Source organism: Erigeron canadensis, chromosome 2 (genome assembly GCF_010389155.1).
Source record: "Erigeron canadensis isolate Cc75 chromosome 2, C_canadensis_v1, whole genome shotgun sequence".
NCBI classification, from domain to species: Eukaryota; Viridiplantae; Streptophyta; class Magnoliopsida; order Asterales; family Asteraceae; genus Erigeron; species Erigeron canadensis.
Window position 1 is genome coordinate 30,283,528 of NC_057762.1, and position 139,877 is coordinate 30,423,404.

General features: G+C 33.2%; 21 protein-coding genes across 29 annotated transcripts; 7 read left to right on the forward strand and 14 right to left on the reverse strand.

Annotated features, from left to right (window-relative positions):
* The first annotated feature begins 11,880 nt into the window (after nt 1-11,880).
* On the forward strand, nt 11,881-20,273 carry LOC122589110 (protein DOWNY MILDEW RESISTANCE 6). Its single transcript, XM_043761353.1, has 4 exons — nt 11,881-12,193; nt 12,708-12,955; nt 19,394-19,718; nt 19,838-20,273. The coding sequence occupies exons 1-4, from the start codon at nt 11,996-11,998 to the stop codon at nt 20,078-20,080; spliced, it is 1,014 nt and encodes a 337-aa protein (XP_043617288.1). The 5' UTR covers nt 11,881-11,995; the 3' UTR covers nt 20,081-20,273.
* A 4,557-nt stretch (nt 20,274-24,830) lies between these two features.
* Nucleotides 24,831-27,088, forward strand: LOC122590126. The gene is made up of 3 exons (XM_043762461.1): nt 24,831-25,177; nt 25,575-25,661; nt 26,624-27,088. The coding sequence occupies exons 1-3, from the start codon at nt 24,863-24,865 to the stop codon at nt 26,744-26,746; spliced, it is 525 nt and encodes a 174-aa protein (XP_043618396.1). The 5' UTR covers nt 24,831-24,862; the 3' UTR covers nt 26,747-27,088.
* A 1,290-nt stretch (nt 27,089-28,378) lies between these two features.
* Nucleotides 28,379-30,539, forward strand: LOC122587112 (nascent polypeptide-associated complex subunit alpha-like protein 2). Its single transcript, XM_043759193.1, has 4 exons — nt 28,379-28,485; nt 28,582-28,702; nt 29,418-29,536; nt 30,024-30,539. The coding sequence occupies exons 1-4, from the start codon at nt 28,438-28,440 to the stop codon at nt 30,369-30,371; spliced, it is 636 nt and encodes a 211-aa protein (XP_043615128.1). The 5' UTR covers nt 28,379-28,437; the 3' UTR covers nt 30,372-30,539.
* A 787-nt stretch (nt 30,540-31,326) lies between these two features.
* Nucleotides 31,327-33,450, reverse strand: LOC122590058 (peroxidase 5-like). The gene is made up of 4 exons (XM_043762390.1): nt 33,229-33,450; nt 32,627-32,818; nt 32,255-32,417; nt 31,327-31,870 (listed from the first exon to the last, which is right to left on the reverse strand). The coding sequence occupies exons 1-4, from the start codon at nt 33,448-33,450 to the stop codon at nt 31,458-31,460; spliced, it is 990 nt and encodes a 329-aa protein (XP_043618325.1). The 3' UTR covers nt 31,327-31,457.
* Nucleotides 33,451-37,442: 3,992 nt separating this feature from the next.
* LOC122586515 (peroxidase 5-like) lies at nt 37,443-39,758 on the reverse strand. 4 transcript variants are annotated; one of them, XM_043758502.1, is made up of 5 exons: nt 39,631-39,758; nt 39,146-39,273; nt 38,871-39,062; nt 38,368-38,530; nt 37,443-37,989 (listed from the first exon to the last, which is right to left on the reverse strand). In XM_043758502.1, the coding sequence occupies exons 2-5, from the start codon at nt 39,263-39,265 to the stop codon at nt 37,577-37,579; spliced, it is 888 nt and encodes a 295-aa protein (XP_043614437.1). In that variant the 5' UTR covers nt 39,266-39,273; nt 39,631-39,758; the 3' UTR covers nt 37,443-37,576. The 4 variants fall into 4 exon arrangements, with proteins under 4 accessions (XP_043614437.1, XP_043614436.1, XP_043614435.1 ...); XM_043758501.1 differs by having other exon boundaries at nt 39,146-39,283; XM_043758500.1 differs by having other exon boundaries at nt 39,146-39,291.
* A 4,024-nt stretch (nt 39,759-43,782) lies between these two features.
* On the reverse strand, nt 43,783-47,234 carry LOC122586514 (NAC domain-containing protein 91-like). Of its 2 annotated transcripts, none has more exons than XM_043758497.1 (6): nt 46,957-47,234; nt 46,036-46,319; nt 45,426-45,722; nt 44,967-45,317; nt 44,232-44,549; nt 43,783-44,154 (listed from the first exon to the last, which is right to left on the reverse strand). In XM_043758497.1, exons 1-6 carry the CDS (start codon nt 47,120-47,122, stop codon nt 43,951-43,953), a joined length of 1,620 nt encoding a protein of 539 aa, XP_043614432.1. In that variant the 5' UTR covers nt 47,123-47,234; the 3' UTR covers nt 43,783-43,950. The 2 variants fall into 2 exon arrangements, with proteins under 2 accessions (XP_043614432.1, XP_043614433.1); XM_043758498.1 differs by having other exon boundaries at nt 44,967-45,314; nt 46,957-47,232.
* Nucleotides 47,235-51,225: 3,991 nt separating this feature from the next.
* On the reverse strand, nt 51,226-55,509 carry LOC122589244 (uncharacterized calcium-binding protein At1g02270). 4 transcript variants are annotated; one of them, XM_043761506.1, is made up of 10 exons: nt 55,325-55,509; nt 55,037-55,179; nt 54,102-54,206; nt 53,906-54,011; nt 53,375-53,595; nt 53,182-53,258; nt 52,741-52,849; nt 52,520-52,645; nt 51,930-52,040; nt 51,226-51,846 (listed from the first exon to the last, which is right to left on the reverse strand). In XM_043761506.1, exons 1-10 carry the CDS (start codon nt 55,398-55,400, stop codon nt 51,523-51,525), a joined length of 1,398 nt encoding a protein of 465 aa, XP_043617441.1. In that variant the 5' UTR covers nt 55,401-55,509; the 3' UTR covers nt 51,226-51,522. The 4 variants fall into 4 exon arrangements, with proteins under 4 accessions (XP_043617441.1, XP_043617440.1, XP_043617443.1 ...); XM_043761505.1 differs by having other exon boundaries at nt 54,102-54,209; nt 55,325-55,504; XM_043761508.1 differs by having other exon boundaries at nt 53,375-53,520; nt 54,102-54,209; nt 55,325-55,503.
* A 5,107-nt stretch (nt 55,510-60,616) lies between these two features.
* On the forward strand, nt 60,617-63,737 carry LOC122588063. The gene is made up of 4 exons (XM_043760208.1): nt 60,617-60,907; nt 61,125-62,090; nt 62,174-62,513; nt 63,265-63,737. Exons 1-4 carry the CDS (start codon nt 60,617-60,619, stop codon nt 63,735-63,737), a joined length of 2,070 nt encoding a protein of 689 aa, XP_043616143.1.
* Nucleotides 63,738-66,057: 2,320 nt separating this feature from the next.
* On the reverse strand, nt 66,058-69,352 carry LOC122588859 (metallophosphoesterase 1-like). The gene is made up of 3 exons (XM_043761076.1): nt 69,005-69,352; nt 66,930-67,504; nt 66,058-66,496 (listed from the first exon to the last, which is right to left on the reverse strand). The coding sequence occupies exons 1-3, from the start codon at nt 69,248-69,250 to the stop codon at nt 66,157-66,159; spliced, it is 1,161 nt and encodes a 386-aa protein (XP_043617011.1). The 5' UTR covers nt 69,251-69,352; the 3' UTR covers nt 66,058-66,156.
* Nucleotides 69,353-70,444: 1,092 nt separating this feature from the next.
* Nucleotides 70,445-71,948, forward strand: LOC122590059 (pathogenesis-related thaumatin-like protein 3.5). Its single transcript, XM_043762391.1, has 3 exons — nt 70,445-70,928; nt 71,035-71,311; nt 71,723-71,948. The coding sequence occupies exons 1-3, from the start codon at nt 70,445-70,447 to the stop codon at nt 71,898-71,900; spliced, it is 939 nt and encodes a 312-aa protein (XP_043618326.1). The 3' UTR covers nt 71,901-71,948.
* A 590-nt stretch (nt 71,949-72,538) lies between these two features.
* LOC122588064 (F-box protein At5g07610-like) lies at nt 72,539-73,774 on the reverse strand. The gene is made up of 2 exons (XM_043760209.1): nt 73,747-73,774; nt 72,539-73,671 (listed from the first exon to the last, which is right to left on the reverse strand). The coding sequence occupies exons 1-2, from the start codon at nt 73,772-73,774 to the stop codon at nt 72,539-72,541; spliced, it is 1,161 nt and encodes a 386-aa protein (XP_043616144.1).
* Nucleotides 73,775-75,113: 1,339 nt separating this feature from the next.
* Nucleotides 75,114-78,951, forward strand: LOC122588899 (chloroplastic import inner membrane translocase subunit HP30-2). Its single transcript, XM_043761119.1, has 6 exons — nt 75,114-75,573; nt 76,676-76,791; nt 76,933-77,059; nt 77,725-77,873; nt 78,280-78,342; nt 78,742-78,951. The coding sequence occupies exons 1-6, from the start codon at nt 75,274-75,276 to the stop codon at nt 78,776-78,778; spliced, it is 792 nt and encodes a 263-aa protein (XP_043617054.1). The 5' UTR covers nt 75,114-75,273; the 3' UTR covers nt 78,779-78,951.
* A 29-nt stretch (nt 78,952-78,980) lies between these two features.
* LOC122588900 (protein RESPONSE TO LOW SULFUR 3-like) lies at nt 78,981-79,471 on the reverse strand. The gene has a single exon (XM_043761120.1). The coding sequence runs from the start codon at nt 79,444-79,446 to the stop codon at nt 79,177-79,179; it is 270 nt and encodes an 89-aa protein (XP_043617055.1). The 5' UTR covers nt 79,447-79,471; the 3' UTR covers nt 78,981-79,176.
* Nucleotides 79,472-80,987: 1,516 nt separating this feature from the next.
* On the reverse strand, nt 80,988-87,433 carry LOC122588065 (ABC transporter B family member 19-like). Its single transcript, XM_043760210.1, has 10 exons — nt 87,194-87,433; nt 87,040-87,094; nt 86,776-86,951; nt 86,053-86,253; nt 85,710-85,969; nt 85,272-85,585; nt 84,448-84,671; nt 83,929-84,272; nt 83,180-83,613; nt 80,988-82,534 (listed from the first exon to the last, which is right to left on the reverse strand). Exons 1-10 carry the CDS (start codon nt 87,431-87,433, stop codon nt 81,069-81,071), a joined length of 3,714 nt encoding a protein of 1,237 aa, XP_043616145.1. The 3' UTR covers nt 80,988-81,068.
* A 1,254-nt stretch (nt 87,434-88,687) lies between these two features.
* On the reverse strand, nt 88,688-91,673 carry LOC122589778 (transmembrane protein 120 homolog). The gene is made up of 10 exons (XM_043762101.1): nt 91,468-91,673; nt 91,113-91,376; nt 90,938-91,016; nt 90,453-90,547; nt 90,272-90,376; nt 90,086-90,165; nt 89,889-89,979; nt 89,688-89,795; nt 89,126-89,281; nt 88,688-89,051 (listed from the first exon to the last, which is right to left on the reverse strand). Exons 2-10 carry the CDS (start codon nt 91,350-91,352, stop codon nt 88,926-88,928), a joined length of 1,080 nt encoding a protein of 359 aa, XP_043618036.1. The 5' UTR covers nt 91,353-91,376; nt 91,468-91,673; the 3' UTR covers nt 88,688-88,925.
* Nucleotides 91,674-93,431: 1,758 nt separating this feature from the next.
* Nucleotides 93,432-95,199, forward strand: LOC122588701 (60S ribosomal protein L30). The gene is made up of 5 exons (XM_043760871.1): nt 93,432-93,547; nt 93,779-93,884; nt 94,308-94,409; nt 94,830-94,898; nt 94,993-95,199. Exons 1-5 carry the CDS (start codon nt 93,527-93,529, stop codon nt 95,031-95,033), a joined length of 339 nt encoding a protein of 112 aa, XP_043616806.1. The 5' UTR covers nt 93,432-93,526; the 3' UTR covers nt 95,034-95,199.
* Nucleotides 95,200-96,017: 818 nt separating this feature from the next.
* On the reverse strand, nt 96,018-104,889 carry LOC122587439 (aluminum-activated malate transporter 4-like). 2 transcript variants are annotated; one of them, XM_043759608.1, is made up of 6 exons: nt 104,451-104,889; nt 99,327-99,464; nt 98,968-99,231; nt 98,746-98,882; nt 98,514-98,660; nt 96,018-96,942 (listed from the first exon to the last, which is right to left on the reverse strand). In XM_043759608.1, exons 1-6 carry the CDS (start codon nt 104,812-104,814, stop codon nt 96,250-96,252), a joined length of 1,743 nt encoding a protein of 580 aa, XP_043615543.1. In that variant the 5' UTR covers nt 104,815-104,889; the 3' UTR covers nt 96,018-96,249. The 2 variants fall into 2 exon arrangements, with proteins under 2 accessions (XP_043615543.1, XP_043615542.1); XM_043759607.1 differs by lacking the exon at nt 104,451-104,889 and adding an exon at nt 100,470-100,862.
* A 1,430-nt stretch (nt 104,890-106,319) lies between these two features.
* Nucleotides 106,320-107,127, reverse strand: LOC122589990 (late embryogenesis abundant protein At5g17165-like). The gene is made up of 2 exons (XM_043762320.1): nt 106,897-107,127; nt 106,320-106,778 (listed from the first exon to the last, which is right to left on the reverse strand). The coding sequence occupies exons 1-2, from the start codon at nt 107,004-107,006 to the stop codon at nt 106,484-106,486; spliced, it is 405 nt and encodes a 134-aa protein (XP_043618255.1). The 5' UTR covers nt 107,007-107,127; the 3' UTR covers nt 106,320-106,483.
* A 1,789-nt stretch (nt 107,128-108,916) lies between these two features.
* LOC122589380 (late embryogenesis abundant protein At5g17165-like) lies at nt 108,917-111,246 on the reverse strand. The gene is made up of 2 exons (XM_043761670.1): nt 111,026-111,246; nt 108,917-109,394 (listed from the first exon to the last, which is right to left on the reverse strand). The coding sequence occupies exons 1-2, from the start codon at nt 111,097-111,099 to the stop codon at nt 109,133-109,135; spliced, it is 336 nt and encodes a 111-aa protein (XP_043617605.1). The 5' UTR covers nt 111,100-111,246; the 3' UTR covers nt 108,917-109,132.
* Nucleotides 111,247-126,971: 15,725 nt separating this feature from the next.
* LOC122588816 (cell division cycle 20.2, cofactor of APC complex-like) lies at nt 126,972-129,868 on the reverse strand. The gene is made up of 5 exons (XM_043761024.1): nt 129,703-129,868; nt 129,256-129,528; nt 128,598-128,867; nt 127,735-128,316; nt 126,972-127,639 (listed from the first exon to the last, which is right to left on the reverse strand). The coding sequence occupies exons 1-5, from the start codon at nt 129,799-129,801 to the stop codon at nt 127,496-127,498; spliced, it is 1,368 nt and encodes a 455-aa protein (XP_043616959.1). The 5' UTR covers nt 129,802-129,868; the 3' UTR covers nt 126,972-127,495.
* Nucleotides 129,869-131,919: 2,051 nt separating this feature from the next.
* Nucleotides 131,920-137,667, reverse strand: LOC122586295 (pentatricopeptide repeat-containing protein At3g18110, chloroplastic). Its single transcript, XM_043758299.1, has 3 exons — nt 133,920-137,667; nt 133,623-133,820; nt 131,920-133,112 (listed from the first exon to the last, which is right to left on the reverse strand). Exons 1-3 carry the CDS (start codon nt 137,645-137,647, stop codon nt 132,506-132,508), a joined length of 4,533 nt encoding a protein of 1,510 aa, XP_043614234.1. The 5' UTR covers nt 137,648-137,667; the 3' UTR covers nt 131,920-132,505.
* Nucleotides 137,668-139,877: the final 2,210 nt, after the last annotated feature.

The following is a 139,877-nucleotide window of genomic DNA, read 5'->3' on the forward strand; positions in this document are numbered from 1 at the left end:
CTAACTTCCGTTAGTTGTGTTGTTAAGTGCCCCAAGTACAAGTATGAAATCTGTAGTTTTCATTATACTTCAGGTACTATTTTTGTAATTTACCCTTATAATTAATATTTTAGTTTATAAAACTATATTTTATCAATTTTTTTTTGACAACTGAATTTTAGTTCAGACGCGTATGATGTGTGCTAATCGCACAACAAAAGTGTCCCGTACTAAGCGAATCCTAAATAGTTTTTCTCTCCATACCACCTCCTTTATCAATTAGTATTATTTAATAAAAATTAATATTTCTAATGACTAATATTTAGTAATAAAAAATAATTTTAAGTTTTTTTAAATATTTATTTTTTAAAAAATATTTACTTTTAAATTATAAATAATGTTTACTTTTTTATAAAGGATTCTTTCTAGTCTATAAAAGTTATTAATTTTTATAAAAAAATGTATTTTATTAAAAACTTTAAATATATTGAATTATAGATGGATGATTATTTTGATAAATGTGTACTTTTATATTTATTTGTTTTTTTAATAAAATTATTGTATGGTGGATTGGTGGTTGTGTAAGTATTAATGCGATACAAGATATTAAGACATTACTTCTATTTACTTTTTTTAAAAGATGAAAATAAATCTTGAAATACATATCTATCAAGATCATTATAGATACACAATTCAATACGAGAGAAAGTGTCTGCGCATTGCGGCGGTAAGATGGTAGGGGTGATAGGTCATAGGAGGTGATATGTCATAGAGTGTGATAGTCAAATGCTTTATCCGTAAGGTCTGCGACATTTCATTTAAAAATTAGTGAATAAAAAAGAGTGGTATTTTAGATACTTCAAATCATGAATTTAGATTTTCAAAAAGAACAAAATGCTTTATAAGATAGTATAGATGTAATAGTTTTTAATAAAATTTAAATATTAAAAAAATAATATCTATTAAAAAACAATTTTTTTATAAAATAAAATGTTATATTTTAAAACAATATAAATATTTATAATATATTAATAAATTTTTATAAAATTATAATTGATTATTACATAATAATTATTAACAATAATATTTTTAATTAATTATAACAATACTAATTGATAAAATATAATTTTATAAAGTAAGGTGTTAATAATAAGGGCAGATTACAAAGATAAAGTATTATTAATATTTATTAATAAATGTTAATAATTTTTTATAAAAATTTTACAAATATTATTAATAAGTTTTTATAAATTTATAAATTTATAATTATAAATTTGTAAAAAAATATTAATAAATTTTTATAAAATTATATTTTATTACTAAATAAAAGACTAAAAGTCATTAACAATTTTAATTTTTATTAAATAATATTAATTGATAAAGTATAGTTTTATAAACTAAAATATTAATATTAAGGGTAAATTACAAAAATGGTACCTGAATTATAATGAAAGTTACAGATTTCATAACTGTACTTGGGGCACTTAACAACATAACTAACGGACGTTAGGTCCAGGTATGGTCCGAGTGGAAAAATGGTAAGTTCGGTTATGACGGGCGTAATTAATAAACCATGGGCATGATTTGTGCAATATGGTGGATAGTTTAGGTACCATTTTTGTAATTAACCTAAGTTTAATGAAAACCCATTTTTGACGTTAATGTTTTAATGTATAAAAAACTAGAATTAAAAAATCATATGTTTTATATAGAGAGTTATTTTTTATTCAAGTTACATTCCTAAAAACAACATTTTTGTTATCCCATTATGTTAATTAGATGATTGGTTCAGGACTTCAGGTCATTATTTTCAAATGTGTTTTTTATTTTTAAATATTTCTCTTAACTATAATTTTCATATGGTTCACGCTTCACCCATGTTAGTCCCATGAATGAATGAATCTTATGACCAAAACTCTAAGACTTTTAAAATTTATTGGTGCTCTGTATATGTTTAAAAAATGTATGGGCATGTTTTCGAAGTCTAACAAACAAAGATGCTTTTGATTTAAACAATACTTTATTAATAAAATATCCCTAAATTTGATGAATTGTAAATAACCATTTTTAATTAGAGATGGTAACAGGGCGGGTATTGTCGAGGATCTTGATCCCCATCCCCATTCCCGGTTTCCACTTGTAATCCCCATCATCGTTCCCATTCCCGTTGGGGATATAAATTACATCCGCATACCCGTTCTCGTCAGGTATCGGGTATACCTTTTGCTAAGTAAACATAAATTTATTGTAGCATATGATAAGTAGTAATACATGTAGTTCGACATTTTCTTTATATATATAAACTAATATTTATGCTAACTAAATGATAAATAAAATATAACACATAAAAAGTATTAAACAAAACTACAAATCTAAAATAATTGTAACATATAAAAAAAACATAAAGTAATTATGATATATATATATATACATAGTAATTTCGGGTTCAGGTATGGGGATCGGGGATTTATGGTTTCCCATCCCCTTCCCCATTCCCATCGGAGAATATAATTACATCCCCATACCCGTTCCTATCCCTGGTCAATATATAGTATATAGTGTTCCAAAATAAAATAAAATAATTCATTGTTATTTTTTATAATTATAATTTATACAATATATTTTATAATAAATTCAATTGATATTTAAATAAGATAATCTTTATAATAAATAAAGAAGAATTATTTTTTACAGTTATTTTTGCAAAATTTATAATAGATAAAGAAGAATTTATTTTCTTCTTAAAAAGCTTTTATTCTAATTATGATGTCATATGTTTTTAAAATGTTTAAAATAAATAACCGCTTAAATGCCTAATAAAATCCTAATCTTTTATTGAAAATGAAATGAGTTTTTTTATTTTCATAAAGTAATAGTTAATCTTATATAAATTATTAGATTATTATGTCATAAAAAACATTATATACATTATTTTAATTATTTTTTTGTTATAAACTTTTAATTAAGATACCCGGGTTATATTCAGTTTGATTAGCTAGTAGTATAAAAAGAACATTCTAACTAAAGGAATAATAAAAATATAACTAATATGTTAATTGAGTCATTGAGATATTATAAGCATATTTAATCTATAAATCTATAAACCTTTATAAAGGGTATTGAGATTAAGTTTTAAGCATTTTTTTTATTCCCATTATACCCTCCTTAATTACATTGTATTTTACACATCCTTTTCTAAATTCCGAAATTACCCCTATCAAAATTTAAACCTAAAAAAAACCCATATCAAAAAAAAAAAAAAAAAAACACTATCACTTTGTCCAGCCGATCTCCCTATCGCAACCCTTGCCATCAATTCATCACCATCAACAACTAAATCACAACCCCTCTCTCTCTGGATTCACCTCCCAAAACCACCGTCGTCGGATTCCTCACCATCAACAAGGGTTTTTCTAATATTGACAGCTATCTTCCATCCGTCGCAACGCGTGGGCACCAGGCTAGTCTAATTTAAATTAGTTAATAATGTTAATTGATGCTTTTAAATTACACAAATTGGAGTACTAGATTTAGAAAGAAAGAAAAAACAAGGATCCGATAAAGCTAAAATATCCTTGAATAAATAATTACTTCATTCACCTCTTTAAATGATTTCCTAAAAATACTTTTAGTGAAAAATTTATAACATTTTATTCCTCAATTTTCTAAAATAACTACATATCAATTACTTTTACATCAATAACCTACACTATTCGCCGCCGTCATTATCACCTGTCGCCACCATCACTTCACCGTTGCCGTTGTTGCAGATATCCCTTTAGTTATTGTAATATTTACGAGCTACTACTATTACATTTGATTATTTATTGGCACATTATGAGGCCATTCATTGTTAGTGTTTTTTTTTTTAACATTTAAATGTTATTAAATTATGTAAATTTTAGCAAGGAGCTAGAGAGTACATAAAGGAAAGGAAACAAAATAGAAGCACAAGTTAAAAGTTAAAGGAAGTCCAGTTGGACTTTGCAAACGATTTGTGATTCATAACTAACTTAAAGTCTTGAGCTCTCTGACAGCGAATATGATTGACGGGCGCTTGTTAGAGAAGACACATTCATTTCTCGTTTTCCAAATGACCCAACAATAAGCAAGGATGACGAGGCTTATATACTTTGATCTCTTGGGGTTGATTGCAGGATCTTTATGGATAGAGAAAAGTTCTTGAGCGTTGTAAGCTTTCCATGGTGGGAGTTTGCACCAAGTAATGAGAAAAGTCCAGAGTTGTGATGCAAATTCACAGTCAAGAAACAAGTGGTTGAATGATTCATCAAACTTCTCGCACAGGGGGTAGGAGACAGATGCTAAAGGAATATTTCTATGAGCGACTTTATCTCGTGTTGGTAATCAATCGAGTTCAAAACGCCATCCAAAGATATTCACTTTTAGATGAGCTAATCAATTCCATGGAAAGGTCCAGTATGGGCCAATGAAAGCATCATGGAGACAAGCTTTCATTGATTTCACAGTGAAGATTCCGGTTGAGTCGCCGTGCGATATCCATGTGTTTGGGCTGTTGTTGAGGTTTACATGATGAACTCTCAGAAGGAGTTCTTGGAGTTGGAGACATTCGGCAGGTGTCGATGGGGGAGAAATCCAGTCCCAAGACCATTGTGAGATTAAGCTGTTACCTATGTACCGATCTCTAATGAAGCACCCCTTTCGTTTTTCCAACTTGAAGAGATCCGGAAAGGAATAGCAGAGAGGTTCATTGACAGTCTATTTATCGATCCAAAACCTGATAAAAGTGCCATCTCCAACACGACCTGAAAATAAGCTATGCAATGAGATGTTAAAGTCATCAAAGCGGGGGCCTAATTTTGCAATATTGCACCAGGCACCCACTAGGCTTGACTTAAAGGGGATCGGGGAGCAGTTTTGATAAGATCAATGAAGAGAAATAATGGTGCGAGCCCATAAGCTATCAGGTTCTTTTTTGAGTCACCACCACCATTTTGACAACAAAGAGAGATTTATAGAAAGTAAACTACCCAACCCTAACACACCCGAGTCAATAGGTGCAATGACTTTATCCCAAGAGACCCAGGGGATTTTTTTGGAAGTGGAGGATCCTCCCCAAAAAAACGAATTTCTTATTGATTCAAGTTTAGATAGAACACATACCGGAGCCTTGTACAACGAGAAAAAGTAAGAGGGAAGAGAGTCAAGCAAAGAGCGGATCAAAGTATTTCTACCTCCAATGGATAGACTGGAGGATTTCCATTTAGAAAGCCGATTTTCAAAGGTTTGGATAACGGGTGTCCAATTTTTCTTGAGATTCATATTACCGCCCACTGTGAGTCCTAAATAGGTGATAGGAAACTGACCAGCAACACAATCAAGGATATCAGTAGATGCCGACACGTCTGATTGGTCCAGGCCAAGCCCCAAAAAATTGGACTTATGCAAATTAATTTTGAGACCGGAGGTGAGGTAAAAACAGAGCATGATTTGAGAGATGTTGGCAACATGAGTTTTGACCATGCTCAGATTAAATTTGCATCGTCAACATAAGATGGGTGAGTAGAGGTCCCGAGTTCGGGATTTGGATTATAGTAATGAGACCAAGATGAGATGCCCTATTGATGATTGTGGAAAAAGCTTCCATTGCGATAATTAAAAGGAAAGGTGAGAGAGGGTCACTGTAACAACCGTCACCTGAGCCCTTCGTCGGACTATAAATTTTTGTTCGTATATGGTCAATGATTGTCAATTTAAGTCATTAGACGCGTGGTTGTATGAGTTAGAGTATGAATAAGATAAGACATGTTTATTGGGTATTGGTGTTCTCGACTTTTTAAAACTTGGAACGAAGGTTTGAGGAAGACTAGTTGCCTAATCGAAATGCCAAATAAAGCTAAAATAAACTTTTAAAATATTAAGAGGATCAATGGATATCATTTACCATGCTTTAAATTGTGTCGTTCCTACAAAAAATGGAATATGTAATTAATTAAACAAGTCGGCAACTGAAAAACGTGCTGATTTTGTTTTGGTCATAACTTTTTAACCATAACTCCGTTTTTGACGATTCAAGCAGCCACAATTTCGTAAAAGAGTCTAGTTCGACCTGGTTGAGGTCTACTTGGTCGAGTTAGACCTGGTTGAGTTCGACCATGGTTAAATTCAACCATATTCATGCCTATATATAGTTTGTTCTTTCATTCCATCAAAAAGGTTATACTCACATAAGATTTCTCTCTAAGGTTATCTTTGAAAAACACTTTTTCATCACAAAAATCCAGATTTCATAGACAAGAAGATAAAAGAGTTTGTCTTTCAAATCCTCTCTTAAATCATTCTCTCGATTTCGGTTCTAAACGCTTTCAATCAATCAAGGCTTCAATCTTTGATCAAGAAACAAGTGAATATTATCATTCTCTTCATCAAAAACTTGTGTAAGTTCTGTTCTTAATCTCTCCAATTCATTTTTATATGTATATATATGTTACTCTTTCGGTTCTTATCAAAAGCTAAGCGAATCATGTCTTTGATTGTTGATTGTGCAATTTCGGTTACAATTGTGTGTAAGAAACGAATTGAACCTTGATTAAGGCTTTGATTTGATACATTATGTACTCATGTAATTTGGATTTTGTGCAACTACAAAAATTGAAGATATCCTTTACTTGGCTAAACGACTCTAAAACTAGTCGATTCCGTATCCAAGATTAAGGTTGTGCAATTGTCGATAACATGATGTATGAAATCGGTCGAACTTCACCCTTTTTGTACTGATTTGTAACACTTTTGTGTAGGTCTAGCTCGACCTCTGGTGGTCTAGGTTGACCCTCTGTTGACTTTTGTCACTTAAACGGCTCGTAAGGTTCCTAGTTTTACCCGAAATGACTTGTTTTAACTCTCGGACCTTTAAGACTTGGAAAAAATTCATTTTGACCTCTGTCCAGGTCAAACTACACCTGTCATGGTCGAGTCCAACCACTTCCCTACTCATATAATCGGTTTCTTTGGCCTTTCGTGTCCATACTTGCTTAATCGGTTCTTAAACTTGACTAGTTTTCTCCAAAAAGTGTAGTTTTGGTCCAATTGATTAACGTATGATTAAATGGTTTCAAAATAACATTTTTGGCTGTAGTTGGTCGAGTTCAACCATAAGGTTGAGCTCAACCTCAACTCGTTTCGGTTTCGTAAGCTTTTCGGTTAAAATCTCCGATTTCGTCTAGTTTTGATTAAATTCGAGTAAAACTTATTTTGGGCCATGTAATGATTTCAAATCAGGTTGTATTGATAAAATAATGTATTTTAAACTTATGAAAGGTCATTGGTGTCAAATCTAGACTCTTGTTCGGTTTATTCGAGTCTCGTAAATTTTAACAAACGTCGTTTTTAAAGTAAAATAAAGACATATGGACTTAAAGGCATTTCTAATAGGCTAAGACTTAAGACAAAAGACGTTCATTTTGACTTGTCATGTATTGTTGATAGGTGTTGATTGTCGTGGACTTTGATTGTGCTTGTCGTGCTCTTTCATTATACTGTCATAACACTTTTCAGGTGAGTTTTGTAGCCCCTATTTTAACATGTTTTGGGGTGGAAAGTATACTTGTTCTTTTTAAACAGTTTTGTCGATTTCTGTTTATGTTCAATATTGAGCCTGTGCGTATAGAGTTACTTATGTCATTTGACGTCCTTCTGTCTTGTTGTATGTGTATGATTATGTGTTTGTTATTGTGCTATATGACGTGCTTATTTGACGTGCTTTTGTGTATTTGGTGACTTGAGACTTTAGACTAAGGCAGGTACCATAAGGCCGGACTTTGAGACATTGAGACTCGAGACTTTTGGACTTATTATGGCGTAACTCTGCTCGTTATATATTGAACTATTACTTGTTTAGAGTTAAAAGAATCGATAAAAGACTTATTTCTTTGACTAAGACTTTTGACATAAAACCTACGAACTCACCAGCCTTTGTGTTGACACGTTTTAGTATACTTTTCAGGTACTCAGACTTATCAGGAATAAAGACTGTTATGCTAGGCTTGGACTTTGGAGATTAGTACTCCTTTATTTATTTTCAGACTTTAGGCTACATGCCTTGGATTATTTCTTTATGGACTTGGTTGTAATAAGCTATTTTAGCACTGTTATGACTTTGAACTTATGTATTTGGGAATATATTTATTGTATTCTATTTCATTTAACAGTATCTATGTAATTCCATGTCGTGCTGTACTATTCATGACACCTCATGTTTCCGCCAATGGTGGGGTGTTACAGTCACCCTGTGGAACCCTTCTTTCGCAGTTGAATTCTGTTGTTGGGCATCCATTGACAAGGACATATGATCTAGTTAAGGATAGAATGCCACGCATCCATATCAGCCACCGATCAGGGAAATGCATTTGTTGCATAACTGAAATTAGAAATTCCCAATGAACAGTGTCGAAAGCCTTTTCAAAATCGACTTTTAAACAGAAAGACTCTCTCTTGCTCTTCTTTAGCCAGGCTAGAATTTCATTTAAGATGAGAGGGTCGTTCATTGTTGTGTTAATGAGTAAAAAAGCAACACACCTTTTTGGGGGTTTTTTTATCGAGTTAAATGGTCGGTCTCAAACTAATGATAAGTTCTTCTTATTATTTTTTAAAAACGACATATTATCCTATTTTTAATCTAAAATTACATAAATTGGCTAGTTATGTACTAATTAACCAACCTTATTGGTTAATTATGTATTTTGATTTTTTTGATATGACGCTAATATGAACTAGTTATGTATTAATAATGAATGATACATTGTGACCCCTCTCAGGGTGGGGTGGGGTGGTGATCTGTACACTAACAGTTTTTGGTAATAGATCACCAAATGTGTTTTATTGTGTAGTACTGTACAACCATGTAAAACACATTTAGTGGTGTATCGTCAAAAAATGGTGGCGTATAGATCGCTTCCCTTCTAGGTGTTACGCCACGTTGTTGAGTTTTGACGGAAACGTTTTTCTTTTGAAATGTCATAAATTTTGTTTTGACTCATTTTTCCAGTTATAATGGAACTCGATCTTGACGAGTTGCTATGGAAATCGCTTTCAAATGTTAACGTTGTGCTAGGGATGGATTATGGGTGATGATCTGTTGAACACAAAATTTTAACCGTACACCACTAAATATGTTTTAAAGTTTTGTACGGTATAATCATGTAATGCATGTTTGGGGGTTACAGCTAAAAAAATGTGGTGTATAAATTACCATCCATAGAGTATAGATTAATTTTTTACAACTGATTTGAGCTAACTTTAGTTTTATAATTGTGGATATTTGAAAATTTGCTGGTTTGGGTCGGGCATTGTTGAAGACTTATAATTTCATAAAATAGATTAGATTTTCATATGTATATTAACCGACAAGTGGAGTCTTTAACTTAAATATAACCTAATCAGAATATCTTTTGTACCCAAATTTGAAACTTTTTAACGTTGCCCTTTTAATGTTAACGAAACTCATATCTAAAATATGTTATAAAAAGTAACACTCAATGGTGTCTTTCATGAGTTTTAGATTTTAATACCACGACGATATACAACAGAAGTTGAAAGAAAGTTGAGATGTAAACTATCTTACTCTATCTAAGGTAAAAAAGTTATATGTAAGATTGGAAAAAAGACCTTAATCCTTAGGGTGGGGGGGGAGCGCCTCGCCACCCCTCCCCTCCCCGATTTTGCTTCTCCTCCCCTCCCTTCCCCTAATGCTAGGAATGCCTCACCACCCCTCCCCTCCCCTCCCCACCATTTTCTATTTAATTTTATTTCTATTTATTTTTAAAAACTAAAACATTTTATTTATAAATTAAAACTAATACAATATTATAATAAAACAATGAAATAAAACACCAAACTACAATATTAAACGAAACGACAACACAATACATAAATAAACTAGCGATCGATGCCCGGGATGAATGTGCGATGAATATGGTCAATGAGATCCATTCGAAGATCTTCGTGATCGTTTGGGTCCTGTATCTCTGCCAATCGAGCATCCGATGGCTGTGGCGCAAACGGGGGATCTGGAATATAATCGGGACATAATGCGTGGTCCTCGTCTTTTAAAATCATGTTGTGAAGAATACAACACGCATAAATGATCTTACGGATGGTGGTTTATTCCATTTGTCGTGCCGGTTCTCTAAGTATTTTCCATTTTTTTTTGATAATACTAAAAGCTCGCTCCACATCCTTCCTTGCAGCCTCCTGTGCCTTAGCAAATCGAATCCTTTTCTCACCGGTTGGATGGGGAATGGTTTTCACACACATCGCATATCTTGGGTAGATCCCATCCATGAGAAAAGACGGGTACTTATATTCGGTTCCCTTACAGTGAAAGAAACCACCGGTGCTGTGCCGACTTCAAAGGCATTGAACAAAGGAGATTGGTTCAACACATTAATGTCGTTGTTTGAGCCAGCAATACCAAAATATGCGTGCCAAATCCAACAATCTGTGACGCCACTGCTTTAAGCGATATCATCAGCCCGTGATGATCACCTCGCGTGTACTGGCGACGCCAAGCCACTGGACAATTATCCCAAGCCCAGTGTGTACAATCAAGACTCCCTATATACACATTTATTAAAACGAAAGTATTAACTAAACTACGTAATACACACATATATATATATATATACACATTATTAAACTGAAATTATTAAGTAAGCTACGTAATATATATATATATATATATATACACACACATAACCGTATATAAGTAAATATATACCTAACATGCCGGGAAAACCATGATAAGACGCATGATGATCAAATAGCCGTTGCATACCATTACGCGTTGGCCTATGCAAATATTCATGCCGGTATAACCTAATGACTCCATCACAAAAAACATTAAGGGTGTCACGTGACGATCTTTCCGACATATTTAAGTAATCATCTAAATTGTCCGGATTATTACCGTATCCTAACTGGCGAACGACAGATGTGCATCTCTGTAAAGCCGAGAACCCCATTTTCCCACGACCGTCGACTCTCCTTTGAAAATATTCAAAATTGCTTTCCAAATCTGTAGCTATCTTCACAAACAATCGTCTACTCATCCGAAACCGTGTTCTAAAAAAATCCTCATCAAATTTCGGTTTCTCGGCAAAGTAATCTCGAACAAGACGGTCGTGTGACTCAATACGATTGTCTCTTTTTGTATACTTTCTTGAAGAGGGGGCAGTTTCGCGGACATCTTGTTCAATCGCATAATGCACTATTGTGAAGAGATTAATATAGCGTTGCGTCTCGTCGGATGAACTCGAGTCTGATTGGATATTTGGGGGTACTGGCATGGGCCGTTTTCAAAAAATATAGAATTGTTGAAAAAAGGGTTCATGATTGTTGTTTGATAAAATATATGTGTATATATGATAATATGTGTGTGTGTGTTTTGTGTGTGCTCTGTTTGAAAGAGAAAAAAAAAAACAGAACGAATGCAGAAGAAAAGAGAAAGAAGAAAGAAAAGAAGAGAGGAGCCGTTGGGGTGGGACCCATGTGGGTTTTTTTTAAAAGTTCCTAACGGTCAAAAAGGAGCGGCACCACAACCGGCACAGTGGTCACCAAAACGCTCCCGCCCTACCGTTACCGGGGGATCGGCGTGGTGTGCCAACCGGTACCTTGGGCACTCCGTCCACTTTTACAAGTCATAAATATAAAATCTTTGATCTCTATCTCCAAAAATAATAAAGATGTTAATCACCTTATTTAACTTGTTAGTTAAAAACCTTTATATATGTTGGGGTATATTTGGAATTACAATCTGACGACTTGCAAAAGGGTAAATGGCTAAAAGCTAGCCAATAAAAATGAGACATTACTGTCCATCCAGCATATGTTTAAAAAATTCAGCCTCACATTATAAATACCAGTTCACATGCTATCGCACTTGCCTAGCAATTACCTTTGCTTACACATACAGAATCTTTCACTTCTGGTCCTACAAATCTTATTATAGCTTCCTTTTCCCTCGGTCACAATACCATCCCTCATGGCTGCTAAAGTCATCTCAAGCGGGTATCGGTACACTACTTTGCCCGAGGGCTATGTCCGCCCGGTCAATGATAGACCTAACCTATCTCAAGTCTCCGAATGCAACGATGTTCCAGTTATCGACTTTGGTGGTAGTGATAAAAGCCGCATAAATAAACAAATCGGTGATGCTTGTCGTAATTATGGCTTTTTCCAGGTTTGTTGTTGCAAACGCGCACACCCTTGATCGTAGAGTGATTTGTACACTACTGTTTTTTTATTTACATGCCATCAAAGTAATGGAAAATTACCATAATACCCTTACGAAAACATGAAATGATATAAGAATATGGTAGTATTAAAATTTGAGGCCATATGGATAAAAATTGATGATGAATTAATACTTCAACTTATAGGGCACGTGGTATAAATACTTCAGAGTTGTACCTTTAGACTAAAAACCGGTTATTTTCTGAATGATTCTGACACGTGACTGGTCTATTATATATAGTTATATATTGCATGTTAAGTCAGCAGCGGAACTTGAACATCACTAAAGAAGTGGTCAAATTTTTTCTAAATGTGATACATATATATATATATATCTTAAAGTATTAAGGGGGTAAATATACATAAATTTTATTTTTCACCAATAATTGCTAATTATTTACCAAAATTCTAGAGGGATCAGAACCTTTTTAGGTCCTGCTGATCTTCTGCCACTGTGTTAGGTGATAAATCATGGTGTGCCAAATGAAATAGTGGAGAAAATGCAACAAGTAGGCCGAGAATTCTTCGAGCTACCAGTCGAAGAGAAAATGAAATTGTACTCCGAGGATCCGACAAAGACGATGAGGTTATCGACTAGCTTCAATATTCAAAAAGAACAAGTTCATAACTGGAGAGACTTTCTAAGGCTTCATTGTTATCCTTTGGATCAATACACCCCAGAATGGCCTTCCAATCCTTCCCATTTCAAGTAATTATTTCTCTCTTTCAGTTCTTCAACACGCACACACACACATACATATAATTTGCTCTATTGACAAACCCTTTTTGGCATGCATTTTGGATATATGATGATATATTAAAACTAGAATTACAAATGTGTTATTATTATGTGGTTTGTATTTTTGGTTATACTTATTATAAGATAATATTTCCAACATGATAAAGCACTAATGATGGAAGTAAAAGTAATTTGGTCTTATTTGTGACATTGACTTGATGATTTCTAAATACAACGTGATTAACGAGGATTAAGATTTATTCATAACCCGCCACACTCAAACTCAAATATGTTCAGGTCACATCAATAATATATTGAATTACTTTTACCAAGTATTTAAATAAAAACACATTATATTAACATTGATAAAAACAAATAAGAAAATAACAAAAATTAAAACCACTATATTCTATTTATATATGTGATTATTATATTGATAACTCGCCACACTCGAACTCAATATTTTTGCATCACGTCTCAATTGTTCGCGTAATGTCTCAATTTGTTCACTTCATGTCAATAATATATTAAACTACTTTTACCAGTTATTTAACATTGATAAAAACAGTACACTAATAATAACAAATAAAAAAGTAACAAAAAGTCAAAAGGAAAATGATCTGTACTACAAACTTTACCTAAGCTTAGGTACTGTCACATTAAAAAAAGTTACATATTACACCTTTGAATTTGATAAACATACATAATTCCCTGAATTTTACATAATCTCTCTGTTTTACCTAAGATAGATATTACATGCTTTACCTAACCTTTTCCTAAAGTCAAAATCACTATATTCTATCAATATATGTATCATGTATGCTGCACACACAAATATTTTTCATCAATATAATACACACGCTACACACAAATCATACCCGACTATATATACACACATAGATATAGAGAGCCGGTATAAAAAAAATCTCAGAAGAAACAATATTAAAAAATCAATGAAAAATTAATCAAAAAGAAGACAAAATGTTAAATCCTATATGAAACCTTTAAAAATTCATGACAAATTATAATTTCGAAGGGAGCATTGACCCCCTTTGTCCTCATGTGGTACCACCAAGATATATGTGATATTTTTACAACACAATTTAATCATTTATAACAATATCTGCTTTATGCAATCGTACTATGTGTCATAAAGTTTATATTTTTGTTGTAAATGGCAAAATTATATGATAAGAATATCACTCCCCTATACATATATATCACTACATGGAATCGTGTGTAAAACATGAGTGAGATGAGGTAAATGAAGTTGACAATTAAAAGTAAAAGAATAACACGTCGGAGCCTGTAAGGGCAACCCGTGAAGGTCTCATCATGTTGTAGGGAATATGCTGGCACCACCGTCTCGATTACGAATGGCCTTCAATAACTCTATTCGTTTCTAAATCTGAAGAACATGCATATACCGTATAGCCCCATTAAAATGGACGAAACTTAGCAACCAATATGTACTATCTTTTTATTCACAATATAAAAATGAAGAGGTTTTTATTATAAATTTGAAAACACATCTAAATGTAAAACTCTTTTGAAAAATAGAAACAGTTAGAAACTATCTATACATCTATATCTATATTATATTGTAAAAAAATAGCTTATTATTTTTGGAAATGTTAAAACTGTGAAATATTTTATGGAAAATTAGATTTAAAAACGTACTTTGGGCCTGTTTGTTTTTTAGACCATTAAGTGACTGAATTGATAAGTCACTTAATGGATATATAACGTCTGTATGGGTTAAGTCAATACAGTTGTTTTTTTGTTTATTAAGTCAAAAAGCAAACACGCTTGATAACTTAATGGATTAAGTATTTTTGATTAAGTCATGACTTAGTATATTAAGTCTTAAAAGGACGCCACCTTTGTTTGTCTTATCCTTGGTCTCCAGGGGTGCCTTCGAGTTCCAACCGTTAGCATACTATCCACTTGAATGTTACTGCTAGGGTTCGAAAACATTAATAAACTAACATACTGTTCTTAAAAAAAATTCTACTTTTTTTAGTTTTCTTTTATAACTAAACACTCATAATATCCAAAGCGTTAGTTATCTATACTTACTTATGAAATGAATAACCTTTTTATTTTTAGAAATGTTAAATATTACATCATGTAATATTACTAGAATACCTTTTCTTTTTCTTCTAAATTTCTCTCTTTTTCATTCACTAATTTAATTATCTCTACAAATATATCTAAAATATCTTAATATAATAAATTATACCATCATCCTTTTGACTGTTAGAATAACTATATTAACTATTATATCAGTTACATTTATTTCAATAGTCTGGACTACTCGTTGTCACCACCAATTGTCGTCGCCATCACTACTACATTACCACCGCCGCATTGCAGCGGACAACATGCTAGTTGTTCTAAAATAGATACTATCCTTAAAAATTGACATTATTAAATATTAAATCTCATTTCAAATAATGGTAATTTGACAAAGTTATTCTCTATTATTTTTCTTAACGATATTCTAACCTACATCTTATTCCTATTTATTCCTAAATTATAGGTATGACTTGAATGAAATCAAAAACTTTCAAAAAATCTCATATATTAATTCAAACCCATAGTAATATATTCCTTTTTCATCATACAAATTTGACCACATCTAGAAAGTATAGCCTGATCTTCAATTTGTGGCAAATGTCGATCTTGAATTTAGTGGCAAATGCCGACATTATACGTAATCAAAGTTTGAGTTTTCATCATGTGATGCAAGTGATGACGCCTTTCGGTGATCTCAAATATGTGTGCTATTTTAGCTCAAGTCAACAATATGTAAATAATAAAGACTATATCCGACATGCAACTTACATTAAGGCACACATATATTCAGGAAACAAAAGAAGTATGTATAAGGAAAAGGCTTAGCTAATATGTTGTTAATAGCAATTTTTTTTTTTTTTTTAGAGAATTGTAATACGGTAAAGCGGATTGCTTTTTGTCCAATAGAAAGCTCGAATATTTTATATGAAACATTAGTTAAGATTTATGGTGGCAATGACTTCAAAATACCAAATTATCCCTTACAAAGTCTCCAAAAACAAACGTTATATTATAGATTATTGATTTAAAATAATTATCTCTTGAAACATTTTGTTCTATAGGCTTAATATTATATATATATATATATATTTATAATTTATAATCTACCCTTATAAAACATATTGAAAATCCATTTTAAGTAATTTAAGCACTTTTTTAATATTCCCATATTGCCCCTAATTCACACATTACCTCTAATTCTATATATCTAAACACAATTAGACAAACACCCTACCAAGATATAGCACACAGACACTTTTTTCTCTCCTTCCTATTTACACACACGCATATCAATTCCCCCTATTGTTTTGTATTATCATTACCGTTTAACCGCCTCAACGTGCGGACACCAACCCCGTATATATATAATACCTTTTTACCTTTTTTTTTGTCTACAAAGAATTTACGAAAATTCATTCATGATCTAAGTAAGATTTTTGGAAAGAAAATGTCTTATACATCTTTCAAATTACATAGTCACATGCGCATCTAGTCACTCCCAACTAGTCAAGATTTTTGAGGTCTCACCGCCGAATAACGTTGTTGCGTCGTTAACTTCAAAGGAAAAATTCCTCTACGAGACTAGGGGCTGAGCATTTACCTTTTTTTAGTGACTTTTTTTTTCTTCTCATTTTGTATTTTAAAACTACGATTTTTTGAGTATCTTAATTTTGTGGTTATGCGGATTTGTTTTTTTTAAGATATAGAAAAGTATATAATAGATCTTATCCAAAAAAACAATAAAATTAGATGCATGATGACAACGGGCCGGAGGCAGCCATGACGGATAGTGGGGGCAGTGGCGGCGAAGGGCAGTACCAGAGCCAGTATTTTCATTTTGGGGTTGCCAATCGGTATTCATGATATTAACAAGCGAATTTAAATGGTACAATTAAACTACACAGTTGTTAATTACCTTTAAAACTAAATAAATAACATAAACAATACTAGAAATATAGGCGACAGTACGTGGCACCGACGATGGTGTGATGATGAGGATAAAAGTAATTGATGTTGAAAGGAATTGTGTAATTATATTAAGAGTCGTGAGATATATATTGCATTTAATAAAAAATAAAGTTTTTCATTTATATAGAATAATGACTTGCACGGTACCCGCGAAATGCGACGACGGTGGTGGTGATGATGTGGTAATAGGGCGACTGTTTGTGGTGAAGGCTGTGTCGAGTGGTATAAAAAATTGATATAAAAATAATTGATGTAAAATATTAGTAAAAATATTGATAGTGTAATCTAATAATTAATATTAAGGTCAATGTAGGTGAAAAATATGTTAATAAGTAATGTGTATATTACACAAATTTTCAATAATTATAGATGAAGGGTTGTTTTTTTTAATTAAATAGGGTAGATAAGTGTGTCTTTTAAGGATGTAGATCTTCTAAAGTTAAAACTCATATTTATTAGTAAAATTGATATCTTGATTATTAGATTAAAATTAAATGTCAATATTCAAAAATCACCTACAAAATTGAAAACAAAACAACTTTAAAAATCTCTATCTATCCATCCGTGCTCACAAAACAAATTGACGGAATACAATGAGGACAGACAAGCATGTGACCATGGTATCTAAATTTTTACAATGGGCACTCGCATTAGTTGTGCACCGATCTCCTTAATTTATGTTGACATAATGACACCCAACGCGGTATCGTGACATCACATAATTGAACACGTGTTGACATCAGCAAACGAATTAACAATTATATCATACGTACTTTAATTTTATTATTATTATTATTATTATTATTTTATTAATATATTATTATCTATATTACTATATAAAACAAACTATTCAATTAAAACTTTAAAATAACCATACCATCCTTCTTATTTATTCTCAAATTTAAATATTTTCCACCTATATACTTATAATACTCTTAATTAAATAAATTACAACTTAGATCCTCCAACTTTAATATAACCATCTTAACCCTCTTACATCAATTAATTTTACATTAACCAATAACCACCACCATCGACACCACTGTTGCCGCCCCCACACCGTCTTTGTTATCACCATCGTCGTTGCATCGTGTGGGCATACGTTTAGTTATTATTATCTATACTCATTTATAAAAGTTATCACGCTCTCATTTTTAGAAATAATTACATAATAGAAATATACGAAATTATTAAATTACATTTAATAAACACCTACTATGGAAAGAGTTTTTATAAAATATCAAATTTGCCCTTGATGAATTATTTACACTTTAAACTCATATATAAATAATTAACATTTTAACCCTTTATCTTCTAAAAAATTTCATTATCACAATTATATCAACCAACACCACTTCGCCACCACCACCAATAATACCATCACCGATACCATTAGATCGCCTTTCTCAACACCGTCGTCACATTATGCGGGCGTCATGCTCGTTATTATTAAGTGATATTAGATCAGTTGATGAATGCATCCATATTCAATCATGCATAGGTTATGAGTTTGACTTTTTTTTAAGTAACATCTTTATGGGTTTTCTTTTGTATTAACGAGGGCTTAGTTCTTCTATTAAGTCGCAACGGCTAGTAATGTTAGTTGATTGATAATGGATCAGTTAAAAATCACATAAAAACGACGACTTAAATTACAATGGTAATTATACCTATGGACTATGGCTCTTGGTACAAGTCATTAATGTGGGATGACTTAAATGATGAGTAGGTCATGAGTTCAACTCTTATAACAATAAAATTAGGGTTATATGTTGTTCTTAATGGTTTTTCTCTTACGAAAAGTGGAGATGATCGATCGGGTGCAGTTATACCAGTTATTGATACCAATGCGTCGTACAAAATAATTAAATAAATAGTATATCAAGTTGTATAAGAAAACTAGAGGGCCAAGGCCTTTTTTTTTTTTACTTAATAAACTTAATAGTTAAGAACTTAATTATTCAGTCAAATTTTATTTTTATTTTTTGACTTAATACACAAAATAACCGTCAATTACTTATATATTACTTAATAAATACAGACATTATTAATGTGTTCAACCATTTAAAACATTCAATACTTAATGACTAAAAAATGAAACGGGCCTAAATCTATATAACTAATGGGACCGTAACAAATATACAGTTGAACTACCATATATTGAAATAATAAAAATATATTATTTGACACAAAAGTCGTGTATGCTTCCAAATGCACAATAAACGTCACAAATAATCTTGTGACTATCTATTATATTAGATTAAATTTGTGTTGATTGGTTCAAGCTTTGAATTTGGTATATATTATGATATAGTTATCCATTGGTTAATCGTTATCTTGATGTCATATATTCTTTTCCAGGGAACATGTTGGAAGTTATTGTATTGCAGTTCGAGACTTGGGAATGAGAATATTGGAATCGATATCAGAAAGTTTAGGTTTAGATAAAGAATGTATAAAAACAATATTAGGGGACCAAGGCCAACACATGGCCATAAACCACTATCCAGTGTGCCCTGAACCCGAGCTAACCTATGGGTTGCCCGGTCATACAGATCCTAACGCGCTCACCATCCTCCTTCAAGACACGCTTGTATCCGGTCTTCAAGTCCTTAAGGATGGCAAGTGGTTAGCTGTTAAGCCACACCCGAATGCATTTGTGATCAACATTGGTGACCAACTAGAGGTACTTGTAACCTTTTTATAATGTTGCATCTATATATGTACCCCTAAAATGATGGTCTTGATACATTAGACCACGTCTCAGATCCTGACTAGCTTATTATTTGTTTTTCTTCCTAGTAGGCGGTTAGTAATGGTGAATACAAGAGCGTGTGGCACCGTGCTGTGGTGAATGCGGAGAAACCAAGAATGTCAATTGCGTCATTTTTATGTCCTTGTAACGATTCCATTATTAGTGCTCCAAAAGAGCTAATACAAGATGGAAGAACACCTGTTTTCAAAAACTTTACTTATCCAGAGTACTACAAGAAGTTTTGGAGTAGAGATCTTGACCAAGAAAATTGCTTAGAGTTCTTCAAGAGCTAGCTATATATCTTCTCCACCCCATCCATTTTTCCGAATAGCTTGATCATTACTGCTAGTTCTGTTAATTATTATGATCTAAGTTACTTAGTAGGGTTCAATAATTTATAATGTGAACGACTTTACACAACTCATGTGTAGTATTTGTAATGAACTTTTATATCAAAATGACAACCAAATAAGTTGGCACCTCCAATGCCACGCTGTCAGTTTGGAAGTTTTTTTATTGGTCGAATACATACAATTACTGAGATTTGAAAGTTCCATCATATATAATGTACAACATTAAAATTTGATACAGATTATGATAATTCATGTAACGTTGTACCAAGCCCTGTTTATTGTGGCATCTTAAAGAAATTAAATAATAAAGGAATGGATTTAAGTTTGAAGTTTATTGTGTAAGCAAAAGTTAGACCATTTTTGTGTGTGTACGTTTGTAGTTCACTTTCTTCTCAATTGTTGATAATGGCTTATCTTGTAGGATTGGACGACATTAACCAGCAAACATTATCCCTTGTCTATCTCTTGCATTACATTCATGTTATCATGTCAGCTTCGCTGACCCGGTCCTCCATCAACAATCACCATTAGTCCGCGGTCCTAATCTTCGGCCCCCACATGTATCACGAATCGTGTAATTAAGTGACTGCTTGATACGTATCTCAGGGGCACATTATGGCTGCATTTGACGAATTCAAACTTTCCCTAAATATAAAATAGTCAAAACAATCAATTTATGTCTTAGCTAGTATTATCTTGTTGAACGGGTTTAATTGAAAAACAATGTGTTTTTCTACATGTTTTAGAAAAACCTTTATTGAATTAGACCATTTCCAAGCTTGCACTTGACACCAATAGCTTATGTGATACAGTAGAAAAGCAATTCACTAAAAAATTATTATCCGGATTAACGATATAAAATGATATTATTGATCTATAGTCTACTCAGTTATTATCCGGGCAAACGATATAAAATGTATAAAACTCTATCAATTTTTAAATATTAGGTAAAAGTAATATACAATACCGTTCTTCACAGGGTACGGTCCCAATACCATATATGATGATGCATGAGAGAAGTTAAGATATAGACATATTAATTATTTTAAATAAAAAAAACTGCTTTCAAGTTACACTTAAAGTATTCAAAGCCTTCAAATTTCTATCAAAATGATTTTTTGACAAGCTAGTGACTAACTTGAAATTTTAGCAAGAGCTGTTAGATGATTTTAATGAAATTTAAGCAAACAAATCCTTAGATCATTTGAATTTTATTTCATAACGGTTTTTTTTGTCATGTCGTGCTAATGGTTGAAGATTAGATTGATGTTAACAAAAACACGATTAAAGCAATTAAATTTTTTCTAGCATTCAGACCATAAAATTAGATAACATCTACAAGAGTAATTCCTTTCATATAAGGGTAGAGATAATTTCGCAACAACTAGATGTAATATTTTACTGCGCACAATGCACAATCAAGTAAAACTTAAATTGTTATGATGACCGAGCTTCGAGCCCTTTAATTCGTTATCAAGCGTATAGCTTAGAGGGTGATTGCTGGCCACAAATTTACAAGAGTCCGCTCTTTGTTCACGTTCAAGCATTTGTTCCCCACGTTCGAGCGTTTGATGTTGTGAAAAACTGAAAATATTACTCCAAATTTATATAAGTTCTCTTTTAAACATGTTCTTTGGTCACGTGTCCCATGTTCTCTCTTTTTCTTCTGTCACTGGGTGCCTCATCAATGTCTCACATGCTTACATTAATTGATTTCTCGACATCTTTTTGTGGTCAAAATTCACCCATTTTTATCTTTAAGTAAAACTGTAAAAGCGTTAGATTACGCGTTTGGTGAAAGCTTTTACTTCTTTCACTCCAAACTAAACATATACATTCTGATGTAATTTAATGAAACTAGTTTTTTTTTTATTAGTAGCATATATTATATTAAATAGACAACTTAGCAAGATACTAAGGGCAGGTTTAATTATGAAAAATGTTTTCTAGTTTTCCATTTCAAATTTTTTAAAAATGAAAAAAGTTTTTCCATCTTTAAAAAACAAATAAAAATTTTGAAAATGCGTTTAAAACCAAAAAATGAAAAACAATTTGGAAAACAAAGTGTTTCTAATTTTTCATATAAAGGTGGAAAACATTGTTTTCTGTTTTAATGGATAGCATTTTTGGAAAACTATAATTTGAACGCGTTTTTTGTTTTTCATTTTTTTGGAAAGTAAAAATGGAAAACAAGGAGTGTTTTTCCCAAATAAATGCACACTAAAAATCTAAAAGTACAAATATATATACAAATCTTAAGTTTAACAATATAACATCTTCTAGATCTCTCCCGATACATTAACTCAGAGGACTTTAAAAGAAGTGAAAAAACTACTGTCAATTACAATAATCTGAAAAATGAGATAAACTTATGATCGAATTTAATTTCGTAGTTGTTTGGATGTTTCAATATTTATCATTTGAAGAAATCTTTATATTTTAGGAAGGCAGGATGAATTTTCAATTCGTTCATTTTTTTGAATAGTGAGAAAACAAAAAATGTTTTGTCAAATTCTATTACCGTTAATTTTTTTTTTTTTTACACAGATTTCATTCCTCTCAAAATATTTAGTGAACCAAATGCGATAATATCTATTTAAAAAATACACAATGTTCAATAAAATGTTCTAATTATAATATCTTAATGATCATATTGCTTCAACTGCAAGTTCTAAATAAAATCTCCAACTTCTAGTTACTATCACAAGCTCTAGCAAATGTTTTAAAATGTACCCATAAAGTATTTGAAAAAAAAAAAAACTATTTAGCACGTTAACTGATAAACACCTAATTCGCACAACTTTAAGATATGAAAACCGACATGTTTTGTGAATGTTAATAGACGATTAGGGCGTTTTATGTTTGTTTAAGTGTTTCAGGTTTCAAGTTGTGATTTGGAGCTAAATGGATCATTAAGAAGTCAAGCAAAGTTGAGAATCAAGTCAAGAAGTGTCAAAGCAAAAATCTGAAAAATTGCCATTTCTGGGGCATAGTTTGGGACACCTAAGAGACAGTCTGGGATGGTCCTAGCTGCACAAAAAATTCCGAAAATTAGGGATTTAATTAATTTTCAGTTTATATCTTTTCCACACACGACTTGAGAGGTTATCTAACACATATTTCACATACTTTGGAGCAGTTTCTCACTCTCTCAACACCCCAATTTTATCATCATATCATATTTCCATGGAGATTCAAGCCTTAATTGAAGAATCAATGATGAAGATTATAGGCTAGGGTTTCTATTGATCATTCTCATGTGAACAATTATGTAAGACTTTTATGTTCAACCTTTCTCATATTCATGTTGGATTAGATGTTTAATTCTTAATTGTGTTTTGCATCTAACGTTGTTTGGATTTGAATGAATGATTACTTGTTTATGACTTGAAAGAATTTCATCCATCTTTTGGTTTCAAATTATTGTTAATCATTGATTATTGAAAGAATCTCTCATGAACTTGTAATTCTATTTTAACGAATTGAAAATCTAGTTGTGTCAATTCCTCGGTTTTTCATTATCGTGAATCATCACAACCGATTATTTTAGTTCTTAAGTTCATTCAATCCAAACGTTATAACGAATCATGTCTATGTGATTTCCAACGAATATAGGTTAGGTTACATATAAGAAAGCATAATTTGAAGCATGAGAATGATCTCTTTTATTTAATTGAAGTATTTGTTAAGTTTATGATCAGTTGTAGTTTTAATTAACATTAATCAATCAATCGGTTTTACTTTTATGTCTAGTTAATTAACTTTGTAAAATGTTTAACACTTTCTTTTTATTCCCTGTGGATACGATACTCTGCTTGCCCAAACTAGTTATAGGTAATTAGTTTTATTTTTGATCGGTCCAACGACAACGATCATTAACCAACTTGGCTGGATCATGTCGTTGGATCCTTTGCCTCCGAAGATAAAAGTTAAAAGTTCGATCCTCATATACAACAAGAATGGAGGTCCTTCTCTACTTTTAGTAGAATCTGAAAGTGGTCTCTCTACTGAGTTAATACTTTCGAAATACCAACCTTCTCAATACACAGTCGATAACAGTATCTGGACCCAAAATTTGTTGATGACTACATTGAGTGTTATTTATTTACCAATTGTTTAGCACGTATTTAGTGACATCTGTTCTACTAATGACGCTAGACTCCGACTCTATGGACTTATTGTTGTTCATGTTATCGATTACATCACACATATTTATGAGTTAGTTTCACGAACTGTCCATATGGTTTTATCGAAATTACACTCATGATCCTTTAGTTTTGAAATATAGTGGTATCCATAGATACGAAACCTGGTTATGATACTGATACATGACAGATTAAATGTTAAAATTAAAAAGAACGAATAAAATCAACATGTTAATATTAGATTGTCAAAAACTAGTGGTGTATAGATATTTTCTTTAAGCATAAGGTCTGTCATAATGTCATATTAATCACATAAACTAGTCACGTATGAGTATGTCATATCATCATATTCATGAAAATATTGGATTGATAATATAAAGTATAAACTTTATAGTTACACTTCACAAAAGGCCCAACTTTACACAAATCGTGACAAAGATCCAAAAGGCCCAAACAAAGAGGCCTTTCATCTTACTTTCAAATTTGAAACTTGAAACTGTTGATCACTTTCTCTCTACATAAAAATAAAATAAAATACAGTAAAATACCCTTCAAGGGTTTCGACTGAAAATCGGCAATGGCAAGTATCAAAAAAGTTGAACAAGTACGTACAAAATGTATATCTACACCCAAAAAGTTGAACAATAAGTCACAAATTATTATTGATGATGATGATGTTGGTGTTGATGATGATGGCACACCATTGAGACCCATTTTCTGTTTGAAAAGAAAATCCGCCATTAAAGAATTTGATGATAAAGAAGATTGCTTTATTCTCGATTTTAACCCTGATGAAGATTCTGTCGATCTTTCTAAGATGAATGCCGAAAAGGGTGTCCAAAACAATCCTCAAGATTCACCAGATGTTTTCATGGTTGCTGAAAAAGGACAGGTTTCTCATTTTTGTTAAACCTTAAATCATTATTGTTGATGTTATTATTTTGTGAAGTTATTTTCTCTAAATTTTTGTTTAATGAAGAAGTATGCCCCTAACTCCTAAATGATAACTAATGTTATTATATACATAACAAAATCATAGTATTAATTAGTTAAATGGAATCAAATACATATATATTTATACATACATAACACATTATACATTATATAAAAACTTTCAAAATTATGTGCCCCTTTGAACTGAGAATCCCCTGAATGGGTAGTTGTTAGATGCGGGAGAATGGTCCGGGCTAGTCGGGTAACGGGTCAAAATGGGCTCGGATTGGTCTGTAATTAGTATGAATTTGTGTTTTTGGATTAATGTATCTAATGTATGTTTGTTGATGATCTAGGTGGCATGCAGAGATTACCCACATTCGAGGCATTTGTGTGTGAAGCATCCATTTCAAAAGACACCACATGAAAGCTACTGTAATATGGTAAATTCATTCCCATTGTGTGTTTCTGTTTATCAAAGCCTGTTTTAACTGTTTTATTGGATGTTAGTGTCCATGGTTTTTAGCCTGAAACTCTAGGCTTTGACAGTTTGAGAAACCAAACTAGTCAAACGCACAAAAACCAGTTTGGTTTGGTCCGTGCTTGTTTTCATTTGATAGGAGTAGTTGTTGGCTGCTTGCTCTCTGTGTATCAATTGTGCCTTTACTATGCGGCTGCCCCGTCACTTGGATATTAAGTATAGTTAAGACAAATCAATGAAGTGACAGCCCTACTGGCCCTTAGCGTAGTTATGATCGAATGTGAAGTATCTGATTTTTATAATATGTTTAAATATACTGTAATCCGGTATGTTCTAATGTAAGAATCAAGTTTTTCATGTTAAAAACAAAGGTGTATTTTAAATTAAAACAGGTTTCAAAACTAAAATTTCTGTTTTAGATTGTGATCTGCGAACTGTGCATACCTTCTCGTTAGATTCTTATTTTGGATATTTATTTTTGAACCTTGCGTAACTGAGTTCCATAATTTCACTTCCTGTTTGTTTGATATCTGTCATCTTGGGGGCTTGGGGCAAAAGTAGGCTCTTAGTTTGAAGATCTTTTGGTGAACTATTCTTGCTATTAAGTTCCATGGATTGAGCTCCACACTTTCAATCTCCATTGTGTATGTTTGACTAATGTATGCTATTTTGGGGATATATAATGCAGCTTTTGAAGTTTTTTTATTTATTTAAATAATCTACAAGTGTTTTTAACTTTCAAGTAGTAAGTACTATGCTCCCAGGTTTCGTGTTCAGTCCCCATTGTATATTTTTGACTGACATGTGTAAGCTATTTTGGGGCTAACTTAGAGTCTTATCTTGAAGCTTTTATGACATATTATGAGTTCTTTGAGTTGCCAACGATTGAACCTTTTCATGCCGTTGTTTATTGCTGGATTGCAGTGTTATTGTTTTGTATGCGATGTTTCGGCACCTTGCAAGTCATGGAATGGATATAATGGCCATTGTCATGCTATTGACAATGAAGGCTGGAAATTGGTGAGGAACATTATGAAAAAGGTCTGAAATCTTAGAAAAGAGGCTGGAATCCATGAAGATCACCATTGTCTTTGAATGAAAGAACGTTATTTTCTTGTTAAGGTCTCGTGTTTATATGCTCTTAGTGATGACCACCATAATCTTGGTGCCCCCTATTGAATAGTGTAAAAAATTTATGATTTGGATGATAAGCAAGTTAGAGTATATGAAATGTTTATAGCTTTACTTGTTGGCAGTCTGTGATACTACGTTCTCTAGTATTGGTTATCTTTTTGATCGGCTTTATAGATGTGGGTCAACCGTTGGAGCTTGGATTCATATAACATGTACAGACCTTTTTGAAAAGTATGAAAAGGAACTTCTTTGGTTTTGCCTTTTTTTTCTACAAAAGCGATTATCTTTTTTTTTTCTCCCTTTTTCCTTCAAGACAGTGAATTTCTAGTCTCTTGTAAAAGGTTAGAATGTCCAGTTATGGGATCGTTTCTTCTTTGTTTTCTTTGATTCAGCATGGAGTGTGTCTTTGTTTGGTTTATCTATTGAATCACCTGTCATTATGCAAGTTTGGGTCTGGACTCTGGACCATGGTTATACTTGACAGTAGTAGTTAAACAATGGGAGTAGTTTCTTATCAGAAAATGTCCAGTCCCATGACAGAGAAAAGAAAGGAAGTCTGAACACTGTGTTATACCTTCAAATTGCAGTCTGTCAATAATTTATAGTATGGGGTTTTACCCCCACATTATCTTACGTATGTCTTAGTTATAGTTCTAATTATGAGATTTTGGTGTATGATTGAGGTTACTTTTGGAAGGTATGAGCTTCTTAAAATGGCTACAGTTGGTATTTCTACTTCTTATTGGAAGAGTTAAATCAATCTTTGATACAAATCGATGATAGAACCTAAATCTGCAGGTCCAAGATTATGTTATGCTAATCTCACAGATTGGAACAAACCTGCTCTCCCATGTCATTTACGCTGTCACTTTTGTAACCTGACCAGGTCTTATTAGTCGCTGGCGTTACATCATAAATTATCAAGATCTCGAGCATAACTAGATTTGACAATTAATTCTCGTTGGTGTTTGTTTATATAAACCGTTGTGTTTACATTAAAACTTATCTACATCTATATTATATACTGGGGAAGTGAATATGAGGCTGTTAGACACCTAAGTTGGGTGAAATCTCTACTACTTTAATTCAACATCCCTAACAGATTTTGAAACCTACTTTCTCATTTTATTAGCCATCACAATATCGCCCTCACAATCAAAAATCGCTAATTAGTCACATTTCTATAAATTCTTATGTTATTAAGTTGTTCGACTGTGATACGTGAATAATAAAATCTACGATACACCTAAAAAGTAAACCGAACCAAACCATTTGAACTAAAAATTGAACCTGTTCAGTTTCAACTTTGGATACAAGGATAAGGTTACATGAAACGACTCGAACAAACCAAAAACCCGAACCCGAACCGAATGAACAAACCATAAATACAAATTTATTCTATTTTTGATGATGGATTGGGCTAGACCTAAAACAAAGGGCCAAAAAACAACAAAGCCCAAAAATATTAGCAAAAGAAACTAACCCTAAAGAACATTATTATTTAGTGACAAAAATATATATATATAGATAGATATAGATTCTGTCAGTTGTTTACAAAGGTTTTATCCACATTTCAACGCACTCCTTATCTCCACATTACAAAAATGCCGGGACCCGTCGTCGAAGAGATTGAATCCGAGAAGAAGATCGAGGTATATTAATACATATACATACATATGTTATATGTATATATCATACTCGTTGTTACTAAACTCGTGAATTATTTTTATAATTTATAAAAATAACAGGAAGAGGTTCCAGTAGTTGAAGGTGTTGTTGAGGATGTGAAGGAAGAAGATGACCACAACGATGATGACGTGGATGCTGATTCTGATGATGACGAGGATGATAAGGAAGATGGTGTCTTAGGTATTTTTTTTTATCTATCCAATTACACATTTTTAATTTTTTATTTTTATATATGATTATATTATATGTCTATATGTCATGATAAGGAAGATGGTGTTCTAGGATAATATGGTGTTATTTTTTATTTACTATGTTTTGAGTTTCATTAGTATAAGGAAGTTGTATCTTGCTTTATCTAAATTTGAAACTGTATTTTAGTTATCTGTTATCCGTTTGTATATAGTTATCCATCAATCTTTAAGATTATTTGAATGCTTATCTGCTCATGGTAGAAGTTTTTAGTAGATTAGCAATTCCAAATACCATTAAACATGGTTATTAGGTTTTTCTAGAAGGAATATGCTCTTAAATAAGCAGGTTGGTCTTGCCTTCTCATAAAATAAGAAGATAAGTCTTTGTTTAGCGGTGGAAAACTTCCCTTATTTTCTTGAAAATGTTTCTAGAAAACTAGCGAACCATGATCAAAAGTTGCATTGTTCGAAAAGAAAATCGAGGAAAAAGAACACCATTTTCCAACTTATAACTATATTGTGGAAAATGAGTTTGGGATGAAAATGTGTAGAAATGCTTTCAAGGATTTTTCTTATAATTTCTTTTTTTTCTTTTATCATCTTCAAATAGTTGACTCAATAAAATAGTTGACACAATAAATTTCTTATAAATTTTTTTTTTCTTTCATCTTCATGATGTTTATTTATCTTAAAATACAATGCAGCCGGAACTGAGAGCTCAAAGCAAAGTAGGAGTGAGAAAAAGAGCCGAAAGGCGATGCTGAAGCTTGGAATGAAACCTGTTCTTGGCGTTAGCAGGGTCACAATTAAAAGAGCAAAAAATGTAAGCCATTTCTCTTGTTCAATGTTCATTCTAGGGGAGGTGTTTGGATGTGTATCTATTAGTTTCATAAAATCCACAACAAAAGAAGTTATTTCCGGAGAAATTAAAGTTTTATACTCCTGTTTTAACTTAGTGTTAAATATTCATCATCTACATTTGCATTCTTAATACTTCTATTCTGGGAAGTAATGGTATTACATAATATGTCTTTTTAATAAACAAATTCACAGTAGTTTTATTATTATTATATTAGTTGAAGAAAAGTAGATTTTTTTTATTTTTTTAACTTTATCCGTTTATCATAATTTCAAACACAAGAAGCACATTGCACACTGTCTCTTACCCTGTGTTTTTATACCACGAATTGTTAGATTTTATAATTCAGTATCACATTATCGGTTTTAGACGCACATCCTGACACCTGATAAATTGTGAATCTTTGGCAATGACTCAACGTTAAAACCACCCTTTCTTTGTGATTGTATAGATCATGTTTTTCATCTCAAAGCCGGATGTCTTTAAAAGCCCAAATTCCGAAACCTATGTCATATTTGGAGAGGCGAAGATTGAGGATCTAAGCTCACAACTGCAAACTCAAGCAGCCCAACAGTTCAGAATGCCCGACATGGGGTCAGTCATGGGCAAACCTGAAGTTTCAGCTTCATCTGCTGCTCAGGCAGATGAAGAAGAGGAGGAAGTCGATGAGACCGGTGTTGAGCCACGTGACATTGATCTGGTGATGACTCAAGCTGGTGTGTCAAGGTCCAAGGCTGTCAAAGCTCTCAAGACTCACAGTGGGGACATAGTCAGTGCCATCATGGAGCTTACCACTTAGGTAGATTTCTTTTTGAAGACGAGTTTTTGGAATTACTGTCCCATATGACTACGGTGCACTCTCATTGGGAGAATATATTAAATTTCTAGCTACTCGGCGTGGATTAGTTTTGATAAGAACAATGATCATCACTATCTTATTTTAATTATAAGGTTGCTGTTACTGAAATCATTTTATTTTTATCTTGCTTAATACCTACCTTTGAATGGCCTCATTATTCTAAGGAGTTTTTTTTGAACGGCAGAATATCCTGAGTAGTGGTTGATCAAGGCTGTTATGTTTTTTTTGTGATTAATTTTTCGGTTGACATACATTTTTTCCTCTTTAGGCCCAGCTTTTCACGCTTCCTTTGACAAAAGGGTATGAACGGATTACGTGGGAGCCTTAATGTGCGTTTTTAAAATGATCATGTTATATTGAATAGTTAGATTAAGATAACCAACTGTTATATAATGGGCCACAATATAATGTTTGGAGTTTTTTATGTGCCAATTTTACTTGGAATTTCTAAATCAGGAAGTTGATGTTAGACACACTAACAAAAATAGACGGGTAAACGGAAAGATTTTTCTAATTTAGGTTACCTGGGAAAGACAAATAATTTTTTTACTAAAGTGTCCGCAGTGTAAGCGAGATATACCGTAACCGTTTTCGTACCTTTCTTTTATCATCTACAATATATTCTACATAGTGGGAATATGGAATTCAAACTTATGACCTTGTGTATATCAAGTCTAGGATGTTAAGCACTAGGCTGTTTTGGAGGTTGCTTTCTGATTAAAAAAGGAGACCAGTTGTAAACTGAAAGCAAATTCCTTGTAATAGGCTCAAGTGTTAAATAGACTAGCTTTTTTTTGTTTAACTCAATATACAAGCCGAAACAAAAGTGGTTTTGGAACGTGAATCTAAACGTCTCGATGGAGAAAATCACTCTGCACAATTCTGGAGTCTGAAATTGCGACTTAATTCTTTTGTGCATAATTCAAGATTTTCTTGATTATTCTGCAAGACACTTTTACATATAAAAAGGGTAATAAGCTTACAATGAAGTTAATATTTGACTTATATGCATGATTCATTGTTCCTTTATTTGTTGATCACTCGGCACTTTGATCGTATTTCTCCTTGATGACCTGTCAAAACATCGATCTTACCCATCTTAACCATTGTTTGTGCAAATTTACTCTTCCAAAGAAATGGGTTCATAGCATTCTGGTGTACTTGGTTTGCTGTTGATGCACTTGTGAGTAGAGAATGGTCTGAAGTGAACAGGCCTCTATTATTCAAGACGTCGACATAGTATCCTGTGTCAAAAATGGCTGGTGAACTGGGGTTCGTTGGTACCACAAGACTCAAATCTTTGCTACCCTGGGGGCATTCCTGCTTTAACTTGCTAGCATACAATGGGTCCAAACTAGGGTCCTGGTTTACTGAGGAGTTGAAGGTGTAAAGTCTGCTAGCAAAGGAGGTACAATGTGCTCTGCCAATGGTATGCGCACCTGTAATTTCATCATTTCAACCTAAATTGGTTAGTCTTTTGTATGATCCGGCCAGGCAGGTTACATCTTATTTGAAGAAGTCAAATGGGTTGATAATTATCCAAAGTGTAATATAGTAGACATGACTTCCTTGATCACTTCATTCAAAAATATTTAACATGTAATATCTGCTGAGAAATCAGAAAGCCAAATTTTCATGATTGAGAAGAGACTGGTCTAGTCTCTCATAGGCTTTTCAAAATTATTTATACATAATTACAAAGAAACTGGGAAAAAAAAGGTATCTCGTTTTGATGACGTGTGCAATAATACTCTTCTAACCTGTTACCCATCCCGTCCATTATGCTACTTATAATAAAAACGAAAAGATGGGTGTTGCTTTACCAGAAAGGGTAACCATTTCTTCTTGCGTCAATCCATGGCTCGAGAACATCTGAGTAAGCTGGTTGAGATCTGCTGTTGCAGGAGGCAATGCTGAAGTCTCCGCAAGCAGTGAAACTCTGCCATCTCTTCTCCCAGCTGGGACTTCATACCAAAGTCCCCCACTCTGCAATAACAACAATTTTGCATATGCTTGTTAGTGCCCTTTTTTCATATATAATAAAATGCATCAAAATGGCATGATGTTGATGATTGATGACTTCATCAATACGGATTGCTATTAAATTTTTAATCTGAAAGCAGGATATTTTGTTGATCAGTAAGTTCCATTTTGATGCAATTTTGCTCTTTTCCAATTGTTCTCATTATTCTTACTATTTGGACGCTATCTCTGGCTGCGAATGCAAGTATATCAGCACAAGAAACAACTCCTGGACATAAAGCTTCAAGTCTAGTTTTCGCATTATCAATGATATCGAATCCACGAGAATTTGGATTTTCTACTGGAAATTCTTTTTCCGCCTTATTTGAAGGAGTTGAATCTATCAAAACAGATCCATCACAACCCTGAAACAGAATACTCCTGTTAACAAATAACTTCACGAAAAAAAGAAAGAAAACTTAAGAGAAAGAGTTAGGCTTAGAGGTCTCACAACGCCCAAACTCATCATCCAAAAAAACTAATCCATGTCAGTGCCACATCAGAAATCACTAATCAATATCTAATACCTTAAAACATCCTCAATGCCATAACTAACCAAAAACTAGTCTTGGACCCATTTATTTTCAATAAAACAAATATTTATGTGAGGGGAGAAAACACACACACACACACAAACACTCGTCCTCCCAAGGACTAACATTGGATGATGAGTCAAGGAAGAGTCACACCTAATGGTGTTCACTTGTCCATCTTTGAAAAATGAGTCAAGAATGAGTGAAGGATGAGGCCGCTGTGAGAGCTCTTATAGTCTTACCCTGACAAAACAATCATGGAAATGAAGTCTAATTAGACCGGCGGCAAGACCCTTCTCTTGAAAGTACGCTTTAACAACCTCCTCTTTGATAATGAGCTCAACCACCGAGCATGAGTTCAAATAGAAGCCAACTTGAAGTTGAGCTTCTAAATGAATGACCGATCCCAATGTAACCAAAATGAAGATTGTATACACATGAGCCAACGTTATTATGGAACTCATTTTTAGTATGGCAAGTTATAGATAATGCATTTCAACTTATTTATAGAAATAATTGTCTTAGTGGCATATATTAGAATGCATCAGCATCAGCAAAGCTTAAATAATGGTATTTGACTTAATCTTGAAAACATGTTTAGGGACCTAAAATGGGCCTCCCATAGACAGATTAGAATCCTCTAAGGAAAATTGGATCAACTTTAGCCATTGGATAAATCTAATGGTCAAGATTAAAGTTTGATTTTTAGATCTTGGCCATTGGATTTAATTTAATGGTTAAAGTTGATCCAACTTTGTAGGATTTCAGTCCCTATAAACACCCTTTAATTTCAACAAAAGGGCTACTTAGTTCCCCCTTTTGTGTATATTAGGCCGTTCCCATCCATATGCTATGGGAGACATCTTGGACTGCGTCTACTATGATGTGGTGCTAATATCACAATGAGGATGATAAGGTGCTAATGTGACAATGAGGATGATAAGGTGAAGATATGTTATGGATGGCAATGGTCTTAATATATTAAATAAACGCCCCTTTCATTGTTGAAAAGAACAACTACCCCTTTATTCAGATCAGGGCTCACAACGTCTCTGTTCATGGATCATCCCCCACTCTTTTTCCTTTAAAGGACGAGTCTAAACCCTTAGGCGTGACTCGTACTTGGTCCGCTTTTGGGTTATCCGTCTATCGCTAGAGAAGTATGTGTGTTTTAATATTATTTTTTGTTCCCTTTTGAGTTTTATATATATGTCGTTTGGGTATTTGTATGTACGTGTCCGCTATATAATTTTTTTTTAACAAGGATATTTTCGGGGGCCAGAAAATGATAATGGAGACATAGGCGAGGGAGAGGTTGAAAATGATATTTTTTTAATTTTTCATTTGAACAACGAGTTAATAGTTAACGATTAGTAGTTAGTATTCGAGACATCGCAGTAACATGAGAACATCCAATTGAGCTCGAACCACGCATGCATGGCATCAATCACAGGACTCTTGAACCCTGGTAGATTTCCCCAACACCATACCAATGAAGCACTGTATTATTAATTTTCAACTTAAACCCTAACGTGTTATGTTTGTTTCAAATACTATTCTGTACACTGTCTATATCTCAATCTTCCCGTACACCATCGAGATATTGAGACCTAAAAACTCGTAAAAGACGGCATTAGGTGTTTACTTACTATACCTACTATATATAACAAATGGGAAGTGATATTCGTACCACGGTTTTTAATAAATATAACACAATGCATCATAACTTATACACATCATACAACTGATTGATGGACGGTAATGGTAAAAATGTCAAATATTGTGGTACAAATATCATTGCCCATAACGAATAAAATAGATGGGTAATTTTCAAAAGAAAGAAATAAACAAATAGATGGGTACAATATTCCCTTTCAATGTTAATTATTTTTAGTACCCATTTGACTGTTTTCCTATTTTTACACCATTATTTAGTTTAAACCGGTATTTTATAACAATTAAAACTTAATATTTTATTTATAAGTTGAATTACGTGTTGAAATTGTTTCAAGTAAGAAATGTTGTGCAGTTGGAACTTGGAAGTTTAGCTCTTGTATTTGTTTGCATCCTCAAGTAGCTTTTGGTTACTTTGTGTTCGTAGAAAGAAAGCAGTGTAGCTTTGTCATCCCGTGAGGCAGAATACATGGCAGCTAGCTCAGCCTCTTGCCAAGCATAACAACTATTCGAAAAGATGATGGGGCGTGATACAAGGCCAGTGACACATCGGATTGATAATACCTCGGCCATAGCTCTCGTTAAAAACTTGAGTTATGCCAATGGGGTTGGTGGTCCATTGGTAAAATCTTTGACCTTGAAGGAACCATCTGGGTTCGAGTAGGGGTTTTTCGAGAGTCCTAGGCTTCATCCCAGGCATCCGTGTAATTTAAGAGTAGGAGTAGATTAGAATGTCGTTTAAAAAAACCTGTGTTATGAAGTCTATATTTACCGTGTTATATGGGTAGGGAGACATGACATTGTAATTTGAGTTTTGTGTAGGATATACTTTCTGTCTTGTTTCGGCTCTGTTTTACTTTAGACACAGAGTTTGAAACACAAAATAGGAGTAAAGATACTCAAGTTGTTTAATGTCCGAGAAAGCTTGGTTCCAATAACCTGGTCCTAGGCGATAACAGTGTTCAATATTTGGGACTTGAAGTTTGTCAAATAACTGTGATTTTAAAATTTTTTTTATGTGAACTTATATAATAATCACCTATTAAACTATTGTCCCATATGACTAATAAGATGCACTCTTGTTAGGGAGAAAATATATTTAAGAGTAAATTGCATAATTGATTCCTGTGTTATCACCCAATTTGTAAGTACAGGCCAAATTCACTTATCATTGCAACGACGATTCAACTTTCACCTTTTGGTTGCACTTTCGGTCTAAAAGGTGATGGTCATCCATTTTTTATCGTTAGTTGGGTCATGTGATGGGTAGAAACAGTCACTTTCAAATAAATTGGTCATTCTTGTAATAAATTATTCCTTTATTTTTATCTTTATTCATCATCAACTAAAAAAAATAACAGTTGAGATCTAATTTCATCAATTTTATCTTCACAGTTTATACAATATCATAAAACCATCACCCTGTAAATTCAAACACATTTTCAAACATAATATATTACAAGTATCTCGTGTTTAAAAATACAAGAAACATTTTATCACATCAAACTTATCGCTTAAAACAAAGAAATAAAATAAAATAAAATAATGCATTGTTAGTTCTTTGGCATAAAAAATATTTTAAAAAAAAATAAAGGAAAAAAAATGATAATAATAATATTGGAGATGGATATGAAAAAATATATTTGTTGGTCCTACCAACCCTACCACTGTCATTGTGCTCGTCCAACATTTTACATTGGTGTGTTTGGCAACGATGACAGTGGCTCATCTGGTAATCTTTTTACTACGATTAACGATGCGCTTTTCGATGAGTTTCTGGAAATCGATGACTTGCAACACAACCACTGCTTGTACTATTATTATTTAGATTTGTTTAATTTAATCATATTGATTAGTGATTAAAAAAAAGGGATAAAGCTTAGGTTAACTGCAAGAATGGTCCAGTTGGGGGTGAAAATGACTTTTTAACCCAATTAGCGGTAGAAAATAGACGACCATCACTTTTTGGACTGAGAGTGCAACCGAAAACTGAAAGTTGGACCACGGTTGCAAGTTGCAACTATAAGTGATTTTGGACTGACCCTATGAATTGGGTGATAACATAGGGACCAAAAGTGCAATTTACTCTATATTTAATTTGTAGTTACTCGGCCTGGATTAGTTATGATAAGAACAATGATCTTCACTATATTATTTTAATTATAAGGTTGCTGTTATCGAAATAGACTATTATATAATAGTTGATTAAGATAGCCTATTATAGAATGGGTCAAATTATATAACTTTTGGAGCTTTAGATGTGCCAATTTTGACTTGAAGTTAGTATTAATCAGAAAGTTGATCTTTAAACACTGATCCAAAAATAGACGGGTAAAGGGAAGAGATTTTTCCTATTCAGGTTACCCGGAGAAGGGAAGCCTTCTTTTGGTACTCAAATTGTCCGCAGATTAACCGGGGTATACCGTAACTGTTTTCGCCTTTCTTTGATCATCTACAATATATTGTAGGTGGGATTCAAACCTGAGACCTTTTGTGTATATAGTAAATCCAGAATGTGAAGCACTAGCCTGCTTTAAAGGTTGCTTTCTGATATAAAAAAAATAAAGAGAGACTTGTTGTAAAATGAAAGCAAATTCCTTGTAATAGGCTCAAGATCAAGTTAAATAGAATAGTTTTTTTTTTTTTTTTGTTTAACTCAAAAAGTCAAAATACAAGCTGAAATATAAAGTGATTTTCGATGCGAATCTAATCGTCCCAAGGAGAATTCACTCTGCGCAATTCTGGAGTTTGTGAAAATGTGACTTGGTTCTTTTGTGTATAATTCAAGATTTTCTTGATTATTCTGCAAGACGTTTTTACATTAAAAAAACGATAATGACCTTACAAGGAAGTTAATATATTGATGCACCAATGTTCTTATTTGAATTATATGCGTGATTCACAAGATTTGTTCCTTTATTTGTTGATCACTCGGCACTTTGATCGGATTTCTCCTTGATGACCTGTCAATACACCGATCTTACCCATCTTAACCATTGCTTGTGCAAATTTACTCTTCCAAAGAAACGGGTTCATAGCATTCTGGCGTACTTGGTTCGCTGTTGATGTACTTGTGAGTAGAGATTGGTCTGAAGTGAACAGACCTCTATTATTCAATACGTCGACATAGTATCCTGTGTCAGTAATGGCTGGTGAACCGGGGTTCATTGGTACCACAAGATTCACATCTTTGTTCCCCTTGGGGCACTCCTGCTTTAACTTGCTAGCATACAATGTGTTCAAACTTGGGTCCTGGTTTCCCGAGGAGTTGAAGGTGTAAAGTCTGCTAGCAAAGGAGGTACAATGTGCTCTGCCAATGGTATGCGCACCTGTAATTTATTTCAACCTAGAATTTTACTCTTTGACCTACGAAACGGCTGAGTTAGGTTCCATTTTATTTTTACGAGTCAAATGGGTCCATAACTTGTCCAAAGTGTATTTGTAGTAGACATGACTTCCTTAATCGCTTCATTCAACTAATATTTAATGGGAAAATATCCGATGATAAATTAGAAAGCCAAACTTCTAGAGGAGGAGAAGAGGCTGGTCTAGTCTGTCATAGGCTTTTAAAAATCTATTTATACATAATTGTGGGTCAATCAAAATTCAACCAACCTGTTTTGACCCGTGCAAGAGGACTCTTTTAACTTGTTACCCAACCCGTTTTGCTACTTTTAATATAAATGTAAAGATGAACGTTGCATTACCAGAAAGAGTAACCATTTCTTCTTGCGTCAATCCATGGCTTGAGAAAATTTGAGTAAGCTGGTTGAGATTTGATGTTGCAGGAGGCAATGCTCTAGTCTCCGCTATCAGTGAAACTCTGCCATCTCTTCTCCCAGCTGGAACGTCATACCAAAGTCCCCCAGTCTGCAGTAACGACAATTTTACATATGCTTGTAAGTGCCCGTGTTTTCATCAACAACAAATTGCATCAAATGGCATGTATTTCTGTTTATTCTAATTTGGAAATGTGATCTTTTCCCCCAAAAAAACGATAACCAGTTTTTTGTTGATAAGGCATATATAAATCAATGACACAGCTTCCCCCTTTTTCCAAATGTTGATGATTAAAGACTGGAACAAATAAAGAGTACTATTTAATATTCAAGTCTAAAAAATGTTTTTTTTTTTGTTGAGAAACTAACAGATAGTAATTTCTATTTTGATGCAATTTTGCCCTTTTTCCAATTGTTCTCATTATTCTTACTATCTGGACGCTATCTCTAGCTGCGAATGCAACTATATCAGCGCAAGAAACAACTCCTGGACATAAAGCTTCAAGCCTAGTTTTTGCATTATCAATGATATTGAATCCACGAAGACTTGGATTATTTGCTGGAGAATCTTTTTCCGCCTTATTTGAAGGAGTTGAATCTATCAAAACAGATCCATCACAACCCTGAAACAATTCTCATGTTAACGAATAACTTCAAAAGAAATGATAAACTAAAGAGAAAAAAAGAGTTCCGGTTATAGTCTTACCCTGACAAAACAATCATGGAAATGAAGTCTAACTAGACCGGCAGCCAGACCCCTGTCTTGAAAGTACGCTTTAACAACCTCCTCTTTGACAATGAGCTCAGCCACCGAACATGGGCCCATATAGAATCCTACTTGAAGCTGAGCTTCTAAGTGAATGACCGATCCCAATGTAACCAAAATGAAGATTGTATAAACATGGGCCAACGTTATTATAGAAGTCATATTCAGTATGGCAAGTTTTTGATAAAGGATATCTACTTACTTATAAAGCAATATATGCTGCGTTACTATGTTATAGAAATTATTGTCTAGTGGCATGTTAGAATGCATCAGCAAAATTTAAATACATAATCTCGAAAACATGTTTAGGGCCTTAAAATAAGGACAAGGTTGTTAATGGGTCAGGGTCTAATAATTTTGAATTTGGCAGAGGTTGAGAGTTAGTAGTAGTAGATAGTTCCTGCAATTGATTGAAGTTGACTTACATTAAATCCAAGTGAAGCAGTTAAGCATCAGATAGGTCATACGATAGATATCAGCTCAACTCCCTGCAAATAAGATTTGTAGCTTGCAGAAAACTAACTTCTCTTACATAGTCTGAAACACAAGATAAGAGTAGAGATATTCAAGCTGTTTAATGCCCGAGAAAGCCCTGTCCCAATAACCTGGTCCCGACCCGGTCCCAAAACATGGTCCTAGGCCATACCATACCGGTATTCAATGTTCAGGTCTTGTAGTTTGTCAAATTATTGTGATGTTATAAACTTTTTATAATCAACTATCATAATAGTTATTTATGTAATAACTTATATCATTTTTTTTTATATATGTATATATATCAAACAAACTGGACCGGGCCCATGAATGCTGATGATAGTATTTAAAAGTACCAGGCTGGGCTGGTCCGGGTCGGGCCATTGATAGAATCAATAGAGTTGAAGATGTAAAAGACATAGATGGGTCACCATGTCACCACGTTTTGTGTCAATTCACATAATTGTGACAGTTTTAATATATTTATTAGTATTTGCTAATGTGATTGCCTTCACCTAGACACCTTCCAACATGCATTGCAACATCTCTTGTTGTACTTCCAACTTATTTATAACTATATCATATCTTTGGCTTTAATTAGTTTATCGGTTTTCACAGTTAGATAGTACAAACAAAATGCTGTTTTATTGCTATTTGCTAGGAGGACTACGATTCCATGGCGAATCTGGAATCGTTTCTTCATGCATATATACAAAAAACAGAAAACATTATGAAATGAATACAACAAGATGTGCTAATTAAAGAATGCAGCATCAATGTGCATAAGAAACGAAAAACATGAAGAAGAAAACGAAGAAACATAACACATTGAGGAAACTAAAAGCTTACAACATATGGTGTATGCTTATTTTGTAATGGAAATATAACTCATCAAAAGAAAACAAGAAAACAAGAAGAGTCCGCGTAAGAGAAAGACGACGATGACAATGAAGAACGGGCCATCGGTACGTTGGTTCGTCTGAGGTGAGGCAACAACTGTTGTGTGAACATATAAGCCATTATCATTTGGTATTCTTCAAGAAGTTCCACCATGACACCCACTCTCAGCATATCTTGTATATTTTTGGTGGTCTGCTCTTGTGTTTTTATAGACATAGAACACTTATAATTGGAATATATATCAAGGGATTATATAATGATAGGGTGGGACTAGAAATTGTGGGGCATATTCAATGTATTTGCTATAGTATAGGGACGTGATATGTTACAACAAAATTTGATCATTTACCACTACTTATATGTTGTATATAATTGTAAAGTATGTTATATGTATTATTTGTACTTTTGCATATGGCTACGTTTTGATGTGTACATATTATTTGTGTACTTTTTAGAAAAATAATGATCAAGTACATCTAATCTGAAAAATGCAAAATTGAAGCCTTTAAGATTTCACCTAGCCTACATAAAAAATTATATCTTTCTATATCAAAAGTTCACCCCTAAATTTTATGGTACATGTACAACTATTTAATGCGTCTTAACGAAAATCATTAGCGCTTTGTTTAGCAAAACATATTATCAAGGCTTAATTTGCAGGGGTCAACCTATAGCTCCAATAGTTACATGATTAAGGGAAGGAGAGTTGATCATATATTCTATCTCGTAACTTTCTCATCAACTGACTACTTAATCTTTAGATAGATTTATCAGTCTTTGATTTTAATTACTCTAATTGTCAAATTGTCTATCAATTTTCTTAATACATTTTTTTTTTTCAGTGTTAAAATTTTTCATGACTTGGTAAACTTTTATGGAACCACTTTTAAGCGATTTAGCAAGTTATGTGCTCCAAATTTCACTGATGGTTCACTTCAAAATTTTCAACTTAATTACCCACCATCTGCCAGAAATTTGACCATAAGTCTGAAGTCTTTGACACGAATGTGGTTTATATATTACCGACGTAACTATAAATTACTTTTCCTGCCAATTGACGAGTGGTAAAATCCGTGTCGTAAAACACAAATGGACACAAACAATGAAGGGAAATGGAAGACTGATAAGCAATGCAAGTAAGGTATGAATAGGGCAAAACTAGATTAAATACTAAGGTATAGGTGAAATGACTTCAACCCACCCGTAACAAGTAACAAGTAATGACCGAAGTGTACGTCGACAAAAATATTAGTGAGTTGAACCTTTTATATGAAGAGTTTTAGTCGAAATTGTATTTTGTTAATAAATATAGAGTCAATAAGCACACAGTCAATATCAAACAAAAGTGTTCACCTAGGCATAATCCGCCCATTTCATAATGGTCATGGTTGATTAATTAGATATACGACAATGCAAAATCGGTGGATCAGTTGTGACTTGGGAACATTAACTTTTACATGAAGAATGGCATGACTCGAATTCGGAATACCCAATTCAATTGCATGGACGGTCTTCTTTTCGAAGAAAAAGAAAAAACTTAGCTTGTGTTCTTGAGTTTATATGTAAAGGAAGGGGAAAGAAGAAAAGAGGGATGAATGGAAGAGAAGGGGTGGAGTTTCCTTCCTTCCAAATCATCCCAAAAGTGGGAGGAAAATATCTTTAACAAATTCTATAGAATTCTCCTTCCAAATCTTTTCCCTTCTTTTCTCTTCTTCCCTTAAATAAAACTCAAGAACCCAAATATTTTTAAAATTCTTTATAATCTTTTCCTTTTCATTTAAAACAAAACTCAAGAACATACCCTTAGATTGGATGACCCTAACCCTTGCCTTTTCTCACAAACCTTACCCAAAATTGACTATTACTATTTTTAAACCAAAAAATTTTTTTAATTGATTTCAGACATTTTAATTTTCCATGATTTCAGACATTTATCTCTTGACCGTGCGTGTATACATGTTATCACTTGTTTTACAGGAGTATGCGGGTTTCAACTGCCAACAAACTGTCCACATTGAATGTCTTAAGATTCAAATAATTAACATGTTCTTATAAAAATAAATAAAATAAGTTGTTTGAAGATCTATCTATTAAAATATAAACGTGTAAATCATATACAGATGGTGATAAGCTTTCACTTTCGTGGAAAAGAAACGTTAGGTGATGTGATAAGGTTTACAAAAAGATCATATTAACTTTTTTTTTCGAATATTCGATTAGGATATGATATCAGAAAAACTTTATCACATAATAGTAAAGTCTTGTATATGTCATAGACAACGAAATGTTGAGCATGGACTATTGTAAGTATTCGGATGAAAAATCCTCAGACTTGTCATCATTAAGGATCGAATTTAAAACTTTGAGGGAGTAAGGTTAACCAAGATCATGTTAGAAGACTTTGGTAGCTTATTTTTGTTCATTTTTGTCTACATATCATATGTTTTGAAACATTTATAACAATTTATATAATAGACTTTTTTTCAAGTAGATAATGCATAAATATAATATACTGAAGCTAATAGATTTTATAAGCCGATAATACATATAATTGCGATATATTGAAACAAACTTTACGATAAAAGTTTAGCACTTCCTTTTTTCATGACTTAAATACTTCCCCATCTCATTTTAATTATCATCGTAAATAACTTTGTATGTATCATGTAACACTTGATATAAAATATATGAATGAATTGAGATTTTAATGTACTTTTCGTTCATATAAGTTGCATCAACTACTATATAGTACAAACAAAGTTATTTACGATCAAATGTAGTCAACATGACAACTAAAATGAGACGGATGGAGTAATATCTTAGCCCTTTTACCAGTCACCTTTGTATGTACCTAAACTACCAAGTACCAACTTCCTACAATTTCCATGTGTTGTGTGTTCTTTCAATGTCTTCCAATTTGTTCCGTCGTGTATTCATTCATGATATAAAGAGGGAAGTTATTTTGAGAAAAGATGAAGTTATGACAGCCTTTTGGGATCAATAATTGTCACCTTTTGAGCCTTCTTTTCTTCATCTAATCTTTTAGAAAAGCCAAAACCAAGAAATGCATTAATCCTCAATAATTGCAACATATTGTTGAAAACTTGAAAGGGACACAAACGTACCAAAGGTCAAGCAAGGTTTTTTTTTTTAAGTGGCGAGTCAAGCAAGTTATGGCAAGAAATATCATACAAACGTGTAAATACACATGAATCTAACAAATCTCTCATAATTTAAACTTTGACCATACTAAAATAATACACCGATAGATAAGTCATATGAACAAAAAAGAGTCATCGGTTCCCACTCATCTACGCCTACTAAGTCACAGAAAAAGGCAGTCAGCTATTATTCCCTACGACATGGTTCCCTCAATAAGCTAAGCATTTCCATAAACTGGCTATTCCTACACATAAGCCCAGAACGACAAGCACCTTATGCATATGCATGCGCACGCCTAACAGAAAATCAGCTTTGGGCTTCACACTTGACTTGAATACTTGATCATGTTCTCCATTAGTTGTTGAGACGGCATCCATAGCAGTTCGGTTATGCTTCTCATGGGTTTCTTTGTCCTGTTAATGCAAGTTTTAGAATCAACAAACTCAAGAAACTACTTTTCCGTGGGAAAATAGATACTGCAAAAACCTACCTCAGTCAGTGATTTTCTTGGTTCGCCAGGAGTGGTACTCAACGTTGTTTGTATTTTCTTCTGCAAACGGATTCTTCTTGGTGCAGTTCCTTGGGTAGCAAAGCTTGCTCCATTAGCATCACTCTGCAGCTGCCGCTGCCTTATTTTAATGCCTGTTCCGAAATTATTGTCACCATTGGATGCCAACGCAATGTTTCTACTGCTGCTGCAAGAATATTCATCGACTTCTGGAGGATTATGAAAGACGAAATTTTCTTCAATTTTAGGGTTTTGGAGGAAAGAGCTCTGACCCATCCCAATTTCTAAAGCTTCTTTAGGCTACAAATCACAATCAAGGTTAATTTAGTATTACAAGAAGACAAACTACAAGAAAAGGCAATGTCCATTCATTTCTTACCCATACATGTTACAAACTTTCACTCAACCAGTTAATATGACATACTTGATATTCTCTTGCAAAAATATGCAATTAGTAGTTCATTGTTTTAACAATTTAATCCAACTAACTCGAGAGTTTTATACCATAAAATGCAACCTAGTCCAAATTTTGACCATTTAACACAACATAGTTAACATTTTTAAGCAATTAATGCAACATGTTTACCATTATAACCATTTGATGCAACATACTTGCCATTTGTTAACCATTTCATGCAGCATACTTACCATCACGGTTAAAAGAAAATGCAATTGTGAATATCAGTAACAAGTGAGGAACATTGCATATTAATGTACCTGTACTTGGATGACTTCACCATCTGACTCGCTACTATACTCGTGCTCCTTAGCCCGAGTTTCAGGAATGGAAGTTTGAGTAAAATCCCCTTTATAAACAGAATCAACGAAAGAAACCTGATCTGAATCAACTAGGAAGCTGTTCACGAACTCCATTCCATTCGTCCCATACTGATTCTGCATTCCATATTGTTCGTTTCCAGGGTTCAAAATTCCATAGTTATTCAGATACTCAGGTCCAAGCTGCATTTGCATATGAGAATGCTCAGGAGAGAAGATCTTCGAATCAAAATGTTCCGGTGTAGAATCCAAGAAATGTTGTAGAGCTTCATCTATATCAAAATCTGACTGCTAAAAAGAAGTTTAGAATATTAAAGTACAAACAAAAAAGGAAAAAAGAGAATGTAAAAACTAAATAGTAACATATTAAAGATAAAATGTACAATTTCAAGCACATACCATCTGATAGTTGGCAGGCACAATGTCATGGGCCGTGAACGAAGCATCAAGAAAATCCAAAGGGTCATTTTTATCCTCGGAATACTCAATTTTCAGCAGGTCATCATTTGAAGGCTGAACATTTGATTGACCAGTCAATATTGGAGTTGCAGGCTCTGATTGAACATCTTCGGTGGACGACTTTACAGCCGAAAGAGGAGATGCATCACTCTGATCAACATCAGCGCATTCGAAACTTTCACCATTCTCATCCTTCCCATCATGCTTCTTAAACAAACGGCAAAGCACATATGGACTCTGCAAAAACATAACAAATTATCATATGAAGCATATCAACTATTATTATTGTTGTTATGCACCAAACACCCAATATAAGGAGTGTCTAGGATTGCTTATTGGAACCGCTTTCTCAGGAGCTTATGAGATAATCTATTCAAAATCAAATACGTAGTTTGATTCTAACAACACACTTAAAAAACCCTTACGTTCATAAGTCAATATACAATTAACAGTCTCAATGACCATTCCCAAACTTCACCCTTAAGCAGGACATGTTAATCAAAACATCAAATATTTCTGAACAATTACTATGTGTAGAAAGTTTACGCACCTGTCCAGGGTGCGTACCATCGAGCTCCTTTTCTGTAGCACAATACTCATGAATCACCCAATGAGTCCTTTCCCCTTTTGGAGCTCGACCAGTATAAAACACAAGTGTCTTCTTCTTTCCAATCACATTACTTCCCCTGCTAGTTTTAATAGTCCTGTCTTTTCCAGTAGCCTTCCAATAACCAGAAACCGTAGCCCGATTTGATCGCTGCCCATTCTGATATTTTCGATCTTTGGGGCAGAAAAAGAACCATTCATTGTCTATAGATTCAATCACCGACAAATCTACAGTTCAAAAACACCAACTTAGTAAGTTCCCAAATCTGGGCATCATCACAATAGGAAAAAAGGTTCAAACTTTTAAAGTTGTAGTACTACAACAGCAAAATTATCAAAATTTTAAGGCTAGAAATAATCAAAATAGTAAGATGAAATCCAAACTTCGGTACAGCAAATATACAGTATATATATATCTAAAAAACTTGAATCTAGTTATCATCAGACTCATAAAAAGTTCCAAACTTTATTACATCAATGATCAATATCAACTTATACAAATCATAAAAAATTCAAACTTGATTACATCGACGGCAAATTATTAAAATAATACATATAGTATTATAAACATTATTCAATCTATATTACAATAACACCAAATTATTAATTTTTTCATCTGGGTATCATAAAAGATGTTCAAAATAATCAAAACTATAGAACAAGATTCCTGGGCTATAATTCATATATCAATACAATAACACCAAAATATAAACTATTCTCATCAAAACTGCAAAAAAATTCAAACTTTAATACAATAACACCAAATTATTAACTTTTTTCATCCGGGTATCATCAAAATACAATAAAGATTCAAACTTTATTACAATAAACATATAGATATATAAATATAGATATAGATATATACCAGGCAAATCCCAAGGTTCTTTCTTGCAAACATCCACTTCGCGAATACAACTAACTTCTTTATCAAATCCATTGATCTTCAACTTTAAGTAATGACTTACTAATTCTTCATCAGTTGGTCTAAATCTATAACCAACTGGAAGTGATTTCACCGGCAGGATTTCCATTTTTTATCAAGCAAATGATATACACAAGCAATTTTATTTGATCTTTTTTTGTGGGTTATAGAAAAGATTGGATTTTTTTAATAAAATTTTTGTATGCTATTAGAAAGTTTGAACTTTTTTTTAATAAATTTTGTGGGCTATTAAAAAGATTGGATTTTTTTGTATATATTTATAGGATTTTGATTGAAACGTCAGCTACAGAAGAAAATTAGTGAGTGAAACGAAGAGGAAAGTGGGTGGTAAAGTGATAGAAAGAGAACCCTGGTTTTAATTCTGTGTATATACGCGTGTATAATAAATTGGATATATAATTAGGTGTAAATGACTATATTGACCTTGGAATGTGGGAAAACCGTGTTGCTGTTTAATGGTATTTTGTTTGGTGGGTAAGGATAAAATGGAGAAAAAGTTAAAACTAAGGCTTAAGGAGGAAGATAAGCTAGTATAGGTCTTACAACCAATTATATGATGCCACGTTGGCAACAATGCTCCAAACAGTTTTTATTAAGTTTTATTAAACCACTGATGATGTATGTTAAGTCTTAAACCATCGGGTATGGGTCACCTACGTGGTGTCCGACTGTCCGGCATAAAATAGAACCCAATATCAAGGTTTTGGTTCGACTCAGAAAAAATTTAATATTTTATCTTTGATCATGATCATGAGTCCGAAATGGGTGAAATTGAGTATAGTAGCATGATCTTAAAATTTGAACCATTCATAAATAATTTGTTTCGGTCTTTATTTAAGCTTTGAATACTCTATTAATTATGTTTAACACAAATTCGAATCTGTTATTAATGTTCATACTTGGCTACCTTTTTTCATAATAAGGTCGGGTATTGGTTTGAGTTCATAAACACATTTAATAGTTCAAGTTCAAGTTTAACTTCGATTTCATTTATGATATGATATGATAATTTTATCGAGAGAAAATTCCATAAAAAGGTAACCTATTTACATGAAATTTCTATTAAAGGTAACCTATTTACATGAAATTTCATAAACACATTTAAGTGCCACGTGTCACGTCATCAGTTTTGATGACGTGACCCTTGACTTTGACCGACTCATATATAAAATGTATAAACGTAACGAACGTAAAACGTATAAAAACATAAAACGATAAAAATAATCTAAAAGAATATTAAAATGTATAAAAATAACATGAACGTAAAACGTAACGATGATAAAAATTATTGTATAATGAAAACGTTATATATATAAAAGGACAAATGAAAATAATCAAAGACCAAATGTTTAAAAGTAAAACCGTAACTGCGTGAAAGTTGTTTGATGAAAACATGAGAACCTAAAAGTTTAGTATCACGAAAATGAAAGCGAAAACTTTGATGTGGGATTAATGTTTAAAAAAAGAAATTTTAGGGGTTAAAACGAAATTTGGTTAAAATTAATATGTGCTTTAAAAGTTTGTACATTCTACGTATAAAATACTTATACATTTACATAAGTTTTTAGTATATATATAATGGATTTCAAAAAAGCCAAGTGAAATATTAATTTTTTAAACACAATTTGTATACAAAAATGACGCCTATTACTATCTATATAAAAAAAAATTTCTCGTCAAACAGTTTTCTCTTTTTTTTTTTTTTTTTACCAATGTGCGTACATGATTTTTTCTTTTTCTCTTATTTGATCATGTTTTTGCCTAACATTTAATTTTCATTTGCATTTTGGATTTTATAGGTAGTAATATTTTCATTTGGGTATAAAGCAACATGGTTGGATCAGTGGTAAATACCCTTGCCTCTGTCATGGGTTCGATCCCCATCTCATGTAAAGGTTGGAGAGCATTTTCTACCATTTAGGTATAAACTGGAAGCAGTCTCTCTACTTAGGTAGAAGTAAGGTCTGCCTACATCTTAACCACCCTCATACACCGTCGAGGTATTGAGGCTCAAAACCCGCAAAAGACAGCACTGAGCAGTTACTTACTTACTTACCTTTTAATATTTTCATTTGGTCGTTAATTAACAACTTTTAACCATGATACATAATAAAGAACTAACTTTTAGACTAGTTCTCTAATTACAATGTTATATTTAAAAATTTTCATTTATTAGTATAATTTAAGAGAAGAAAGAAGTAGTAATTGTTATTCCAATCCAACGATATAAAGCTAGTTTTTTTTATTTATGATAGTAGTGGATATTAATTCGTTAAACTTGTTTTCAACTTTATTAATAGAATTGAAGGTGTGTAGTTCTTTGATTTTAATTCAAAAATTAAGATAGTCACTTTACTAGTAAAGTTAGCATTAGAATCTCGATCCGAAATGTAAATTTGGGTCTTATATTTTCAAAGAAATCAATGTAGGAAAAATGTCATGTAAAAATAAAATTTTTTTGCAACTTGTCATGTGATGCTCCACTCAAACACATATCAGCTACACTTCAAGCATATGTGTAAAATATTTAGTACACGTACTATATGTCTATCTATGTTAAAAGTTAAAACAACGGTTACTATCATATAATATATTATAAAGAAAATAAAATATATCAGTGATGTTGGCGACTAGTGGTGGTGTCGAGTAAAGTAGATAACTAATATAAATGAGGTAATGTAGGTAATTTAAATATAAGAAAATGTCACAAATGGTCCCTGTGGTTTGTCACTTTAGCGTTTTGCCCCCAGTGCATTTTTTGCGTTGCTACTAGTCCCTGACTTTTTTGTTTTCATGGCAGAAGCCCCTGGCACTAACTTCTGTTGGTTTTCTCCCTTAAATCCAACATGTGCCATGCACGTGAGAGCATTTTGGTCCATTTTGTAACTGCAGGGACTATTTGTGATAAAAAAAAAAACACACCCTTCTTCTTCCTCTTTCTCTTCCTCTTCCTCTTCTTCTTTTTTCCGGCTACCACCCTACCACCACCGCCAAAATCCGGCAAAACATGATCATAATGCTTCCTTTTTTTCAGATCTAATCCTTCTACAAGTCATCTCCAAATTTTCATATCAAATAATAATAATAATAATAATAATAATAATAATAATAATGAAAACTAATTTCTTAAAACCTCGAGTTAGAATTTTCGGCCTTTATAAATTTAAACCAATTGAATCCTTGTCACTGACCAACAATATATATCTAATACCTGGAAATCCTTTTAAAAATGCTTGAAAACAAACTTGTTTTCATTGAGACATTTAATCGAACACATGGTGTACAACTTTCTGCCACTAAATTCTCTATAAAATTGGAGCGATTGATGTTACCCAAACGCAAGAATCAACCAAAAGAAGAAGTAGGAGGAGATTTATCTTTCATTTTCAGATTTAGTAACAAAACCCACAAAGATTAATTAATTAATGGATATAGAAACTAACCTCAAACAAACAAAGTTTACATACAATTCAACACGCACACACATAACATTCAAATACACACACAATGCTTTCTTGATTTCATGTGACAAAACAATTTTATACATCTTTCTTTCTCTTTGTAAGTGAAGTTACGTTCCATATATATGTTCCATAATTTTATAGGGCTTCGAATAGAATAGGTGATTTACAACGGTGGTGATAAGAAAAAAAAAGTCGGGGATGGTTGTCGTCGTCATGAATCTGATCGGAGATGGTTGTCGCCATAGCGGATTTGGTCGGAAGGGACAACGAGGATTAGGATCTGAAAAGAGATAAGGATATATATTGAAGGGATACAAGATCCAGATTACATATATGTATATTGTTAATTAGAAAAAGTTTTTATCACAAATAGTCCTTGCAGTTACAAAATAGACCAAAATGCCCTCACGTGATATACACGTGAGGGATTTAACGGTGAAATATAACAGAAGTTAGTGTCAGGAGCTTCTGGCAACGAAAATGAAAAAGTCAGGGACCAGTAACAACGGAAAAAAAAAACACAGGGGGCAAAACGCTAAAGTGACAAACCACAGGTACCATTTGTGACATTTTCTGTTTAAATATTGAATAAAGATAGATGGGTAATTTAAAGAGACCAAATATCTAAATTGAAAAACAAAAAAGGACAATCCATTATAACGGAGAGTATAGAAGTATATAGATCTATATATAATTTGACTAATTTCAATAACCTCAACCCAAAAAGTGAATACAAACACATGCATTTCATATTTTGTATCCCAAAATGATTCATCTTTTAAGTGTTGATTATATGTTTCTGTACAGTAGAAAAATACAGAAATAACTGATATACACTTAACACTTCAAGGCCGTGGATAACAGGAATAGGAATATGCATGTTATATTCCCGTCATTTTCTATTTTCCATCAAGTTACCTGCACCTTCAAAATTGTCAACATTTCAACATTTTCTCCTGTCGAAAGTGATCAATATAGTCAATCTGACTTGTTTCTTCAAAAATATGTAAAAACCATCAAGAAATCAACATCGAGAACATGTCATTCTAACAGGTGAAAACACAACCGTGAGACTTGCATGATCTGATAAAGAATAGTCTTCTGGCCATGATCCATTTTCAGTTTCTGTTGGGAATAACTCTGCATTTTTCACGCCCAATCCTAATGTGAGATGTGTTTCATTTGCATTGTCTTCTTGATCCCGAGTCATGTCTTCAATCTGGTAATTCCATATTCGTTGTTGAAATTCTTTATAGTCTAGAACGCCATTTCCATCAAGGTCTGCTTGGGACCATAAGTCTTTTGTTTCCTCTTCGTTTAGGCCATACTTCTGACCAATAAGATTAAGCTGCATTAAAAAAAACCAAATTTATAATTTTGACTGAAAAAATAATTTGGTAATAGAATTGTATATAAACTGTGCTACTCTACCTGCCGCAATGCTTCACAAAATCCCGAGTAGGTGATATGATCACCATCACTCACGGCCTTCAAAAATGCAAAAGCATTTTCATCAGTCAGTGAGGCGCGACTCACATGATACTGAAAAGTGAGAATTAATAGTTAAGAAGTGAAGAAAATGTAATCATATACACACACACATGCACAAAAGTGAGCAATTAGGGTGTTTAAATGTGTTTTGGAACTATTTATCTAATTATTGAGTAATATAATTTAGATGTTTTATAAAATTATTTTGCTTTAAGAATTAAGATATTTGATTATTAAGAAATAAAATATCCAGTTACGGATAATTAGTTTCATACCAGCTGCATGAAAACTGTTTCATACCAAAGATTAAATGCCGCTTCATTAGAATTGATTATCTACTTGTAATCATTCAATAATAACGTAATCTCCTTATAAATACACATCTAAACACCCCTAAACACCTAACCAAATCTGAATATCCAAAACTGAAAAACTACATCCCTTGTTACAGAGCTGTAGATCATGGTACTTCACTGCACAGTGACCAAATGAGAGACCAACTAAACTGGAAAAGATAATGTTTCACACACCTTGAACAGACCGAAGACTGCATCACTCCAACTGGTTATCAGTAATTTTCGATATTTATTTGGATTAAGAAGCCATATGAAATCCACACCACATATGTTTCCACGATGATTTCTATGGCTAACCCACTGACATAAAATAAACATGTCAGATCGATCAAAACCAGAGGGCAAGTATTCAGGAATCATGAGGTTGATTAAAAAGTTATAATAAAGATACTGACCTTATGTGCGTCAGCATCAGTATATTGATGAGCAGTATCGTAAGATGAGACGAATCCCTGAGACCTTAGAAACTTGTACACATGACCTCTTTTGCTCCCATTCCAGTCACTGCAAGAGAGAAAAGCTTAGACCTTGTGACAAAAAGTTAAATGGTGTCGCTAATATTAACATGGAGTACTTAAAGGGGTGTTTGGGTTTGTGTTTCCAAACATGTATCTTATTACTGTGACTTGAAGAGGTTATAATGAATTTCTATGTGTTTGAATTGCCGGAATTTATTAAACACGTAAACATCTTTGTATTAGAACTTTAAACAATGTAAGCATATCCAAACCCTGCCTTTGATAGTCATTTCATTACTGATTATTTCATGATTCATTTCAGATACTCACTTCCAAAACACACATCCAAACAATTATTTAAATGAAAACGGTATTTACCCGCAGAGAATGATTGGCAAAGGATCAAGATTGTTCTCTTTCTGATAAGTATCAACCGATTGCAAGATTTTGTACACCTAAAAATAAAGCACTAGAGGAGGTCACTTTTTTTGAAATGTAAAGCCAAAAAAGGTCACTTTAGAAAGTAAAGATGACCCATACACATGAAAACGGATGATGAAGTTAGGTTTACCTGTCTCAATCTTTCCAAAGACAAGCTTGAATCATGTGGAAACAACAAGTGAGTATTAACTATAAGAAGTTCCCGACATACATTCTTGGATCGACATTGTGCAATGGGCGCAATTACTTCAACATGCAAAAGCTGAGCAACACGATCTCCAAAATCATTGAAAAGAAACTCTTTATGGTCAATTACTCGAAAGTAATCTTTATGCACAGCCGTTAACAAGCCTGTTGTATTACAAGACATGCCACACCTTTAAAATGTGTGGTAAAACACTTTGGTTTGGGTCTTAGGAAATCTACGGATGAGAAAATAGTAGTGATAGACTGTATTTCGTTTGAGCATATGCTTAAAATAGTAATCATATGCTTAATATTGGGATTCTCCTTGTCTATAAGGGCAGGTTCGAAAGCACTCCTCATTACACCCTATGATTACACCCATCCCCAATTCCTTACTGAAAACCAAACGCTATATATAACTTTAAACTGCTTTGGGTAACATGTAAAGCGGGTAAAAAGTTAACTGATAACATACCATCACCACGGTTATTGGTTCGTGGAAGCTTGAAATTAATATAACCTGCATCCCCAAGCTTTTTGTCATACATATCAACAAGTTCTTCATTTTTAACCCAAAATTCCTAAGAATAAACATCAACACTTAAAAAATTAAATAATGCCAACATTAGTACAAGTTTACAAAGATAATAATATTAACGAATGAGCCAAACCTGAAGGCAAACAATGGATGATCTTGCACACAACAACAAATCCAAAATCTTTTCATTCCTATTCAACCAATAAGCCCTGATTTCACTTTCTCTGCAAGCCTTACCCTGCTATTTCAAGATTTTCAATTAAAATCTGAACCCATTAACAAAAAGATAAGAACTTTACACATTTTAACCAAAACCCATTAACAAAAACATAAAAAGATGCAATCTTAACCCAAACCCATCAAAACATACCTAAAAAGAAACTAGGGGTAAAAAATTGTTCTAAGAGTGAAAATACATGAGGTCCCAAGTAAAAAATCTATGAGCAAAAATATATACCCCTTGTGTCCACGGAGGTTCACCCGCGACGACTCCATGGGATTCACCGGCTCGCAAAACGGGTCGGGTAACTAAGTTAATAAAGGTACAAACTTTGCTAACTCAAACTAAAACCCATTAACAAGAACATCAAAAAGATGCAAACTTTAAGTTCCACTTAGTACAGAAGACGTTTTTTAGGTTTTTCCTTTTTCATTTTCAATTAACAAATAGGGATTTTTATGTCTAGATTCTAGAAACCACATGAAACTTTTGGTAAAACATTTAGTGTCAAGCCTAGAAAACAAAATGAGCTTTTCATTTCAAAATTAAAAAAACTTAACAAACTATGTATGTAAGTTTTTCAAAGGGTAGTTTTTTAATTACAATGAAATATCTTTGAAAAATCATATTTAAATTTTATGTTTTCGAACTAAAACCCAATAACCCATTAACAAAAACAGACTCTAAAAAGGTACCAACTTTATAAATTCCAACCAAAACCCATTAAAAAAAAAATTTTCTAAAAAAAAGATACAAACTTTTACAAACTCTAACCAAAAAACATTAACAAAAACACAAAAAAGGTTCGAACTTTACAAAATTCAAGTAAAATTGGATCTGGGATATACCTCATAAACCAATCGCTTGTAAATAGGAGCAAGAATATTGAAAGTTGTGCATGAAAAGCAAGATGGGTCATCAAAATTATTATTGATTCCTGATGATGGGCTTCTTCTTTTGGGCAATCCTCTGTTCTTCCTTCCCATGATTCCTAATTTGTTTATTTTGTATGTATTTAAAAATTATACAAAATCTTGAAAAAACAACCAATTATTAGTAAGAAAAAAGGTTGGATTTTTTCTATGTATATTTTTAAAGAGTGACAAAGATTGATAATGGGATGTTGTTTTTGTTACCTTGAATGTATAGGTATAAAAACATGAAGGAAATGGCTAATGAATGAAGAAACAAAATCAAATTGTGTGTGGGCATCCTGGGTTTATATCGCCATTGAAGAAGATGAACATTGTGGGATTATATATATTGTATTGTATGTATATATATATGTGTATATAGAGTATGCGTATATATGTATAAGAAATATGAAATAATGAGGGAATAAAAATAATGTTTTCTTTATGAGCTAGAGGGATGTATGTATGTGCGGTGCTAATGGCGTATAATTCGCTTTCTTAAATTTCAATGAATAATGAGTGGTTATTGTGAAAGAAATATGCTTATTACTATTCTTTATTTGTCTGGATTTTAATTTAATATTATTTTTTAACTAAAAGTTTGTATTTTTCTTTGATTTTTAATAAAAAAGATTTTTATTTAATATTTTCTTCACTAAGTTTGTATTTTTCTTAGATTTTTCTAGTAACATATGGTGACACACTCTAATTGAATATGGAATTTTTGTCATTAGATGTTTTGATGTTTTTTTAAGAACTTTCATGTTTGACAATTTTTTAATTAAATATCTTGAAAATAACAATGTAAATGTTAAAAAATAATTACAGTGATATTTTGGTTAGACCGAATATATTTTAATTAGATACTTGTCATTTTTAGAAAAAAGAAAATGCTTCATTTATTTATCTATTTAAATTTTAATTTTAATCTCATATGATTGTAGAAAAAAAAAATGATTGTAGAAAGTAGTAACAAGAATATAGTCAATGGATCATTCAATAAAGCTTGAAATACAACCGACAGTTTTTAAGAATCAAAGAACATTAGTCCATAGGGGGATAAACCTAAATGAATGAACCATATTGTCTTTCGGTGCTAGTATATTTTGTCATGTGAAAAGAAAAGGTTCTACTATATTTGTTTTTTATTTTTATGTGACATATTTCAAAAGCTTGTGTTTATTGCCAATAGTTTTGGTATATATACGATGATAAAATCGAAGGATTGTTTTTTAAAATTATTTTTAGAAACAATTATGATGTGGCATGTTTACAAAAATTTTTAAAATGTTTTTATTTTATTAATAGAATTTTAAAGATAAATAGCCAATTAAATATTTTTAAAATGTTTATTTTATTTATGATGTCTACAAATTTATTCTTTTATTAGAAAACAAAATAAATACTTTTTTATATAATATCATAAATGTTTTTTTATGTTTTATTAATGCAATAAGTAGTAATATATATAATTATTGTGTTAATCAATTGATTAACACAATAACAAAAACTATATACATCTTTTTAGATTTTTATTGCTTTTAAAATTTTATTAATAACAAAAACTATATACATCTTCAAGCCAAGTTATAATATATCAATAACAAAAACTATATACATCTTTTTAGATTTTTATTGCTTTTAAAATTTTATTAAAAATGTTCGGGTTAAAGCCGGACTGATTAACTAGTAATAATAATAATCAAGGATTCCATAAAATTCTTATATGAATTTATAAATCAAACCTAATGCATATACCAGAAGGAAAAATGGAAGGAGACAACCATACCACCATTCTTTGATTTCACCGATCAACTAATTTGTTTTATTTCAACCATACTCAAAAAATTGATAATATATGTTTCCTATTTAATATATGAAGACATTTCTAAAGAAGTTAAAAATAATGTTATCTATACTATATTATAAAGCAGATTTCTCTTAGATTTTCAACATTGAACTTGAAATTTTCAATATTAATTTTAAGTACTTCTTCAAAATGTCCCTCATATTTATTCTATATTTACCTATAATAATTATAATACCCTTTCTCTCTCCTCAAATCTCAACCAATTATCTTTTTTTTCTCTCCTCCATAAATCATTTATTCTTCCAATTCATTCAAAATCTGTTATCTCAAAAACAGTACATTGATAAATTATAAAAATTGTATGGATGTTTTTAAAATTTCATGCTCTTTCATTAGAGATGTCATTCGATATACTTTCGACAAATTTTTAAATCCGAGGGCGGAGCCCATACGGCTAAGGAATTTGACTATCATACTCTATGACATATCAACTCCTATAACCTATCATACTCTATGACCTAGGTATCACCCCACCATCTCACCACCGCAACGCGTGGGTACTTGCTCTCGGACTTGTGTAAAATACGACTTACCATTTATTTAAACGAAAATTAATCGATGAAAGATATTTGAAGGAAAAATAAATACAATTATACAAAATTCAATATCCATCCATGAACACATAAATAATGATAGTAGCAACTTTGATAATAATTGACTTTGCTAAGAAACACCTCTTCGACTTTTGAAAACGTAGCATATACTTTTGATAAAGAGTATTACATTACAGAAACGACGTCACTTTCCTAATAGCCTTAAAAGTGTAATATTATTTATTAATTTGCTTATTATTAGTTTATAAGTCTATTTATTTATTCATTGTTGCTAATAAATGTAAAAATGGACACAATCATTCTCACAAATATGTATTAGCCAAAGTAAATCCTTAACAAAGGGTTGCTTTTAATTTAAAAAAGATGTACATTACAAAACTTTAACAGACATGAACTAATTTTATATTGAAAAAAAAAAGGTAAGCTATCATATGTTATTATGTTTGTACTTTGGTCGGTATATTATATTATATTATATTATATTATATTATATTATATTATATTATATAATATTAATATTAATTTATTCAACTCTCATTCTATTACGTAATATAAATAAAGGGTAAACTAGTATGCTTCTAGCAACATGTTTCCATATGATTTTTAGGAGGACAGATTTTATATTCAAACATAAAATTTTCATGGAGGAGTTTGTGAAAGGGAAACATGTTTCTTCCATGCTTCTAGCAACATATTGGTTTTTGTTTTTCCCATAGATAAATATAATAACTCTTAGTCTTAGACGGAAGAAAACACAAATTTGATAAATACAGTACTAACTACTCATATGTTGATGGTTTATGACTTTATGTTATGTTGATTAAAAATACATAACAAGATGTGACTTGTAATGTCAATGGAAAAGTATTTGTGTTTTTCTCTCGTCAATTGATATTTGTGAGCTTAATTTTATGATTAACTTGAGTTTCCAAAGGCTATGAAGTTATTAACTAAGTAAAAGGCAAAAAGTGTATAGCGAACACCTTAACCGATTTATATCAAACTGTTTTAGACGTGACATATGAGGAAAAAATCAAGCGGGAACAAGGTCACGACAAGGATCGAACATCTGACCTCATATTTATTGAAGGATAAATTTACCCCAGCCTTAACCAACTCAGTTATACGCTTGAGGACGAGCTTTTTATATTCGATAATAAGTCGTTTATGACATTTACCTAATCTTGATGAAACATATAGAAATGTAATGCTGTCTATAAATAGAAACAATTGTTTACAAATAACGTATCCTTTAATATGTTTGCGTGCACATGAAACATGTATGCAGTTTTAAGTCATAATTTAATGATTTTGTTCCACCCGAAGATGATTAAAGATTGACGCAATGATACTATAACGTTCTTTATGGGTAGAACTGTAGAAGAGTATAATGTATATGTTGTCAAATCAGTTCAAAATAAATATAAAATAAAATAAAAAGATGTATGTTGTCAAAAAGGAATAAAGTGCACATGTTAGTTTTGGCTTTTAGTTGTGAATTAACGGTAGAAAGAACTTCATTCAAAACCCGTGTTTTTCAATTACTATTTATGGTCCCTTATGGTATTTGCTTTGATGTAAACATAGGAATTAGGATTATTGTTAAAACGTAGCAAAAAGTTGTACATAATCAACAACCATTTGCAACACTTTATTTTGTGTCTAACAATAATTCTAAAGGCTACATTTAACAAATTCCTAATGTCTATAACAAGATATTCAACATTTTATTGCGTTCTAACCAAAGCCCCAACGAGTATATCAGGCAAAACCCTAATTTTATAACAAGATATACAACAAGTACACTGTACGGGCCAAACAACGTTTGTCTTTTCTCTTTTTGTTGTTAAAAAAAGTGTTCCGAAATATCAACTTAATGTCAACTTAATTGTTTTTCTTACTTAAAATGCTTTATTTTTCAGGACCTTTTGTAGCACTTCTCGAATGCTAAGGACTGAAAGTGTGAAGAACTGGAAGTAAAGCTGCAGGGACTGGAAGGAGACATTGCTTAAAGTTCAAGGGTCATGCTGTTTCTTTGAGCCTTTATATACGCAACCATGTATCCATTGGGATCTCAACATTCGCTGCTTCTTATTTTCGAACGTTGTTCTTGTTGTACTCTCCATTTTGTTTCAATGTAACCGTTGTAGCTTTTAGGGTTTGTTCAAATTATTAAAACTATTTTCTGTAATTTAAATCTTTATCTAAGTTTAATCTTATGGCTATTTCGATATTTTGTGTTCTTATTATTTAATCTTCAAGGATAATACTTAGGTTTTATATAAACATCAATTATTTTTCACATGGTATAAGAGCCAGGTTTGGCTATTATCTCGATTCGGACTTGGGTCTGCTTCGATTGATTTATATTTATCGAATTTTATCAGTTTAATTTTTAGGGTTTCTCGATTTGGGGGTTTTCTTCCTTTTTAGGGTTTATCCTCAATCGATTGATTATTTATTCCGCAATTTTACTCTTATTCTCGGTTGAATATTACTCTTCTTAGAATCATGTATTCAGTCGATTGATTCCCATCTTCTTGTTCTTTTTATACCTTATATAGGCTAAAAGAACTTGAGTTTGGTATATTATCCTCCTTCTGCTCATGTGTGAGACTCCTCTTCTTTAAGAGTCGTAGTTTTGCCATTTGAGTGGTCTCTCTTGGTTTCATCTAGCAGTATTAGATCTTATTAGATCTTCTCCACTACTTGAAACCTATATTAAGTTGCCTCATATAAAGGAATAATTATATTCCTTTTCTTGTCCCTTTTCTGGTTTATTGGAGTTACTGTTGGATATCTCTCTAAGTCTTCCTTCTTACCCTTTCAGTAGCAAATTGCTTCTCACTTAAGTGCCCTGAGTGGGAAGAGTTTGGCTTATAGTTTGGGACCCTTTATCTGTTCCTTTGTGTTACTACTTGTTTTTTATATTATTATTATCTGCTTGTTACTAACTCTCTTTGTTAGAAGAAAGGGATCTGGATAATACTTGTCTTGAACACCTCAGTGTTCTTGAATCTGATTTCATATCCTGCTTCCCTAATAGGTTATTTGTTTAAGTGTTTTGTTTGTTCTTGCATTCTTGGAATTATGGCTGATGTTATAAATGAGTTAAATGATCCAAATGAAGTTGTTAATGTGTTTGGTACTATGATTAGTAAACTGGATTTTGGTGAAAAATTGTACTTACATACTAGTGATACTGTTGGTACACCATTAATTTCTTTTAAGCTAAAAGGCACAGAAAATTACAGAGTTTGGGCATGTGCTATGGAATTAGCTCTTGAAACGAAGAATAAAATGGGATTTGTTACTTGTACTTGTGTGAAACCCACTGATAATGATGTTCTTGCCAAACAGTGGGATAAATGCAATTCTGTGGTCCTTTCTTGGATTCTTAATTCTGTCACTGAAGAGTTGTATTTGGGGCAAACTTTTTTCAAAAAATGCAAAAAATGTTTGGGAGGAACTCAGGGAAACCTATGACAAGGTAGATGGTTCCATACTTTTTAACTTGCATCACAAAATTCACTCATTAACTCAAAATGGAACTACTCTTTCTAAATACTATCACAGATTAAATTCTTATTGGAAATAGTTTGATGCTCTAGTGAAGCTTCCTACCTGCACCTGTAATGCAGCTAGGGAAATTCAAGAGCATCATCAACTTTTGAAACTTATGCAATTCCTCATGGGACTTGATGATGTTTACTTAACTGCTAGAAGCAATATCCTTATGAAGGATCCTCTACCTACTGTCAAGGTTGCATTTGCTATTGTTTCGAGAGAGGAATCTCACAGAATTTCCAATTCTTGGAGTAATTCCTCCAAACCTTATAATAGTGCTTTTATTTCAAAAACCTTTGATATTGGGAAGAAAAACCTTGGTAATAGAAATTTTCATAGAAACGGTTTTGAGAACAACAAAACCTTTGATAACAATAGGAATTTTGAAAGAAGGGGACCAAATACCTCCATTCAGTGTTTTGGATGTCATAGGTATGGTCATACCCTGGAAAAGTGTTTTGAAGTTGTTGGCTACCCTCCTGGTTATGGCAGAAATTCTTCTGCCAGAAAATACTCTTCTCAAACCTCCTATAAGTCTAATAATAATGCTATGTTTAATGATACCACTGCTGGTCCTAGTACTGTTCCCAGTTCTGGTGATTTTGATTTTGGTCCTACCATGACCCTCACTTCTGACCAATATGCAAAATTGATGAATCTCTTGAATGAAAAATCACCTTCAAAAAGTGTGCAGGCCAATATGGCAGGTACATTCTTTAACTCTAATTGTTACTTCAATGCTAATTTTGCTACCTTCATTTGTGCAAATGTGAACAATAAAACCTTTGTGTTTAAAGATGGATGGATTTGTGATTCTGGTGCTAACTCTCATATGACTTGTCAAGAAGAACTTTTGTTCAATGTTCATGATATCTCTGGTTTTGGCCTAACTGTTGAACACCCTAATGAAACCCAAGCTAGAATATTAAAGATTGGTGATCTTAGAATTAGTGAAAGGGTTGTGTTGTTTGGTGTCCAACAGTTATACCAAAATACTGTGTGAATCTTTTATCTGTGTATAGTCTGACCAGGGATAGTAAAGCCTTTGTTGCTTTTGACCAAAATACTTGTGTAATTTAGGATTTACAAACCAAGAAAGTGATTGGGAGTGGTAGACAAAGTTGTGGTCTTTATATTTTTCAAAATATGCTTAAAGGTAATATGTTCATTAGCAATCATGCTAAGATTGAGTGTTATTTGTCTGTTCAATTATGGCGTAATAGATTAGGTCATCCTTCTGAATCTGTTCTTGTTACTCTTAAGAACAAGTTAAACCTAAATGACGACACTATCATCTCTCCTTGTGAGGTGTGCCATAAGGCAAAACAAACCAGAAATTCATTCCCTTTAAGCAAACATAAAACTCATTCTCTTGGTGACTTAGTCCATCTTGATCTTTGGGGTCCTTACAAGGTCCAAAGTAAAGAGGGTTATAAGTCTTTTCTCACTGTTGTTGATGATCGCACAAGGGTTGTTTGGGTTTATTTATTGAAAACCAAGGATGAAACTTATGAAAACTTTGTGAATTTTTACAACTTACTTAAAAACCAGTTCAAAAAGGGAATTAAAATTTGTAAGAAGTGACAATGGAAGTGAGTTTATAAACCAAATGATGAACTCTTTTTTTAATCAACATGGGATATTGCATCAAACCTCTTGTGTGCACATCCCACAACAAAATGGGATTGTGGAAAGGAAACATAGGCACTTGCTCAATGTAGCAAGGGCCCTTATGTTTCAAGGGCGGTTACCTCTCAATTTATGGTCTGATTGTGTTCTAACTACAACTTATTTAATCAACAGGTTACCCTCCCTCCTTTTGTCTGGAAAATCGCCCTATGAACTAATTTTTAAAAGTGAACCAAATCTCTCCCATTTAAGAGCCTTTGGTTGTCTTTGTTTTGCTACTATTCCTAATAATCATGACAAGTTCTCTAATAGGGATGAAAAATGCATCCTCATTGGATACTCTAATGAGAAAAAAGGGTATAAACTTCTTAGTTTGGATAATAAATCTGTTTTGTTTTCAAGGGATGTAAAATTTTATGAAAATGTGTTTCCTTTAAAGATGATGAAGGACTCTCTTAAACCATCTCTTCCAAATAAAACTACTACTTTTCTTGATTATGTTTTTATAGAAAATGAAAATTCAAACAAAAATAATTATGAAGCACCCAATGATGAAGGGAGAGTTCACACTCCTAAGAGTGATGGCAGTGTTGGTGGTTCCTCTGGTGGTTCCCTTGGGACTGCTAGGAACACACATGATGATTCCTTGGGTGGTTCATTTGGGACTGCTAGGAATACTCATGATCCCTTTGGAAGTACTGAAATGTCTACCAGGGATCAAATACACACTGTAACACTTTCTGATGATACATGTAATGATTCTGAGGATAATCTCATAAATGAAATTAACAATTCTGATTCTGTTCATGAGGGTGACAGTTCCACACACATTGATCTTAGGAGGTCAAATAGAACTTTTAAGACTCCTAGAAAGTATAAGGATTTTGTTTTGGGAAATAAGACTAAGCATAGTATCTCTAATTTTGTTTGCTATTCTAAGCTTAACTCTGAAATTGCTTGTCTTGCTTCTAACTTGAATAAATTGTGTGAACCTCTCACTTATGAGGAAGCCTAGAAGGACCCAAAATGGGTTGATGCTATGAATTCTGAATTAGAAGCTTTGCATAGAAATGGGACTTAGGATTTAACTTATCTCCCACATAATAGGAAAACCATTGGGTGTAAGTGGGTGTACAAAATCAAGTACAAATCCACATGGGAGGTTGATAGATATAAGGCTAGGCTTGTCATCAAAGGGTATGCCCAGAAATATGGGGTTGATTTTGAAGAAACCTTTTTACCTGTTGTTAAGATGGTAACCATAAGATGTTTGATCACTATTGTTGTTAAAAATCATTGGCCCATATATCAACTTGATGTCAATAATGCCTTTCTTTATGGTGACCCTAATGAGGATGTCTATATGACACCTCCTCCTGGTTATCATTCTCCTACTGACCCCAGGGTTTGTAAACTAGTTAAGTCTTTGTATGGTCTCAAGCAGGCCCCTAGGAAATGGAATGAAAAATTGACCCAAACTTTAATTGAAAATGGTTTTGTGCAAAGTAAGAGTGATTATTCACTCTTTACTAAAATTGGAAATGGTGTCTTTCTTGCCTTACTTGTCTATGTTGATGACATTGTTGTCACTGGTAGTTGCTTAGAAGAAATTGAAAAATGCAAACATTTTCTAAATATTAAGTTCTCAATAAAGGACTTAGGAAAGCTAAGGTACTTCCTTGGAATTGAAGTTATTGATACTGAAAATGGGATATGTTTATCTCAAAGAAAGTACTACCATGATTTGATTGCTGAATTTGACCTTCTGGGTTGTAAACCTTCATCTACACCCATTGATTTCAATGTGGTTCTTCCTTCTAAGGATGATAATTCTCACAAACCTTTAGAGAACATCACAGAATACTAGAAACTTGTTGGTAAGCTCATCTACTTAACTCTGACCAGCCTGACATAGCATATGATGTTCATATTTTAAGCCAGTTCATGCATGCCCCTTGTGAGTCACATCTCAGAATTGCCATGAGAGTGATAAGATATCTCAAAGGTTCACCAGGTAAGGGTGTTCTCTTTAAAGAGGACACATCTCTCACACTTTGTGCTTATGTTGATTTAGATTGGGCCAAGAAGGTCACCACCAGAAAAAACATCACTGGTTTTAATCTTTCTTGGTGGGTCCTTAATTTCTCGGAAAAGTAAAAAACAACCTACAATCTCTAGGTCCTTTGCAGAAGCAGAGTTTAGAGCTCTTGCCTCTGTAACTTGTGAGGTCATTTGGGTTTTAAAAATTCTTAGAGATTTTGGTATTCATTATAATGACCCTGTGCAGATTAAGTGTGATAGCAAAGCAGCTATGCAAATAGCAGCTAACCCTGTTTTTCATGAAAAAACAAAGCATTTTGAACTTGATCTCTTTTTCATTAGAGATAAAGTTTTAGAAGGGATCATTGAGATTGTGAAGGTAGCCTCTGAGAACAATGTGGCTGACATATTCACAAAAGGATTGTCTCTTTCTCAGCACAATGTTTTGTGCAGTGAACTTGGGCTTTGTGACATCTTTTAAGTTGTGGGAGGGTGTTGAAATATCAACTTAATTGTTTTTCTTACTTAAAATGCTTTATATTTCAGGACCTTTTGTAGCACTTCTGGAATGCTAAGGACTGAAAGTGTGAAGAACTGGAAGTAAAGCTGCAGGGACTGGAAGGAGACATTGCTTTAAAGTTCAAGGGTCATGCTGTTTCTTTGAGCCTTTATATACGCAGCCATGTATCCATTGGGATCTCAACATTCGCTGCTTCTTATTTTAGAGCGTTGTTCTTGTTGTACTCTCCATTTTGTTTCAATGTAACCGTTGTAGCTTTTAGGGTTTGATCAAATTATTAAAACTATTTCTGTAATTTAAATCTTTATCTAAATTTAATCTTATGGCTATTTCGATATTTTGTGTTCTTATTATTGAATCTTCAGGGATAATACTTAGGTTTTATATAAACATCAATTATTTTTAACAAAAAGTATCGGATATAATTAGAAAATAGTATATCCTTAAGAAAATACAGTATATTCTTCTCACATAACAATTTAGGAGGCTGTAAACACTTTAACACACTGCAGAAGCCTTTCAACCTATTTTTAAACTGCACTTAGACTAATATCAAATACTTGTTAAGTCTACATTATACATACTGTTTTTGTGAGAGCAAAAAATCATTACCTAAACTTTTCGACACTAAATACTGGGTAAACTTATATACTGTTTTTGTGAGGCAAAAAATCATTACCTAAACTTTTCGACACTAAATACTGGGTAAACTTATCACCAACAATTAGTCTTTTTGAACATGGCTGGCATATTTTAGGAACAAGAGTTTATCATCTACATTAAAACCATTTCTTCAACAATTACCTGGAACAAAAGCCCCGGAACTCTAAAGTAGTATACAACCGTCAAGAACAAGTGAATGGCCATTTCCAAATCAACTTCTTAGAGATGTTTGAATAGTTAATATGAACAGAAAGAAGAGAGAGATATAAAAGAGTAATACATGAGATCTTCCAGCAAGCTTGCAGTGGCTCACAATAGCAGACGTACCATTCCTTCTAAAAGTTACAGCAACAAAAGCAGGGTCTTTTCCTGCATCCCATGACATGGCAGGAACCACAATCTCACGGGTCCCATCTGCATGAGTACGGTCGGAAAATGCTTGAGTGTGTGCACTGAAGACCATCCTGGGCCGAAGAACATGGAAGATATACTCTGTTGCGTTCGGTGGAACTGTTTGCGATAACTCATATGGTCCAGCCCCAACAAATTGCCTACAAATGAACTTATGTTAGATGTGACACCAGAACCGTCAACATTCAATAATGTACAAAAATCAAAGACCCACAACGCACGCACAATGTTTTGCGTCATTAATCAACTTTGGACCAATTTTAACATTAACCAACTTTTTATAACCTGGGGGGAAAAATATCATCAAACAATCATCTATTCTTAGATTGAAGGTAATCACTTGAGATAACTTCAGTCCCCCCACATTTGAAAAGCTCTACATGGTCGAAAGGTTTCAGTTGACATTTCATCATTTTGACTGCTCACAAGCACACGGTCATATTACCACAAGCGTAGTTCACATTGTATCCAATTCTTATAACTTTGATGGAGTTTTTCTAGCCTAAAAAGCTTGATTACGTAATATTAAAAAGTTGGATTCACTTTTATACGATCAGCCCTATGAACTGTTACCTTTTTCTCAATAGTTCCGTTCTATCCTGCATGATTCCAAAGGTTCCATCTTGAATGTTGTTTGTTGTTTGATGCAGTGGAAAGTGAAGCAATAGTACAGGACCAGACCCTGATGACATGGTGTTTTCTCTCCAATTGAAATCATGCCTAGGGATCCTGATTCGAGAAGACTCCATCACATTTGTTATGCCTTCGTTTTCCATTTGCAATTCTACACTTTCTCTTTCCAATGCTTTCTCAACACTAAACCGTAAGTCATTTTTTCCACATAGCAATGCCACAGAATTAAGTGAGACAAAATTAACATTTCCAATATCAAATGCACCACAACCAGCAGAGTCCAATCCCGGAAAACTTCTAGTTATTTTATTAACGAATAACTCGTCCAGATCATTGCATTCTCCAAGGTCTCGATCTCCAGGAACAACATGATATGGCAGATCAAGAAACGGACCGAGCAAGCTGTGGAACTCTTGTAGCACAGTTGACCATTCGCTTTGACTCAACTTTGCTCCTTCAGCAGATACATCTCCTAACACAATCAGCATATCAGGCTTCAAGAATTCAAATGATTTCTGGTTGAAATATTAACATGTGAAGGGATATCAGATTATGAAGCTTTATGTGAGTATCCTTCAAAAGAAAAAGATCGATATTAACAGCAATTGAACCAGCATAATATCCATATCTAGCTTTCCAGAAATCATAGTAAATATTTTTGAGAACGAAAAACGGTTTCAACACTCAAAATTTCAAATCTGAATCATATAAATTGACAAATCCATAAAATCCACATTTTTATCTCTCAAACATGTACAGGTACACAGATGCATGGATCACAATTTGATTTAAGCATATAAAATTACAATATATATTTGAAACACAAGTGCATTTGAGACTCAGACAAGGATGGAGCTTTGTGAGGGCAAGGGGGGTCCCAAGCACCCCAAAAATGTAAGTATAGTCTTAACATATCTAGTATCTTTGGAGATAAACACAAATACTTGGTATGGCAACTTAGTTGAAGCACTTTGGATTGATTAAGGTGTAAGAGATGGAAAAACGTGTGTTCTACTCCCACTCTCATTGGCTTTTTCTTCTTTTCCCATTTTTTTTAATAAAAAGATCCATCACATTCTTCTACTATAGTACTATGTCAGTTCTATAAAATAAATATTTAGCATCTTAGGCTAAACTATTATACAGTACATGATAAATTAGATTATAAACATACGGCAATTGCTAAACATGCCTACTATCTATGTGTAGCAACCATTTCAACATTTAATCTATCTATCCTAATTAAACGACTAGTGAAACATAAACATCGATTTGTCATAATAAAAATTCATTATTGGAATAGAATACTCATAAAGTTGGTAACATATAAGGGTAATCTTCAGCTAAATCCTACACACATACAACTCTATGACACGATTTCAACATTTAAAATCAGTCACGTGCTGAGCTCAAGCTTGCTTAATTTAAACAAGCCTAGATCAAGCCCAGGGTTGGTTTGACTCCTTTAAACCCCTATAAATAACCATTTGCTTCTTACTCATAAGCCATACCTTATATAAATATGGTGCTTGATCAATGAAACCTCAGCAATCTCATCTACGAATCTTCTAACTAACTACCGGCCTCTAAACTCCTCCACGTAAATGAAAACTTATGACTATTAATCTAATCTCATTAAGTAGTTAAAGTCGGTTGTATACTTATAATAAAGCATACTCGAATCAATGTCTCAAAATCTCATAAATCCTACATTTATAAGCCCCAGATGACAATATAAATCCTACATTTATTAATCTTATGTCAAATTCATGATCAATGCAACATACAAAAGACCGAAAACCCAACATGCCAAATTTAACAATCACCTACGCAACCTAATGGTAAGGTGTCCTGATTCATCACAAGAGGTCTCACATTCGATTACGACATACATCTAAGTCAAAGACTTTTTACCCAACATGCCAATCAAGTTAATAGACCAAAAAAAGTGAGTAAAATACCATACAAGCATTTCATCAAACAGTTGGTGTGCAAGTCAAAAAAGAAAAACATACTTTAAAGAATCTTGTAAAGTAGTAATCTTTAAGATGTGAATCGAAAAACCCGGATCCAGAATCATGACCCGACAACAATAAATCAGCAACCATCATAACTTTGAGATCATAATCATCATCATCTTCGATGTGTTCTGTATTAGTGACACCCGGAACGACGTCGCATGATGGGGATGGGACCCAATGGTCATAGAATATGTATAGAAATGTGAATATGAAGAGAAGGATGTGTTGTTTTAGAATCATGATGATGAAAATTTGGGAATGAAATGAAATCTAGGGTGTTTTGGATTTCGCCATTTTTTTGGTGGACTTTGACCGATTGTATTGATTTGGTGACTAATTTTTTTCGGAAAAAAGATAAAAGCTTTTTTTTTTTTTTTTTTTTTTAATTCAAAAATGCAGACTTTACTTGTATTACCGAAAAACATATACACGTTTCAACCCACAATTGATGTCATTAGTGATTAGCCTATATACTATCTATTTAAAAAAAATGATATTAGTATCAAAATTATAGTATAAGGTATAATATTTATACCACAATATACAAGTCAATAAACATTATACTAATATTATCTTTTATATCCAAAATGGTACCTTATTCTACAAGATCTAATAAGGAATAAGAAAATAGGAAAAACCGGAATTAAAATTTACTTGTATTATTACGAGACCATTGAGCAACAATATTATATGGTTGTTGAGCGATATTAGGTGTAGTGTTTGTAGAATATTGACAACATACTTTTAAACCATCTTTAACATCAATTTAATAATCATCGATAATGCTAACCTAAATATGCAATGTCATACTAACATGAATAAAATTAAAGTTTAAAGCTATATAGTCAGAGATCTTCGTAATTATTTAGTTTTTGTAAATGATTTTTTTTATTTAAAAAAGCTTTATCTTTTAAACACGTTGTAACTTTTGGATTCATTAAATCATTTTCAAAACAATGCTCAATAACATAGATGTAAGATGAGTTTGACTGTTTGAGGTCAACTTAAGTTGTTCATAAAACATAGGATTTCATTAAATTATTATAGGATGGAATTCTGTTTGCTTTTTTCCCCAGATAGTGTCTAATGCTTTTTATGATCTACATAGTAGGAATCTCTAGATTGCCTTTTATCTTTATACAACCTAAACCTAAACACCCCACTCTAGGACACTGAGTTAACTCACCTCATTCAACTCACCTTTATTTTAACAATTTTAACCCACCTTTCCTGAGTCATTGATGTATGCAATAGGTAAAGAAAAGAATTACTTATTGTATAGGCCACCCCATTGCATGCTAAAAAAAACATACATTCCTATAAGTAAACCACTTCATATCAAAGCAACCTTTTAGCAAGTTAATATATCAAACAACCAAAAAAACATATTTGGACACAAAAACAATAAAACAGCTTTGGTTACAATAGTTTAACATGCTCACAATATCAAGTACAAGATTTGTCATTTTAGCCTTTTTCGTATCGTTCTTGGCCCGTTCATCGGCTTCTGTGTTTACCGTTGTGAACAACTGCCCGTTTACGATATGGCCTGCTACACTTTCTGGTGCAGGAACAACCCCGCTTCCAACTACAGGGTTTCAGTTAAATTCGGGCCAAAGTGCTCAGATTCCTACGACACCAAAATGGTCAGGGCGTGTATGGGCTAGAACAGGCTGCACATTTGATCCGTCTGGTGTAGGTAAATGTGAAACTGCAGACTGTGGTGGCAAGATTGAGTGTGGTGGTATGGGTGCGACGCCTCCAGCATCTCTATTTGAGATAACGATAGGTGGATATGATAATTTAGATTATTATGATGTTAGTTTTGTAGATGGTTATAATCTGCCTATCCTTGTCGTGCCACGCTCTACTGCTAGTAGTTGTAATGCCACTGGTTGTGCTTCTGATATTAACATGGGTCAGTCTCAAATCTCGACTCTTGATCAATCTATATAGCTTATACTCTTTTTATGTACTGTATTTTTCAATCAGTGAAGATAACAGAAGTTTAAATTTGTTTCCAGGCTGCCCGAAAGAGCTTCAGGTGATTGGTCAAGATGGAGGAGGACGTCCAGGCGGAGTGATAGCGTGCAATAGTGCTTGTGGTGCATTTGGAATTGATCAATATTGTTGCAGCGGGCAATATGCGAATCCAAATACATGTAAACCATCTTACTACTCAAGCATCTTTAAACGAGCTTGCCCACGAGCTTACAGCTATGCGTTTGATGATGGCACCAGCACGTTTACATGCAACGCTTATGAATACGCCATTATCTTTTGTCCCAATGCAAACAACGGGTAAAGTTACTTTTATCATGCTAACGAATGAGAGAGATTGCAAATGAGCCAGTTTGGGTGGGTTGGATAACATGTCAAAATGGGTAATGCGTAGTTGGGCCCCAGATAGGTCGGGTTGTACACATCTAATTTTATTTCAAATGAAGGCTAAGTAAAGAAGTTGTGTTTATTAAAAATCAAGATTGTTTCAAGAGCTCTTGGAGGTTTTAAGCACAAAAATTACATTTTGGTCAGCTTTCAATTCGTTTCCTTTTTGCTGACCATTCAGTTTAACTTAGATTTTAGTAATTAGACATACACACATTAGGCTCATTCATATGTAAAAGCCTGTTGAATATGTCATTCTAGTAGGTGTTAATCGTAAGTAGTTTACCAACATCTTAATCTCGGTGCTTTTGATTTGTAACGCAGCATGGAGCAACCCGTTGAGCCTGGGCCAGTAATAGCTCCACATATGAAAAATGGGAAGAAAAGAGGGGTTAGAGGGTTTACACATACAAACGCATCATCAAATGCCAATTTACGCATTTCTGTATCGATACGCGCCGTTATAGTAACATTTATATCATTGTATTTGGTAAATATGTAACCGTCTTTGGTATTAGTTCTTTCTGTATCGCCCCATGATTCACCTTGACTAAGACAACATAATATAGATAGTTCCATCCATACAATGCTTTGAATGTCGGATATTATCCTTGTGGGTTGGATGATCTGGAGTTTAGTGTAAGGGACATTTTCATATGTATATGATTAGGGGCTTGTTTCGATGAGTTTATTTGTAGAGCTTATGGCTTAAGCCCATTGATTTATCGCATTCTGGGTTAGCTTATTGGCTTATTTCTTTATTAAAGTACTTATACTCCCACGGAACTAAGCTCCTGGCTACATATACATTAAAGAACTGTTTATCTGGTAAAAGGTAAGTTTATATACCATAAGCCTTTTTAAATATATAAATAAGTTTACCAGAATCAAAATAGTTACAACAAATCGTATAGTAATTCTTGTGATTTAAAGAAAATGATCGAGTGAGATCAAATAACTTTCTGCAGACAAGATTTGTCTGAAGATGAATAAATAAAAGGCTTAAACTGTCCATGATATACCCGATCCACCCAGAATGTTACATAATAACACATACATAACCTAAAACAGATAATGTCGATATGGCAAAAGCAGACATGAATTGAGTTCTCGTTTAGGATTCAATGTTACCCGTACGTCTTAGAATGAAGTTAAGGATTCAGTATATCGATGAACCATGAAGGATCCAATTTTTCCACAGAAGATATTGTCCAAATTGTATATTTGCTTGAAACTCTTGTCAGTAATATTGTACCTTATGATCTTCCCAGCAATTCTAACCACCATGAAAGAGTCTTGTTCTTTTTCACCTCTTACGACATCGAAAACTTCAAATTTGTAATAATGGGGGCTTGATGGATTTTCTTGGTTCTGGATCATCTCAGGGTAAGTGGTGGGGAGCTCATGAAAGTCCACTTGGTACTTGACAAACCACCCCGAATGATCACTCAACATCTCATACACATTCAGGTGTAAACTTTTGTCACCGGGGGCATTCTCCACCAAATGCAGATGGCCTCGAGACTCCCCAAAATAAAGAGGCATTGATCCATCTCGATAATCTTTGTATTGTGTCACCTCCTCTGGCAATGGCAATGTTTGCAGCTTTTCTTTGTCCAGATTGAAGTAAGACGGATTAAGATAAGAGGGCGCCCAGTGAATCGCCCCATTCCAATATACTGCATACCTGTAAGGTGTATAATAAGGTGCATTGAACGATTCATTTATGATCTTCCATTTCCCCAAATTAGACGAATAAACTTGAATCTGAAAAAGCTCTCCATTAGGCATTACATTACGTATACAAACAACTTTGAAATGAACACACTTTCTTTGATGATATCCTAGACCCGTAAAACATATAGTTTTACGGACATCTTGACCTCCAGGGACAGATGGTATGACCGCAAACTGCTTCGTTGTGGGGTTAAATACGTAGTATTTACGTGAACGTTCATTTCCTTTAGCACTACAACAAAGAAATAACCCATTGCAAGATTGCACAATTTTGATGCCACAAAGATCAGGATAAAAATCTAGACTACGAAAAGGTGGAAATTTTTGCTTTTCAGCATCAAATGGAACATAGAAATCGCGAACAAAAAGACCAGGAGAGATCACACGTTTGCTATACAGAGAAGTGAAATGAGAGTGACTCAAAAGGGATAGCCAATGTTTGGAAACGGATTTGAAACGAAGGATGGCCTTGGCAGGGAGACGACGAAGGATTTCAGTTAAAATATCGTCGTTGGAACCGATCAATGATCCAGACTGAGTCAAATGATCATTGTCTGAATCCAACATGGAAGCATAGGAGGAGAAACATGTTTTGAGGGTGTGTTGTGTTTTCTTAAATTTGGCTCTGGTGTTCACCATCATTAAGTTAATATTGGAGTGGCTTAATTAAGAATGCTGACTTATTAGGTTGTATTTAAGCTGATCATGAAAGCAAAAATTGCCATGGAAGTTTATATGATAACAAAGATTGCTATGGAAGTTGATCCAAAGACTTGACTTTAGTAGCTTGAATTTGTCTAAGATGATACGAGTATATTTTTAATACATAAAACATGTATTTAATGGGTAGTTAGGCTTCTTCTTTATTTTATTTTATTTGTTATTTTTAATTTTATTAATTTTAAAGTAATAAGAGGTTTTGATGCTAAAAAAACAAAAGAAAATGAAGTTAACGATAGGTGAAAAAATTTCAAATAAAAAGTAGAATATAAAAAAGGATATAAATAAAAATAAACAAATAATACCAAAATATAAAATGATTTTGGATTAAGAAAACCAATATCAATAACTCAAGATGAATAACAATTTGGTACCATAAGAAAGGCCGCCATATTTGTACCACTAAAATTTATAAGTGTACCCACTGTATAAATAATATAGCAGACAGTACAAGTATATGATGCACAGTAGTGGTAAATTAATCAAAAAGTGTGGTACGATTATCATTTCCCTATAAAAAAGGAAATCTTTAATGAGTTTTTTTTTTCTAAAGGCGTAGATTATATGCTCGCAACAGAGATCTAGCTTACGTTGTTTTAACCGAGTCCGTGTTAGAGAGTCCTCTTAATACCTTGTAGGAGGAAAAACCTCCAACTAAACTGCTTGAAGAGTTTTTTGTGTTAAAAAGTTTTTAGAAGTTTTTTATCATTGAAAAAGATAATTTTTTAATTTAAAAAGATTAATTTATTTGATGAAAGACTTTTTTTTTTTTACACTCACTTTTAAATTAATTTTATTAATATCTATACTTCTATATTACTATATAATTATTATATTTCCATGTTAAAAATTTAAAATATTAAGACACACCCTTAAAGAATTAAATCCAGCCCAACCCAATTATCAATTATTTGTTTGATATTTCAAATCGATACTAATAAGTAATGATTGATATCCTTGTACTAAAGCGATTGGTATGAAACAGTTTTACTAAATCTCTAAAATCGATATTAAAACTAAATCCTTATCGATATAGATTTTCGATACTGATATTATATCCGTTCAAGTTTGGTATTTTGGTAATGTTACTTAAAGTCTGTGTCTAATATTGGATACGGGTGTAAAATTTAGTATATATTAAAATAAATAAATGCTTATTGGCTTATTGCATACTCGTAGTAGTTACTTATATAACAATTTTTGCTAGAGATTATATTTTTCAATTTTCCTTTATATCTCATTCTTTGAAGGGATCAAGAATTATGCATTTCTATCTCTATCTCTTTGATATAGTACAAAACCCTTTATCATATTACTATTCCTCTATTCTTTCATAAACAAACCCAATCCAAAACCCTCTTCCTTCTTCTTCTTTCTTTTGCCGGCTTCCCCTATCACAAAAAAAACTAACAAAAAAAATGGGGAAATCAAATCAACAAGAAATAGTAATCCAAACCCCAATTCCAAACAACAGTAACCCAATTGAACTCATACAAATCAAATACAAAGAATTAGAATATGGCTTCAAAGGTTGGCTTGCCAGACAATCTTTACCTGTTGAAGCCGCCGTTGTTACTCTCACCAGCGCCGCCCAAGGCGCCGCCATGGGTGGCTTTATGGGTACTATCACAAATGACATGTCTTCTTCTTTTCCAGCTGCTCCACCACCTGGCGCCGCCGCTAATCCTTCTGCCATGGCTTCTTTCCAACAAGCTCAGGTTTTGCTCATCACCCATTTCTGTTTATTTTTTGTAGTTTGTGTTTGAAAAAAGGGGTCCAGGTTATTGGGTTTTTGATAATTTGACTGTTTATATCAAAAAGTAATGAACTTTTTATGACCCATTTGATTGTTTTGCATTTTTTTGGAATTTTTTTTTTTTAGGGGTGTAGGATTTTAGGAATTTGATAGTTATATTAAAAGCTAATCTCACCATGACGTAGTATGAGGGAGGTGAGATGTAGACAGTAAGAAAGTTACCCGAGGGTATGTTGTAATGTAACCAAGTCTTGAACATTGGTCATTCATATTTAGTTGTTGATATGATTTCGGAAAGGTCTTGTATGTGTATATATGGTGATGTATATGTGTTTGTGGATTGATACCATTACTCGGATATCATTGTAAGCTGTAACTTTTCAATGTGTTGAGAATTCATCTAGTGTTCATGTTGAAGACATTGTATGTTCCTTCCCTAACTCAACCAGTGTCGTGCGAGTTTATGAATCACTACCTTAAAGATGACATGTTTAGGTAATCATGCCAAATTTGAAATGCGACCTTGTTAAACGGTTTGGACTAGAACTAAAAGGTACACCGATTTTAGAATGTTAGAGTTGAAACATGATTTGTTTACTTATAAGCAACGGGGATAGCCGGATATGCATAAAACGTACATCATACGAATAAATGTTAAAATATGAAGTCATGAACATAATACATTTTAGCTAGTTTAGTTTTTATTGAACGGGCAACATATGTCAATTGTCAACCCTAAACTGTTACCCATGTTTACTCGCATATGACCCTAAACTGTTTGATCCCAACCTTGATTTGTTCGTTTTCTGTTGAAAGTAATTATCAAAAAAGTTGAATGCAGCTATCAAATTTCCATGGTACTGATTTAGAACCAATATGGAATGGGATCTGAGCTTTGGTAACTAGGTTTGAAATTAGTAGTATTGTTTATGAAGTCGTTCACTACAAATCTACAATTAGACTTTGTAACCTGAACTGTTTTGAATGAAAACATGTAACTAAAACATAGGTTTTTAGAGTTTGTATTATATATATGTATGATTAAATGAATTGGTATATTACAGGCTCTTGCAGGTGGACCCTTAATACAAGCTCGCAATTTTGCTGTTATGACTGGTGTTAATGCGGGGATATCAACTGTCATGAAAAGACTTAGAGGCAAGGAAGACGTCCAAACAAGGTAGCTAAGTGTATATAAAATTCTTAAAGCTTCTTATTCATCTTTCATTGAAGGTATCTTAACTGTATATTGAGTTATTAAATTTTCAATGCTGCAATCCATGGCACACTTTAATTACTCATTATTAACGTATGGTTGCAGTATGGTAGCAGCTTTTGGTTCAGGAGTTATGTTTTCCTTGGTTAGTGGCATGGGGGGTCCTAATCAGGCGGCCAATGTACTCTCATCTGGTGTTTTCTTTGCACTCGTTCAGGGTGGGCTCTTTAAGGTGATCTGTTATGAATAGGGCATTTGGATTTGTATTTGGGAATTGTTTATTTGAATTTTGATATTGGGATTTGAAGTTACAATAATCAGTTTTAATGTTCGGATAAAGCATATCCTGCTGCTCGTATTTTGATTATTTTAGGTGTCAAGTTTAATCAGTCTCATATTGGCTGCTATTAAACTAAGGCTAAACCAAATCACTTATTGCATAATTTAAGAGACTTTTACCTCATTTCACACGAAGTCTCTTTTTTTGTCCGACATAATTGTTATTTCTCAACGTTTTACCTAATAAATTTTGCTAAGCAGTCAAACAGCTGACTTTTTATTTGTATAGTTTATATTTTGATAAGCAGCCAGAAATTTGGTTATCCAAAAATTGCAACCAGAACCACATCCGAACACTGTTTTCTTAAACCCGCCTTATCGCTACTGATTATTTGTTATCTTGTTCCCAATATCGCATAATCACTTAGCCTCAACCTTATTTTGACTCCTACTAGGGCAATCAGGTACAAGTTAAGTCAATGTGCTTATTTTACTACACCCCGTAACTTCAAGCTGATTATGGTCTGGATGTCTGGTTAGACTGAATAGCACACATATTTAGAGTATTTTTGATTGATTTAGTAATTGAATTTGGTGTTAACTAGTATAACTGTGCAGGTAGGGGAAAAATTCTCAAAGCCACCAGTTGAAGATGTGATGTACATTGAAACTAAATCCATGTTGTCTAGCCTTGGTCTCCAGAACTACGAGAAAAACTTCAAAAAAGGCTTGTTAAATGACAGTACTATACCGCTGCTTACTGACAGGCAAGTTTGTTACTTTAAAAACTAGATGCTATTTGGACCCCATTAAAATGGGTTTATATGTAACGGGTCAAATAGGTGAAATAATAATTCAGTTTGAAAGGAACGGGTAAAATGGATTGAAAGTTTCCTAAACTGTATTTTCAATGCATAGGTCCTCTTGAACCATTAATCAAAGAACTATATAGTTTTTTTTTATATGTGGCACACTATCTACTTATAAACACAATCTTAGTTTTTTAGACGAAGTGTTTCTGGTCAACCCAACCTGACTCAGCCAGAACCAGAAAGGTAGCCTCTTTGACCCGTACCCGTTACCTAAGTACCCAGCGTCTCTGACCCGCCCATACTGTATCCCTGTTTCTCATTATTCCATCTGATTATCGTTGTCTTACAATATATGATCCAGTGCATTGAGAGACGTAAACATCCCTCCAGGTCCACGACTTGTGATTCTTGATCATGTTGAAAGGTATGAATTTTGCCCCTTGGTACTCTGAAAAGACACTTATGAAAATTTATAATTATGTTACACTCTCAAACTTATGATTTAGTTTATTAATTGGATGTATATGAATTAGTTTTAGGTTGATCATATCCAAGGGTTTGATTATTGCCCTTTCCTTTCGATAAGGTCACACTGAAGCTTTATGTTATGCTACAGCCAAGATCTCCCAATTTTATATTACGAGTACATTTTAATTAGATCCAAATGTGCTGGCTGTTGTTTAGATGTTCCTTTTGAAAGGGATTATGTGATATTAAATGATTAGAATGACAAAAACTGTTCTAATGAAACGTGCTCTAGAATCTAGCGTTTGCACATGCATCTGCTGACTGAAGGGTGTTTGCATCCGATGTTATTATGCAGGAGCAAAGAGGTGAAGAAAGGTGGCAGGAGGACATAGGAGTGATCTAATCGTAGGATGCTTATGAACAACAAGATGAGGAAAAATACGACAAGAGACTTGTGGTTTGGTAGCGAATTCATTTTTATGTAATAAGATATTGTTGCATCAAAAGATATACATGAGAATATGCTGGTCTTTTATATTATGCAAAAGTTATATTTGTGTGTTCATTTGCTACTGGATACTTCAAACAACACTCTTAACTTAGAAATTGTAAATTCGATTTCATATCCAAAATCGATTATTTGTTATCATAGATTATAACGATGATACCTGAATACCTGATAATTGACAACAACAAACAAACAAACAAATCAGCATTATTATAATTTACAAACTTGAGTCTCGGACATTATAACATGACCCCATGGCACTAATTGTAAGAAAGACGCTCATTAAGGGTCAATGGTTGCTGATTCGATGAGCTTGTGAGCAGCCGAGAGCTGTTCCATCAATGCCATCAGATGAGCTCGGTATTCATGGGTCTGATCTACAGCTTCTGCCTCGAGATCGCTGAGCTGGGAGCAAAGTCGCTCCTCTGCATCTTCTGCAACACGCACTTTCTCCCATAATCGTTGCAGCTCTGTCTTCATCTTCTCTTCTCGTTGGATGCTCATCACCAGCTCTCTCTCAAGTTCCTCGTTTCTCCTCTGCAGCTCCTCCATTGTTGAAAAAATGAGGTAAGAATTATGTGTTTTTGTTCTGTTTATTTATATAAGCATTGAATGGAAGTCACAGTGTCCAGGTTCAATGTATCTATCTATTTGACCTGATCTTTATGGAATATAAATATTGCTTATGTTGCTGCTGAAACTCAAATTCCTTCTAAACCCCAATCAACAACTTTTGGCTTGTATAATTGTATTAGAAGTTCACTTTGACCGGCATATGAGCTTATAGATTTGAGCTTTTTACTTATTTAAGCGTGTAAGTTGATATACTCAAAAACCAAAAAAGCGAGCTTATTAGCATTTTGAAATTTCGATAAGCCAATAAGCTCAAAACATAAGCTAATCTAGTCGCCCCGTAGCTCATGATGCCATTGATGAAAGTAATGGGTTCAAAATCTCTTCACACATAGACATACTAATAGATGCTACATACTTGTATGTATGTTCACTGAACCAAAATAAATTGCTGGTTTTCTCTTTTTCATATTTTCTTTTCTTCATGTACACATTACCTATATAGATAACATGATCATATCTTTTGTATTCGCTTTTACATTCTCGAGTTTTAATAATAAAGAAAAGAAATGATAGGAGTAGAAAAGATATGAAAAGAAAGTAAAACTGTAGAATAAATGTTATTCTTGGTTTGAAAGAAACATAAGAAAAGAAAAGGAAGGAGAAAATTATTTGTGTTCTTGAGTTCCATAAAAGAAATGAATATAAAAATATAATTTACAAGTATATCCTTTTTAATATTAGAATACTAAAGTTGGGTAGTACCTAGAAAGGGATAGTATAGTAATTACACAAAACAATAGGTTGGTTTCCTTCCTAATCTGACCAATACTGGGCAGAAAGTTTTTTGAACAAAAAGTCTTAAAATACCCTTTCCTTTCCATTCTTTTCTTTATATAAAAACACTCAAGAATACAAAATTCTACTCGTATTAGTTACCTTTCTTTTCTTTTCTATTGCATACAAAACTTAACTCAAGAATGCACCTGATTACTGTGAAAGTTACTTAGTCTGACCATGTGGTGGCTTTGGGTTAAAGCGAATTCTTTATAGAACAGGTCAAACTGAGACGTGTTGGGTTAGTTTGCAAATATTATATCCAGTTTTACAACTATTTACATGCATGACTTATGATTAGAAAAAGATAAGTTATATATCTGAATAAACGCAACCTCCGATCATGAAAACTGAAATTTCGTGACTTCCATCCTATATGGCATGTTTACGATATAGTTTTGATTTGACCTGTTTAGCTTCAGGAAATCGAGATATTCAAAATCGAATTGTTTAAACATAGCAGCCTTTTTGTTTTTTTTTTTTTTTGTTGAACTGTCAACTCACTTTTCCTTGCGCGGCTGATACCAACATGGACCGGGTTAAATTTAAGTTGCCACCTTTACTATTTGGCAGTTTTGAGTCTGTTCTACAAGTCCAACTTTAGACCTCAAGCTTATGTGCTTTTATGTGGGCACTTCTCCAAAACTGCATTTCTTGATACTTGGTAATAAACTTCACTAACTTTTAAAGTACAACACTTGCTTGAAGATAACATACTAAAATGACAATAAGTAAACTACTTGTTCTCTCTATATTTTCAACTTCTACTTCATGCTTTGTATCCTGTAGAATCTAGAATAAACGCCTTCAGATTCTGCTACCAAATCCGAGTGTTTACCCATTTCTACCACTTTACCATTTTCCATAACCACAATGGTATCTGAATGTATAACAGTCGAAAGCCTGTGTGCAACTGTGATCTGTGTAGATTGAACCCCACCAATTCCATTCCTGTTTATTGATTCCATTGCAGTCACAACCGCTCTTTCTGACTCTGCGTCAAGAGCACTTGTTGCTTCATCAAGAAGCATAATTGCAGGCTTCTTTAACAGTGTCCTTGCAATTGCAATCCTTTGTTTTTGGCCTCCAGAAAGCTGGCATCCTTTCTCTCCAACCACTGTGTCATACCCATCTGGCAAATTGCTTACAAATTCATGAATGCTCGCCTCTTTTGAAACCTCGATGATCTCACTTTCAGAAGCTGTTTCTGTTCCATAACATATGTTGTCCCGAATGGAGCAACTAAATAGCAAAGGTTCTTGTTGCACCAACCCAATCTGTTTCCTTAAATTTCTCAAATTGTATTGTGTTATATCTCTTCCATCTACTAATATCATTCCTTGAGATGGAACGTAAAATCTTAATAGAAGGGATAGAACAGACGACTTTCCAGCTCCACTTGGTCCAACTAGAGCCACCTTTGATCCGGGTTCAACATGTAAGCTAAAGTTATCGAGTATCTTCATTTCTGGCCTTAATGGATAACTAAAATCGATATTTTTAAACTCGATGCCCCCTATTATCTTTTTAGAAGGTGGGTTCTCCGGTTCATCCGGTTCAATCTCAGTATTTCGGTCTAAGGCTTGAAATACAGGAGTTAATACATTGACAGCTGAGATTACGGTCGGGATGAGAGTCCATAGCTCGGTGATGGAAGGTACTGTAAGGGAGAATATCTGGTATGATCGAATCCCATCCTTGAAACTAGCTTGGTGTCTTTCAACCAAAACTGTTGAGTACCATAAAGCAACCGCATGAGCAATGTTCCATAAACAAAGAGACACACCTTGAATGAATCCATACCATAAACTTTGTTTTCTGCTAATTTTCAGAGGTTTATCAAGAGACAGTTTAGCTCTTTGTAGGATGTGTTCTTCATGACAAAACGAAGCAACGGTCCGTATATTCGTTGCTGACTCTGAAGCAAGTGCAACAACTTCTGAATGGGCTGCAGCCGTGTCACCTGAAAATCCTTTGGCGGATTTTGCTTGAATCAGACCACCAATGAAATGACATGGCATCACTGCCCATGCTACCAGGCCCATTCTCCAGTTAACCCTCATGCTAACCACGGTTGCTATTAATATCGAGGAAACACATTGTACAATGACCGCCATACGGTCAGATATTATGGTCTTGACCGTGGATGTTTCATTTATGATTCGTGAGGTTAGGGAACCCACACTATTCTCGGGCCTGTCGAACCATGCTAATTCGTTGCGGAGTACCACTGTAAGATACAAAACCAATATGCTGGTATTTACTTTGAGCAAAATGTGCATGTAGAATACAAGTGGCAAGAGGGTGTTGTGGGTGGGTTGGGTAACATTACAAAATGATAGTTTTTGGTGTTGCTGAGTCATGTTGACAATAAACACTTTTTGTCCAAGTCTTCAAGTACTTTTATAAATCATTAAGGTGTTAATTACGGAGTATAATTTATGAAAGTTATACTACTTTTATCAATTATAATCTGATTTTTATAGGTCTCATTCTATTTCAGCAACCAATTTATGTTTTCACCCATAAAAATGATAACTATCACAAAACAAAAAATATCAGTTAGGATAAACTGGAAAGTTAACGGGTTTTTCAAGCTTTGATGCATCACCCCTTCACATCAACATTATGAATGCATAACTGGGTCAGATTATTTTTAGTGAACTTTTTTAATGTCTGAGACTCTTTACACAATCTATGGAAGTTTGAGTCGTTTTTACAGACAAAACAAATTTGGTTACCGGTAATAGATATTTGACACTCTGCAGCTTTGATATGTTTCCTATTAAGCTCATTTTCTTGATACACTACCCAAATTGACCCATATAGAAAGGAAATTACTACTTCTAAGAAGATCGTGGTATCCATGTAATACCTGAATACAAAGCGTGTCGAAGATTTGTCATTGCCTTCTCTCCAATTACTCCATAAAAGTAATGCTGCAAAGTGTTGCTGAAGAGTGAAAGCAGACCGATTCCAGAAAACAATAATGCATACCATCCGACTTTCTCTTTAGCATTATTTTCATAATATGCAACTCCAATTGTTATAATGAAGAATCCAAAAACAGGCTTAGAGATGCCAGAAAATGCAGCAGCAGACGAGCCCACTCCAAGCTTTACAAACTCTTTGTTGGTTAAACCAAACCAGATTCTGAAAAATATATCTTTTCTCAAAGTTTCATCCTGTTGAGCTTTCTTGGAAGTATCTTTGGTGATTTCGTTAGTTTCTATAGGTGTATCATGTTTCTCCGCTTGGTCAGAAACCTGTTGATTTTTTCTCTCCATTTCTTTAATGGGATCTACGTTGCTGGGAAACAACATAATATGAATCAGTATAGAATCTTCCCTAATGGTAATTTGACCCATTTACTTATAATGGACCATATCAGGTCATGTTTATATCTAACGTATAACATGAAAAAACTAGCAAAAAGAAAATGGGTAAAGTGGGTTGAAAGTTGTTGGAAGTGTATTTTCAATGCATAAAACCTGCTTTGGTCAAGCCAACCCAGCCCGTTTAAATTTTCCTTGTGCTTTTTGTCAAGAGCCCATTTTTAACCATTACCCAAACCATCCATTTTGACACCTGTAGTTTAGAAGATGCACAGTTGCTTATACAAACCTCGGTTCAGCTTCTGTACTGATATTCTGCATGCTAAATAAGTTGTTATAAAAGTTGCTTGTTTGTAACAAATTATTGTGTGTTCCTGTTTCTGTGACTTGACCATTTTGTACAACAACAATCATGTCTGCATTAACAATCGTCGACATCCTGTGTGCAATTAAAATGACTGTTCTCCCGTTCATTGCACTCTCAAGTGCATCTTGAACCAGTTTTTCAGATTCTGAATCAAGTGCACTTGTTGCTTCATCAAGCAAAAGTATTGGAGGGTTTTTCAATATGGCTCTTGCAATAGCAATTCTTTGTTTCTGCCCGCCTGATAACTGTAACCCCCTTTGTCCTACCTTATATATCAAAAAACATCCACGTCAAACATAGATATATGGTCAATCATAGGTATCAAGGGAATGAATGAAAGTTCTGTTTTTATAAGCTAACATAGAAAATAAAATGAAAGTACGCTGCTGTTTGTCGCATTTAGACCTGTTATGAAATATTAATCGAGTTAATGAAACTTACATCTGTTAAGTATTGATCTGGGAGTTGGGATATGAAAGTGTGTGCATTTGCCATAGCTGATGCTATTTGGATCTGCTCATCTTCTGCATCTTTGTTTCCTACCTTCATGTTGTCCTTGATTGTGCCAGCAAAGAGTGCTGGTTCCTGCGAAACCGATCCTATGTTTTTCCTTAGAAACTTTATATCAAGATCCTTAACATTGTGGTTGTCAATGAGCACCTCACCTGGTGGCCATAAGTGAGATATATATCTTAGTATGCTCTTAGCACCCTATGATTTTAAGTGGCTATATAGATAGATCAGGCGGGTTGGTTATCAGGTGAAACTGGATTTGAGCCAAACATGTATTTTTTTAGTTTGAGACATGTGGGGTTGCAACACTTTTTGTCAAAAACTTTTGAATTTCGAATATAAAATTAGTGTATCAATCATAATTGCTAAATTATATTATTCTGATAGTACAAACAAAAAAGATTTAAGAGGTTTTGCGCATTAAAGATACACTTTTGGTGACTTCGCCCAAATTGACCCGTTGGATCCATTTGATCTATTTAGCTAATTTGATGCGTTTTCTTTTCATCTGTATTTTGTATTACCCGTTTGAGCCATTTGAATAAGATGATTTAGGAGATATTATGTATCGAGAGTACACTTCATGTGACTTTGACCCATTTAACCTACAAGTATTTCTTTGTAAGCTATTTCTCCAGTTTTATTTAAATCTGTGACTCATTAGAAATAAAAAATAGTCCTACTCAACTGACTCATAAGCAAAGTCACATGAAGTGTACTCTCTACCTATAATAGCATGGGTGGATGCATACCTTTTTCTGGATCATAGAACCTTGGCAGGAGAGAGATGATGGTGCTTTTTCCGCAACCACTACTACCCACTAAAGCCACAACCTTTCCTGCAGGGATGAACAACGAGAATCCCTGAAGGATCATCTTTTCTTGGCGTGACGGATAAGCAAAATGCACGTCACGAATCTCAATATTTCCGTTAATCTTTGCAAGTGTTTCCCCTTTTGAATCATAATTGATAACAGATTTCCGGTCAATCACTTCAAACACTTCTTTTCCGGCAGCTCTTGCTTGATTGAAAATTTGCATATCTGGTGCTGCATATGTGATTGATCTAGTAGGAGACAGTGCAATGCATACGAGTTATCGCATAAACAAAACTAACAACCTTCGGTTATACAATTGGTCTCATTATGTATATGGATGTCATAACCTGATAAGTGTTAATTGATTCTTACATGGCTCCAAAGAGTATGCTCATTACTGCAGCTATAACATCACCTCCCTGAGCTCGTTTAGCTACAACAACAAGGGCTCCAATCCATACAATGAGAGCCCATGAACAAAATGTTACTGTTTGAAATAAGCCCGTTCCAACTCCTTTAATCAGTGCTTCTCCCTTGCTTATAATTAACTGTCTCTGCAAGCACTCCGAGAAAGATTTTATAGCGGAGTTTTCTCCAACAAAAGCAAACACTGTTCTAATCTGAGAAACTGTCTGCAATGAATCAAAGTGGAAGATCAGAACACCAGGTACTATCAACCTTGATGTAATTTGTGATTGCAATGCCAAATGTTTACCTGCTCAACCATTACTGTGGCTTCTGCGAGGTACGTTGCTTTTGTGGCTGAAATGGAGTTCATTTTCTTTGTATAAGTTGCTCCAATTATAAGAATCATTGGAACAACCAACAAGGTGAGCAGTGACACCTCCCAGCATGATATAAACGCTATTATAACTCCAGTAAAGAAGGTTGCAAAGCATGATAGAAAATGACCCAACTGTGTACAAGGGGAGAATTTCAATGGATGACATTAGAGGTTGAATTTCAACTCATTAATGTGAAAACGAACCATTCGGAACATATGTTATTGATAACAAGTCAAACGGGTATAATAGAAATAGCCAAAAATGGAACGATTGAAAGGAGTTTAAAAGGTCAGAAGTTACAAAATTCATATTTAAATGCTTGTAACATCCTATATCCGTTTATATTTTTATTAAAACGAAATTAGTTTAGCTTTTAGTGATAATGTTTTGTATCATGTTTAATACATTACATGTATAGGTACAAGATTTTTGACAACAAGGTGGTGCCGATCAACATTGACTTACCTGACCCACTTTAACCCATACTCATTTTGACCTGTTAGTCTGTTACTGAAGTACTGAACAGACCCAACCCCCCTGTTTTGATACCTCTAGGTGACATATTCTAGCCACTGGTGTTTTTTGCATACATGATATGAACTTCAAGATTTCTTGCATGGAACAATACCATGCAAGTGTAAGCATATATGTACCTTCTCGCCAATAGCGTCTTGTATTACACTCATATGATTACTAATACCAGTGATGATCTTTCCATTTGTCAGTTCTGTATCGAAAGCACCAATCTCTTGTTTAAGAACCGCTTTCAGGTACGCTAGTCTCAGTCGTGTAACTTGTCTCTCACTTGCATACATCCAGCCTCCAACTTCTGCATATGCCATACAAAACCTCTGTATGTAAGCATTGTTCCCATGTAAATCATCAGTAGATAAGACATACTTTTAAACTAGCTTTACCTATTATTCCAGCAGGAAATGTAGCAAATGCCATGTACCATACATACGGTATGACCTGTGTGAAAAAAAAAATAAAAAAAATCCAAGACATACTTGTTGACATTAGATCAAGTTATTAGAATCACAAAAAGGAATCTAAATCTGTGTGGTTTACCTTCTTGAGGGCTTTAACCATGCCAATATCATCGTGTATATTGTTACCAAACGCGTCTATGGCTTTCCCAAGTAGCAAATAACCAAGGGGCTGGGCAAGGCCGTGAATGATCGAACCCAGTGATGCAAGAGCCATTAGTGTGTAGTCCAGTGCATCAGCATAGCTTAAAAGCTTGGTAAATGGCAATGGCTGATCTTTCAAAATCAACTTTTCGTCAATTTCTTTTGTGCTTTTCGTCATTGTGAATACAACCAGACTGTTACGTGTTTTAACATATAGTTTTCTTAATATAGGTTATATTTATGTAAAGACGCATCAGAGTATCTTGAATGCATATTCGCATGGCTTTGTAATATAAGAAGAAGGTGATAGATTAAACGGTTCTTTTTATGTTTGTCTTTTGAGTGTGACCATTTGTGATATTGTTTAGTTATTGATTAAATGATCAACAATGTTATTGTCTTATTCATTCTGTCATCCTCTTGCAGCATATTCTTTGTGAATATAAATATTCCTTTTGCTTGGTCTACTTCGATTACCATCAGGAAAAAAAAAACAGATTCAGCAGTTTTTTTCTGGCTTTCAAGGAATCATACCTGGTTTTTTGATCGGAATTCTCAAAACTTTTGGATGCTAGGTACTTCTGTCGGAATATGAAATTCAAAAATGGTCTTGTTACAATAATCCCAGAAAAGACCGAAAACTTATCTAAACCCTTTCTGTGTGTATCATATTCATATGTATGATATTTCTTGACTTAACATTCTGTTTCATTAAACTTATCTATTTTTCGATTCCATTGTTATGAAAAAGTCATGGTAGTAACTTAAATGTGTGATAAACTTACATAGTAGTCAGATACTCCCATTTATCAAGTTTTGGAATGTTATACACTTTGGTTACTTATCAAATTGCAATTTGCAGAGTTTTGTTTGTCTAGATATCACATAGAAATCACGATAATCTTTTTCATTTACTTGGTGGTATTTGAATTTTTCATCATCATCTGGTGAATAAATGATCCCTCCTTTAGCATATAGGAATATCAAATACAATAAACTTACCAAGGGGCAAAATGTAACATCTAACTAGGCGTTTAATACTTAAGCCGAACAGCCATGTTCAACCTCATAAAACAACATGTACTCCCTTACGAAATATGGCCTGTTTAAATGTGAAATGAAAGTTCTGCATAACTCATGTGGAACCGAATATCAAATGTGTCTACACTAAAACTAAAAACGAACACATTCAAACAATACTTGAATTAACATTCTTTTGACTGTATTCATAATCCTATCTTTGAGATTCTCAGACTCTCTAAGCATGAGATCCTCCTTAGGTCCTTGATATAATCTCATTGAAATAGGATCGCAATTTTATATTTTATATTTTGACATAGGCAATGCAGGACACCCATAAGTGCACTACTATGACAAAAGATTCTTTAAGTATACATAGAGTCCAGGCTGCACACCTAATTTTCATGAAGGGATATAACCACCCTACTAAACATAATAACTCCAAATCCATCAAGAACTGTTTACATATTTATAATGAATATGAAATATGATATATTCCATCAGATACAAACTTGATGATCTCATAAACAAATAACATGTCATCAGAATCATGAATAAATATGCTGCTATGAGTACTAGCATGCATCGTGCGCAATCACAACGAAGTAAAACCAAGTTTCAGGTTTATCATCAAGACAGAGTTTTATAAATTAGGCCCCATTTTCCTTACCTTTTTTCAATTTTGCTTTGAACCGAGACTTTGATAAGAGAGTCTCCACTGTGTTTGCAAAGTTCCCAACAGCCATAATAATTAAAAGGATTCCACATGTAATTACCTGCCAAAAACAATGTGAGTTATTCAACTTCATAAAGTGATAATGACTTGGGCCCTTTTGTGAAGTAATATTACCTGCCATTCGGAGATGACACCAACCATGGAAGTTTGTAGTAATAACAGGCCCACGTAACCTTCAAAACCTTGCAAGATGAAAAGCATAGGGCACAACAACCACAATTGACCTTCTACTCCAGATGTTTCTCCCCACACAACGTCCATTCTCCTAGCCTACAATTAAGAAAATGATTGACCTTAAATGTTTTCCAATACCTGAGGTGACAAAATGGGCGGATTGGGTGGGTTGGATAATGGCCATCTTTTAGTAGCAGGCAAAATAGGCTGAATTGACCAAAAAATACACTTTTCTCAATTTTTTAGTAATTTAAATCTCTGAATAAATTGTTTAGGATGTTGTATGCACTGTAGAAACAATTTGGACAACTTTCAACGTGGTTGACCTCAGTCCATTTGACCAGTTCTAGTTTCAGCTAAAACTTTTATTTGACCCATTTTAGACTCACATCAACCCAATTCTATCTTAAAAGATTCTAAACGCTCATGTTAGGGTTGAATTCAATCAATGAATTTTGAGCCTGACATAGGACCAAGATTGAGTTTCTTTTCTATACAATACCTTTCCTAGTGCAATACGTGTGTAGAGTCTCTGCCGCTGGTATCTATTTTGTACAAGCATTGCAACTCCTTGCATAATTGCCCATTTCAGAAACAACTGTATACCTTTCTGCAAAACAGTTTTATAGCACTCAACAATCAAAAAGACTAAGACATTGCAACATTAGTTTAACAACAAATACGCTTTATAGTTTATAAAAACCTGTTTCTGGGCACAATTAGGCTCCTTTTCAATCTCCCAAGTGAGACTGATGAGTGCCATAGTCATAGCACAATAGTGATGATAGATCCACCTAAGAAAACCGCAATGTAATGCAATCTCCCACATAAGCATACATAAAAAAAAATGCATATTTTCATATACAATCTTTATGTTTGAGAATATAAGAATGACATTACCATGGGCGAATATCGCTTCCATTAACCCTAAGTATGTTTTCTCTAAAAGACAACCCTGCATAGAGAAATAGCAACCAGGCCTGAAAAGGAGACACATTATGCTCATGTCCATTATTCATAAATTTAGTTACAAACCGGACATATATATTACACACACTGATGATTCAATATTCTTAAACACAAAACCTGGTAAAGCTGCACGGGAAATGCAGGGAAACATCCATTCCAGATCCATGATTGTAAAAACAGTAGTAACGATGGAAAAAAGAGAAACAAATATGCAGTAGTATCCTGCATATAGAAAGTTAAGGTGAGTGGTGATTATATGTAAATGGAAGAGAAAAAAAATAGCTGCAAGTTGTCATACCCGGAAATTATTGTACTCTTCTTTCACTTTCAGCTGAACATCCTTCCTGTTTGCTCGAACATTTATTGGGCCTAAAAACATCCTCAAGAATCGTCCTGCCCAGATCAAATAGAAATGGCATGTTCAACCTTTTCCGACAAATGTTCTCACTCATATATGAATTATGTTACTGAAATGCCTAATTCTACAGCACATATTATCAATGGGTGTTTGGAATCGCATTCGCGTCTGAAAGTGGTTAAACCAAAGGGCATTTAACCTAGCAAAATTCTACGTAATCTAAGGATGAAGAGGTTGCAAAATCAAGTCCCATTTTAGACAATTGTGTAAATATGCGATGATATGTGTGAAACATCTGCCGTTTAAAACTAAAAATTAAATCAATATAGAAACTGGTTGATAACATTTTTTGTTGAAAGTAACTAAACTAATTTCAAAGTAGATATGTACTCTTTGCTCTAAAAAGAAACTTGACATTCAATTACCATGAGATTTGCAAGGAAGGAAAGCAGCTGCATCGCCTTCACCTAATGTATAACCAACTCTGATCAACTCTTCAACCAACTATTAACAATATCAAACACAAATACAAAATAAAAAAGAAAGATGAAAAAGTTTACTAAAGCATTAATGCAGCTTAAGGGTATTTCAATAGATCACCTTTTCAGCATTCTTGTGATCTAAATTTCCTTTCTTGACCGAAGAAGCTATAAACGATTTAAGCATTTTGATGTTTGAACGAAGTCCCAGTGCTCGTTGCCTAAGGGCTGCTTCTTCAACCGAAGTACGAGAAACTAAGGAAGTTGCAGAATCCTGCAACTCTTTGGTTTGTCCCACGATTCTCGACACTTCATCAGCAACATTTCTGTCTGGCATATCACAGCCGTTTGAGTGCCCCATGGCTTTTTCTTGATTCACTTAGGCCTGTACTTAGAATGTATATGTAAAATTGAGAGTCATAAAACAGTTGAAGGAAAAGGGAAAAAAAAGTGCAGTGGGCCAGTGGGGTCTGTACTTTTTCTTTTGCAGTTGGATGCAATTTATTATTTTGTTTGTTGCAACTGGTCAGACCAGAACAGCAACTCTCACCTAACTGCCAAATATTACTACAAATGATCTCCAAAAACTTCACTACTGAAAATACTTGCTAAAGCTTACATTGCTCCAATGGACCATGGTTATAATGAATTTATGTTTTTATGCAATGGTGGTTTTCATTTAATCATGGTATGATGGTCCTTATAGGAGTATATACTAAAGTACATTTTGTATGACAATATTTTGGATTATGATCGAGTTACAGGTTCCAAAAAAAAAAAAAGTTATGGGCCTTTAGAGCACATGATGTGGTATTCGATGTGAGTGAGGTGGCTCGGTAGCTCCCACATCAACATATCACTCTTCGTCTACAAAAAGGTCCTAAAAATGATGTATAACACTAATATAATCTGTAAAATTGTCAAGGGTCAAATATAGACAAACTTATTAAATTTTGTTATACAATGTATGTACCTCGTTGTACCTTGTAAACTACTAATGGGATGTTGATTATGATGACGTGACAATTTATATGGTGGTCACGTCAGTTAAAAAAATTAGCAAAAAATTTTATACATAATGAATTGCTAATCAGATACATATATGGCTATGAAATGGAAGTTTAATTCAAACAATAGAAGGTTTGAAAATTGGATACATACAAATAACAAAATGTGACAAGTTTATTACATTTCATGCACTTAGCACTCATCTCATCTTCTAATGTAAAAGTTCAAAACAACATAGGACAAGAATTGCAAGACAAGTATTGAGTAATCGTTGTTCAAGAAAATATGCTTGGCAGAATGTATATAAATTGTGGTATTAATATATTTTTCTTTTTCTATTTTCTCTTAAGCATATGTGTGTATGTATGTTTTAATATAGTATTTTTTAAATTAAATAAATGATGACTTGACATTGACAAATTGGGTTTTGGGTTGGAGAAAAATATAAGTTCAGTATGTTGGTTCTCAAATGTGTTGGAATAATTTGCTTAATTGACATGCTTAATTACTTACTTACTTTAATATGAGAATAGAATGTGAATAGTAGTTATTTTGTGTTTTTACATTACATAAATTATTAAGATATATAATATGGGACTATAAGCAAAATAGTTTGTAGAAGGAGTGGTATGCCTACTTGTCTCTTATAGTAAAGGTTTGTGGTTTGAGACTCCTCCATGCCAATTTTTTTATTCTTTAACTTTATGAAGATGTATTTTCAAAATTTCAAAATTTACAATTTGCCCCCTCTACTTATGTTTCTTTTTTATTTAGTCCAACATTAAAAAAAAAAAATTTGCTTTGTTTATTTAAGTATCCAAATACTTTTGTTGTATTTTCTTTTATTATTATTTTTTTTGTATTTTGTTATTTTTGATTTTTTAAATCTATAATTTTTTTTTTTTTGTATTTTTGTTTTTTCTGATCTATATTTGTAAATTTATGTTTTTTTTATAAATTTTCTAACATTTATGTTGTTAAATTCCTACATCATTTTTCGGGGTAAACATAAATATGATTGTATGCCTTATTGCCTTTAAAAAGAAAAAATATATATAAACACGACAAACACATACGTTTTAGAAATTGACGCCGCCCATCGAGCAGGTCGAACCACTTAGTTATATATATGCCATTGGAGATGACTTCGCCATTTTTTTTCATGACAAACAAACATCGTGTCATTGATCGATTTCTAATTTTCTATATAAGCTGCCAGCTGAGGTTTGCTCGACATGCTATAGCATTTATAAAACACGAAGATGTATTTATAAGCTTAGTTTAGACCAAACAAGAAAAAAAAATAATAATAATAATTTTTTTTTTTTGTTGGACTTAACCCATTTATAAGTTTGGGCCTAGCAACAAAACCCTCATAGTCATCAAAGCTCATTTTCAGTCCATTTATATACACCTCTATATTATATATCACACACACACACATAGTTACACACTCTTTTGTGTTAGCAGCCGCCCAACCAAACCCTAATTCCTAATCTCAACCTTCCAGCAGCAGCTGCAGCAAATATGGTTTCCGGAAAGAAGACGGTATAAATACATTCAAATCTTTATAACTGTATATCTATATCTATATCTATACATATATGTTTATATTATAATGTGTCTGTCACTTTTAGTTGCTGGGTATTTTTCCTTTATTGATTTCTGATGTGGGTTTTGTTTATATATACATATACAAGTTTGATATCTATATTTATATGTGTAGTGGGTATTAATCTTTTATTGATTTGTGGATGTGTGTTTTGGTTGAAATTGCAGAAGAAGACGCATGAAAGCATCAACAACAGATTGGCTTTAGTTATGAAAAGTGGGAAATATACTTTGGGCTACAAGACTGTTCTTGAGTCTCTTAGGAGCTCCAAAGGTATAAGCTTTTTTAATTTTTTTTATAGTAAATTTCATTTTTATATCATAGTTTGTTAATATATGGATTTTATTCATTTGAAATGTATATTATCAAGGTCTATATGTAGATATATATATGTATAGATTTACTTATTGTTGTAATTTGTAGAAATTTTAAAAAATTTAAAGAAATTAACTTTTTTTTCTTTGGGTTTTGATGGTTTGATATTTAAAGTCTACAATTATTGTTGATATAGTGAATAACTTTTTAGTAAATGTAACTACAGTGTTTAAAATCTAGCTGCTTTTAGGCTTAGGTTTAGATTATGTGCATATGGATATGAATATCGTGTTTATGTACCTTTAGGGAAAAAATGTTGTGTTCATGTATATACTATTTGTTATGTAATTATGTAAACGTTCGTGTTTAATGTAATTGCAGGCAAGCTGATCATCATCTCGAACAATTGCCCACCTTTGAGAAAATCTGAGATTGAGTACTATGCTATGCTTGCTAAAGTTGGAGTCCATCACTACAATGGAAGTATGTGCACTTCTTATTACGTTCTTTACGAGTATTTATTAGTCTGTTTTTATTTCCTTGGATTATGTTAATGCTGATTCATGCTGTTTGAGTGTCATAGTACATTAACTTAGATACTGAACCTAATCTATATTCTATATTAAATTAGAATATGATCATTTCTTATGAGATCCATACCATAGTTTGCGCTGTTGTAAGATCACCCTCTAGTTTTGTAATAATATCTAGATAGGGCGGGTTAGTCTTGTCAGTTGATATGTTCCTTTACTCGAGGAGTTTGTGTATAACAGAACTATACATGCTAAGTGTTGGGATTCCCACTTTATAAACTTTGTAAAAAGGATAATCTTTGCAATGCCATTGTGTGGTATCTGAACCTTCAAAGATTTCATCTAATTGATATATTTTTATTTTTCATAGACAATGTGGATCTTGGGACAGCGTGTGGAAAGTACTTCCGCGTTTCATGCCTAAGCATTATCGATGCAGGTAACTATTGTTCATGTTTGTTTAATATTGTTTGTTCTTTTGTTAGGTTTATTGAAACACAGTTTTTGATTCTCTTGTTGTCTTGCTATAACAGGTGACTCCGACATCATCAAGTCTATCCCTGGTGACAGTTGAACCTGATGAGCTTTGAAAGTCTTCAATTTCTCCAGTGTTAAATTTCTATTTGTTATCTTAAACTTGATGAATCTGTAGAAGACATGGATGTTTTAGCCTTTTGAGCCTCTTGTAGGATACAATTGTTCAATTAATGAAATTTTGGTTGTGGTTCTGTTGCTTTTGATTGTTGAATGTGTTATCTTCATGCTAAATGATTGCTCTTTATTTTCTCTGGGTTTTATTAAATTGTCTTAGAAAGTATATCAATGCATGTTAGTTTTAATAGAATTTCATTAAGTAGCTTTATCGGTCTCAATGTTCTTAAGAATGAAGTGTCTTTACTGCACCCTAGTAAATATTTTGTGCCGGCTCTCAAACTTCAAAGGTTTTTCATAGGTTTGTCCTCTATTATTATTTGTCATTTCTTATCAGTTTTGGCTCATCAGCAACACAATGTTTTATCAATTTTTTCATCACTTCATTTTTTATCACTAAGCAATAATTTATCAATTTTCTAGTTTAATCAACCATTTATCAGAAAAAAATACACTAATAAGAAAACAATTTGGATTGGTTTGAGACCTACATCTCTCTCTCCTTGCCCCTTCCTCATCAGTATACCAACACATCAAACCGATCGCTTTTTAAAGCGGTAGAACCATTGAGAGTCTTATAATGTATATAACGAATCCTGGTAGGATGTATCATATTATCATACACTAACTAAAACTTTTATTTCAAGCACAAAATTCAGCTTATAGAGCAGGCATTTTTACCCTCTTTTGGATCAATTTTAGTTTTGAAGCATAGAAATCGGCTTGCATAAAAAATGTCGCATGTTTTAATAAGTTTTATATAGAAAATGCTAGAAATTCAAAATCCCAACTGTGTAGCCCTCAATATCTGCAAAACGTTTTTTTTTCATTGTTAAAAAAAAGGAGAAAGAAAGATAAGATGACTAGAACTTGTATTGTAAAAGAGATATGTACAAGACAACTTATGTAAAGCAAATACAAATACCTTTATGGAGTTTAGAGTGCCATTCTGGCAAAATAAACTATAATGTTTACAAAAAAATCGAATATACAAGTAACAAAATAGGTCCATTTCTCCCACTGTATCTTCATTTCTACAATACAGGATACACAATACTCAACACAGCATAAACATGCACCAAAAAACCAGAGATATGAATTCTTCAAAAATGTGTATAAAAACCCAGACCTTAAAACGTTCACTCGATGCAAATGCACTTGAGAAATCTAGTCCAAAGACTCAGAACCTCCTTTGCTTCAAGAGGGTTCGGAGGTTCAGAAAACTTTGCATTCTCACTAAGTTCTTCAAACGCAGTCACAAGATTTTGAAGCCTTGCAACGAACTCGATCAATAAAGAAGTAAAAGTAGCAAGAGATAACGCACTTGCACTTTCATACGTCTTTACTTCACGGACATTTAATATTTGGTCACCAAGTATTGAGAGCCGTGAAGGCCAATGTGTTTGATGTTTTAGCATATCTTCAGATGAACCCCAGTGCACCATTGAAGGATGGTTTGACAAAGTTGTAATATGGCGTTCTAAACCTTTGTTGGGTGGAAGTGGTGGTTTTAGGTTTGCTTCACTTAAAGAGTTAATAACATTTGGTTTGATTTCTTCTTCTTTTAGTTCTTGAAGACGCTCAGCATCTTCAAAGTCTTTTGGTTGTTTTCCTGCTGCCCATTTTTCCGAGTTGACTAGATGGTAAGATTTTTGGTCAATCCTCATTTGTAACTCCTCCGCAGCCTCATGTACCATTTCAAGCAAGTCGACATCCGGACTTAATTTTTCCATCTTTTCCACTTTGCTTCCTAGTTCACGTAATATTTTCGAGGCTTCAGTACCAACTTTTTGTATCTCATTTTTGAACATGTTTCTTAGTTCTGGTGGTGCCTATCAACACAAAAAAACAAACTTACAGATCATGCTAAAAGCCTATAGTATACAACACATATATCACAGTGATGTCTTCTAAAACATCAGCACCTGATATGCATATATTTGCTAGAATATTTTCTGTGTTAAGCTCCATTACTAAATTATCATGTAAAAAGATGTCAGAAGTGTAATACACACGCAATACAGGTTCCATAAGGTTGTGTGTAACTAGTGGCTCGGTTTTGCAAAATTTAAAAGAATAGATGAATTGATATATTTGTCAACTTTTCACTGAAGTTAGATATCGAAATTTTGAATAATCTTCCCAAAATCAAACAAAAAGGTGAAACTATCTTTGTTTTGTCTGCACAAACCGTAACAAATTATCGAAAGGATATCTGCTGAAGTGCAAAAACAGACTTGCTTCATCAAGCAATGTTACAGTTCCCATTTAAATCTTTCATCAGTCCTGTTTCTAGCAACGACTATTTGGGCGCAACACATAACTTGTTTACAAATTTTCAGTACAAAATAAGACGGTACAAGGACAGGAGTAGGTATATTAAATTACAAAAATTCTATATCCTCTTACAAATTAAACCTACAAATCCTCCTACACATACATGTCACTCGTCTAAATATATTATGTCCCCTGCTCTGTGGCTGTAAGTATAAGAGAAAGCTGTGCATCCTAAGTGCCCCTTGCTACAACCCGGGAGAGGGGGGAGGGGTAAGGAAGAAAACTAAGATCAGTATTTATTAGGTATCAGAATTGTTTCATACAGTTATTACTTCCAAAGGTGGTTGTTAGCTTCTTTGGTTTCTGTTTTACAAGTACTTGTTTTCGAGCAATACACTTTTGGTTCCTATCAATAGATATTGTGCAAAGGAGTGATGCTTTTTTCTCATGAAATTTTGTATCAGCATCAATATATCTGTTACAAAAGTTAACATGCCACCATGCTTTATATACTTTTATTTTATAAACATACAAACTTGATAATCATATGAGCATGATCTAACTAGCCAGAAAGTGATGTGATTCTAATAGAACCGATTGTTCTTCCCTTTGGTGCCAATGCTATCACATCTACAAGAACTTTAACCCATTTACTTAAAAAAGGGTTGCTGTAGGTTATGTTTTATCCCAGATAGGTCAAATGAATCTATGCACATTTAACTAATATCCAAAAAGGAAAGGGCTTAAATGAGATGAAATTTACGAAGCTATAATCTTAATGCATGATCTCCTGAATCATTTTATTCAATTATTTTTTGATTATTATTATGGTATAGCTTTTATTATCAGATATAACAAAAAAACGTTAGAAATTGACAAAAAGGAGTGTTTTCTCGTCAACCTAGCCCAACCTGCTATATAGCATGTACATAAAAGTACTGTAATTTGGCCCATTATCAATCAAACCCACATGTCCACCCATTTTGCCACTTTTATTAGCTTGGCAAGAGACAGTATACATTATGGATGATGGACTTATTGAAATGGAGCTATGATTGTGCTAAAAATAATCTCTACTCTGACCATAATTTGGAAGTACAGATTAGATATGTGACAAAAAAGAAACCTGTATTTCTGCAAGTATACAACCATGCATCGCCATGACCATAAAAGCACAATGCCTGAGTGCACCACTAACTTTGACAAAATTACTCCACGGATATTTCAACATTTTGTAACGTCCATGAGGCGGTTCCCAAACCGCAAACGCCATCTGCAAAGAAGATTTAAAAGTTGTCGGTTACCAGATATGAGGATATCATATATGATCCAAACAGCATATATGACGAAAACCAAACCAGAGCATCTTCTTGACTACTAGACTGTACTGCTGATCTATATCCACTATATAAAGGATCATCAGAAGCTTGATATACAAGTATCTTAGAAGGTATTCTTTCGTATCCAAAATGTTGAATATAATTATTAACACACCCTATAAAAGAGAGAAATATTAAATACTAATCATTTAGTATATAAGCTAACTTAAATAGAAAATATGCTGAATATTTAATCTTTACCTTCTAAAGAAGTAGCAACGCCCCTAAAATTCTTCACAACTAATTTATGCAGATCTTCACCAGCCCAAATTGGATAAACACATACACTTACAATCAAACACACACCTGCCCCTACTCCAATTAACAACAGACGAGAAACAGCTGTTTCAACAAAATGTGAAGTACCCGAAACAAGCACTATACAGAAGGTCAACATAAAGACCCTAAACCCATATTCATATGCCTTCATGGATGGGTAAAGTTTCACATAACTTGAAACAGAACCTGAAAATATGAAAGGAAAGCACACCCTAAATTCAGTATTAATGAACTATAGACAACTTTGAAAAGAAAATTATGAAGAAGGTATCAAAGTTGACCTGCTATAAAGATGCTGACCACAATCACAACCTCTTGCCAATCCCCGGACCACACAGATACTTGAGCAATACCTAACGCAAGAATTCCAGCTGAAAACGTCCCTAAAGCACGATTAAATCCTTTGCTAAGCGTTGCTCCTATTAAAAAAAAAAATCAAACACCATCAATATCAACTTGGTCAAATTAAAAAGTCAATGACACCATATCTGACCAGCCATGATCAGCACTTACTGCAACTGATTTTTTCAATTTAAATTGCACGTTATGTTAGTTTAATTACAAATTATACAGATCCAAAATCGGGCATTACAATTAAGAAAATTCATATACAATCAGGATCAATTACATAAAAGCAATATAAGTCATGATGCTAATCAATCAAGCTTAATACTTGACCCAAGTAATTTTCCCAATTCAAAATGCATAATATGATAACAAATTGAGAAAATGGGCATATAATAACTATAAGATCCAAGCATGATCAAGATCATCAGGCTAAACTAAAAGAAGTCAATATAACCATATATGATTAACCAAAGCTTAATACTTATTGCACATAGTTTTCCAGTTTCAAATCTTGATAACGAAATCTACAAACCCAAAATAGAAATACTTTCATACATATTAGTAATTTATAGCGGTTTGTTTCAGTTATTATATAAATAATTATATACCGAAACATCTTTAAATTTAAATAGCACATTATGTTAGCTTGATCAATCTACAAATCCAAAAAGAGCTGACATATAGACATAATGTTTTAATCAAATAAGAACACTTCAAAAGGAGAACGGTAAGAAAGCATCAAATTTACACATATAGATAACAAAGTTATTAGATTCACATTAATACATCACATATATACGAACCAAATTTCAGGGCTTTACATATGAAATAGTGCATCTACGGTCTTTTACACTTCTATGCATCCCTAGAATTGTGCCTCCACATTTTCAACACAGTTGATATGTATAAATGTGAAGCTAATGATTACGCCGATAATAAATGTAATGCATACGACATGTTACCGTTCTTATCTTCAAAGCGTTCTTACAGCAACCTTACAACATAAGCTCATAATTTCACAACAATCAGTTTAACTAAACAAACAAATACAAAAAGACCAAAACTTTATAACTCACCAATGCTAAATTCAAAGACAACGATGACAGTAAGGATACCCCAAATGGAATATTGGCTAAGATAATTAGATGGTTCCTTAATGAATATAAGTACAGATACAATAGCAAGCGCCAAACCGGATTTCGCAGCAAAAATAAACTGTCTAGGATCAGACCTCCCCATTTCATAAGCATTAACAAGAAACAACATAACATCATTCCACCATTTCTTGATTCTACCAACAAATGAAACCTTAACAACATTCTCATCATCATGTGTTGCTATATAAGATTCATTAAAGATACCAATCCCTGAATACCCTTTTCTAGATAACAATCTTTCTTTACTACTTTTGTCTGCAAAATTTCTTGACATTGATCCAAGATTTCCTGCCATTTATATATATATATATATATATATATATATAAACAGGTAAACGGACAAGGTTTTCTCTATTCAGCTAACCTGAACATGGCAGAGTCGTTCAGACTAATTTATATATATATATATATATAATATATATATATATATATGTATCTATATATGTTTGTGGGTGTGTGTTAAGAATTCAAGATTTTTTATGGGTGATCAGAAAAATGATGACTGAGTAGTGGGGAAGCATTACGAAGGAGAAAGGTGAAGACTTTTTAGATCTCTGATCCTAACATCTCAACAGACTTATTTAATTTGTTATATCTATATCTATAGATTTCACCTTAACCTTGTGTTTAGCAGTTTTGTTTTTTTACAGCCGCCATTAAAAAAGACATCATCTTTTTTGTTACATTAAGAATGATTAAATAATGGGTTTTTATTGGGCCATTTGGTCAGAAGCTACTCATCTTTTGTTTTTCTTCCTTGTATTTTCATTTATTTATTTTTTTAAAAAATATCGATAATCAGCAACTCAAACCGACCCACAGATCTAAGACCTCATGCTATTTTTATGTTGTTTTAAAGTTTTGTTAATAAATTGTTGAGTAAATTCATTTAGGTATTTTTAGTAAGTTTCGTTCCTATAAATGTAACTATATCTTTGTGTGATATATTAAATTTGTAACTATATCTTTGTGTGATATATATTTTTTTCCACTAAATTTTTTTTCTAATCTTACCTTTTATTTCTTTCATGTGTCATCATCATATGATTTTGTTGATTTTAAGGCTTATCAATTTGGTTGATTTATCATTATCTTTAGGGGGAGGGAGCCGGAGAGCTCAACCCTCTAAATCCTCAATTTTATCCAATCAAATTACTTCACCTTATTTCAACCCTCCAACCTTTTTTCAACCTTTTTTTAGTAGCATCCGAAACTCCCAACCTTTTCTTCATATTTTAATAATTTATCCTTAACTTTATAAACTTTACATAATTAACCCTTTTTAATTTATAACTTTTATTAATAGCCAAATATTACATAACACTTAAAAACATTATATTTTAAAAGTAAAAACACACACGTACGTAATAAAAACACACAATGCATAACTTAAAAAAAAACATAACTACTCTTGATTCTCATCATCGTTGATTGACATATTTCCTAATCCACGGTACGCGCGTTCGTTGAGCCACCACTTGTCGTGTTCCGGGCATTTGACTTCATCCGTTGTTTTGTCTTCCCCGCAATTGTCGTGGTACGATTCGGCCCAAGTGCATTGGTCACCCAACGTGTGACCCGCCCGAAAAACATCATTGACCACCCCCTTCACCCGCTTGATCTCATCCTGCAGAAACAAAGAATATGTCTCTTCGTGCTTCGAGACCTTGCGGCCTGGTGCTTCTATAATAGCAACATGTTGCTCGCATTGTCGTTTTTTCTTGCGTAGGTAACCCAGGACCCTGGAAAGATCAGTTTGAAGGAGGGTGTCCTCTTTCATATCGGCCATGATTCGTGTTTTCATCTCATCTTCGGTCAGATGAGGTCGGTGACCATTGTGTTTTAATGATGAGGACGCCAGTTGGTTAGAATGAGTGAGTGACTTTGTAAAAGAATGAAATTTAGAGTTGATGATGAATCTAAATTTTGCTGTAAGTTTTTATTTATAGAGTGACAATCCAGGTAGCCGTTCAGGGACTATAAGTGTAAATGTTTTTGAATTTTTGGTCGTTTAAGGGGCTAAAAGTGTAAATATTTTGAATTCAAACGTTAGAGGGACTGAAAGTGTAAATATTTTGAAATTTGAACGTTGGAGGAGCGTCTTTGAAATCTACCTATAAATACTGGGACCTTATAAAAGATTTCAGATCAAAACTCAAACTTCTATATATATATGAAATGGCTTCTTCATCAAATGCCCCTAACCGAAAACCACCAATGACTGTCGATCAAGTGAATGACAGTATCATGGCTGATATCCTCGACCACCGAATGTTCAAAGAGGAACTTGTTGCCGTTGGTCGAAAACTAAAAGCGAAGAGGCAATGGTGAAGAAATCGATTATATACAAACCGGGCATTGTACTAATCCTGAGTGTCAATATTTTACTTATTTGCAGGGTAAGATCGACAAGATTGAAAAAATTGTGGAAGAACTTGCTGATGTGGTCATCAACTTGAACCATTTGATCATAAATGCCGAAACAGTTTACGAACAAAAAAAATAAGTGTTCAATATGTTGTAATGTTAAGTACTTTTAATTATGTTGTAATGTACTCTTTTAAATAATAAAATGTCATTTTAAGAATTTATATGAAGTGTGTATTGTGTTTTTGAAAGTTTAAATGGGTAAAATATATAAGAAAATAAAAAAAATAAAGAACTTTCATATACTTGCCACTTCTGGCCCCAGGCGACCTCTTTCTTCCCCTCATAGTCCTCCAACGGTCAAAAGAAGTTTCACCAACTTGTCACTTCTGGCCCCTTTCTTCTCCAACTCTCGGCGAGCTCCCATCTCGCCCGACCCAGCTCGTGCTCAACTCGCCGGACTTGCAGCCGAAGCTCTCCAGCTCTCTCGCAACTCGCCCCCATCTCCCTCGCAACTCGCCCCCATCTCCCTCAACCCTCTCCTTCGGCTCCCTCCCCCTTAAAGTTTAACCGTTGTCGTTTTTTACAGATATTATCATTTACGTGATAAAAAAAATAATACTTTCGTCATATGATCTATGTTTTTTTTTTTTTGGTTTTTTTTTTAATCTATTATAACTAGTTAAAACGATCAAAGTTGGCTTAATTAGGTCAAGTAAATTTATAATTAATTAAGTGGATATAAAGTCAAGAAACGAAAAGATTTTCTCAAATAAACAAGTGGCTACCGGAAATATATTTATAAATATAAATTTTCTATTTGTATCTATGGATTAAGAATCTTTGATGTTGTTTTGATTTGTTATTTTACTATTGGGTGTAGCTCCTAACTAGTTTTTAAATAATACTAGTATGGTATCCCTGCAATGCGGCGACGGTGGTGGGGAAGACAGTCTAGTGGTGTCGGTGATGGTAGTATTGGTTTTGGTGGCGGTGTCAAGTGGTGTAGGTTGATGTAATTGTGGTAGTGGAAATTTTTTGAAATAAGCGTGTAAAGTGTTAATTATTAAAATAAAGAGTTAAAGTGTAAATTAATTCTTTTCATAATGATATTTTATTAATAGTATTTTAATAATTATGTATGTAACTATTGTGCAACTTTTTTTAAAAATAAGGGGTGTGATAATTTTATAAAGGAGTATAGATAATATAAAATGTCAAGGGCAATTTTGGTAATTGAAAAACAGAAATTACTAAAAATAAAAAGGGCTATTTTCCTTTATAAGGGAGTAGAGATAGAGATTGGTCACTCAGAAAAAATTAAAGTAAACGGATATAAAAAGCTTATAATTATTAAAATGGACTTTACAAATAAGATTATCCTTATTGTATGATATCAACTGCATTGGGCCTCTACTTTCTAATTAATCTCTCATAAATTGAACCATATATAATATTCTGTTATTTTCAATGCATTCAAAAAGTCCTATTATGATATTGGAAACAAAAGCTAGCTAGCAAAGTGCTACATACCTACGCTGAACTCAAAAATGAGGACTACTGTGAGGATTGCCCAGAGAATATTTTCGCCAACATAACGAAGGGGTTTTGAAAAGAATAACAGTACAGAAACAATAGCAATAGCCAAGCCCGATTTAGCGGCAAAGATGACCTTTTTGGGATCAGAGCGACCCATTTCATACGCGTTGATAAGGAACATCTGAAAATCCTTGCACCATTTCTTAATTCCATCAAGTAACAATGGTTCATCGTTGTTTATGCTGCTACTGGATTCAGTAAAAAGTCCTAGTTCCGAGAAACTCTTTTGAGACAACAACCTTTCTCTAGTACTTTTGTTTGAAATATTAGGCGCCATTGTTCCATAATTGTTGGTCATTTCTATGTTTGCAATTTAAGAATCTTGATGACATATAAGTGACCCATATGGGAATATGTGGGAAAAGATGCATTAAAAATATGCGGTATGTGTATGTCAAGATACTTTGATTCAAACCACACCCTTTATACTGCCATCAATGACCACTAATCCTAAAAATGTGAATAAATGATAATGTATTTGATTGAGCTTATAGTTGTGGCCCATAATCCATAAAGATGATGTTTGGATGAGGGACAAAAGTAGATATTTTTGAGCTTATTGTTCCATGGCTTTATATGTACAAATTTGTGTTGCAAGTGTTGTTTACTTAGCTTATTCATATGATGAGCAATAGCCAAGCCCGATTTAGCAAGAAAGATGAATTTTTGGGACCAGCACGACCCATTTCATAAGCGTTGATAAGGAACATGTGAAAATCCTTGCATCGTATCTTGAGTCCGTACAAAGTTAGTAGGAGCATCGTCGTATATAGTATATACTGCTACCGGATTAGTAAAGGTCCTAGTTCTGATCAAGTTTTTCCAGACAACCACCATTTTCTAATTGTATTTTACATGTTACTTGACATTGATTCAAAAATATTGGTCATTAATTTTAATTTTAATGTTTGTAATTCAAGGATAAGTCATTAAATTAATTAAAATGAAAGAAGTACGAAACAGGTCGAGTGACGATTGTCACACCTTATATACATTTATCGAAGTTGAAATGCTCCTTGAAAGACTTTTTGAAATTTGTACATTTTACAAAGTAAACTTGTTTGGAAAAACGAATAATACATTATACAAAATAAACTAGTAGTATTATTATAAGTACAATGATATAATTGTCACAAAAATGATTACATTAAACAAATTAAGTTGACATTTTTAGAAAGCACAAATGAACCGTTTTATGAGGGCGTTGAAAAAAATACGTTAGACAAAAAGAACATGTTAACTTTAACCCAATAGTAAATATAAATCCGTAAGATACTAAATGTTAGTCACACTGGGCTTGGCCCAACATATTATTGGACTTCTGAAGTTGAAAATTGTCTATTATGTTTACGAAATGATTGACTCAAATAGATGGTCATCATAAGCTATTTCTTTTCCTTTATTTGTCTTATGTCAGCGGTCAGCCTCAAGAGAATTAGAGGTACAGATACTCGTAGGCTCGTACTATACAATAGCATGATCAAGAAGAAATTATTCCTAATGCAATATTTTAATACTATGATGATCTTGTATTACAACGTCGAAATTTGTTGGTGACTAACCTATATATGTAACCTTCTAATACATCATTTTTTCTCTAGTTCACTAAATATCTTATCAACATATATATTAATTATTCGTGACGTGATTTGCATCTTTGTGTTCGTGCACCAAAGAGTCTAGGTGAGGAAAGAATAAGAGTGTGATTATCCAATATAGTTGGACCGTTGAAAAAAAAAAGAAAATTCTCTAGCCAAACAAGTCAATCTCATTTAACCACAAGTCAAACAAGAACATATATTGTATAAGATTTCAATATATTTCATTATCAATACAACTAGCCATAAACAAGTTCAATTATTAGATATGAAGATGAAAATGGACTTATAAACATGCCCATACAATAAATTAAGATAATTATATCTAACCTTATTATATCTTTAGGAATAAATTAACACATGATTAACTCAATCAGCAAAAGGATCAACGGGAGGTATCTCCCCTGTAAACGATTCCACTACAGGAGGTTCCAAATCCTCATCCGGTCGTATAAACGCTTTTTCATCCAAAACCGTTTCTTCTGTGGTGCACGTCACAGCCGGTTCTTCCAAGTTTTGTTCAGCCGCGGGGACAAATACCCCGGTTTTTGGATCAGGCTCCCAGTATTCTTCTGGTTTGTGAGATATGTCTTCGATAGGGAAACTTTCAACAACCTCCTCTTCTACTTCCTTCTCATAGTTAGCCGATTCGTGTACTTTCCTCCTGCCATATACATGTTACAATTAATACTGAATCAGCATTATAACCATCTATCGTCTCGATATATATATATATATATATATATAATAAAATACATATAAGATTGGATGTAGAAAGCAACCTATAGGCAGAACAAGTGGAGGAGAAGGAAGTTGGTCGAGTTGTTGTTAGAGTTCGGAGATGGTGGTTGTTTCTGATCATAATTAGCTTACTACCACCAGCAGCCGCCATGGTATTTTAATTGCTTCTTTCTTTTTTATAAAAAATAAATAAATTATATAGCTACTACTTAATTAGTATTCTTTGTAAAAGTCTTGTGGATATGTATTGGATCACTATTGTAGGATATGAGTAAAATACCGACTACTAGTATACGTGTGTTTGTAATGTGGATATGGTTAAAGATTGTAACCGACTCTTATGCTTTTTATATACTTAGAAATTGAAAAAAGGTCGTGACTTGTTATAAAACTACGCTGTAGGCCTGTATGCATTACACCTCCTCTATTTGCTACAGTAGTATTTTATTTACTTATTTATTTATGTCATCGATTTCAAAACTTTCTTCTTTTTCTGCTAATCATCTTAGACTTATCTTTATATATATCTACGATACGATATTCGTAATTTTATCAAACATTATACTCATTATCCATGGATTTCCTTATTTATATCCCAATCTAATTACGTCACAATGTCACATCATCTATAACCTATAACACTTTTTTTTTGTTATCGGTTGGTCACTTGGTCGGCGAGACGGATCTTTTTCTTCCTATCAATATTTTGTTATCACGAAATTAGGTGTCCGTTTCCATTTGGAATAAAGAATTTTTACAAACAAGTTAAAAACATTCTATAGATTTATTTAAGATGAATATGATGACAAATATTTTATAAAAAAATTGATATGTGACCAATGAAATGAAAGAAAAGAAGAAAAAATCAAGAAAAAAAAATGATTTTATTGGTCGCAGTCTTAATATATAAATATTTGTTTGTAATTGGTTAATAAAGTTATATCCGATTTAATAGGTTGTTTCTTGTTAATATTGAGATCTGTAACCCAATTATCAAATCCGGTGAGATGTTGTTTGGGTATTGTTTGCGAGCCAATATTAAGCGAATCAGCTGCACAGGTCCACTACCATGAAAGACCTCAAGATTGAAGACATCTGGCCCATTTAATGTGTATCCAACAATCTAACATACATGTTTAAACTTAGTTTTAGTGCGACCTTTTGGGTGTTGTGTGTTTGTGTTTGGAAATTGAACACTTATCCCGTCCCATAAGTCCATAACAATCATTCATAGAAAAAAAAAAAAAAACTTGTTTTATGATAGGTGGAACTGGAAAGTGGAAATTGATGTCAGTTCGATTAAAAGAATAGGTCTCACTAATGTAGTTTTCAGATTATTGCCTGTCATTTGTTCAAATTATCTTTTTCAGAAAAAGAAAAGAATTGAAAAAGATTGAGCTATTTTCTGAAAAAGAGAAAATTATTTTTTTAAACAAATGAAAAAGGAACTAATGAAGTAACCATTATAAATTGATTGAAGTTATTTAAGATGTATATGGTCACTTTACTTTAGACGTTTGCATAATAAACATTGAACGTCACTAATTAACTTTATCAAAACTTAATATGAACCAATTATCTCGAGATGATGTGACATCAACCTTGTATGAGCCAAATTAGCAGCCACATTAATATATTATATTCAAGATGGTGGAGTATTTTATATATGCAAAAGATTTTTACTTGATATATGTTCAACAATAAGCAATTGCTCCATAGGGCCTTCTTTGTTGGTTGTTACTTATATCTAGTTACATCATATAACATGTATAAAGAAAAGGTTCATCATATAACATGTATGTATAAAGAAAAAGTTCATTTGTCATTTTGAAATCATATGCACTCTTTGGTACTAAAAGTAGATTCAAATTCAGTAGTAAAGAGGTGTAGTCAATAGCTCACATATACATTAGGGAAAAAAATTTGCTATTTTGCTACAAGTATGCCCTATTAAGTTCACAAAAACTATAACTTGTTATTCATTATTTCTACCTAATGTTTTGGGATAAATTATATGTAAATGTTAGTTAATACTTACTAGTATGCCTTCCAAATACATAGTTCCACAAGATGCATACCACATATTTCAGGCTCCAAAATGTCTTACTTACATTACATCCCACAAACCACAATCACTGCCTTTACTACACCACCATAACCTCCAGCTTTTATTCCTTACTAAAAACATATACAATAACATACTTGCTACCATCAAACCTTTATATAGACCTCCCCTGATTACTACTAGAATGAGGAAAGTCAGGCTTTTGGTAACTCTTAAGGGTGCATCGGCTTATCAAGGTTCTCTGATGGACGGTAGAAGGCCTTCTCCCCCAATACCGAACCATTCTTTGCTGCTGGCACAGTCCTGTAGGCACCACTTGGGTTTTGCTCATCTGCTGGCCCGAAAACACCAGTCTTTGGGTGTGGTACCCAGTCAGTTTCTGATTCAGCTCGGGTGATCGCTTCTTCTGGGACGAATGTTGGACGGACCTGATCGTCTACGTGCTTGTCGTACACTGACACATGTACAACCCTCCTGAAGACACCGTGCAATTAGATACAATTTGTGTCAATAAGAAAACATGAATAATAGCTCAAAAAGAACCATGTAAAAAAGTTGGAAGCTTCCAAAAGTGTAATCACTAAATTATTGCCTACAAGACCTCCAAATATTCTACAAAATCTCCACAAAATATATATGTTAGTATCCTACTAATTTGTCGCTAAAAGTAGGAAAGATTTTGGTAAACTACTTTTATGATTAAGGGGTTATACGCCATATCTAAGCACACCCTTGAACATTTTGTGGTTTAATTCCTTAATGATGTATAAACTGGCTATCATGACGTGGGAAAAAAAGCAATTATGGCCCCCTCTAGTAGATAGTAGACACATGTTACCAATTCAGTCTTCAGTCCATATCAGATTCGGAGGTAATTCGTACACAAAAGTAATTGACATGTACACAAAAAGTATGAATAAACGGTTTGTAATTTGATCACAAAGGTATCATATACTTTGGAATGAGATGATGATCTGTTATTATGTTATCTTGTCTTAGACTAGAGAGATTCTTCAGGGATGGATAGGAGGGTCTTAAATCTTAATCACTCAACCAAAAAGTGGTCCATGGCTTATCCAATGACCCACCAAACTAATTGATGTAAACCAGCAATACAGACATGAAAATGTCCCCCTACCACATGGAAATGCCACTTTACTTTTTTTTAAAAAAAAAAGTGTACTATAAGGTACCTTCACTTTCCCTTTATATTCTTTTGAACTACAAGATCATCTTATTCCTTTTTCAGAATTCAGAGAAAACAAATATGGAATCCCTTAACTAACTAACTAATACCGTTTTACTTATCGATCAAGTAAGTTTTAATACAGTTCCGTGAGTTATATCTTGATGTTGTGGCTTTTGGCTAAATCCACACCAAGGGCTCGACCTCGAGGCGTAGAGGGATCTAAGGGGGCTTTTGTGATTGTATTTTTATTAAATTATGTGCAAATTTAATCTATACTAAAACCTCTGTAAATTAATAGTTTAACAAGTTATTAATTTAACGAATGTTTGGGACTAGACAAGTATTAATTTTATCGAGGTATTAATTTGCCGAGTATCTATTTTTGGGATTGTCTATTTTAAAATGTGTATAAGGAGATAATCAACTTTCGTTAGATTTTATAAAATTCGAAGATGATCCACTTAATGACAATCATATAATCACCTTATCCGTTGGTATATTCACAAGAGAAGAGATCCTAATGATATGTTAAATGTCACCCAAATCAAGTGGAGATTCAATAAAATTAAAAAATATATCAAAAAATAAAAAATCGTAACTTGATCCGTACACATATGAAAATAATCAAATCTATAGTCTCGCCTACCGGACTATTCATGGACCAGTTGTCACATAATTGTGTCAGTAAATTTCGGTTATATTCCTGTTCACTCATATATATATATATAGATTTACATAATGGAATATCCAGGGCAACAGTAGTACAATTCAGTGAAATTACTACTTGACAAAATATCAACAGTAATTAGTTACAGCTCTTTTTACTTGAAATCAACATTTGAGAAACATGATCCAAAATTAATAATAAACGTATATATATAAAATAATTAGATATTTGTGTAAGTAAGTATGATACCTGAGAATGAGAGATGGAGAAGAAGATGTACGGATCTGGTTAAGGAAGCTGGTGGTGATTTTCCGGCTGGCCATACAATAAGATATTTTCTTTTTTTAATATTATTATTTATTATTTAGACAATAGGCAAACAAGGTGGATTTTAGTGAGAAAAAGAGGGTGATATTATCAAGAAAGAAATGAAAAGGTAGGTGTTGTGTGTGTGATATGTAGTCTCTCACATTCATATATTTATATCTATTTTTTTGTACCTTACTGATATGATATGTATCCTTTTTTTTTGTGTGAAAGGTACTCTAAGTATTCTGAAATTTCATTTTGAACACCATAGTTTGAGGTTTTTTAAGCTTTGTGTGATGAGAATGAGACTCGCATGATTTGTAATATATGGTCATTTAGGACTTTGAAGCGTCTACGAATCATGTCGCATAAATAAAGCTTAATATAAGTTCAAATTAAGTTTCACTCTAAAACCAATTGACATTTTAGGGATATTTAAAATCATGTTTCGAATAAGGTTTAAATAATATAAAAGATATCATTATCTACGTGCAGGGACGGCTGCAGCTTGGGGGCAGTGGAGTCAGCTGCCCCCACTCCAATTTTAATACAATGTAATTTTTCAAAATTTAAATGGTATATTTGTAATTTTTTTATAAAAGTAGGAAATATATATAAATGTTATCTTCGTTGTCAACTTGTCATAAACTTATTATTTGGATCTCATTGGTCATCGAGCAGTAATTTTAAGATAGATCTTTTCATTAAGATATTAAAAAACTCGAGTTGTTTTAATTTTTAATAGAAAGAATGAAGTATAATTTAAGAAAAAACTTTCGTAGTTTGAGTATGTAAATGTGTACTATATTATAGTGGAACTATTTATAGAAAATGTATTTTTTTCCAAATTATTATATATATTTATCATAAACAATTAATTATATTTATCATAAAGCTAATTATATCCAAAGAAGTATATTTTTAGGTTTCTTGCATTATATGATTGAATACGTTTTCATTTAATAAGACCTTGTTCGATACGTGTGGTCATTATTTATTAAAAAAAAACTAGTATTTTTAAATATAAGTGTTAGACCCGGTGTAGATAACAAATTATTTTGAGAGTCCATTTACTATTTTCGATATAGGCCCTTTTTTTTCCATTTTCGGATACGACTGTTATAAGTATGACAAACAATTTTTAATTTTGCCCCCTCGCAAAAATTTTCTGGCTCTGTCTCTGTCTACGTGTATGGTTAAATTGAGATTATGAGATCTTGCTTTTATGCGAGTATGTTTCTTTCGTTATGATTTATATTATTTTTGTATATATAACGCACACTCGGAACACTTACACGTCTCTTTTCTTATAACACAATTTTCACAAAGATTTTCATGGAAATAGTCTTTTAACCGAGTAAAGATATAACTGTTTACGTTACACTTTTTTCATACTTTAACTTTACTAGGATTGGATATTGTTGGTGACTTGTTGTAATATTGAAGATCAGAGGGTAGTTGTTCTATTTTTATTCGCTTTGACCATTTTGGCGTCGATGTACGTTTTAGTATCCCATTGGTTATTGTTACTATATAAAAGCTTGATAGAAAACACTCTATTATGTTTTCCGATCAGTACACATCTTTTATTAGTTAGTAATGAAATGTACAATGTGTAAGAGAGAAATAAAATGATAGAGTTCATTTCTATTTATGCGAAGTAGCATTCAAGAATATATTTATCCACAAATTCAATTCATTCACAAATTTACAATTTTGATGATTTTGAGAGTTACCAAACGTCTCCCAATCCTTTTGAAATTGATATTTTGAGTTGTCATCATCATCAACGATAGTGAATGTATGTATAATATGGTGTATTTTTAGTAATAAAGCTTTTTTAATTATGAGAAATCATATATTTACAAACTACTCGTACTTATAACAAAATATTACAAACAAAGATGGCATATGATTTGTACATTAACGTTTTTAACATTTATCGTTATAGAAAATCACAAGGTCTATTATATAAATAATGAAACCAACCACATTAAATTGTCAAAGAAGTTACACGAAAATTGAAAAGGGGAAGATATATAAAATAAAAATTTAGTTGGCGTGAATGTTGCTGAGAAAAACACACGCAACAATTGTTGTGGTCTCATTAAGAGTCGTTTGGGGAAGGTCTTAGTCGAGACAGTATCCGTCTCCCAAATTAAATATAAAATGGTCAACGGTTACGGTGCTTATTTGACTAACAGACCAGATGCCTTTGGATATTCCGTTATCTCTGTTTGTTTTTGTCTAGATGATGCATGACGTGGACACACGCATAGTACACGCGTAAGGATATTCATTTCAAATTCTCGATCTGGTTATTATTGAAATCAATTCAATTTAACAAGGTTGAAAAAAGATTGAAAGCCATAAAAACCATTGAATAATTTCGAATATCATATTAAGTAGTTTATTATCTTTTTACGCTATGGACTTATGAATTACTCCCTTCGTCCCATTTTAGTTGTCATGTTGATTAACTTTGACTGTAAATAACTTTGTTTGTGTAATGTAACACTTGATATAAAATATTTGAATAGATTGAGTTTTTAATATACTTTTCGTTCATATAAGTTTCATCAACTACTATATAGTACAAATAAAGTTATTTACAGTCAAAGTTAATCAACATGACAACAAAAATGAGACGGAGGAATTATTACTTCTAGTATAATTTCTTGACATAGTTATACTTGTGTTCTATGAAAGTCTTAAAAAGCATAAAAAGTATATAGTGCATATGATTTCAATCCAAATCCTTTTAATGTTACATGAAAATCTAACTTAGTTATCACGTATCATGTGTTTGTGCTCGTGTTTGAAGTCGGGTTGTTTTTGTTTGCAACCGGTTTGAGAATATTTTTGGGTTGTGGTATTGTTTAAGGTTGTATGTTGCTATTTTTTGGTCGTTTGAACAAGTGTATAGGATCCATATGGCTTCATAACACGCGATATAATGTTTGACAATAATTGCAATTAGGGGTGAGCAAAAACCGAACCGAAAAACCGAAAACCGAACAAAACCGATAAAACCGAACCAATAAAACCGAAAACCGAACCAAACCGATCGGTTTGGTTTTGGTTTTTCAAAAACCGAACGGATCGGTTCGGTTTTCGGTTTTATGTACAAAACCCGACCCTCAAAACCGAACCGAACCGAATACTATATATAATTTTTAATTTAGTATTCATATCATTTTGTATCTATTACTAGTTTAGCTCCTTTACGTAACTAATATTTCATTACATTATGTACAATACGAATACGAAAGTCACGTTAATTTGTTTTTGCAACTAATCCTGCTTATAGATAACTCAGTTCTACATAAATATAAGTTATATTATGTTCTATGTTTTTTTGCTGCTAGACATTAACAATAGAGGACCAAAACTTAATAGTCTAGCTTCTATAAACTTTTAAGAATTTTTTCTGCATAATAAACATTTTTTTAGTTAACACTACATAATAAAGCAAAAAAAAAAAAAAACCCGAAACAAAACCGAAAACCGACCCAGACCGAACCGAAAAACCGAGAAACCGAACCGAATCAAAACCGAATCCAATGGTTTCTGGTTTTCAAAAACTGAAAGTTTCGGTTCGGTTTTCGGTTTTAGGCCAAAACCGACCAAACCGACCCAATCTCACCCCTAATTGCAATTAAGAAAATAAATGACTTTTATATAAGTATAGATGTGACAATTTAGAAAACCTCTTTTGCCCTTTTTTAATTTTAATGCCCCATGAGTATGGAAGAGTGGGTTTCACCACCCATTATTTTAATGTAATAAGACTAATTAAGGTCGTTTTCGCATTGGTTTCAAATTTCAATGGTCACCTTCAAATTTTAATGGTCATATATAGGGAACAACATGTCATCCTTGAAAAATTATACATAACACTAAATATAAGGCAACAAATACCCACAGGAATAATTTTACAGATGGACGGATTAAACACAGACTGCTTTAAAATATTTAGACATTTAGTTACTTTATTGATGAAGTTGTATTTACAACGACAATAGATTATTATTGATATAATTCCTTAAAAGGTTGATAAACTTGTTATTATAAAATTTATCAAAATTTAAAGTTTATTTTTACTAAGCATTAGCTTTATAAGTTATGAATGATATATGCAGATAATCTTTATTTCTATTTCTACTACATTATAAAGCATTTGTTCCCTCTAGTTTTTTCAATAAAATAATTGATACCCAAAATACCTCTTTCTTTTATTCACTTATTTTAAACATTTTCACTTAAGATATCATATCTATAATAACTTTAATGAAATTATTTATTACATACATCTCTCAACCCTTAAAATAACTATTTTCTTCCCTTTTACATTAATATTCACACCGCTACCACCACCACCACCACCCGTCGCTATCACCACCACTCGTTGTCGCTGTCGACACACTGTCGTACAAGCATTTCCCTAGTTAATAAATGAAGATGTTCATAAAGATATCATGTTGTACCATTAAAAGTATACATTTCAACGTTTTATGAAGCTTTTATTGTACCTTTCACTAGAAATAAAAAACTGAGAAATTGTAATAATATTTGTATAATAATGTTGAAAAAGATCGAAAGCCATCAAAACCATTGAATAAGATTGAATAGTTTGACAAACACATAATATGATAACAAAGAAACTGTCATTGGGTGTTAGCCCATTGATGATTGGGTTTTTCACAAAATGATTTTCTCCTGTGGAGTCTTAAGTTTGAATCTTGTCATATATAAAAATAGTAAGGGGCCTCAATGTTACATATGGGGAACAAACCCTTTAGGACATTGTCAGGAGTCAAACCGACGTGAATACATATGCGTAAAGAATGTTAGTCATTTATTCGTTGATGTCTTTCAGAAAAATGATAATAAAGAAGCTTATCTTTCTTACCGCATTGTTGAAAAGCCACTTTGTTAAATCGACACTTTTGTTTTCTTTGAGTCAGTTATCCATTTGTTTTACTTTTACATTTGAAATGTTCGAAAATAATAAAAATATATTGCATATCATTTTCACCTAAATCACTTTAAGGTTTGATGAAATATCTAACCTTTTTATCATGTATCTGAAGTCATTGGCTCAAGTGATCCGGTTAAATTTGAGATGGTCTTTAATTAGATGGGTGCTCGATCTTATTTTCTACTTGTTTGAGCAACTGTCGATGATTGGTAACGTTAACGAGCGACATTCGTAAAATCTTGAATATCTTCCTTGTCATACTTGAATACTCGGTTTGATCGATGGCATGTTTAGAACCATTTTGATTGAGGTTTTCTCGTATTTTCCTCTCTTTTACTAATTGGTGTGTTGAACAAGAAAAAGTGTTATTTTTAATCCCTTATAAAAAGAATTGAATTAAGACTTAAAACATATTTTTTGTTTCCAAAATGTCTCTTTTAACATATTTATAGTTCTCAAAATACTCCGCACACTAAACACTATTTAATGTATGTATAAATATTATATTGGTCTATTTTTTGCTTTATTATATTAGTTTACTATTTTTATTATCAATTTGTAATTCATTCTAATTTAATTAACATTGATCATGGTTTTAAAACAATCAACAGAATTTCATAATTTATATTTTTGATACACTCTGTAACTAATTTATTCATCCAAAAAGTAGTTATAATTAAAATTTTGCCGTAACGCACGGATACTATGATCGTATTAATTTATTGTTGTTAGTTTGTAACTTATTTCTTAAGCGAGTCTTTGTTTCTTTTTTTCTTTGAACGTAAGACAGTCGATTGCAATGTTTTAAATACCGGTAAATACCGGTCGGTATTACCGGTATCGGAGACCACGCCGGTATTTTAAGTCCGGTATTTTCACTATTCAATACCGGCCGGTATTCCCGGTATTTTCCGGTATTACCGTACCGGTATTTCCGGTATTTTCAAAAAATAAATTTTGATTTTTTAAAAAATTATTTTTATGATACTTTAATGTTATTTTTTGTTATTTGTGAACTTTAAAACCTATATTTTGTTATGAAATACATATTTGGTATTATTTTTTAATAAATTATAATTGCATTTTGACTATTTTTGTTAAATTGTAACAAGTTTTATAGGATTTTTACACAGAAAATATAATAAATTAAAAGTAGTCGTACCGGCCGATATTTCTGGTATTATCGATAATACCGGTAATACCGGAAAAAATTTCTACGCCGGTATAACTAAAATACCGGTTTTTAAAACATTGGTCGATTGTACATCCATCTATTTTTAAATTTTTTCCTATAGGTAGTGGTCATATGCTCATTATTATTATTATATTTATGGGTATTTGTGGTCATATATATATGTCGATTTTTTTTTTTTCCGGTTATTGTTATTTTTTTTATGTGACGGCATGTTACACCGCATACGTGACCATCTAAATATGGAATTAATGCGAAAATGACACGATTTATATCACATGTTTACTCTTTTAAAAAAGTCACATCTACTTGTTTTTAAACTTTTGGAGTTTTGGTGCAATAGCACGACCCTTTATCTTATCTTATATATATATCTAGTTAGTACTAATGACTTATTAACCAATCAAATCGCTTAATTTTATCAAATTGACTATCGTTTATGTCATCATTTAGATTAACTATAAAGTAAAAATCTTAATAATCATTATCCAAATATATTATTATGTTAGTATTTAATTTAATTTGTAGAAAAAGTCTCATTAATTTACACTTTTTTGTTTTCCATCAATAAATTACACTTTTTAGCCATGAATACCTAACTTATATTAATTTTTAACCATCAATTTAAGAAGTTTTTTTTATATATTTATTTCTAACCATCAATTTGAGAATTTTTTTTCTAGAATGGCTGTATTTATATATTTAATTTTTTTAAAGTTAGAATTATCACTCAAATCAAGAATCTTAATTGTTATCAAAGAATATGAAAAAAATCAAGAATCCTAATTGTTATCTAATTATCATAGAACAGATGATTAAAATAAACTTATTTGTGTTATGACCGACATCATGATCAAATACATATACTTGATAGTCAAGTACATGATCACAAGTATATTTATATTTTAATTTTAATTCTTAATTATTTTTTATAATAATATCACATTATGTGTACAATTGGTTTTAAAAAATTTCTATAATAGATAAATTATTGTAGCATGTGCATTGTGGAATGACTAGGGCAAACAATTCCATCAATATATTCCAGCTAATAATGAGAGTGACAAACCTGTGATTATTGTACTACAAGTTGCAAAGTATAACACTTAGAATCATATATCTTCAAAATCATTAGCTTTTATGAATTAAATGTATGAAGATCTAATATTGAATATCGTAAACCCCGTATCCAGTGTTAGACACGGGTCTAAAATTAGTATTAAACTATACGAATGCCTGCACAATACAATGATGATGGTGGTAGCGGTAATGTGATGATGGCGGAGGTAATGTCGGGTGAATCATGTAGGCTTTTGATATAAAATGTTAGTATAATTATAGTAAGAATTCATGATAGATATTGTAATTAATTTCAAGGTATATCTATTCAGTAATTCAATAGGTTCATCAATAATGTTATTTATATTATTAAAGCATTTTTTTTATTTTAAAGATAGAAAAGTTGAAAAGAACATGAGTTTATTTTATATAATAATAACGATAAAATATAATTAATGAGTTGAATTTTTAAAAGCCAAGTATATTTATAATAATAATAATTAGTTATAAAACAAACTGGGTATTTTATTTTTGGAATCTTTTAAAACATTTATAACATACAACTTTTATCTACTGAATTACCTTAATTAACTCATTAAATCACATGAATTATTTTACATTAATTATTTATTTTACTTGCCGCCGTTGCCACTATAAGTAGTCACTACCGACACGCCGCCGCCTACACAACCGCATTGTGCGGATATTCGCCTAGTAACTATAATAACCAAGGAGTGATCAGTATATAACTTAGTGGTAATGTAGTTCCAAAATTGATCAGAAAATAACTTAAAAAGAGAATCGGATTTGATACCTCGTCCACGACTCCACGTTAAAGACAAATTTAGTAGATCCAAAATTTATTTATAATTTTATACTCGTATTATATTATAGGAGATTAACACGAAAGATACGCCATTAAAATATTGGGATTGAAAAAAATATTTGGTCTGTAACAGCATCTTTACGAGCCCACTAAATATTGCTCATTTTAAGCTTTCATCAAACCCATCGAACAAATAATTAAAAAAAAATGATTAGTCTTCTTAATATAATGGGCTAAATTTTTTTTTTTAACTATTAGATAAAAACATATCGTAAAATGAGTTAGCAAAATTAAAAAAGGAAATTAGTGAATATGTCACTTTTTTAAAGTTTTAAGATGATTACGAATATTAGGTTAATAGAATTTATCCCGTTTTATAATTAAAATTATAATTAAAATATGATAATCAAGATGCATGACGGTTTTGACCCAACCAAAAGTTTTACGGGTCTATTTGTGATTTTGATATCTTCTGAAATTAATGTTTTTTTTTTTTTTTAGTTTAATGTTTGATTGTAAAAACATAAAATTAAAGTGAAAAAAAAAGGAGTAAAACTTGGTTGAGAACTTGAGAGTCTTTAAAGAAAGATTATTAGGGTGATAGGAGGATCGTTAACATGTCTATATGTCATTATCATTCAATATAACCACAACTACCAATCAAAAACTTAAAAATTGAAACTGATAAGTACGTTTTATTCCAACAAACATAAAAACAAACTTCACCTTAAAAACTCAGCTGATTCAACATCGGACGTTTACAACCTTTCATTACAATTATATTAATTCTTGTTATAAGTGATCACAATTAACAATAAGTATATTTTCTTGTCATTTATGTTACTATAGATTTCCTTTTTTCTAATTTAGATGAACAATTATATTGGTTGGTAGTCCTCTTCCTATTAGGTATTGAGGGTGAGAGGGTTCTCTAGCGCGGAACCGGTTAAGACAACGTAAGCTAGATCCTCTGTTACGAGCAAATAATCCACACCTTTAAAATTTTTTGTTAAAGTGAGTAAATGTATTTTATCGGTCTAAAATAATATGTGTTGTATTATCAATCCAAAGATATACTGTTCGTCCAAGAGCAAGTGCAAGAAAATTTTTGCGATATTGCAATGCTAAAAATATGCAATTTAATTCCTTGATTCGATGATAATAGTTTGTATTTTAAGGTATTGGAGTAGAAATTAATATTGATACAAGTTTACGCTTATAAGTCATTTATTAATTAACACTCAGTTATATTTTATTTTTATACTCAAAGTTAGCTTGTGGCTGGTTTTCACCTCAATGTTAAAATGTATTAACATTTTATTCTTCATTTCACAATTTTACCAAATTACATCGTAATAGCCGGTATTGGGCCGCTAGCCCTTTACACGATGTATTATACTCAAATACTTATAAACAATGTATCTGACATGGAACTCAATTTACACAAGAAACACATGTTTACTATGATTAAGTGGAATACTCAAATACTCTTTTAAGTGTTTTAAAAACAAATTTTGCTTACTTTGATGTTAGGGAAAATGCTTTTCGAATATACATATTCCAATAATTAGATATCTTTGTGTAGTTTTATTTCTTCTTTTCGTTGCTTTATATAAATTAAGAAAATCTGTTTGTTAATTTGTCTGTTTGCTTTAATCTTCAAGGCTTAATCTAAATATAAAACTCTATGAATAGCAACGTCTTTTTCATTAAGGGAGTGCCTATTTACACACCGTTTACTGTTCATCCACACACCGCTCATACGCCCGTTTTATGTATAACTCCCCGTTTTAGTGTCCAAAACGCCCCGTATAAAGTAAAACGGGGAAAAAAAACGGTGTGTAAATAACTCTGCACTGTTGCACTGACATGTCAGAGCCTGACACTCAATTTCAACATATATTAAAAAAGTAATACGGACCGTCACATTTTAAAACGGTGGATATTTTATATTTTTTAACAAAAGTTTTCACTATTTATCACTTATGGTCCCTCTTTCTTAACATTTGCAATATCAATCACTTACCATCCCCACGTTAACCCCATCAATAGGTGTCCCATAATTAACCATATACTATAAAACAGAGAGTATTTTACCTGGCTAATATAATACGGTTCGTATTAGATAAATGACATAAAAAGTAAATCAATAGGTGTCTCATTATTATCCATATATTATAAAACGGAGAGTATTTATGGTTGCTAGTCCATATTATATAAAACGACATAAAAAGTAACATTTTTTATAAAAAAAAAATTAAATAAATTTGATAAGCTACGGGTCAATATGCTTCTCAAATGGGCCTATTGGGCCTTATGGGCCAAATTATGTTTATCATTTGTATAAATGGGTCAAATAGGTTGTATATGCACATCTTTTACTCGAATGGGCCTAGTGGGCCTTCACACTCGTTTGATATCTCATAGGCCTATTAGGCCTACATACTTGTTTCATATCTCATGTGAGTCGTGTGTATGTATATATGGATATATGTATGTAATTTTCAAAAGATCCACATCGTTTGATAACTCATGGGCCAAATGGGTTGTATGTGCTTGTTTTTCACTCGAATCGGCCTATTGGGCCAAATTATGTTCATCATTTGTATAAACGAGTCAAATGGATTATATGTGTCCGTCTTTACTACTTAAGGGCCTTGGGACTACATACTCGTTTCATATCTCATGTGAGTCGTGTGTATGTATATATGGATATAAGTATGTAAATTCAAAAGATCCACATCGTTTGATATCTCATGGGCCAAATGGGTTGTATGTGCTCAACTTTCACTCGAATGGGCTTAGTGGGCCAAATTATGTTTATCATTTGTATAAATGGGTCAAATAGGTTGTATATGCACATCTTTTACTCGAATGGGCCTTCACCTCCAAGTTGATGTACGAGCAGGGCACACTACCGTGGCAGGGACCGGAGCCGTTGGACATGCCAGCGCCATTTCCAAGAGTACGGATTGAGCAGGTGCCTGTGAGGCCTCAGCACGATAGGGATGCCGACCATCAAGTGGACCCCCCCCAGCACCATATCGCCCGCGACACTACTATCAGGTTGCCCAGCTCCCTGAAGACACCACACGTGAGCTTCAGCATCTAGCATCTCGACTCGAGAGTGTGGAGCACGTTGTGGCTAGTCTGGAGCGGATGATGACCACGACACATGCTCGTATACTATGGATGTGTCGTTTGCTGGCCCCGGGGCCAGATGGTTCATACCCGATGACACCACCACCCAGTCCTCGTGCTACTACTGCTCCATCACTTACTTGAGAAGCATCGGGTTTTCCTACTCTTAGTTACTACTGCTCCCCGGGGCCAGATGGTCCCACTCCTCCCCCGGATATGCCTACTCCTCCCCCAGATATGCTTGCTTTTGTTGCGTCACCATCGGGTTTTCCTACTCTTAGTTCTCCATTTATTTACCAGGCTTATGATGATCCACCTGCGACTGCTACTGCTCCACCTCTGAGTCCTGGCATATTGTTCCACCTCATTCTTCTACTTGTGTGAGTAGTCCTACTCTCAGTGATCCACCGACTCCCTATGCTCCACCCGGTTTTGAGCCTGTTGCTTCACCTGAGGGTTTTGAGCCTATTGCTCCACTCAGTCCTGATTTTACTACCCCGTCAGAGAGCCCTGGTGATGGACTTGCATGTATTTGATGTTATGCGAACTTTTTAGGACTGTGTTATGCGTACTTTTTAGAAACTATGACTATGTGTTTATTATGTAATATTTTGGGTCTTAATGGCTAAGAACAATGACAATGTGTGTATCATGTAATATTTTATGTTTTAATGGCTTGAAAACTATAATGATGGGTGTATTATGTAATATTTTGTGTTTTAATGGCCTGTTTAATATGTGTTTGGTTTATTATTTATGGTTGTGTTTGAAAAATAATTGTGTTAACAAGTTATTTCCCATAGGTGAAAATGTGAAATGCGACTAAATTCTTTTAAGGTATACATTCATAATGTCAAATGTATCAGTTGATACAGGGGATTGTCAGGAGGTGAATACCTTATGCCGTGAGATTAGAAAGAGTTTTTTATGTTAGTATATCAAGTACTTTACAATTATTAAATTTTTTCAAAAAAAACTTATACTAAACATATATAATAAACGTATCAGTTAATACAAAGAGATTTTTATGTTAACATATCAAGTATTTTACAATTATTAATTTTTTTAAAAAAAACTTATAATTAGCTTTGTATCATCTACACGCTCATATCAACGATTTCGTACATTATTAAGAAAATTAGAGGGAAAAACTAAATTTCACCGTTATAAACATTTATAATAAGCTTTTCAACTAATTAAAATACCCCGTTTTACAGCATATGGATAATACAAGACACCTATTAATGGAGAATTAAACGGAGTTAAAAGGGGTGACGGTTGTGTTACACTTTTAGTATAGTAAGGATGGCTAATACAAAATCTTAATAAAGAGGGGTAATAAGTGATAATTCCCTAAAAATATAGGGGAACTTTATGTATTTGACTCATTTATATAAAACTCACCGTTTTAAATCATATCCACCATATTGTTGATTATGACGTGTCATTCTCTGACATGTCAGTGCAACAGTGCAAAGTTATTTACACACCATTTTTTACCCTGTTTTACTTCATAGGGACCGTTTTCATCACCAAAACGGGAAGTACTACATAAAACAGGCCGTATGACCGGTGTGTAGATCAACTGTTGCCGGTGTGTAAGTAATAGCACCCTTCATTAATCAAATACCGGTTTTTCAGATACAAATATAGCCCAAGTTTTTTTTCATTTTAAAGTTACATATAGATTTCAATAGACCTAACCTCATGACCTTTTAGCCGTATGGGCATCCTAACTAAGTGAAAAAGCGTCTTAACCGATTCAACCTTATCTGGGTGTATTTTTTTTTTTTTTTCATAAGTTGCAAATATCATCTATAGGAAATTAGTTTATTAGTCACGTGATTAGATTAGCCCATTCGAGTTTAAGATCCTTGGATTTAAAAATTTTAAAGCTCAAACACAAAGTACTGCTTGACCAACCGCGAACTAAACAGACATTTCTTCTAATATAGCTTTCGGCTGAGATGGTTTCCTTTTATATATATTTTTAACATATATTTTTTTTTTGTTTGATCAACCATCTCAAACCTCAAATATCTTATGTGACAATACATGATACAAAAGAAGTAATAAAATCATATGCATGGAATTTAATGTTAATCATCTAATGTGGGAATCAAAAAAGTTTCTTAGGTGATAATATAGGACCACACATTGCTTCTTTGTATAATGGCCACACAACAAGCAACTAAAACCTCAATATTAAGATATAATTAGTTTTTTATATTATTAGTTTCCATAATAATAGTTTTCATGTATTAGGTTAATAGACTTTATAAATACAACCTCTTGTAATTCTCATAATCAAAATTAAAATACATAACCTACAAGGTTTTTCATGGTATCAGAGCCATGGAGGATGAATATTCAGCTCTCATGAGAAACGGAACATGGTCATTAGTGCCACGTGTTCCTGGAAAAAATGTAGTTGATTACAAGTGGGTATACAAAGTTAAACGTGATTAACGATGATTTGTCACTCGCTATAAAGCGAGACTTGTTGCTAAGGGATTTCACCAGCAGCCAGGGATTGACTACACTGACACCTTTAGCCCTGTTGTCAAGGCTACCACTATCCGGGTTGTTTTATCTATTGCTACAGCTAACCATTGGCCCTTGAGACAATTAGATGTCCAGAATGCTTTCTTACATGGTGATCTTAAGGAAACGGTGTATCTACAACAACCGCCAGGTTTTGTTGACAGGTCAAAACTTGATCATGTGTGTTTATTGCACAAATCATTGTACGGTCTAAAGCAAGCACCTAGAGCGTGGTTTCATCGGCTCTCTCAGGCTCTTTATCGCATCGGTTTTAGGGGATCCAAAACCGATCCCTCGCTTTTTATCTATTGTGCTCGTGGTACAGTGCTATATATGCTAGTGTACGTTGATGATATTATTTTGACAGGTAACAACCCTTTGATGCTTGATCAGGTTGGTCATCAGCTTAGTCGTACCTTCGCCATTCAAGACATGGGGCATCTGTCATATTTTCTGGGTGTGGAAATCACACGTACAGGTTCAGATTTGTATCTATCTCAATCCAAATATATTACAGATCTCTTGAAACGCGCAAATTTGTCCAATGCCAGACCAGTTCCATCTCCACTTTCTACATCTGTGGTTTTGTCTAATGGTGATAGTACTGCTTTCTCGGATCCAGTAAAATACTGAAGTATTGTTGGGGGTCTCAAGTATGCTACTCTTTCTAGGCCTGATATTGCATTTGCTGTGAACAAAGTGTATTAATACATGCATTCCCCGACTGAAAATCATTGGTCAGCTGTTAAGCGTATTCTTCGTTACTTACAAGGGACATCCGGCTACGGATTACACATCTCTAGCAACTCATCAACTCAATTACATGCTTATGCCAATGCCTCCTTCAATGCTATTTATGCCTACTCTGATGCTGATTGGGCTGGTTGCCTAGATGACCGTCGATCCACGGGGGGATTTGCTATATATCTAGGATCTAATCTTGTCTTTTGGTCTGCTAGAAAACAACGCACTGTATCTCGGTCATCCATAGAGGCTGAGTACAAGGCTATGACTGACACTGTCGCCAAACTTACATGGCTTCAATCTCTACTTCAAGGATTGCGCATTCCTATACAAACTACTCCAACATTGTGGTGTGACAATCTAGGCGCTACCATTGGCGTAGCTATTAAGGGGCAGGGAGGGGCGCCCGACCCCCCGAAAATTTTTTTGTGATGTAAGGGGTATATTGTTTTCGTGTAGAAAAATTTCGATATACTCGGTTTCGACCTCCCATTTACCCGAAAAGTAGCGTTAGAGAATTAAAAAATTTAGATCCTGGGCCCCCATTGAAAATAACCTAGCTTCGCCACTGGGCGCTACTTATATGTCAGCTAATCCCGTCTTTCATGCACGCACAAAGCATGTGGAAATTGATTTTCATTTCGTACGAGAGAAGATTGCTCAAGAAAATTTGTCAGTAAGTTCATATCTTCACATGCTCAGATTGCGGATGTTTTTACAAAGGCCTTATCTTCAGATCGGTTCATGCTGTTGCGGTCCAAGCTAAGAGTCGCACAACGGTCTTAGCTTGAGGGGGCGTATTAAGATGTAATTAGTTTTCTATATTATTAGTTTCCATAATAATAGTTTCCATGTATTAGGTTAATAGACTCTATAATCTTATAATTCTCATAATCACAATTAAAATACATAACCTACAAGGTTTTTCACTCAAAAACTTAAAAATGACATAATGAAGACGAAAACTTTTTTGTTTAATACTTTTGTTTCAATTAGACTAAAATTTTATTTTTTCAGACAACAAAAACATTGAATAACTAAATCGACACAAGAACTTATTTCACATGGAAAACCCGTCGAACCACCACGAACTTCCACTATAGAGATCTACATAGCCAGCCATCTACTTCAGCCCTTCCAAAATGTTCCGGATTCACAATGTCTCGTTGCCATCTGCAGGCAGATGCCACTGGGCTCTGCAACATATTATCTTTTCCCAAATGTGGAACATCATTTCATTAGTTAGGACTTTTTTTTAACTCTGCTAATCAGAGGACAGCAATTCTAAGCATGATTTGTTCACATATTTATTCATAATAAGACTCAAAATAAATCCTCTGCAGGGAAATTAATGGTTTCCATTTCAACCAAGACAAAAGCAAACAACTACATAGCCTAAATAACTCAGAACATCACATTTATATACTTTTTGTTCAAAATTTTATTAATCAGCAAGCATACTAATCAATAATGACAAAAAAAACATTTATATACTTGTTTGTTAAAATTTTTATTAATCAGCAAGCATACTAATCAATAATGACAAAAATACATATTCTCTACTATATATCCAGTAAACTAAGCATTCCCATGTTTTTGATGACTTCCACAATCTGATTCTTCAATTTCTCTGTGGGTGTATGAAACTAGCCAAAAACTCTTGCTGATCTTTTGTTGCTGAACCGACCACCTCTTGACTTCCTGCCATTTGTAAGGTGCTCTCTTTACCTCCAAAAAGCTTCTTCATTTCATCCCATATATATATTCACAATACTCACATTTATATACTTTTTGTTTGAATTATATATACTTGATATTTACTGTCCATCTATGTAAAGAAAGATGGATAAATCTCTACAGCTTGTGCCTTTTTTACGCTGTATATTTACTGTCCACCTTGTACTCCACAATGTTCCAAGTGAGCTAACGAATACGGCTCACATTTGCAAATGGTTCCGGTGTAGCTTTAGGTGCAGCTTTAGCAGCCACTGCAGGGCTCCCAAAAACGTTCCAGAATCTCAATGTCTCGTCTCCTGCAGCAGATGCAACTGTACATCCATCTGGGCTCTGCAAACAGAAAGCATAATTATTATTAGCGACCAAAAATTAGAACTGGAACCAAACTTAAATACAAAAACAACTTCTATGTTTTTTGATTATACCTGTGCCATGAAAAGAACTCTTGAAGTATGGCCAGTAAGCTCAGCCATCTTAACCATTGAAGGGTACTTCCATAATGTCAGCTGGTTCTGTGTAAACCCATGTGAGCTCAGCAGTTCACGTTCGTTCTTATTCCATAAAAGTGCACATACTTGTGACCCTGTGTCCACTGAATTCAAGCAAGAACCAGTGTGTGTGTTCCAAAACTTGATACACTTGTCACCACCACCACCTCCAGAAGCCAAAAGATTAGCTTGGAATGGGCACCAAGCAAGGGCTTTCACTGCTGCAGTGTGATCCTCGAGCCTGTGAAGATATTCAGTTGGGGAATTTGTAGACGCCATGGATTTGTCCCAAATGTGAAGAAGATTGTCGTTTCCACCACTGGCTAATTGCTGACCAGAGGCTGACCACTTCAAGCCGCAAACTTCTTGGTGGTGGCCAGTGTATGTTTCAACTATGGGTGATCTGATCCTAACATCATTGTTTACAATCCGTCCGTCCATTCCTCCTGTAGTCAGAATGTGGTTGTTCCAGTCTAATGCACCAACCCGAGATTGGTGACCTCCTCTGATGGTTCTCAACTGTTTCAAATCAAAAGAGTCATTTAGTATTCAAGGATAACTTGGGCAGATTGGGTAATGGGTCAAGACAACTTTCTAAAACAGTTCATTTTAATTATGCAAAACAACTTCTAAAACAGACATTTAACAATCTTCTTATGTCCATTTGAACCGTTAACATATCCAATTGAACAATCTCTAGGTGGTCCAGAAAAACCAAAAAACCCCCAACTTCAAAACTTTAATAAAATTCAATATGGAAATCATATATTAAAAAAAAAATTCAAATATAAGATATATACCAATCTATTAGCAGTCGAATCCCAAAGCTGGACATCTGCGTTGTTTAGACCGACTGAAAGGTGACGTCCATCAGGTGCCCATTTGACACTAGTCACTGGGCCAATCTCATCATCTACAGTCACAAGCTCTGATGTATTACCATCAGTAGCATCCCACAGATACACTGTTGTTCCAAGAGCAATTGCAAGAACATTGCTGCTTCCCCAATCCAACAGATTCAAGTAATAATCATCTATAATATCTGGTGCATCCAATGTTCTTTCCGAAGTCTGTAATCAATCAACAAAAGAAAACCGCATATTACAGATTTGAAACACGTCAAAAAATCGAATCCTATAACAATAAGACGCTAACGAATGGATCGTGTCATAAAACAACAACATGGGGTGATTGTAAAAGACACAAATTTGCAGATCATAAAGAATGGATCTTGTAAAGAAACCTCATTCTAGATAATGAACACAAGACACAAACTTGAAACTTATAAGAAATTCAACCAACCAATGTTTTAGGACTTGAAATCAAGAAACACACATATATAATGTACTTATAAGTATTCAACCCAAATCAAATCTACTTACTAACAAAACATAAAGGACAGTAAACAAGAAACAAATTTGAATAAAAAAACAAACAGATCTTGTAAATAGTATATACCTGCGGAATGTATCTCCTCGCTTTCACAGGTTTCGATTGCTGAACAGAAGAAAAGCAATCGCTAGGAATCGCTTCAGTGGGCGTCGGTGGCTTGTTCTTGAAAGCAAGAATCCTGGTTCTGTTCATGTTGAAGGTTTCCGCCAAAAGCTTCCTGTACGCTTCCCTGGACGGCGAGCAGTTCACTGGGTTTTCCTTGCCTTTTTTCGCTTCCGTTAACATGTAATGTGCATAATCGAAATCCATAGCTGATCTATTCGGTATGAACCTATCCAACTATATCACAAAAAATCAAAAAACCCTAATTAGCAATCTAACTATTTAAAACAAAAAAAAGAAAAAATACCCAATACATTAAATTAAAAAAAGAAAAAAACCCACAAGAAAAGACACAAACTTTTATAACAATTTATCATTTTTGAATTTGAGGAGCAAGAAAAGAGGAAATACGTTTTCGCGAGAATTGCGACGTTGAAGGTATTGTTCTTGAAGGGGGCATCGAGATTGCGATTTGGTACCTGAAGAAGTAACAAAAGATCCTGCAGCCATAATGTTAGTAGAAACAGAAATATATATGTATATGTATATATATAATATAAAAAATATATGAATGATAAATGTATATAAAAAGATCCTGCAAAAAAAAGTGGTTAATAGACAATAAAAGATGCAATTAACAGTAATTAAAGAGAGCTTAATGAGTGATTGATAGCGCTTGAGAGAGATTAGAGATCAGAGAGAGTGAATGCTGTAATTATGATTTTTACAGGGGTTTGTATAGAATGTATATATATAGATATAGAATTGTATGATATATGGAAATTAGGGTTTATGTGCAGGAGGAATGTGGCGGTGACGGTTAAACGGCTAGTAATTGTAAAGTAGCCGTTAGAATTCGATATGGGCTAGGCTGGATTGGAGAATGGGCTGAGTTAGCCCAAATTTGTTTTTACTTTTTAGTTCTTAAACGATGACTATGCAATCATTATCTTATTTGACTTTTTAATAAAGTTTGAGACTATATATAATTTTAAGACTTTTATATGATATAATTTGTTCTAATACCATATTATAAAGAAATTTGAATATGGCTTATACATGATTTGTGAGTATGAAGTAAAATCGTTGTTAAAGTAAACCGATGATCGAAGATAAGTTATAAACAATGATGATAAATATAATATATATTTTTTATATATATACTCCTTTATAAAAATTATCACACCCCCATTTTTAGAATTAGTTACACAATAGTTACATGCAGAGTTATCAAATTACCCTTAATAAACACGCACTATGGAAAGAGTTTTTATAAAATACTAAATTTGCCCTTAATGAATTGATACTCTAAACTTTTATTTTAATAACTAACACTTTAAGCCTTTATCTTCTAAAAAGTTTTCACTATCACAATTAAATCAACCTACACCACTTGACACTGCCACCACCACCACCAATAGTACCATCCCTAACACCACTAAATCGCCTTCCCCACCACCGCCGCTGCATTGTGCGGGTACCATGCTCGTGTTTAGTTAAAGTTTTAGATTTACCTTAATTTTTTACAATCACATCAAATCGGAAGTTGTAAACATACTGAGTGATGACAAATAGTCTTGTGATTTCTGATCGTAAACTCTATTTTTTAAAGTATTCATGTTAATAACTTATTAGAAGTAATATAAGTAATAGGAGTTGAAGATTGAGAAAGAAAAAAAGATAATTTTATTAATGAGAAAACGATCAATCAAATAAAGTTATAATGTGTAGAGTTTAATTCCAAGTCTAATAAGAAAATTGAATCTATATACGATTAAAGAAGCTAATTTAACAAAATAAATAATTAAAAGGACGCATGTCAATAAAAAATTACGTCATATATTGTTTCAAGAACATCTTAATCATATTTAGTTTATTGATAGGTTTTATCGTTATTATAATTGAAAGTTGGTTTATTATTTTTGATAATAAAAATTACTACGGAAGTATACGGAGTATAATATAACACAAAACGTCTTTTAGCAGTTGGTGGTTCAATGGTTAGATCACTTATCGAAGTGGGCCAATTTATTACTGTAATTTTTTTCAGGAATCATGAAAATATTTAAATATTCGCATGTGAACATAATATTAGCCTATTATTTTAACAAAATAAAAACGATAAATATAAATGATTGAGAGATGTTTACTATGTACATATATTTTTTATGCTCGATAAGAGTTCACGAGCCCAACTGCTTTGACATTTCTTTCCATCTTCGTTTCTAAGAGTGTTAGTAATGGTGAAGGGTGGACAAGACGGAAGCGATTCCACCTGGGTTGTCGAGGTCGATGATTACAAGAATGTGGTGGTTATCGGGTGGAAATGCCAAGGTCGTCTGTTTTAGCTTGAAAAATAAATTGGGGCTGGTAGGTCGTTTATAGTAAATGTGTTATTATATTTTACCATAAAAATATGGCATTGTGTAGTACAGTAATTGTTAAGAGAGGTGGTGTGATTATTGTTGGACGTGATGATGTGTTTCACCACTTGGTGTGGTGTTTGAGCTTATCCTTGATGAAGGCTTTTCTTCTCCGTTTTCACAACGCACCCGAAACAGGTTGCTAGTGGCACCAACGAATGCGAACAAAAATAATAGTAATAATAACATATCAAAATCCCATATGTTCAAGTGTAATTTTCATTGACACATACCTGAAGGATTTCATATTAGACATACTGTAGGTGAAATTCACACTACTGTCGATACACTACAAAGAATAGGCACATTACTTACAGGTGATATCAAAACTATACACTTTAGCATCACAAGGCACCAGAACAAGCTTCTATATTATACACTTTGCTGAATATAAAGCACTACGGGTTCTTTCCATTAACTGAAGCTGATAGCATTCCCATAGTTGAAAAATGTGCCGCAACGCCAGCAAAATCTCCACTCTGATCTCATCTAGAATCTAGACCATGTCCCATTTCAGGCTGATAACCAAATTATGCATCACCTTAAAATGACTAGTAATGGCTCAAAATGGATTACCAAAATCACTAGACATAATGCAACATCATAAATAAAGGATAGCAGTTTTTCCCTTGAAACTGCAAAATCTACCCTTTATCGACGTTGAAATCAAGCACTGTCTGAAAAGTCAAAATGTAGCTTGCCTTAATTGCAGTCGAAAAACATCACATTCTGCAAGAGCACCGTCCATATCAAGTTGTGTTCTTAAAAGTCATAATTCTAACTTGGTCATATCACTGTTTGACCACATCCCGCCTTACATATTTCCTATTTCGAAAAGTTTTCTTCACCGTGATTCCTAATCTTCTCATTTTCTCTAATTTTTCTTTTCTCCCGTCTATATCAGCCTGAATGGCTTTATCCCTTTTCTCATCTGACATTAAAGCCAACCTAGCAAACTTTTTTGGCCGGATAATCCCCAGCCTCTCGGTTATATCTTGAAAAGCAGGAACGAGCCCTCGTCTAATGTAACATCCATCCATAAGCTCCATTGAGTTTGTTTCCGGGAGGGTAACACTATTCTTTAACTCAAGATCCAAACAAAAAGGCGAATCTTTTAACCACATTCTTAAGGAATGAGCTTTTGCCACGAGCAACCCACTTCTTGTTTTGCAAGGCAAAAAAGGGGATCCCATTTCCCATAAATAAGCTTTTAGTGTACTATTTAAAGAGACACCATTGTATTCTGAAACCCCTGTTATTAAAACAACCGATTTTGGAGATAATGGGAAACCCTCTAAGGATGCATCCTGCATGTGGTCAAGCCATAATGTAAGACCTACAAGAGATGCACCAGCAGACAATTTTCTGAAATCCGCTCCCCAGTCCTTCTCGGCTACCCTGCGAATGTTTTGTTTGATATGGTTAACTTTCGAAACAGTTGATTGATATGGATATTATGAACATGTCACTGTTGTAAGCAAAGAACACTAATGGGGTGTTTGAAATAACAGAATTAACTTCTGATTATTCAAAAGGTCAAACGAAAGGTTTTGGACAATGACTTAGCTGCAAGAAAACTGATCACCCAAGACTAAACTACAATTACCCATTTACCCCCCCTCTTCCTACTTTGAAACACACTAGCTCAAATTTCACATAATATTCCCCCTTTTTCAACTTTTTTTTTTTTTTTTTTTTTTGCCTTTTTTGGTCAAACCCTGTAACATCTGATTATCTGTTTATTATAACTTGATAAAGCAGAAGAACACCCCATACACTATCTTCTTTTTTTGTTGTTTTTTTTTTGGACACCCAAACACTATCTTCTATAGTTTGTTCTATTAGAGCTTATTAACTGATTCAGATTTTAAAAAATCACATAATTACATTCAAAACAGCTTAAAATACCTGAAGACATCATGACGATAAATGTTTTTCTTGACTGCCAGTTGAAACACCCATGAAGCAGTAGCTCGACGTTCAAATGCCCATAAAAGATCTTCTACAGCATTTACAAAGTTAAGTGCTGCATTATCTTCCACAGGTTTCAATTCTTCCAAAACCTGGTCTATCTCCAAAACCATTGATTCTGAGTTTTCCAAAAGCCTGTAAAGCGGAAATTGTAGATAGTTCATGATCTTATAGACTGAAAATGAAGGAAGAAATATAGATGAAGAAAAGGTCAATAGTCGTATAGATCAGTACTTGATTGGAAGATCAAAACCAGCATCTTTAATAGCGTTCAAGATCATCATTGCTTCACTTGTGGTCTTGCAGAAACTAGCAGCCCTTACGAAACAGGTCCATATCCTGTGGTCTGGTTCCAACCCTTCGGTTCTCATCTTTACAAGTTTTTCAATTCCAGCAGTGTAATCCTGATTCTTGAAATACGAATCTATAACTGAGCTATAAGTTAATGTACTTAAAGTCTCACCACTCAACTTCAAATTATTAAGAACTTTTTCGGCTTCCAATGGATTCCCTGAGCTCCCATAAGATATCATTAGCAGATGCATTGTAGCAACCGTGGGTTCAATTCCATCTTCTTTCATCAGTTTAAGCAACTCTTCAGATTTTGAATGGCGCCCCATACTTCTATATGTCTTCATCATCAGATGATAAAACGAACGGTCCAGATTATATCCTTCACGCCTCATCTTCTCAAAAAGCTCCTCGGATTTTTCCAACATTTGTTGCTTACCAAAGGCGGCAATTAAACTTTTGTAGGTGCTCAACTTAGGATCTAATCCTTCTTTAACCATTTCTTGCATTAGTGACATCCCGTCTTCTGGTTTATGGTCTCTACAATACATTACTATCAAAGTATTGTATGTATCCTCATCGGGCTTAAAGCCATTTTCTTTAATCTTGTGGTAAATTTGAACTGTTTTCCTAAAATCTTCAATGTTCGTATATAATTTGAGTAAAGAATTATATATGAAAAGATCAGGTTTGAATCCGACTTCCACCATTTCATCAACCATTGCTTCAACATCCCAAACATGCTTTACCCTACAAAGTAAACCGATCATTACTCTATAAAGATGCATGGTGGGAAAATAACCAGCAGCCTTCATTCCATGATATATCTTCTTCACTTCAAACACATTCCCAGATTCTGCAAATGCATCAAGCATCAAAACAATGGAGTTTTTACTGATTTTGAATCCCATATCTTGAAGTTCTTGAACGACAACGTATAACTCGTTTAATCTCCCATCAACAACTAAAGCTTGCATAAGCCCATTAACGGATTCTACAGTAGGAGAAGGCCCGTCCCTCATCATGGTATTGAAAGCAGCCCTTGCTTTCTCGTATTGACCTTTCGAAGCATAAACTTGTATCAGTGCATTCCAAGCTTTTCGGTCAACAGCAGGAAATCTTGATCGAAGACTCCCGACTACACTTTCTGCCTTCTCAAGTTGGCCTGACTTCCCATAAGACTCGATAAGGTCAACATAAATGGAAATCTCGTCAACTGATATTCCATTTGATTCGGCCCGGCTGACTAAATAATGAGCAGTCTCAGGAAACCCTATTTTACAGTACATAAATGCAACATTTGTGTAAATAACTTTTGAAGGTTGTATTCCAATAAACATCATATCAGACAGCACCTGAAAAGCTTCATGAAAAAGTTCATCCTCCTCACATTTTCTAATAAGACATTCGTACATCAAAGAGCTCCCATTAAACAAATAAGAGTTCCCAATCTTTCTGTATACATCCAGAGCAGCATCTAACTGATTTGACTTACAATGATGGACAATTAGAGCTTCTGGTACAATATGATCTGACCCAACTGCATGGTCTTTTAAAAAGTCAAGTAATTTCAGCGCCTCTAAATGCCTTCCCGATGAGCTATATGAACTCAATATAGATAACAAATTCTCGTGATCCAAATCATAACCCTCTGAAACAGCTAGCTTAACCATCTTCGCTGCATAATCATAGCACTCACCCTTAACTAAAATAGATGAGATGACTTGCGGGTTCAATTTGCATAATGCCTGCATATCGTCAACTAATTTTTCAATATGATTTTCTTTGTTTTCACGGTACAGAGTTTGGATTAACATCTCATAAAGAGATAAATCAGGCGTGAACCCGTCACGAACCATATTATTATACAAAATCATTGCCTTACTACCATCAAACCGCAAATAAATATCTAACATAACCGAATAAGCAAGATAATCAGGTCTAATACCAGAATTTATCATGCAATTGAAAGTCTCTTCAGCCTCGAGTCTCATCCCAGCTTTCCCGTATCCACATATCAAAGCACTGTAAGTTCTCAAGGTTGGTTTAATACCAACATCCATCATTTCTGACATAACATTTGCAGCTTCTTGAATCTTATTAGCTTTTCCTAAAGAATCAACAAGAACTGTGTATGTAACAACATCAGGATCACAACCACGGGATTTCATTTCTTTATATAGTTTAAATGCCAAATCATGTTGACCTAACTTCCCGTACATATGAATTACAGTATTGTAGGTCATCTCATCCTCTCCGAACCCTAACTTAACCATCTCATCACAAAGTTTATTAACCTTATCCACATTCCCTTCTTTAGCAAACGCATATAGCAAAGAATTATATGTTACAGCATCAGGGTCAAACCCTTTTGACTTTATATCAAAAAATAATAATTCAGCCTCATTAACTAGCCCACATCTACCATAAACAGATAACATGGAGTTATAAGTCCATAAATCAGGTTGACATCGATTTTCTTCCATGTCTTTGTAGACCTTGACCGCTTCCTCCAAGTTGGAATCACGTGAACACGCACTCAAAAGTGTGTTGTATGTAATAATGTCAGGCTGCAGTCCAGACCGTTTAACTTCATTTAGCAGATCAAATGCCATGTTTGGTTCCATCTTAGTTGACCTAAAGCGAGCATTTATCAGAGTATTGAAACTAACAAGGTCAGGTTCACACCCCCTTTCATGCATTAGATCAAGAATGTCTTGAACTTTCCCAAACCGGCCATTTCTAGCATAAACACCCATCATAGCATTATACACTTGGACAGTACTATCAATGCCTTCCTCCGATCTTTCAAAGATCTCTACAGCCAAAGATTCTTGATTCGCCTTACCGAGAACAGATAGTATAGTCGCAAGCATTCGAGCATTTGGAGAATACCAGTTACGAAGATTTAACCATTCGTAAACCTCCAACGCCCTTTGCCAATTTGACTTGCCGACCCCTTTTACCAAAAAACAAAAATCAGTAGGTGTCATTTGAACCTTTCTATCATCTAAAACATCTGCCACAAACTCATTAGGCCTCAACCCTAATATCCTATCAGTTAAGAACTGTACCCTTTCCCTCCAATCTTTAGCCCTTTTTAAAGCCAGCTTAGTCATCTTTTTTGCCACTCGCCGACTCCTCAGACCGCCTAAAGATTCTAGGGTCTTGTCATTTACTTCCAATGCTTCCACCTTTTCTTCAACTTCCTTATCTCTAAACTCAAAAACATCAACTTTAGGGCTTGTGGGTGTAATTGGCACCTGGGTTTTCTTTAAACTACTATCATTTGCCAACTTAGTCATTCTTTTTGCCACCCGAGTCCTCGCCCCGCCTAAAGATTCTAGGGTTTTGTCATCTATTTCCAAAGCCTCCGCCTTTTCTTTAATTTCATTATTTATAAACTCAAAGACACCAACTTTAGGTAAAATTGGCAACTGGGTTTGCTTTAAATTACTGTTATTATTATTACTATTTGGGTATCTAACAGATGGTGATGCTCTACTGTAAGTAAATTTTTTTACAGTTTCTTCTTGTTCAACAATAACTGAAGATGATGAATTTGAGCAAGAAATTTGAGAAGAATTGATATGTTTGCTTACCTTTGATGAATCTTGAATGGGGTTGTTTACTGGTGTTGCAAAAACCAAGATTCCTGAAGTAAAGGCCATCTTCTAATTTGGGATTTACAGAAATGATGAATTAATTTTGTATTTGGGTATAGACAACAAACATTATAGTTTTGGCGGGTTGTGACAAAAATCCCAGATTTTTGTAGCATCTCCAAAATGTTACTTGTTAAGTAAAGTAGCAAACCATTGGGGGGTGTTTGGGAACTTTTCCAATATGATTTCATCTAGAAAAATTTATTATTCACCATATACAATTAGCAAAAACTAGTTCCCACGCGCTGCTGCGGGTACACTTTCTACACAACAAAGTTTTGTTCCGAAATTTATGTCCCGAACTTAAAACTTAAAAAATACAATTAAACATGTATAGTAGCAATAACAATAAAAAAAAATGCAAAAGGATTAAAAGATATATATGCAATAACTATATTAATGCTTTAAATGTTATAAGAACGTAAGACGTAATGAAGACAAAAGTTATTATAAAAAAAATATTATTCATATAAAAATACAGATGAAAATAATCAAAACAAATGTTTAAAAGTAAATCCGTAACTGTGTGAAAGTTGCCTAATAAAAATCCAAAAGTTTAATGTGACGAAAATGAAAACTTTGATGTAAGACAAAAGTTAAAAGATCAAAAAAATTGATAAAATTATTATATGTTATAAGAACTTGTAAGGCACAAAGGATTTGTAAATTTGTATAGACCTTTTGTATAAGAACATAAACAATAACTATGTTAATGATTTAAATGTTACATGAACCTAAGACATAACGATAATGATAGTTATTATATATTAAAAACGTTATATATATAATACATATATAAAAAGACGGATAAAAATAGTCAAACCAAATGTTTAAAAGTAAAATCGTAATCACGTGAAAGTTATTTGATGAAAAAATGAGAATCCAAAAACTTAATGTCAAGAAAACTAAAACGAAAACTTTGATGTGGAACAAAAGTTAAAAGAATTTAAAGTTCAGGGGGTTAAACTGAAAAATGGTAAAAATTATTATCTGGTATAAGAACTTGTACATTCTACGCATAAAGCACTTATACATTCATATAGGTTTTTAGTATATTATAAATTTAACTATGCTATACCAAATAAAAGGTGTTGGATATACACCTAACATTGTATAAGTAGGCTTGATTTGATAAGCTTCTAAAATTTTTGACTTAAAACTATCTCCTAATTATTTTACACGTTTTTTTCTTCTAGACTTTTAAAATTTTTTATTTATCACCCTAAAACTTCTATTATACTTTTCTCCTCTCTCTTTCTTTCAAGTTTTTTTCCAAAGTAATGTAATGGGTAAATTTATTACCAAATTAGTATAGTTTTAAAAATATTTATTAAATTAGTATAAATTTTAAAATAATCAATTGTTTAACAGCCTCCTCATTACACTCCTTTTCTTTCAGCTGTACATTATTTCCGTTCACTAGCTTAGAATTCAACTAATCACAAAGACAATTTTTCAACCATTGACATTTCTGTGTGTGTTTCTCAGCAACAGATTTCTTTCAAGTTTGTGAGAGAAAACTTCGACTTAAAAGTTAACCCAACCTCACCAAGTAGATGATGTCGTTTTTTCTCTTCCTAAAGACAAATTTTTTTTTTTTGTGAGAGTTATCCTCCATCAAAGACTTCTTTTGTTTAACTGGTAATTATGCCGAGGAAGTTAATGAAGTTGTTGATGAGCTTAGGACGGGAACGAGTGGATTGATTTATGAGAATTTAAGTCATGTTTCACTGGTTGCGAAATATAGTGGTGATTATGTTCCGATTTAGTCTCATGGATGATAGTAAGATGACTGATTGTGTTTATGTGGTTGAAGATGGTGAGCGGTACTCTGCTGGTATATGATTGATGAACGTTCATTTTGTGATAAATTCCTCCATCATTAGGCTACATTATAATGTCTAAATGAGTTAATACTCGTGAACTATTGGTACTTAATGGATTTGATATAAATGCAGGCTCACGGAAGATGCGAGCGAGGGTGAATGACATCTATCAACTCAACATGAAGGCCGGTGAAGTTACAAGACACAAGGAGGCAAGACGGGAGTCGAACGAAGCAAAGCGAAAAGACGAAGACCAACAATCGAAGGCCCTAGCGTCGCTGGGCGGCCTAGGTCCAGATTCGACTTCTTGCTTATAAATACAACAAAAAACCCACAAACCCTAAGAAATAGGAGATCCAACAGCCCTAGTCGACACCCATCAACCCTCAGGTCGAAATTTGCAGATTCCA

Excerpts from the sequence above, each read along its gene's own strand:
- LOC122588816 (XM_043761024.1), bottom strand. The coding sequence starts at position 129,801 with ATGGCTGCAGGATCTTTTGTTACTTCTTCAGGTACCAAATCGCAATCT. Across the intron at positions 129,529-129,702 it reads GTCGCAATTCTCGCGAAAAC|TTGGATAGGTTCATACCGAA; the intron begins GTATTTCCTCTT and ends TTTGTGATATAG. Across the intron at positions 128,317-128,597 it reads ATTCGACTGCTAATAGATTG|TTGAGAACCATCAGAGGAGG; the intron begins GTATATATCTTA and ends GATTTGAAACAG.
- LOC122588064 (XM_043760209.1), bottom strand. The coding sequence starts at position 73,774 with ATGGTGAACACCAGAGCCAAATTTAAGA. Across the intron at positions 73,672-73,746 it reads CACCAGAGCCAAATTTAAGA|AGTCTGGATCATTGATCGGT; the intron begins AAACACAACACA and ends ATCATTTGACTC.
- LOC122588859 (XM_043761076.1), bottom strand. The coding sequence starts at position 69,250 with ATGATTCTAAAACAACACATCCTTCTCTTCATATTCACATTTCTATAC. Across the intron at positions 67,505-69,004 it reads ACTTTACAAGATTCTTTAAA|AAATCATTTGAATTCTTGAA; the intron begins GTATGTTTTTCT and ends TATTTCAACCAG. Across the intron at positions 66,497-66,929 it reads ACGGAACTATTGAGAAAAAG|GCAATTTGTTGGGGCTGGAC; the intron begins GTAACAGTTCAT and ends GTTCATTTGTAG.
- LOC122589990 (XM_043762320.1), bottom strand. The coding sequence starts at position 107,006 with ATGGCGGCTGCTGGTGGTAGTAAGCTAATTATGATCAGAAACAACCAC. Across the intron at positions 106,779-106,896 it reads TCCACTTGTTCTGCCTATAG|GAGGAAAGTACACGAATCGG; the intron begins GTTGCTTTCTAC and ends TGTATATGGCAG.
- LOC122588899 (XM_043761119.1), top strand. The coding sequence starts at position 75,274 with ATGGGGAAATCAAATCAACAAGAAATAGTAATCCAAACCCCAATTCCA. Across the intron at positions 75,574-76,675 it reads CTTCTTTCCAACAAGCTCAG|GCTCTTGCAGGTGGACCCTT; the intron begins GTTTTGCTCATC and ends GGTATATTACAG. Across the intron at positions 77,060-77,724 it reads TTCAGGGTGGGCTCTTTAAG|GTAGGGGAAAAATTCTCAAA; the intron begins GTGATCTGTTAT and ends ATAACTGTGCAG.
- LOC122589110 (XM_043761353.1), top strand. The coding sequence starts at position 11,996 with ATGGCTGCTAAAGTCATCTCAAGCGGGTATCGGTACACTACTTTGCCC. Across the intron at positions 12,194-12,707 it reads GTAATTATGGCTTTTTCCAG|GTGATAAATCATGGTGTGCC; the intron begins GTTTGTTGTTGC and ends CCACTGTGTTAG. Across the intron at positions 12,956-19,393 it reads TCCAATCCTTCCCATTTCAA|GGAACATGTTGGAAGTTATT; the intron begins GTAATTATTTCT and ends ATTCTTTTCCAG.
- LOC122587439 (XM_043759607.1), bottom strand. The coding sequence starts at position 100,845 with ATGGCAGGAAATCTTGGATCAATGTCAAGAAATTTTGCAGACAAAAGT. Across the intron at positions 99,232-99,326 it reads GGTCAGCATCTTTATAGCAG|GTTCTGTTTCAAGTTATGTG; the intron begins GTCAACTTTGAT and ends TCATATTTTCAG. Across the intron at positions 96,943-98,513 it reads GTATACTTGCAGAAATACAG|GCACCACCAGAACTAAGAAA; the intron begins GTTTCTTTTTTG and ends TTGTGTTGATAG.
- LOC122589778 (XM_043762101.1), bottom strand. The coding sequence starts at position 91,352 with ATGGGGCACTCAAACGGCTGTGATATGCCAGACAGAAATGTTGCTGAT. Across the intron at positions 91,017-91,112 it reads ATCACAAGAATGCTGAAAAG|TTGGTTGAAGAGTTGATCAG; the intron begins GTGATCTATTGA and ends TATTGTTAATAG. Across the intron at positions 90,548-90,937 it reads CCTTCCTTGCAAATCTCATG|GACGATTCTTGAGGATGTTT; the intron begins GTAATTGAATGT and ends TGATCTGGGCAG.
- LOC122588063 (XM_043760208.1), top strand. The coding sequence starts at position 60,617 with ATGGCTGATGTTATAAATGAGTTAAATGATCCAAATGAAGTTGTTAAT. Across the intron at positions 62,091-62,173 it reads AACAGTTATACCAAAATACT|GATTTACAAACCAAGAAAGT; the intron begins GTGTGAATCTTT and ends TGTGTAATTTAG. Across the intron at positions 62,514-63,264 it reads GGGTCCTTACAAGGTCCAAA|CACCCAATGATGAAGGGAGA; the intron begins GTAAAGAGGGTT and ends ATAATTATGAAG.
- LOC122587112 (XM_043759193.1), top strand. The coding sequence starts at position 28,438 with ATGCCGGGACCCGTCGTCGAAGAGATTGAATCCGAGAAGAAGATCGAG. Across the intron at positions 28,486-28,581 it reads AATCCGAGAAGAAGATCGAG|GAAGAGGTTCCAGTAGTTGA; the intron begins GTATATTAATAC and ends TAAAAATAACAG. Across the intron at positions 28,703-29,417 it reads TAAGGAAGATGGTGTCTTAG|CCGGAACTGAGAGCTCAAAG; the intron begins GTATTTTTTTTT and ends AATACAATGCAG.
- LOC122586515 (XM_043758499.1), bottom strand. The coding sequence starts at position 39,367 with ATGACTTCTATAATAACGTTGGCCCATGTTTATACAATCTTCATTTTG. Across the intron at positions 38,531-38,870 it reads CTAGAGATAGCGTCCAGATA|ACTGGGGGACTTTGGTATGA; the intron begins GTAAGAATAATG and ends TCGTTACTGCAG. Across the intron at positions 37,990-38,367 it reads AGAAATGGTTACTCTTTCTG|GTGCGCATACCATTGGCAGA; the intron begins GTAATGCAACGT and ends AATAAATTACAG.
- LOC122588900 (XM_043761120.1), bottom strand. The coding sequence starts at position 79,446 with ATGGAGGAGCTGCAGAGGAGAAACGAGGAACTTGAGAGAGAGCTGGTG.
- LOC122588701 (XM_043760871.1), top strand. The coding sequence starts at position 93,527 with ATGGTTTCCGGAAAGAAGACG. Across the intron at positions 94,410-94,829 it reads AGTCCATCACTACAATGGAA|ACAATGTGGATCTTGGGACA; the intron begins GTATGTGCACTT and ends TATTTTTCATAG. Across the intron at positions 94,899-94,992 it reads CCTAAGCATTATCGATGCAG|GTGACTCCGACATCATCAAG; the intron begins GTAACTATTGTT and ends TTGCTATAACAG.
- LOC122589244 (XM_043761505.1), bottom strand. The coding sequence starts at position 55,400 with ATGCCCACACACAATTTGATTTTGTTTCTTCATTCATTAGCCATTTCC. Across the intron at positions 52,646-52,740 it reads CTGATGCTGACGCACATAAG|TGGGTTAGCCATAGAAATCA; the intron begins GTCAGTATCTTT and ends ATTTTATGTCAG. Across the intron at positions 51,847-51,929 it reads TTTGTGAAGCATTGCGGCAG|CTTAATCTTATTGGTCAGAA; the intron begins GTAGAGTAGCAC and ends TTTTTAATGCAG.
- LOC122586514 (XM_043758497.1), bottom strand. The coding sequence starts at position 47,122 with ATGGAAATCCTGCCGGTGAAATCACTTCCAGTTGGTTATAGATTTAGA. Across the intron at positions 45,318-45,425 it reads TGCCTGCCAACTATCAGATG|CAGTCAGATTTTGATATAGA; the intron begins GTATGTGCTTGA and ends ACTTCTTTTTAG. Across the intron at positions 44,155-44,231 it reads CAAGAAAATCACTGACTGAG|GACAAAGAAACCCATGAGAA; the intron begins GTAGGTTTTTGC and ends TTGCATTAACAG.
- LOC122588065 (XM_043760210.1), bottom strand. The coding sequence starts at position 87,433 with ATGACGAAAAGCACAAAAGAAATTGACGAAAAGTTGATTTTGAAAGAT. Across the intron at positions 87,095-87,193 it reads TGGTTAAAGCCCTCAAGAAG|GTCATACCGTATGTATGGTA; the intron begins GTAAACCACACA and ends TTTTTCACACAG. Across the intron at positions 84,273-84,447 it reads CAGATCAATACTTAACAGAT|GTAGGACAAAGGGGGTTACA; the intron begins GTAAGTTTCATT and ends TTGATATATAAG.
- LOC122590126 (XM_043762461.1), top strand. The coding sequence starts at position 24,863 with ATGGCAAGTATCAAAAAAGTTGAACAAGTACGTACAAAATGTATATCT. Across the intron at positions 25,178-25,574 it reads TGGTTGCTGAAAAAGGACAG|GTGGCATGCAGAGATTACCC; the intron begins GTTTCTCATTTT and ends TTGATGATCTAG. Across the intron at positions 25,662-26,623 it reads ATGAAAGCTACTGTAATATG|TGTTATTGTTTTGTATGCGA; the intron begins GTAAATTCATTC and ends GCTGGATTGCAG.
- LOC122590058 (XM_043762390.1), bottom strand. The coding sequence starts at position 33,450 with ATGAGTTCCATAATAACGTTGGCTCATGTGTATACAATCTTCATTTTG. Across the intron at positions 32,819-33,228 it reads TCCATGATTGTTTTGTCAGG|GGTTGTGATGGATCTGTTTT; the intron begins GTAAGACTATAA and ends ATTCTGTTTCAG. Across the intron at positions 31,871-32,254 it reads AGAAATGGTTACCCTTTCTG|GTGCGCATACCATTGGCAGA; the intron begins GTAAAGCAACAC and ends ATGAAATTACAG.
- LOC122589380 (XM_043761670.1), bottom strand. The coding sequence starts at position 111,099 with ATGGCCAGCCGGAAAATCACCACCAGCTTCCTTAACCAGATCCGTACA. Across the intron at positions 109,395-111,025 it reads TCTCCATCTCTCATTCTCAG|GAGGGTTGTACATGTGTCAG; the intron begins GTATCATACTTA and ends CGGTGTCTTCAG.
- LOC122586295 (XM_043758299.1), bottom strand. The coding sequence starts at position 137,647 with ATGGCCTTTACTTCAGGAATCTTGGTTTTTGCAACACCAGTAAACAAC. Across the intron at positions 133,821-133,919 it reads GGTTTTGATCTTCCAATCAA|GCTTTTGGAAAACTCAGAAT; the intron begins GTACTGATCTAT and ends TCCGCTTTACAG. Across the intron at positions 133,113-133,622 it reads TATCGTCATGATGTCTTCAG|GGTAGCCGAGAAGGACTGGG; the intron begins GTATTTTAAGCT and ends AAACATTCGCAG.
- LOC122590059 (XM_043762391.1), top strand. The coding sequence starts at position 70,445 with ATGCTCACAATATCAAGTACAAGATTTGTCATTTTAGCCTTTTTCGTA. Across the intron at positions 70,929-71,034 it reads TGCTTCTGATATTAACATGG|GCTGCCCGAAAGAGCTTCAG; the intron begins GTCAGTCTCAAA and ends ATTTGTTTCCAG. Across the intron at positions 71,312-71,722 it reads TGTCCCAATGCAAACAACGG|CATGGAGCAACCCGTTGAGC; the intron begins GTAAAGTTACTT and ends TTTGTAACGCAG.